Consider the following 132,085-nt stretch of genomic DNA (forward strand, 5'->3'; position numbering starts at 1 on the left):
GCCCTCCCCTGGGCAGCCCCACCCGCCCTGCCGCATCCCAGAACAGTCCACAAAGGCGACTCCAGCCCGTCGTAGCCACCCACGGGAAGCGCTCCATAGCAACCATCCCCCCCCCCTGCCCGTGCCGGAGCAGCCATCCCATAATACCCCGCCGGCTTTATTGGTTAGGGCTGCCGAGGAGCAGGGGAGGGGGAGCGAGGGGAGGGGGGGAGCGGCGGGAGGCTGGGAGCGGGTGGGGGGGTGGGAGATGCCGGCGGGCACCGGCAGCCAGCCTGGCAGGGGCTGCAGCCGTTCTCTGTCCCGCGGGCAGCACCGGCACCATCCCAACCATCACTCCTCCTCCTCCTCCTCCTCCTCCTGCCTCAAGCCCGCCGCATCCCATAATACTTCCCAGCCCGCCGCGAGGTACCAGCCGCCATCCCATAATAGTCGCTGGGGAAGGCTGCCATCCCATAATACTCCCCCCTCCGTCCGTCCCCCCCCCCCCCGCGGCGGCCTGCCATCCCATAATACTCCCTGCCCACCTACCTGCCCCCCCCCCCCCCCATCCCCTCCCTCCGGTGGCGGGAGGCCTCGCCATCCCATAATAGCCGCGGCTCTCCCTCCCCCGCCATCCCCGAGGAGCCGCCGCCGTGCCCTGCCCCCCCCCCGCGCCCCGCAGCCCCCCCGGGATGGAGCCCCCGCGGGGCCCGGGGCGCTGCTGGCACTGCCTGCGTGGCCGCCCAGCCCTGACCTAGTTCGGTGGGTGCCCTGCTGCCAACCAGGAGGCCGCCGGCGCCTCGCCCGGGCCCTCTTATCCCCTCGCGTCTGCCGAATCCAGCGCCTGCCGCGGGAGATAACCCCTCGTCTTCTCCTCTCCTCGAACGGGCACGTTTTACCCCTGGACGCGGGTTTTACTCGCGGCGGGTTTTGCTTTCAGCCCCACCGCCGCCTTTTTGCCCCTCTTGAGTGTAAACGCGTGAGCCCCCAGAGCTGAAGTAACACGGGGAGGTTTGCAAGCGGGAAAGAACCAAGGAACCTCGTAAATTCCACACCCTGGATGGAGCCTCCAAAAGGGGTAGACTTTGCGGGTGGAAAGTAGGGAGGCAGGCTGGGAAGCCGTGCCAAGCAGCGGCGAGGCAGCGAGACGTGCTTCCTTGGTGCTGAGCAGGGTGGGACGCAGCGAAGACACCCACCCCTGCAGGTCAGCTCCCTGCAGAGCGCACGTGGGTTTTAGAGCAGCGGCGAGTTCGGATGCTGCTGCTGCCAGGGAAGGGAAGCAGGAGGGGTTCTGCTTCCCCAGTGAGAAACTGGCCAGGCTCCCTGCCCGGCCTCATCCCAGGGAAACAGGAGCACACCTACGGCTGCACAGCCACCGGCAGCCCTGCTCACCCTCGCTGGCAGTGCCGGCGAGGTGTGGTCCCTTTGTCTGGTGGCTCTCCTGGCGGCGGAGGCAGGAGCCCCCTTGGCAAGCTCCCTCTTTCCCAGGGAGTCCCCCTGTGGCAGATCTGCTGGCAGGGAAAGCAGCTGCAGGGGAGCGCAAGGCAGCAGGGGATGCAGCAAGCCGAGTGCCGTGTGTTTTCTTCTGCCTGTCAGCGTTTCCTTCGGGATGATCTTCCGGCACCGGTTAGAAACGAGCGAGCAGGCGCACGCAGCACGCCAGGGTCGTGGAGAAGGTCCTCCGGACTTCGAGGTGGGCGGGAAGCAACGAGTCCTTTTGAGGATCCTTCCCGCTTGCTGTTTTTCATGTTTCCATGCCCTTGGGCATCCACTGGGTAGGGCTCAAATCTGGACCCCCAGGGAGATAGCTGTCTTCCACTTCTTTTACACAGAGAGTAGCTGAAGGACCAAGGGAGGTCGTGGTAGGTCCAGCAACACAGAGCTTCAGTTCGCGAAGTATGGTCTGAGGGGGAATGGATCAAAACTGGAAGAGGGGAGATTTAGGCTAGACATGAGGAAGAAATTCTTCAGTGTGAGGGTGGTGAGACACTGGAACAGGTTGCCCAGAGAAGCTGTGGCTGCCCCCTCCCTGGCAGTGTTCAAGGGCAGGTTGGATGGGGCTCTGAGCAACCTGGTCTGGTAGGAGGTGTCCCTGCCCATGCAGGGAGGTTGGATGTAGATGACCTTTAAGGTCCCTTCCAACCCAAACCATTCTGTGATTCTGTACCATCTGCAGGTGACGTGTTTAGATCAAGGTTCCATCTGTTTAGTAAAACACCAGGAATGCCTGATGCAGAGGAGGAACTGAAACTGCTCCAAGCCTGACTTTAATGGGATAGATCTGTGGTTTGGCCACACTCTCACCTCCTGGGAATTGTTGCAGTTGGGATGCTTCTGTCCCTTGGGTGTCCACCACTGACCTCCTGCAGTAGAAGCTGCTCCTGTCTCCGTTCTGGCGACAGAACAGAAGGTGTGTGCTCAGCGCCTGCCCAGGTGTCAAGTCCAGCACTCCACAACAGCTGCAAGAGCAGGTCTGAGCTAGGGAAGCTGGGCCAAGAGCCCATTCCTCCTCTCCCCTGTGTGCCCTCCCTCTCCTCCCGTCCTCCCCAGCCCCCACCACAGGTCCCGTGGCATGCAGCCTTCCCCCTCTCACACCTTTCATGGTGGAACAGGGCACCTGCTGCAGCGGGGCCACATTTTGGCAGGAGCCATGGCTGCTGCTCAGTGCCTGCCCACTGCCAGCGGGCACAGGAGGGGCATGAGTGTCCTGGGCAGCAAGCCACACCAGCCTGCAGGCTCTCTGATTGCACTGACTGAACAGGTGCCTCTTCCTTTACTCAGGAACTCCCCAAATGTAATTATACCACTTCAGAATGTTCCACCTTAAGTCAGGCTCTAACATGTCCACATTAGCTGTTTTTAGAAATGGATTGAGACTGTTTTTAAACTGACTGATTTGCACTGGTGACGTTCTGAACAGACGAACCAGATGATGAAAAACTTCAGGTTTCAGGTTTGCACTTCTCTCTTCCCAAAGCAATACTGCAGGCTTTGTGTGTAAAGTGGCTGTTTCCAGCCATCACGTCTCATTTCTCCATCTGCTTTGCAAACCTCACAAAGCTTCTGAGGAGACACAATCTATGGCAAAGCAAGTACATTAGTCCTGACTTATCCTGGAGCTGCTAGGAGCAGGGATGTGACTGATCCCAGAGTGGCAAGTTCAAACTGCTGATGAACCAAGGAGAAAGTTACCAGCAGACCTGGAATTAGACTGTCTGGGCATTCCCACTGTAAACTGCTCAGTTGCTTATAACTTTTATGATTGGAGCAGAAATTTTCCATCCTGGCTGTCCACCTACATCTGATTTTTTATTTATTATTTTTTTAGATTTTCTCTTTAAATGTGGCTTCAGCCTGAACATTTAATCTACTCAGGGGAAAAAATACCAAACAAACAAAACAGAGCAAACCATTTTGGTTTAGAGTGTTAATATGTATGTTAAAAAGAACAGTCCTTTACTACGAACAACTCCAACCCAGCTGCTTTGGAGGAGGAAGAGAAGCCTATGAAGGAAACATCAAAGCTGTCCTCCTCACTATCCCCTGAAAAATCCAGGCAAATTTTTTATTAATGATAAGCCTTTAAAAAAGTGCAAGGAGGACAGCAAGTCCCTTGGGGAAGTGAAGCATGGAGAACAGATGAGGGCAGGGAGCCTAAGGTACTGAAACTGGTGTGGGGATTAAGACAGAAGGAGTCATTAGAAAACAAAGGGGTGGAAAAGGGAGAAAAGAACCTAGACTGGCTGAATAATGTGACCAGACTGAAAATTGGAGCACATGGGGTTAAAGTCAAGACTGGCAGCTGTAGTGGAAGCAGGGCCTAGGAAGAGGAAAGACTAGGACAAGTTGAACAAGCAATCTAGTAGTGGGAGCTGTGGCAAAACCAGGAGTAAGGAGCCAGTGAAATGAGGAGAAAGGGGGAGTTAAAGGTGGTGGGAAGGGAGCAATGACACTGGACCTGGAGATAGGAAAGAACAAGCTGTGACAAGACTTCTTAGGGAGCCAGAGGGCAGGAGGAGCACTCAGGTAACAGGGCAAAGAGATTTGAGGTGGATGGGTGGGCAAGGAGCGGGCCAAGCAAGTACCAGGGTCTATCCTGTTCTAGCAGCATAAGCAAACTCTCAGGTTCCTGTATCTCATCATTCCTGAGTCATGATTCCAGAGTGCTGAGGCTGGCAGCACTGCTACCATGAAGCGCTAAAGGAGAGAAGGAAAAAAAATAGAAGGAATGAATTGGAGTGGATTCTACAACAGCTTCTGAGCTGCCATTCTCTACATATGAAAGAACACAAAGGAGTTACTCCAAAAAAAAAGGATCTGCATCCTTCACTAACTGATAAATGACATCCTGAGACCATCTATGGGCAAAAGATCATCCCTCCTGGTCCACACGTCCTCATCCACTCCCTTTCCATACTCGTTGGTAATGTCAGAGAGACCGAACCCGATTAATGAAGACTCATCTGGTTGACAAATCCTACACTTTCAGGAGGTGGTGTAGAGGTGGTGGAGTTAGCAGAGCAGAAGGAAAGCTCTTTGTGCAGAAAAGGGTGAGGTGCTTCCAAGGTCTGTGCTGCACCTCTGCTTAATTCCTCTCTACTCTGCCCACATCCCCTTACAATGACACCTGCCCTCCACAGTAGCTTGCTGCCCAGGCTGTAAAGAGTTTCACCACAATTGCTGATGGGGTCCACCCAAAATCTGTTGAAGGCTGTGATTCTTCTCCTTTACCCACCCTCTTCAAAAACTGTGATGACGTGGAGGATAGAGTGGGACAGGCTGAGAGGGACCAAGCCCTACAAGGTGTGCCATTCCCAGACATATTTCTGGTGTGTTTGCTGACAGATGTGGTCACCTAGACTTGAAGTAGAAGCAAAAACAGTATTAAGAAACCCACCAGAACTACACCTAGGAACAACATCAGATGTTGAAGTTGGCCTTCAAGTCTTTGTGGTATCATTTTATTGAACAGAATTATTTATCCAACAGCCAAATGAACTCCACCAGCCAGCCAAAACAAGGATGTTGTGCCTTACCAACTAAGTTTCCAGTCTACTCTGCAGGAGCTGCATGTATAGCCAAGTGGAATCTCTTTCTGCAATTTTCCTTCCTTCCTTCCTTCCTTCCTTCCTTCCTTCCTTCCTTCCTTCCTTCCTTCCTTCCTTCCTTCCTTCCTTCCTTCCTTCCTTCCTTCCTTCCTTCCTTCCTTCCTTCCTTCCTTCCTTCCTTCCTTCCTTCCTTCCTTCCTTCCTTCCTTCCTTCCTTCCTTCCTTCCTTCCTTCCTTCCTTCCTTCCTTCCTTCCTTCCTTCCTTCCTTCCTTCCTTCCTTCCTTCCTTCCTTCCTTCCTTCCTTCCTTCCTTCCTTCCCTTTCCTCCCCCTCCCCACAAGAAGCAGTGGGAACAAACAAAATTTGAGAAAGAGATGCTGACTTTCCTTGACCAGCTCTCTCTTCAAAATTATAGCCTGGAAATCAGTCCCTAAGCTATTTGGAGAAGGAACTTGAGACGGATTTGATGCTGGTTTTGTGCAGGACAAGGAGTAACAACTGGCACTCATGAACCACATGAGATCAGGAAGCTGTTAGCTCCAAGTGACTGCAGGTTTAGGCACAAGCAAAGCCCCACCTCCGATTCCAAAAGCCTCCCTCACCATGGCATGAGTCCAAAGTGCAGAGACAAAAGGCCATTTGGGACAATTCCCCCACGATCCAGACACAGGTACACAGTGCTATGAATATCCTGTGTTCTTGGTAGGGTCACTGTGCTGTCAGTGTATCAAAATGTTCCTCTGGTGAGGAGCACAAGCATCTTCTCCAGTAGGTCTTAGAGCTTTAGTTTGTTCCTTCAAGGCTTTGTTGCAGTGCAGTGTCTGATGTCTCACAGGCAACCCTGGCAATCTGAAACATAAAGCAGGACAACTATCCTCCACAGCACTCAGCTGCTAACAGAAACCCTGCATGGGAAAGGGCTGTCTGTCAGATTCTGAGCTTCCTACCCACCACCACCCTGCACAGCCCAGCAGGCAGGAAAAGCACTACAAAGCTCAGGCAGAACAAAAGATCAGCACTAACGAGGTTATTTCTCAGGACCACTAACACCATCTCCATGCTAAACCCAAGCCAGCAGTCAACACTTTTTTGCAAAAGCAGTTTGTAATTTTTTTTTTTTTTAAATTGGTGAAGGCTACCCCCTACAGAAGGCTGCAGAAATCAACTCAAGGACAGAAACAGAAGTGGTGGAAAAGGCAGGCACGGTCAGTTTAATCTCATGTTTTGGTTGCTTTCCCAGCTGATTTATGGTTTTGGTGCAAAATGCCTCTGGTTTTTGGAAGGGAATAGTTTTTCTTAGTACTTTTGGGCTGCATGTCTAGAAAATGAGGTGAGGAAGGACAGCATGGAGGGAACGGAGTCGTACAGGGTCAGGTTGGAAGAGAGCAAAATGGAGAATCGTGTGACAGGGCCATCCTGGGCTTCAAAAATAGCTCAAGTGATGAGCCTGGCCATTTCCCTCTGCAGCATCGATGTCACCCTGCCTGTGGCAATGATCTACTTATCAGATTGATGATGCATTGCTACTGGCAGTTACTCTGAAACAGCTAAAGTCAATAAATACCATTTCTAAATTAAGTAGTCAGAGAACTTTCCTATTGCTTCTCCCTTATTTAATTCTTCCTCGTCCGGTAAGTCATGGCTTTTCTTTCCCTCACCATTAGGAGGTACAAAGTGCAGAATGCCAGAATGACCCATGTCACCTTTGTCTCTGTCTTAACCTTTTACTTTCTAAATTTCTCATTCACATTACCTCTGAGCTAAGTTGGCATTTTCCTGTTGATGACAGCCATGAGCTCTTTGGCTAGGTACTAAACTGTATCAGATCTTACTGATATCTTTCTGCCACTGTTTCTTCATGACTAATTCTGCACATCACTTCCCTTCTCTAGACACAGGTCCTTTTGGAGCACCAAGCCTGTGTGGTGGTGGTCTCTCATAGCACCCAGACTCCTGAGTCCCTTCCCTTTCGCCTGGCCCCTCTGCTGCCCCCGCCCAGCTCCGCAGCCTGCAGGGCACACTCCAATGCTTTCAGCATTTGCAGAGCAGCGGCTGCTGTCCCCTCAGCCACCGCAGCATGTTTCCCCAACACTTCTTTTTTATTTATTTATTCCTTTTTTTTTTTTTTTTTTTTTTTTTTTTTTGGTTTAACCTCCCTGTCCTCTCTGAATAGGCCCTGACAGAGAACTCAAACACTGCAATCATGCAAATCGTCCCACCGGGGTTTTTGTAATGCTAATGATATCAAATGCATGCTCATCAATGAGAATGTTTAATTCCCCTTGCTCATTATCAGTTGCACACTGATAGAGAAGCATCTGGAAAATTAATCTCCTCACAAAAACGATGTTTGTGGACTCCTTGCCTACCACCTTAGCAGCCCCTGCCCCAGAGCCTCCCAGATGACACTGGGCACCAGCACCTGCACCCAAAAGCCACCAGTCCTTTGCTCCTTCTTGCAAAGCTTGAGACTTTGGTGTTTGATTTGCAGAATTACTCAGGTCTTGAATTTGTGACTGAAATCAGCAGGAGAGGCACAGAGAACATCTATGTGCTGTATAGCATTCCAAAAAGTGATACCCAAAGCGAACTCCAAATATATGTTTTATCTACTAGGTTTCCTGCCTATAAAATAGCAATAATCCCATATTGGCTTATGGGCCTCTGGTGAAATCAGTTAATTCAAACTGATGATGCTGCTGGACGTGGGGATGACAAAACACTAGAGGAAGGTAGAGCCCTGTTTGCAGAATGGAGTCTGGGTATGTGCAGGAGGTAGCTGATGGACTTGGACACTGCATGTGGAAGGAGGAAAAAAAAAAAAGCAAGTATCTTCTTCCCCCCCCCCTCTGTGAGCAGTGTTCTGCCTACGCGGGGAACAAAGAAGGGACTTTGTGGAGAAAACAATCTGTCATTGCGTAACCAAGGACAACCGTGACACCTATGCACGAGGAGCCCACTAGGAGAAAACTAAGTCTGGCGTTTCTGAAGCCAAAGTGCACATGTCCAGTCACGGCAGCACTCCCGAAATGTGCGGGTTCAGCACTACCCAGGCTCTGAGCAGGTAAAACCCTCCCAGGGGCCACCGGCCTGTGTGCCAGCCGGGATTGCCTTCAGGTGCTCTTATTGCTGTTGCTTCTCTGTTCTTCACTCAGCGGCTGGGGTGCTCCTCTCCTGACAACAAAATTAAACCCCCTTCTTCCCCCAGCTGCCAGGGAAAAACCTCTCACACCTTTACTTCCTTCTGTTTTACAGCTTCTTTCCTTGGTTACCACTTTTTTTTTTTTTGTTTGGTTTTTTTTTTTGTTTTGTTTTTTAATTGCTTTTCCCCACAGGCTGAGAGGAGGAGAGAAAAAGAAGCAGGCCCTTCCTTCCCCGCTGCACGGTCCCGCAGGGCAGCCCCGCGGCAGCCCGGGGATGGAGACCCTGGGTGGCACTGCGGACACGAGGGGGCCCAGGGGTGCCGGGTACCCGCTTCCCTACCCCCCCGAAAGCCACCTCCTGAGCCCTAAGGGTGCCCAGCCGCGGCGGGATCCCCGGGGATTAGCCAGCCGCGTCCCCTCGGGGACAGCCGGTGGGTGCCCTCGATCGGGCGCCGCTGCGCTGCCCCGCTGCGCTTCCCGGGCCAGCCCGGAGGGCTGTGATCAGCAGGCTCCCCCGCTCCCTCCCGGAGGCGCTGAGGACGGCGGCCCCCGCTGGGGCAGCCCCCGCTGGGGCCCCGGGAGCGCCGTTCCCGCCGCCGGGGGCCGCTGTTGGCCGCGGGGAGCGGGACGGGGCGGGCAGCGGGACGGGGCGGGCAGCGGGACGGGGCGGGGGCTCAGCCTGCCCCGCCCGCCGGGCCCCGGGGGCCGTTCCCTCCCGTTCCTTCCCGGGGATCCGCCACCGAACAGTGTCCCCCCACACACACCCCGTGCCGGCGTTCGGTCGCAGCGCGGCAGCCGTAGGTGTGCCGGTTGAAATTCGAAAGCCTTTGTTGTTCCGGAGGGAAAAACTCGACCCGGCCGACTCATGAAAGCAAAGCGTAATGTTGGTCAAAACGGAATTCGCCGCCTCCGAGGATCCATGCTGGTGAGAGCATCCCCCCGCCTCCCAGCCAGCCCTGGCAACGGCGGGTTCCGTGTGTTTTGCCGGCACAGGCTCCCCTGGGCTCCCAAGAGGGCAAAGAATAAGGGACTGAGAATCGGCAGGTATCCCTCTGAAGCTGGGACAGGCTGTTCCGGGCGTCACCCCGTGCCCGGGTTTCGGTCCTGTCACCTGAGGCCATTCCTGATGCAGTGCCAGCTTTCTGGCTCAGTGCTGCCCGTACTGCTTCTCTTTCTTTTCCCCCTTTCTTTTACTCTTCCCCCCACCCCCCCACTCCCCCGCGCCCCGAAGCCGGGAAAGGTGTCTTATCATCACTTTGCAGTGAAAAGTCTGATCCTTTCCCTCCACTCCTTGACCTCCCAGAGAAAAGTACTTTCTTGGTCCCCTGTATTTTCAGCGGTTTCCTGCGCCTCAGGGGATACTATTTGCAGGGCAGGGAAGTTCCACTAGCACGGAAGAACAGATCACCACTCCCCTGCCACTGTTACTACCTGAGTGAAGTAAGTTAAACCAGGGATAGCTGTGTCCAGGACATCCAGACTCTCAAATACCCTCAAACAAAACTGGCAGCACAGCAGGTTCTTCTTCTACAATATCACTGCGTTGTGCTGTTTCTTCTTGTGTTGTTTGGTAGCTCTTAGAGACCACTGTGGTGCTGTGCAAGCCAAACAACAACAACAACAAAATGATCCACGCCTGGAGATCTCCTGGAGTGCAAGAGCAGAGGCTGAGAGGGATAACATGGAAATGCGGGGAACTGGAAGGAAAGCCTGAGACAGATTTGGTCAGCAGGATGTTGGGAGGTACCAGAGCAGCAGCAGCGTGGCTGAGGTTCTGTTATCACTGCAGAATGCAAGGGTTTGGAAGAAAGGCTTCCAATGAAACTAATGAAATGTGAAGCTTAGACTGACCCCTCTCAGCCACAGGATCAAGGCTGAAAGGCAGGCGGGGTATGCAAAGTGTAACCCAAGCAAGAACAACTCTTAGAGGGAATGAGGATGAGGAAGCCAAAAAAAAAAAAAAAAAAAAAAAAGCCCAGGTCAGAGAACCACACAATTATTTAGGTTGGAAGGACCTCTGGAGGACAGCTGTTTCAACTCCCAGCGACTGCGGGGAATTGGAGCCTGGGTGGGGGGGATAACCTCCCAGGTTCAAAGCAGGCACAGCCTAAGTTGCTCAGGGCATTTGGAATTTAAACAAAATGCATCTTGCATGGGAGGGGTGATACAGCAAGTGCTGGGAGACATACAGCCAGGACCTGGTGGAAGGGACACAGGCAGTAACAAAACCATTTGAATATGATGTCTGACTTGTTCTGGGACTTCTGAAAGATCTTTTCAAGCTGACTTAAAGAATCCAGAGAGCCAGTAGATTTCTAGAAAATGTAAAATACACTTAAGAGCGTGATTCATAATCATAACAATATGTTTTAATATAGTCCAAATAAGGAACGGTTTCCAGAAGTAGACTAGTGTCTGTTCTGGAAATCAGAAGACTAGAAATCCTGATGTATTTATGCATTTTTTGCAGATACTCTGTCTGCTCCATCTACAGCAAGCATTCTGTGCTCCCTTGTCATCTCTCTGACCTTTCACTGGTTTGTTCTGACTCGATAAGAACACATTTACTTAATGTTCACATCTGCAAATGACATCAAGTGCAGGGAAGCAAGGAATGGCATCTTTTACCCCTGCCATAGTTAACAAGAATACTAATCAAGAATTGCTGCAGTAGGATGTTGAGAGTCAATTATACAGGCTGAAGAGGCTTTGCTGAGCTTATTATTCCCATTTAACTTTGCTTTCCTGAATACCATGGCTTCATGTCATTTGTTCCTGTTGTTTCAAACACATGCTTTAAAGAGGTTCATTTTGTAGCAGTTCCTATTGTTGGACACCATCACACCCCAGGACTTTCTGATTTGTTTGTTTGGCTTTTTTTTTTGTAGATACTCGTTAAACAGAAGCTATAAAGCAAGGTAGGGTGAGTGACTCATTTCACTGAGACAGTATATGCATGTTCTCCTCTTTATCACCGCATGGTGGAATAAAAAAATCAGTCTAACAAAGGCAAAAACGCAGAAGCAGAAGACCTAGCTAGCACTAATTCTCTCTGGCAGACATGAAAAATATCCAAAATCCCCTCCAGAATCCTAAGTGATTACATTTGACTAGAATTCCCCCCCAAAATGAAACAAAACCAATGCAAGCTGAAAAAGATAGAAAACTCAAAGCACAAAATGCACATTCCACACTGGGCAAACCATTGCCTATATATAAAGAATGAAGGAAAGCCTCCAGCAACTCCCAGTCAGGAACCTCTCTCCTGTGTGTAGCATGACCAGCAGCCCCCTTTATTGTTAAACTGGTTGATGAGCTTCATTAGGGGATCATCTTTTCAGTTATTTTTAATTTTGTCAAAATATTTGAGCTAAAATTTCCTCTGCTGGGGGTGGAATATTTATAAAATGTTCCAGGTAAAAATAGTTCCACTATTTTCAGGAGTGAAATGATAAGAAAATATTATGTTTTTCCAGGTTCTTTTTGAAGAGTTATGTGTTATGTTTTTTTTGGGGGGATACTGTAAGTTTGGCAGAGGTGCAGCCTCTTCCAAAGGAGTGGTGTCTGCCACCTGACATTTCATTCATACTTGGCAAGTTTGCCAAGAGAAGATGGAGCCAAACTCTGCTTGCAGTGGCCCTGAGAAAGCACAAGAGGCAACAACCACCGCTTGCAACAAGGGAGATGCCTGGTGAGTGTTAGGAAAAGCCTCTCCCGAGGGCATGTCTCAGCAGTGGTGTGGGTGCCCCGAGAGGCTGAGAAATCTCTGTCCTTGGAAGTACTCAGAATACACCTGGACAAGGCCTGGAGCAACATGAGCTAGCTAAGGGTCTCAAGTACATCCTCCTTGCTCCTTGGGCTTTGGCTGTGTGAGCCAGGTCAGAGAGAGTGCAGATGAGGACTGCCCCTTCCCTCTGGTGACTTCAGGGAAAGTTCCCAGAAAGCTCTGCTGGAGCCTCAGCCAGTGCTGACCCCTTGCCCCATGAGCTGCTTTTAAGGTGATGCTCTTGCCCTTGGCTCCTGCCTGAGCAGTCTTGCCCGTGCCTGACCATAGACTGTGCTTATTTAGACCCATGGATTGACTTCCTGGCTTGACCCAAGACCTACCTTGTCAGTCACTGGACCCTGGCTCACCCTGCTTACTGCCTCCAGACCTGATCCTCTTGCTGACTTGACTTCCTAGTTGGACTTTGGACCTGCCTCGTCACTGCAGACTTGTCTGACTATCTGGATTCTCAGTTGAACCCAGTTATCATCAACTTACCTGCCTTACTCACCTTGCCCAGGTCCCTCCCCTTGTTGGGAAAGCCCCTCCTTCTGCCTGCCTTGCTACCAGCCTGGCTCTCAGCTGCCCTTCCTTTGGCAGCAGCCAGCCCGCACTCTCCCCAGCAACCTGCTGTGAGCAGGAGTTTGGGTAGAGACTTCTAGAGGTCCCTTCCCACCCAAATCTCTCTGTGGATTTGTGACAGTGGTCTAGCCAAGTTAAAAGGACAAGAAAAATCAACTTTTCTGGGCAGGGAAGAAAATGCATCAGTGAGGAGTTGTGTTGATGCTTAGGTGCATGGTGTATTAGAGCTGGGGAGGGGAGAAAGGACCAGAGACACAGGCACGAGAGAAGAGGAAGGTGGAAGAAGATATGGAAGTGGACAGCAGTGCAGTTGCTGCAATATCACTCCACTACCTTGTAACTCTCAGAAGAAAAGGGTAATGTTAGGCCCTAGCAGAAGGTGTGCACACAACTCGGGATTCCTTTCCAGTTGCACCAGGTCACAAATGATTCACATTCACATGGCACTCCTGAATTTTCCAAACAGAAATACCTCCTGCCCTGCAAGCCCTCCTCCACCTCTCTCACTGCATCCCTCAGACACCATGAGATGTCAGCCATCTGCAGCCAGGTCTCAAGGCTGGTCTGCAGGTGATGCACGGGCTGAGAAAGGGGACAGAGCTGGCCTAGCCAGGGCATGTGTGTCCCAAGACAGTCTGTGACACAAGGGTCTCTCTGTGGAGAGCTTGGTATCTTCTGCATATCTTCTACAAGACCTGCTTCTACAGTCAACTGTAGTAAAAGAGAAGGTTGATGTGTTTCCTAAAATGTATTGTAACACAAAGACATGATGTCTTGCAGCATGTTTATTCCCAGGGCAGTCATGAGGTAGGGACTTGAAATAAGACTCATTACAAATTTAGAAGTCTAAGAACCAGTACTTTACTCTGGACAGCATTTTTTTTGTCATTTGCCCTTATAATTCCTTTAGCATTTTTTAAAAAAACATGTAAATATACTGTAATGGACCCACTCTGGGGTAGCCTGAGTCCTGCTGGAAGCCACAGAGGCTGTTTTGCAGTGCAAGAAGAAAGGCAGCCCTTGGTTACCAGCAGGAGTGAATAACAGGGGTTTCTGGCACTGCCTGCCTACTTCTGAGTCTCTCACTTCTGGGGAGATTTATAGGGCTTTTCAGTGCAGGCTGAAGCAGCAAGTACAAACAGTGCAAGCAAACACGTTTCACTGCAGCTTCGTTCTGTGACATCATTTCTTGTTAACAGTGAAAATAATTCAGACCTGAAATCAATCACCATAGGGCCGAGTGACAAGAAAGTGCAAAGCACCAACATTGATGTCAGCTTCAGAAACCACAACAAGATTGGTGTCCTCTTTTTTTTTTCCTGGGGCCATGAGGAATGCTGGGTGTATTTTAAAATATGCTGGTGTTTCCCAACCCATGCTGCTTTAGGTGAGTGTGTTGCCATTGTGCTGCATGTGTGTGAGTACAGCTGCACAGGCACATTTGACATCCCTCCTCAGGATTGTTTTGCTAAGCTCTGTAACTCACTGTACAATCAGGAACCTATTTTCTGCAAGAATGCTAAACACCCAGCTGTTCTCCTTGGTTCCAACAAGGGTAGCTAAATGTTTAAACTCTTTTGGAAAACTAAGACACTTCTTTAGGTGTCCCAAGCTGGACTGAAGTCTCAAATTGAAGCATCTAGTTAGAAAAAACAACCCAAATCCCTCAGTCCTTAACAGTAAATTCACTCTGTCAGCAGTGAGTACCACCTTTGTTCTCTGAGCAACCCCAGAACAGCTTCAAGTTATGGTGCAGCCCAGAGCTGCTCAGGCAGGATGGACTTGCTACAGGAATTTCTGCTGGCCAGACCTAGACACAGCAGGTTTGCTGCAAGTCCTTGTTCCCCACTATGTTTCCTGTACCAAAAGAGTCAGGTGGGACCATGTCACCAGGACATCTCTGTTTGTTCAAAACACCCTTTCATCCTTCAGCTTGGTATCATCACATTCACCCACACCCAGTCTGCCCTGTTCCCTCAAACAGTTTGCTAAGGTAGCCTGAGCTGTTTTCCCACAGTCTTCCTGTAATTCCTGACTGGGTGATGCTGCCGTGGTGTGACCTTTCTGTGGTTATATTTCTGAGTCCTCAATAGGGCCATTCAAAAATACTGCAGTAGGAAGTGATGGCAAAGATTCGTCGGGACGGATAAAGTTTTTGGCTGGGAACTGTTTTAGTTTTGAGACAGCATGGGCTTGGATTGACTTGTTCTCCACAACCTGATTCCTAAGGGTCCCTGTATCCGAGTCCCAGGCTTGTCCCCGCCGCAGTTTCTTGAAGGTGTTACGGAACCCCTCGGTACTGAAGTAGTAGATCAAAGGGTCCAGGGTGCAGTTCATGCTGGCCAACAGCATCGTCGTAATTAACACCTGGCGTACGGAGTTCTTTGTTTCCGGCTCAACCTTCAGCACCCGGGCCTTTATCATCCCATAAACTGCCAGGGTGGTGTTGTAGGGCACAAAGCAGATGATGAAGATGACCAGGTTGACCAAGAGGAGACGGACAGTCTTCTGCTGCCGCAGGGTCTTTGTCTGGCTGCCCTGGCAGAGCTCCTGAAAGATCCGGATCGAGCAGTATGTCACACAGCTGAGAGGCAGGAGAAAGCCCAAGATTTCAGCCAGGATAACTAGGGGGAAGAGGTTATTCTGCCATATGTTGTCACTAAAGCTTTCAAAGCAGAGAGAAATGGTCTGGTTCTGGACCTCACAGAGGTTTTGCTTGTGGACGATGGCTGTGGGGATGGAGCCCAGGAAGATCACCACCCAGACAATCAGGCAAAGGAGCTTGGCCACCTTGGGGCGCCGCAGATGCCGCCAGCGGAGCGGGTGGACGATGGCAACGTAGCGATCCAGGTTGATGCACAGGAGGAAGAGGCAGCTACCGTACATGTTGATCTGGAAGACAGAGCCGGAGACCTGGCACAGGGTATTACCAAAGGGCCAGTGGTGGTTGGAGTAGTAGTAGAGTCGCAGTGGCAGAGGGAGGGTGAAGGTGAGGTCGCTGACGGCCAGGTTGAACATGTAGATCATCACCACAGACTTCAGGCGCAGGTAGCGGATGAAGATCCACAGGGCCATCACGTTCAGCATCAGACCCGTAATGAATATCAGGATGTAGCCAGGCAGGAGGAGGTGGTGGTTGAAGCTGTAATCCTTGCATGTCTGAGACACATTGGAAGCTGACATGCCCAGTGGGGGTCAGGGGAGGGTCTCACTGAGATGGTCAAGCCTGCTGAGGGGCTGAGGCAGCACAAGGAAAAGCACTGAGACAAGTCATTCCCCTCTCAGAAGGCATGGGCAGGTCATTCCCCTCAGCTGCAGCTGGCAGGTAGACATCTCTCTCGCGACTGGTGCTGCTTGGATTGCTGTTCAGTGATCATCTGGCAGGGATGGTAACATAGCTTCTGCCTCTAGTTCAGCAGTTCTTTCCCATGATTATGAGGATGCTGATGTGATGGAAGGTCATTGCCAGTTGTTAAATGTCAGCACAATTCCTGGTTAGAGTGGAAGATCAAGACAGGAGACTTTAAGTTAGAGGAGGAATCTCTTGAAAGTTCAAAATCCCACCATGATGGGTTCTGCTGCAAGAACTTGCAAAAAACCCAGAAGGCTAAGAAAAATGGTCAGTAGAAAAGTGAGTAATTACATGGCATAAGAAGCCAGAACACAGAGAAGATAATTGTTGTATGGAATAATTTGTCACAGCCCCCAAAAATGCAGGTTGCTTTGGTCACTCCTGGCAGCACGTGCATACAAGAAAGGGACAGCACAAGCACACACACAGGGAAAGTAGTCAACGTGGCTTCAGGAAAAGAGAGAGTGAGAGACAGAAAAAGAGGAGAGCAAATATTTTGAGGGGAAAATGCTGACTGGCAGGAACTTAAAATAAAAACTGTGTAATATTGTTTTATGTAAGAGAAGCAGGACTTTGGACATCCCTTGCAGATAAAAAGAATTATACCACAGGTAGACTTGGCTCCACCCTGGGACACAAATCTGAGTGCCAGCCAGCTGGAGTTAGGTTGCGTACACTCATACAGGTCCCTTGGTGTTCCCTCTTGCATGGAACCAGTGGTGCCCATTTGGATTGCATGTCCTCAGATCATTTTCCTGCTGACACCACCACTACATGGAGCAGCCCTTGTCCCACAGACACAAAGCAGCACAGCCGGGTAAAGGGGGACACAGTAAAGAAGGAAGGACTGTGGGATTCATGTGGACAAACATACATGTGACTCCAAAGAGGTGTGAGGCTGGTAGCCCCTCTAGATACTAATGGTAGGACTGTCCCGCCAAGCATTGATCAACTGGAGTGAGTCCAGAGGAAGGCCACCAAAATGGTGTTGGCCCTGGAACACTTGCCCCCAGAGGAGATGCTGAGGAAACTGGTCTTGTTCAGATGGAGAAGAGAAGGCTCCAGGGGCTATAACAGCAGCCTCCCTGTATTTGGTTTACACGGCAACGTTTGGATAGCAGGGGTGGGTTCTGTGAGAAGATGCTAGAAGATTCCCCTGTGTCTGATAGAGCCAGTTCTGGCTGACTCCAAGATGGACCCACCACTGGCCAAGGCTGAGTCCGTCAGCAATCGTGGTAGTACCTCTGTGACAACATATTTAAGAAGAGGGGAAAATAACCTGCTGAGCAGCAGCTGGAAGAGAGGAGTGAGAATATGTGAGAGCAACAACCCTGCAGACACCAAAGTCAGTGAAGGAGGAGGGAGGAGGTGCTCCAGGTGCTGGAGCAGACATTCCCTTGCAGCCTGTGGTGAAGGCTGTGGTGTGACAGGCTGTCTCCCTGCAGCCTGTGGGGGTCCACAGTGGAGCAGATATCCACCTGCAGCCTGTGGAGTACCCCGAGCCAGAACAGGTGGATCCCCAAAGGAGGCTGTGTCCCTGTGGGAAGCCACACAGGCTCCTGACAGGACCTGTGGCTCTGTGGAAAAAGGAGTCCAGGATGGAGCAGGTTTGCTGGCAGGACTCGTGACCCCGTGTGGGGGATGCTGGAGCAGTCTGTTCCTGAGCCCTGTGGAAGAGACCTGCTCTCTTCATGAACACTGGGGCAGTTCTTGAAGAACTGCAGCCCATGGGAAGCACTCACATTGGAGAAGTTTGTGGAGGACTCTGTCCCATGCAGGGAATCCACGCCGGAGCAGGTGGAGAGTGTGAGGAGTCCTCCCCTTGAGGAGGAAGGGGCAGCAGAGATAACGTGTGATGAACTGACTGCAACCCCCATTCTCTGCCCCCCTGCACTGCTTGGGGGGTAGGAGGCAGAGAAGTGGGGAGTAAAGTTGAGTCCAGAAAGGAAGGAGAGAATATGGGAAGGTGTTTTAAGATTTGGTTTTATTTCTCCTTATCCTACCCTGATTTGATTGGTAATAAATTAAATTAACTTCCTCAAGTCAAGTCATTTTTTGCCTGTAATGGTAATCATGGAGTGATCTCCCTGTTTTTATCTCAACCCTTGAGCCTTTGATTGTATTTTCTCTTCACTGTCCAGCTGAGGAGGGGAATGATAGAGGGGCTTTGGTGGGCACCTGGCCTCCAGCCATGTCAGCCCCCCACACTCCCCGTACCTGCAAGGTGGCTACTGGAAGAAGACAGAGTTAACTGCTCACAGTGAGGCATGACAGGGGGACCAGAGGCCTTGGTCATGAATTGAAGTAATAGATATTCAGACTGGATAAAGGAAAGCATGTCTGCATTGTGAGGACAGTCAGGCATTGCAACAGGTTTCCTAGAGAGGCTGTGGAGTCTCCATTCTTGGAGTTTTCAAGACCAGACTCTGTGAAGTCCAGAGTAACCTCATCTGATCTGATAGCTGACACTCCTTTGAGTAGGAGGATGGGCTGGTTCCCCACAGCTAGACTGCATTAATTAGTCTATGATCTGATAACTCAACATAGAATCATGGTTTGGGTAGGAAGGGACCTTAAAGATCATCTAGTTCCATCCACCCTGCAAGGGCAGGGACACCTCCCACTAGACCAGGTTGCTCAGAGCCCCATCCAACCTGCCCTTGAATACTGCCAGGGAAGTCAGGGACTTCCAGAACTTCCCTAGACAACCTGTTCCAGTGTCTCACCACCCTCACACTAAGGAATTTCCTCCTAATGTCTAACCTAAATCTCCCCTCTTCCAGTTTTAATCCATTCCCCCTTATCCTCTCACTACAAGCCCTTGTGAAAAGCTCCTCCTAAGCTTTTCTGTAGCCCCTTCAGGTACTGGAAGGCTGCTGTGAGGTCTCCCCAGAGCCTTCTCCTCTCCAGGCTGGACAACTCTAACTTTCTCAGCCTGTCTTCATAAGAGAGGTGCTCCAGCCCTCTGATCATCTTCATGGCCCTCCTCTGGACTTGCTCCAGGAGCTCTGTGTCCTTCCTGTGTTCAGGACTCCAGAACTGGACTCAGTACTCCAGGTGGGGTCTCACAAGAATGGAGTAGGGGGGGAAGAATCACCTCCCTTGATCTCTTGGCCATTCTTCTTTTGATGCAGCCCAGGACATGTTTGGCTTTCTGGGCTGCAAGTGCGCATGGCTGGCTCATGTTGGGCTTCTCATCACCCAACATCCCCAAGTCCATCTCCTCAGGGCTGTTCCAAATCCACCCTCTGCCCAACCTGTGTTTGTGCTTGGGACTGACTCCAGTGCAGGATCTTCCTTACTGAACTTCACGAGGTTGGCGTGGGCCCCCCAACCTGCTCTCAATGCTGTCACAGCGGAGTAGGGGTTGGTAAGCACGACACGGTTCCCCACAGCTGTTTGCAGGGACCTGAGGGAGAACCCACAGAGTGTGATTTACCTCAAAAGTAAAGTAGGCTTTTCTGTCTAGAGCAAGGTTGGTAGGACTGTCAGAAGAAGCTACTTAGCAACTTGACAGGCATGCCAAGGATGTCAGACCTTCTGGATGGCATCGTGGCAGTGCGCAGGGGGGGAGCCATTTAGGAGAGAAAATGTGTGTGCTGACTTCATAGGTAGGAAAGGATTCATTCTGGCAACAATGAAAGTGGAAGCCTGATATGAGAGAGCAGACAGCTGTCAGTTTGCCCATCCTTTTGTGTTGTTCGGTGGATCCACCACCATGACAGGTTTCTTCTTCAGTGGTTTGTCAAGCTACATCTGAGTGGCTTTCACCCTTCTTTGATGGTTGAAAACTTCATGTGAAGACTTTTGTAAGTTTAAAGCATAAAACAATCCAGCAAGACAAGGCAAATGTGCAAGAATGTTGCTGTTTTCGAGTAACATAAGCAGATATTTCAAAATATCTCCAGGAGGTTGTGCCAGCTTTTAATAAAGGCAAAACCTTGCCATGACTGCTGACTGAACAGACTGGTGAGCCCTGTGCTGGGGAGCTCAGACCCACACAGACTGGTGATGATGTGGCTGCACTCAGCTGAGGAGGCATTTGCAAGAGGTCACGGTCAGTTCAGATGGGTTTCTCTCAGCACTATGCTAGGTGGGATTTCAGCTGTTATTTTAAGGCCAGTCACTCACTCTTAAATCTCTGCAGCTCTTCGCAGCCAGCTCTTGTATTTTCTAACTTGAATGATTTTATGTCTCCCACGGATTTGTTATTTTGTAATCCCTCATGCATAAATCAAACAGTCCAAGCCCCAGCATTGGTATCTTAAAACTCCATTGAGAAAACCAACCATCTGCCCTCATTCTCTGTCCTATCTTTTAGGCACTTTTTATCCAGGTAGGAACCTTTTCTCTGAATCTCTTTAAGCATGATTGGTGAGAGCCCTTTTTAAAGGCTTTTGGAAATCCGCACAGGTCACTGTTCATGTGTTTGTTGACTCCTCCAAAGGACTGTGAGACACATCATCCCTTTAAAAAAGCCAAGATGACTCTTCCCTGGTAATTAGATGTGACTGCATGCTAATTGATTATTTCCTTTATTATAGCTTCTACAAAATTGTTCAGCACAGGCACCGAGCCCTCTGCTCTGAAATTCCCCCCAAAAAACTTGCCTTAAATTGTGTCTGCTAATGAGCCTGGAAGAGCAAATGTTTTTACACCACAGTTAAGTCAACCACCTTGAGTTGTTTTCAGACCTCTGGGGTAAGAGCCACGTGATTTCAGGCACTGCTTAGCTCGTCTTGCTGCTCCATATCTGCTCCCAGCAGCATTTTGATCAGAGAAAGTCCTTTGAACCACTTCCCCATAAAGAGAGTTTCTGCTGGGGAAATCTCCCAGGCTTTCCTGCCATGGACACCAGTGCAAGAAATCTCTCTAGTTTTTTGCCCACCATCACCTTTTTTTTTTTTCTGACTGGTTTTCCCTCACCTACTAGCCCTTCAGCCCTCGAGACAGCAAGCAGCAGAGTTCTAAACTGGTAGCAAAGACCAGCTAAGCTGAAAGTCCCAGATTTGATGTAAGAGTGGGATGATCTCAGAGACCTGAAATGAGTAGGTGCATGGTCTTTGCAAAGATGTAGCTGTGGGAAAGGAGCATGTCTCTGCAGAGCTCTGGAGGTACTGTTTTGACTACCCTCACTGAAGAGGAAGCTACGGGTGAAGCAGGCTGGTAGCAGGGAGCTAGAAGAACTGAAAGTGATTGGATTATCCTTGTTGGCTAATGTCTAAGAGCCAAAGGCCATGTTGTTCGTGGCTGCCTCTAAAAGGCCCTCAAGGACTCACTGCTCTACACGAAAGTTGCAGAGTAGTCTCAAGTCATCAGCTGTGTAAGGAGTCTAGTACCACAACTGAATAACCCTCCTCCTCATGCTGAGATGCTGCCTTGAAATCCTACAGGAACTTTCTGTTTGGTGACAGACTTTCTGTGTCCTGGGAGGTGAGGGAAGCATCTTTTTACCTCTCAGTGAAAACCAAGGTGAGTGCCTGGAGGCTATCTGCCCACACCATGGGCAGCAGGGACAGCAAACAACAATTCAGACTACAGATGCTACCTAGGCAGAGACTTATTTGTTTTCAGGTGGAAAATGAAAAACGTGGATGCTTTTTACCTGCTGTAGGTGATCTTTAAGCCCCACTTTTCCCCTTTTTTATAATCTAGAAATTAGATTATTTTGATTAGGATAACAGTGAAGACTTTCAAGACTTATGATGGCTTGTTCTTAATATGACATGCCTGACATCAAACCTGAGACCTTCGCATTTACCTCACGAGTTCTGATCACATTACTCCTGCCTACTGTCAGCCTCCTTCATCTCCTGAGGGCCCCGTGGAAGAAGACTTCCACTGTGGGCACCTTGGCAAGTCAGCTCTGCAGGCTGCCTGCCCTGTGCTCAGGTCTGGCAGCATGAGTGGTGGCTCACAGGGACTGGTGCCTGGTGCACCCAGACCATCCAGCTCTTCAGATCTCACTTACCTCTCTGCTGATGAAGAGTTCAGGGTGCACACCCCCTTGCTGTGATGCTGCTGTCACTGCAGAGGTCTCAATCCAGGCACCAAAACTGCAAGCAGGCTGAATCAAAAATGAGGCAGGCTCTTGGACTCCTTTGTTCCTCCAAATCACAGCTGTCTGCTACAGTGCTGTGGCTGGGTCTCTGTCTGTCGCGCTGCAGCTCATCTTGTCTCTCTCACTTCCTGATGCACTCCTGGCTAGCCACAGAGCATGAACTTTGTTATCCAAAGCTGATAAGCTAAAACACATCACATGAAAGCAAACGTAATCTTGAAAGAAGAAACACCCAGGTGTTCTTGCCACTCAGGAGACCTGCCCTGGGTCATAGTGCCAAATACTTGCTCCTCTTTGCTCCCATACTCACTCAGCCACCCCCAGGATTGACAGGAAAATGAAAACATCCCTCTCCCCGAGATATTGCCAAACATGAAGTAGAAGTGAAACATGGGAAGTGAGAGCAAAGTGGATTTAATCACTAGCCAGCCCTAGGCTCAGAGTCCTGTCAGTCCCATGGGCTTGGTGGTCTGGGGCCAAGCCCCTGGCTGGAGGTGCAGCTGCACGCTGCTGGCACGTGGCTGGGACCCAAAAAGAACCAAGCGCTGAAGAAGTGGCAGTCAAAGACATGCTGGCCACATCCATCAGTCCCTGTCACTAAAGTCTGCAGGAGGCATGGCACTGAGCAAGTGCAAGGGCTGATTTTGCAGGACATCTGTGACCCAGAACTGCCAAGTGCAGCTGGGACAGGACCTGCCCTTCTGCAGAGCCCACGTGGCCCTCTGTTTCTCGAAGACCCATTTCTGCTTTGCCAGTCCCAGTACACCTGGAAGAAGACATGGGACACGGGGACAGTCCTAATCCTACTATTGTCCTTCCCCAGGAGCAGCTGCCCTGGGAAGAAAGTGTTATTTCTGTGGGCACCCTCTTTCTCTGCAACCCTTGTCTGGCTCCTCCGCCTGCTGGCTGTTGCTGCTGGTGTTTGACTTTCTCACTCCCTGACTCCCTTGTTCTGCCAGCACTGCCTCCTCATTCAGGCAGTGACACACTGAGGGATATATGCTGCTGGTGGTCATAAATCCTGGGAAGGTACAATAGCACCCCAACCACAGCTCTCCCCCTGCTCCTTTTTAGTGCCTCTCTCTTTTATCCAGACCCTCTTTCTCACTTCCCAGTTGCCGGGATCTTTGTTCTCAAAGCTTTTTGTGTCCCTTCAGTTCCCATCAAGGCTCTAGGACTGATAAAGGCATGTAGATACACCGAGGAGAGTGTTCTCCCTTTGCTAAAGGAGTCTCTGACACCCTCAGTGGGAACTTCCCCCTCTCCTGTGGCCCTTCCCACCCCCCCCAAAAAAAAATGTGGCTTCACCATGTGTGTCGGAAGAGGAGGACACAGTGGCACTCAGCCTAGCCCATGGACCCACCCTGCCCCACAGCATCCCTCTCCCAGCCAGGTTCACTCACCTCACTGGGTCTCAGAGCACCAGCCTGCAAACTCCAGCTCCCCCTGGCCTGGGTGGGCTCACACCTTTGCCCCTTGCCCTCTCTTGGAGGCTCAGCTCCTGGGGAAGAGCAGTGCAACCCCCAGCATTTCCTCACCGCCGTCTGAGTCGGCAGCAGGTAAGACCAGATTACTGGGGTGTGTGTGGGAGGCTACACCCTGATGCTGCAGATCCCAACATGCCTGCCGCCCTGGAGTGCTGGCTCCAGAAAGCAGGAGCAAGGACCCAACAGAATGAGGGTTGCAGGGAGCTGGGAAGGCAGCGGGAGAGCTGGAAAGCAAGCTACAGCTGAGGGGCTGCTCAGGTTTGAAAGGATGACTGAAAAAAACCTGTTTTCTCTTTGTACAGGAAAAAGTGGAAGAGTAGCAGCAAAGGGCTCAACTCACACGTGGGGCCACGGTGAAAGAATCATAGCAGGGCCAGAGAAGCCATGTTTCACTTTCTGAGTGACCCAGGCAGGAAAAGCAGAAACCTCCAGGATGCTGAAGTGTTCCAATTTCCAGGGCAGTGGGGACACTGGCATTTCCCAGGCCTGCTGGGGGAATTACAGGCTTTTCTCCCAGGAAGTTTCAGCTCCGTGATACAACTCACATTTTCCTGGACTCCTAGGAGCTCTTAGGAAAGGGCTACCCACTGAGAAATGGGGCAGTCACCTCATTATGCTGGCTTATGAGAAGGACAAGGACTGTGCCTCTTGCTGTGGGGAAGGAAATGAGGGGGGTGAATGGAGAAATGCCAGGGGAATAGTTAAGAGATCCAGGGAGCAGCCGGGCTGTGTCTGTTTGCTGTAGCTATGTGGGCTGCAGGGTAGAAATGAAGAATCTCCAGCCTGGAGGAGGCAGATGAGGGAGGGTCTTCAAGGCCAGTGGCTGGGGATGAGGGGGGCAGCAGGTCTTCCCTGCTCTGCTCCCATGAGCTGCCACTGCAAGGAACCTTTCCAGCTCCCCAGAGGGCTTCTTGGCAAAGCCATGACGAGCTGGTGGGTCTAGCGACTGCTGCTTGGTGCTGTCAGGATTTCCTTGCATGGGAGGGTCTGTCTGTTGCTGACCAGGTCTAGGGCTGCTTCCTGCTGAGGATGAGACTTGACTGCGGAGGAAGACAAGATCATCTGCTGACAGGACAACAGAGACTGGGGTTCCAGTCTGTCCCCAGGCATGTGAGCTCCCTCTGATGGATGCCCACCCCAGAAGCCGTAGTTCAGAGCTCTCCTGCGATACTGCCTGAGCTGGAAGTAGGGAGCAGCACCTGCGTGGACACCCCTCCAAGGCTTCTGCTGGCCACCAGGTCTCCAATGCTGACAGGCACACCAGGACAACTGCCCAGGGCAGGGGCTGGCTGTGCTTTGCAGTGCTGGGCTGGAGCTGCTATGAGAGTGACTGTCTAGCACAGGCAGTGGGAGGTCGCAGGAGGGGATTCAGGCGGCTGCTGCACAGTGGCTGAAGGTGGAGTTCTGCTGAGGACAGGATGGAGGTGCTGTGGCTGTACCTGGCACTGATCCCCATGCAGCACGTCCTTGCCGTGACCTGGCTGTGAGTATGCTTTGCCCTTGTACCACCTGGCTTGGGAAGTCACCTGGGGAGGTGCTGTCTCCCACGTAAACAGGCAGATCCGTGAGAAAAGCATGGAAGAAGGAACCTGGACCACCCAAAGGCAGCACAGTAGAAGAGGCAGCTCTGGGAGCATGGAGGGAGAGGGACAGTAAAGCTGCACAGACCAGGATGAGGAGCAGGAATGCCCCATGTGGCACAGACAAAAGGCAGCACAGCCCCTTCCCTGCCCCGTTTCTGCTCTAAAAGAAGGCTCCGAGGGCTAGTCCCCTGCAGACCCTGGCCCTCGCCTGCCTGCAACTAAATCTCCCTCCTGCCCAACAGGTTCCTGGCAAAGCAGCCTTCTCTCTGGGCAGTCCTCCGGGACCCCAGGGGCTGTGAGGGCCTGAGGGGGCTGGCAGAGGAGCAGGTCCGTGTCTGCCAGCGGCAGGTGGCAGCCATGGGCGCGGTGAAGCGCGGCGCGGAGCTCGCTGTCCAGGAGTGCCAGCACCAGTTCCTCTCTCGCCGCTGGAACTGCTCCCCGCTGCAGGGCCTGAGCAAGGTTGCCATCCAAGGTCAGTCAGGGGGGTGTGGAGCCAGCAGAGTTGGCGTGGGGCCCCTCCAGTGTGCCCCAGGGGTCCCCATGAAACATCAGCCTTTCCCGGGATAGTGTGCAAGTGTCACACTGGGACCAGTCCTGACCATCCTGACCGTTCTGGATCCAGCTCTGCAGACTGGTCCATCTTCTCCCCCAGCCTGCCACGAGCCCAGCCCTTTGGCATAGCAGTTCCAATGAAAGCTTTTACTCTGAGGCTGGATTCCCTTTTTGTTGCAGACCAAGGAAAACGATCTGTCTATGCACCCAAACCAGTACTGAACAGCTCTTTGCATGAGTATGGATGGGAGGAGCACTACAGGGAGTCATGAAAGCTGGGGAGGGGCTTTTCATCAGAGAAGATAGTGATAGGACAAAGGGTAATGGTTTTAAACTGAAGCAGGTTAGATATTAGGAAGAGATTCTTCACTATCAGGGTGGTGAGGAGCTGGAATAGGTTGTCCAGAGAGGTTGTTGATGCCCCATCCCCAGAGGTTTTTAAGGCCAGGTTGGATGAGGTTTTGTGCAGCCTGGTCTAGTGGTGAGTTCCCTGCTTATGGCAGGGGGCTTGGAGCTTGATGATCTTTAGGGTCCTTTCCAACCTTAACCGTTCTATGATTTCATGATTCTATGAACAGGATCTCTCTGGCTTTCAGAGGCAAGATGGCAGGGTCCTCTCTGGCAAACCCCTCTGTGTGGGAGGCTCAGTCTGTGGCTTCCCCACCACGGCTCCCCTTGCACTTCCCTTGGGGGCTGCCGACTCCTTTCCCACAGTGGGCCACCCAGCCCAGTAACTGGGGGTGCCAAAGGTGAGGGTGCTGAGCCGGGAGGACCCCGCAGAGCTACCTCCTTTGCCAGCTCCAGGCCTTGGGACTGCAGCACCGGGTGAACATCCCAACAGCCATTTCCCCAGAGAAATTCTCCCTCTGAGCGCTCCCCCCCCGCAGGCAGTCACGGCCCCCGTCCCCCACACCGCGTCCCACCGGTGCCTCCCTCCCGCTGCAGGCACGCAGGAGGCTGCTTTCATCCACGCCGTGGCTGCTGCTGGAGTGGCCTTTGCTGTCACCCATGCCTGCAGCCGCGGGGAGCTGGAGGAGTGTGGCTGCGACCGCAGGATCCGAGGAGCCAGCCCCGAAGGTGAAGCAGGACGCCACTGGCAGAGAAGATCCGTAGGGAGAGCCTCGCCAGGGGAAGAGACACCTCCCCTCTCCTCCCGTTGGGAGCTGGTCCCAGGGCTTCTCCTTCTTAATCTCAAGGCCTCCTTCCCTCTGCAGGTTTCCAGTGGTCGGGCTGCTCTGATAACCTGTCTCATGGGATCGCCTTCTCTCAAGCCTTCGTAGACAGCCCTGAGAGGAGCCGCGGCATCTTCTCCAGCCGAGTGCTGATGAACCTCCACAACAACGAGGCTGGGAGGAAGGTAAGGGCAGGAACCAGGGCTGGGAAGCAAGCCTGGCTTCTCCCTGGCTAGGCCCCCTTACCTTGAGGAGCAGTTGGGGGCAGCCATGGGTTCCCAGAGTGTGTCTGCGTCCTGCTGCCTGTCCTTAGCCCAGCTCTGTGCCCCTCACACTGAGCTGGCTCCCCGCCTGCACAGAGAGGGGTCCCAGCCTTCCCTGCCACCCCTGTGCAGAGCCTCCTTTTTTATCACAGACCCCCTGCTCTGATTGACCTTCCTTGGCCTTTTCTGCAAAGGAAATTAGTTTCTCCATTTTGCTCTGAAAGGCTTCCCTGCCCCTCCAGCCCCTCCTGAGCAGACACCAACTTCACAGGGGCTGCTACCAGATCCAGTCACTTTAACATCCTCTGGATCTGAGTGGATCTGTTCCCCTCCTCACAGCTCCACGGGTTAGAGCAGGTCCCTGTCTCTTCCCTGCCTTAGGGATTTCTCTTACAGACCCAAGTCAGCCTGTTTCCCACAGAGTGGATCCACCTCTGTTTCATATTGGCCTGCCTTAAAAAGACTTTTTCACTCCTCTCCCTTCCCCTCCCCTTCCCCTTCCTCTTTCCTTCTCCTTCCTCTTCCCCTTCCTTCCCCTTCTCCTTCCCCTTTCCTTCCCTTCCCCTTCCTTTCCCCTTCCTCTTCCTTCCCTTTCCCTTCCCCTTCCTCTTCCCCTATCTTCTCCTTCCTTTCCCTTCCCCTTCTTCTTCCCCTTCCTTTTCCCCTTCCCCTTCCTTTCCCCTTCCCCTTCCAGTTCCCCTTCTTTCCCCTTCCCCTTCCTCTTCCCCTTTCCCTTTGCCTTCCTCTTCCCTTTCCTTTCACCTTCCCCTTCCCCTTCCCCTTCCAGTTCCCCTTCTTTCCCCTTCCTCTTCCCCTTTCTCTTTGCCTTCCTCTTCCCTTTCCTTTCACCTTCCCCTTCCCCTTCCCCTTCCCCTTCCCCTTCCCTTTCCTCCTTCTAGTTCCCCGTCCTTCCCCTTCCCCTTTGCCTTCCCCTTCCCTTTCCTTTCGCCTTCCCCTTCCCCTTCCTTTCCCCTTCCCCTTCCCGTTTCCTTTCCCCTTCCCCCTTCCCCTTCCCCTGATCCTATCATCCAGTCCCGTGGGAGGTGTGTGTGGGAACAGGGGGTGCTGGGGTGCCCAGAGGCACAGGAGGTGCAGGGTCAGGAGTCCCAAGGTCTGGCTGGCAGCTGGCTCCTGCTCCCCAGGCTCTCCTGGCCCACATGAAGGTGGAGTGCAAGTGCCATGGCGTGTCGGGCTCCTGCGAGGTGCGCACGTGCTGGAAGGCCATGCCTCCTTTCCGCAAGGTGGGCAACGTCCTCAAGGAGAAGTTCAAGGGGGCAACGGAGGTTCAGTCCAAGCGGGTTGGCTCCCGCAAGCTCCTGGTGCCCAAGAGCTCTCACTTCAAGCCCTACACAGCTCACGACCTGGTTTACCTGCTGGCCAGCCCAGACTTCTGCCAGCGGGACCCCCGGCGAGGGGTGTTGGGCACCTCTGGGCGGCCGTGCAACTGGACATCCCCGGGCACGGGGGGCTGCGAGCTCCTCTGCTGTGGCCGGGGCTTCCGGACAGCCCAGGCAGAGGTGGTGGAGAGGTGCAGCTGCAAGTTCCGCTGGTGCTGCTCCGTCAAGTGCCAGCAGTGCCGGCACCTGGTGGAGGTGCACAGCTGCCTCTGAGGGGGAGCATGCCCAGGAGAGGACAGCCCAGGGAGAGGGGGCATGGGGAAGCAGGGAGGGGGACACACGGCCTGAGAGGGAGTGGAAGAGAGGTGGGGTATTGCTGCCCCTGGCTCCAGGGGTGCCATCCACAGAACGACAGCATTACCTTGGTTGGAAAAGACCTTCAAGACCCTCGAGTCCAACAGTTAACCTAAGAATGACAAGTCCAGAGGTGCTCCCCAGCCAGCAGCCTCTTGCCACACCCAAAGTGCTCTGAATTATTTTTCTGGATGGAGAGTCAGAGGACACAGGTCCCATAAACCCTTAAACTTTAGGAATAAACAGCTGCAATGGAAAGCAAAGTGCGTGCATCACCTTCCTCATAGGCTGCTTTTGGGTATGTGGCTCTGCCCCCTCCCATGTGCTGGGAGGGAACAAGGCCAGGCTGGAGTCCACATGCTCAGTGGCCACATGGGCTGCAGTGAACAAGAAACACCAGGGAATGGAGCAGGGGGAGCACGGACCCACCTCAGATGTGAGAGTGGTCACTGAGGGGTGTAATGGAGCAGTCACAACAGACAGAAAGGACAAAACTAGGTTTGTGCAACAAACGGGCTCTTTATAGATCAAAATTCATCCTTTGGGGAGCCACTAACTGGTACAGGGCTACAGAGGGAGGGCAACAACTGGTGGCTGGGGACTTCAACAACACTTGGGCCAGGGGCTCTAAATCCAGGTTCTCAGGGGTGATGCCTTCTCCGATGCTCAGCTGCTCCTTTGGCTGGAGAAAATGTTTTCAGGAGGAGTTCCAGCAGGTGTCACAGTAAGACCCTGTGGAGTGAGGCTCTGCCAACGGTGCAGAAAGGGTACTCAGAGGGGGAGATCTGGCCGTGATGAGCTGGCTGGCCTGTGAGGGGTCTGGGAAGAGCTGTCCAAGTCTGTTCAGGCTCTCTGCCTCACCACAGTTGCAGAGAGTTTGCTTTGGAGCCCTGCACTTCCCACCCAGCCCTGCCGTGCATCACCCATTGATGAGGCGGAGGAATCTCTTGTGCCACAGCCGCATCTCTTTCTCTCCCTCCTTCTCAGTCAGCACCTGGTGCACCTCGTTTCTGTTGCAGCTGTGGCGAGTCACCTGCAAGGACAGCCTGAGTTTATAGGACTGATACCACTGCCCATCCTTCCCTCAGGGAAAGAGGACCCCCGTGATGGATCCAGAGAGTGGGATGATGGGGGAACCAGAGCGAAGAGTGGAGAACCAGCTGGGAAGTGGGAGGGAGAGGATCGTAGATATGGGCTAGTCCTCTGTCCTGCTCTGGTGTTTCTGTTCTTTGTTATCACCCTGGAAGCACCCAGTACATAGTGGGAATCTTTCCCTGCAGGGAAATGCTGGGATACCCTGATGGGTGGGGGGCTCTCCACAGCTCCTCTGACTCAACATTAGTGGCTGTCTCTGTCGCCATCTCTTACAGTGTCTGTGCAAATCCCACTGCCTCAATTACATGCCAGCTGTGCTCCTGTCACTATTTGTCACACCTCCCCAACACACACAGTTCTGTCTTCCTGGAGGGACAAGCAGTGGGCCAGGGAGTCCTGCAGGGACTTGAGGCTGGCTGTGGAAGGACCAGCCATGGAGAAGGCTGTGTAAAGGGCAGCACAGGCTGCTTCTCACCTTCTGGTTGTGGAGGTTCTTCTGCAGACACTGGTGGCTCTTGAATGCGCAGTAGCTGGGGTGCTGAATTCCATCTGAGTCACAGACCTGGGAAGATGGGAATGAAGACCAGACAAAAAGGAGGAGAAGGAGGGGTGGGAGCACCCCCTGGGCACCCACCTGTTTTGGGTGATCTCCATCTTGGAAGTTGGCATCCTCTGCCTTCAGCCAGAGGGCCACAAGAGGGTCGTTACAGCCACGGGTGGCCATCCGGGCACACCAGTACTCCATCCTCAGCCCTCCAAAAAGCTCCATGCCCAAGTGCTCAGAAATCCCTGCGTAGCTGGTCTGTGGAGAGGTGGGAGAAAGAGAGCTGTGTTTCTGCCTCCCCTTCCCCACCACCACGCCCAGGCTCCTCCTCAGAGGCTGGCTGTGGGTGCAGACACACTCCCTACCTTGTTGCCTGCATGCTGGGCCAAGATCTGAGGGTTGATGTAGGTGATGAAGCTGCCCGCCTTGCAGCGATCGCGGTGCAGGCTCTGGGTGTTCTGGCACTGCTCCCTCTTCAGGGAGCAGAAAGCGCAGTTAGGGCACAGGTCCATGTGGCGCCGCCCTAAGTTGTCACACACCTGGGGTGGATGCAGTGGGGAGGTCAGGGAGGAAAAAGGAGGCCAAGGAGCTCCTCGCAGGAGGTGGCATCCGAACGGGCAGTGCCGACCCGCTCCGGCAGTCGGCGCGTTGTGGTCAGCCCTGCAGGGAGCCCTGCACGCCGTGGGGGCCAAAGGTGGACATCAGTATCTGTACCTCGTTTCCAAAGCCAAGGATTTTTGCTTCTATCTCCTTCCAGAGCTCAGTGGCCAACGATGAGAGGCAGTTTCCCTCCAACAGTTCATAGCACAGGATCATCACTGCCTCAGCATTCTTCAGGGCTAAAAGGCTGACAGAAGAAGGGATGGAGAAAGGCAAACCTCATATCTTGTTACAAGCTGAAGAGATAAACCTGTAGTTAAAAACTGAAAGGAGGGAAAACAAGCCCAAAGCGTTGTAAAAATCCTTACCCAGAGCAACCTTGGACTCTTGGCATGGTGGAACAGGGGTGTCTGCAGAGTCTGGACTTGCCTGTGTAACATAGAGGCTACAGGGTGGGGATGTGTGTGTGTCTTTGGGAGCACATGAAGGGGACTGGATGAGGAGCACAGCTTGAGGAACTTTCCTCAGGACCCTGCAGCAGCTGCTGCCTAGTTTTGTCCATCTGAGTGCACAGCAAGGAGGAATTTGTTAGAGGTCTGCTGAGTTATTCACCATGGGACAGCCCCATTTGGGCCTGAAGCACGTGGCTTATCAAGCCTCCCTCTTGCTTGAGCCAACATATTTGACAGAAAGAGGAAAAAATCTGTTACAGTGAATTAACAGTTCAACTAAATAAACATGGGAAGCTAAAGGTAGAAAATTTCAGGACAGCAGGATAAGGACTGTAAGAATATTTTGTGTCTCTTAGGAATGATAGAAGTTGTAGATATGGTACAGAAGTGTTACAGACAGGGTTGGTATCAACTATCAGTAATGATGCAGAAGAGGAAAAAATGCTCATTAAATATTTGTCTTCTGTGCCTGGAAACAAAACCACCAGTGATAAACGAACTAACTTTGATCTGGCAGGAAGTAAGAAGAGCAGCAATTGCTTATGTTAAAATGCTCTTAAAATACATGCATGGTTTAACCTATATGGCCAAGTTTTCCTAAGAGTAGCTGAAACTTCTTGGAGACCTTCAGATTAGCATTAAAAAATAAAAAAAGAGGTGGAGAACCTGGAGGAACGTCATGAAGATGAGATTTTCTAAGACCTGGGAAACTTGCACCTAGAGTGAGAAGCTAAAAAATCTTGACTTAGATGTGCAGAGGCACCAGAGGGTGCCCAGTCAGTCAGTCTGTCAGTAGATGGAAGAGTAATGACTTCTGGTGACTGGAATTTGGGGTGAGATCCATTCAAATTGGAAATGAGCTGCATGTTCCTGACACAAAGGGTATTTAACATGGGAGCAACTGACGGGGTTGTTCCTTCACAGCTTGGAGGCTTCAAAAAGATATCCCAAACTTCTTTCAGAAGAAGGGTCTCTAGCTCAGCCCCACGATACCATTTTTCCTTCAAGGCTCACTGGGCATGGTTAGTTTTGTGCCCCTCCTTAACAGATCCCCGGGCCCTGCCACACACCACAGATGAAGGAGCTCCCACCATGTGCTCCGTGCTTGCAGCAGGTCAGGAACAACTCATCCAGTACCCAAGCAGTTCACACTAACCAGCAGCAAATGAGCACGTCAGGATCTCTGAAGGCATCTCTCTGATTTTGATAGCTAAAAAAGAACCTGGAAAATCTTATCCACAGAAAAGATAATGAGTGCTAGATTCTTTTAAAAAGGATGCAAAAATGCAGACTGAGGACAGCGGTGACTGATACCAAGCAAAGATGGAAAAAGTTAAAATGTGCCAGTAAAAGAGAGAAACAAAGCCCACCTGCCCTGCAGGGAGCACTTCCAGAACCTGTAAGGTCCTTTATGTCCACTCCTCCATCCGATGACTCCACATGATCCAATTTCTTTTTGGTTTTTTTTTTGTTTCCTCTGTAAACATTCAGACCACTTAGGATACCAAGAAAAACAGGAAATTTTAAATTTAGAGCAAAAAGTCTGTGCTCATCCCACTTGAAAATCTTGTCTAAGGTTGTTCAATTCAACCCTCTCAGCATTTTTCTGTGCTGGGAGCTCAGAGAAGAAGGCACACCCAGCATTTCTCTTTCCTAAAGGATTGCTTTTTGTGTGGGGATTACCTAACACTGACAGTTTCTCTCTTAAGCAGCTGTAGCCCAGAAGGGCAAGTGTTTGGTCCACTTTGCTGATAGATCTGTGAGAGCTGAAGGGACTTTGCCACCTTGCCTGCTTACACACAGTTGGGTCTTCACAGTCAAGATTTGGCAAACTGGCTGGGTCATCTTGATGGCACTCACAACTTTCAGTCTCCTAACTTCTCTGAAATAATTTATCCACAAATATGTAATTATTGGCTATTGTTCCACTACTTCCTTTTTATTCCAGTGGAAGTTTTGATTTGATTGCTTCTTCATGGACACCAGGATGATCAAGCCAGTCAAGTGAGAGGCACATTAACAGTCCCTAAAAGTTATATTAATATCCCTCGTGTTTTCAACACTGAGGTAGAAAAAAATACGAAAACTGTCCAGCTTGCTGTACTTTTTTAAAAATAGCAAGTAAATAACAAGCTGAGACTCAGAAAGCAACTGCTAATTAATGGGTCTAACAGTATTTTCTTTCTCCAACACACATACTGGTCTAACAACTGCAGCCCGAATAAGATGCAAATGGAGAATGACAGGCAAAAGGAGCAGTAAAAAGGAACTCAGCTCCAGTCTTCTCTACAAAGATTGCTTCCATAAGTAGCTCATAAGTAGTGATAAAACATCTGCTGGGTGTTGATGACCTAGTTGTTCAGAACAGCCGCCAAGTCTGAGGTGAGCAGGTGCCTCTGCTGCACGGCAAACTTGGGATTTATAGCCTGAGTTTGACACCAGGGGCTCACGCAGATCAGGAAGCCTCACCTGCCTACACCCGCCCCTCCACTGGCACTTTGCTTTTGGCCATGTGCACAGATGCACGTAAACTGGTGTGCTGGTTTGGTGGGGTTTTGGTAGCGGGGGAAGGGCCCCAGGGGTGGCTCCGGGAAGAAGCTGAGAAGCTGCCCCTGCTCCAAACCAAGCCAAGGAGCTATTAGAGGGACAAGAGATGCACCTCTGAGATTAACATACGAAAGAGCTGAGGCAAGAGCTGAGCAGAGCGAGGAGTTAAGAAAGAAAGAGCTGAGCTGGAGGGGCAGAGCAGTGCTGGTGGTTGGTGAGGAAGAAGGGGCAGAAGGTGCCCAAGCAGAAGTTTCCCTGCAGCCCATGGCGAGATGGCAGCTGTCCCCCTGCACTCGTGGAGGAACGTGGTGGAACATTCCCTGAAGGTGCCAGGAGGGGGGAACTTGGCCACTGGGCTTGGATGTTGTGGCCAGAGGATTTGCTGCCAGAGGACTCTGATTGCCCAGCTGTGGAAGACCCCGGGGCCAGGGGAGGTGTCTGTTCCCGAAGCAGCCCCTGACTCTGTGGGAAGCCCAGGCTGGAGCAGCCCCGGACCTCGTGGGAAGGACTCATGAAGGAGAGGTTGGTGGAGGACTCTCTGCCATGGGAGGGACCCCGTGGGGAAGCAGGACAGGACTGTGAGGAACCCTTCTTCCTGAGGAGGAAGGAGCAGCAGGAACCACCAGCCTGTGAAGTGACTCTAAACCCCATCCCCTGTCCCCCTGTGCCGCTGGGGAGAAGGAGGGAGAGAAACCAGGAACAAAGGGATTTGGGCCCGGGCAGAAGGGAGGGGTGGGGTAACATATGCAAGCCCTGCTCTGCGTGTGTCTGTGTCCTGGGTGTGTGTGATTAGTGTGAGATTACATTGTTATTTTTCCCCATGTTGAGTCTGTTTTGCCCGGGACCTTAATTGGTGAAGAACCCTCCTTGTCCTTTGTCTCAACCCATGAGCTTCTAGTTGGGCTTTGTCCTCCCCATCTCAGAGTGTGTGTGAGGGGGGAGTTGAGTGAACGAAGCCATGGGGCTGGTTCTTTGTCATTGGGTTATGCCCAAACCACAACACACGTGCAGATTCACATGAACTGTGTCCGTAACTTCTGCTCACCCACCCAGGAAACTGAGATGTGACATCAGCCTGAGGTTACCAAGAAATTCTGTTGCTCTGTCACATCCATTTCCTCCCCTGTCTCGGTTCTCCACCTCTGCTGTGAGGCCTTCTGGCCTCGCGGTTGCGTGTTTATGACTGGGTTAGCCACCTCTGGGTGAGTGAGGTTAGAATCACAGAATGTGAGGGGTCGGGAGGGACATCTGCATAATTTCCGAGTGACAGCTAGATGCTGAAAGCAGCTGAGAAGTGTCAGGGGAACAGGTCTGACCCTGCATCAACAGACCCAGGGACAGGTCCTGGGCTCCTCACTCGCTGGTGAGCAGGAGTGAACCTGGGGACTGTCCCTGCTACCCCTCCCAGTGATTCCCAGTGCTCTGGCACTGCTCTCTGCAGCACTGGGAGGCAATGTCTCAAAGGGAATGTAAAATAATATAATGGGCCAAGAACAACAGTTTCTTGAAGGCAAAAAGAGAAAACTTCAGATAAAAGCCTGTCTTGCTTTAGCATCTCAAGACATGGAGCGATAGACGTGAGCCTACCTCAGTGTTACCTCTGATGAGTGTTGGTTTCCAACATCCACCTCTCCTTTGACCTAACGACAAGGATTTGGGCCATTATCCTACAGCTGCTGAACATCCTTGATGTTGGCTGGCTGTGTGAGGTGCAGTGAGAACCTGAGTCAAGCAGAAATGAAAGGAAGGGGCAAACAAGAGTTTTCCAGCACTTTGTAACTTCCAGTTTAGGAGACTTCCAGTTTAAGAGGGTATCTGTGGGAAAATAAAGCCACTAAGGAAGAAGCCATTCCTAACAGCTTGAGAAAGAAAAAGAGATCTTGGCCTGCATGCCAAGAAGGCAGGCAGGCTGTCTAGGTGCCTCACAGATCAAAGCCAGCAGGTAACCCAACCCAGGAGCCATTGGGAGTACAGGAACATAACACCTGTCCAAGGGTTGCAGGGCACAAGATGTGGGAACATTCGTATTTTGTGAATCTCTTATGCTGACCTGTATGATATTGCAGCCTTTTTTCCCTCTGCCCCTCTGGGACACTGACACCCCCCTGGCTCAGAGATTCCCAAACCCCTGGGAGCACCTGAACTGCTGGCCTGGTGGCAAGAAGACAAGCTCCCTTTCACAGCAGCAATATGGAGACACTAAATTGCTCCTTGGCCAAAAGACACCTCTACGTCATTCCCAAGTGACAGCTACTTCCTGAAAGCAGCTGAGAAGTGTCAGAGAAATGGGTCCCATCCTGTATATCCAGATCCATGGTAGAGAGAAAAAGTAATTGCTCATGGACGATGATGATTTGAAGAGAGTGTTTTTCTGGGGGGGTGGTATTTTAACAAAGGGTCTGGTCTTAAAGCCCCTGGGGATGAAGGATGTAAGGACAATAAGGGCTCTTTGGAGGGGTAAAGCAGGGGTAGGAGGGTGCAGCCACCAGGGAGGGCTCAACTCAGCCTTACTGGGGAAGCTGGCCTGATTCAACCCATGAACGTCCATGCACAGATACCGACAGGATGGTGCCTGCGTCCGGGACAGCTGTGAGGCTGGAAGGGATGCAAGGGTCAGAGCAGAGAAACAACTCAACAGTGGGAAACCCTGGGAAAAAGGGCAAAACGCAGTTCTTGTGTGCAAACAGAAGAGACCGGAAGGGAACAGAGGTTGGCCACCTTCTGCATACCCAGCTGCTAAAACCCATCGCTGGATGGTGCACACAGAGCTGGAGCGTGTGGCTCAAAAGGACACTGAAAATGGCTGCAGCAGATGAGTTGCTCAGGCTTCATAACATGAGAGCAATGGAGCTCTGCCCAGCCTACTGCAAGCCCCAACCCTGAGGAGAGGAAATACTGTGAAATAACTCTGGAATCAAGGGGGCAGCAAGCACAATAAAGACTAAAACCTGAAAACAAATTCAATAAGAGACACTTATTTCCCCCCTGTAATGACTGGCTGCTAGCAGAGAGACCACAAAAGTCTGCTGCCAGTTCTTCTTGTTATTTTGCTACCATTGCCATGTCTTTCTCTAAAGGTCACTCCATCAGGCACCATGAAAGCTGGTAGAGCTACCAGAGCAGCTGCCACAAGCAGGGGTGAGCGAGAAGGGATGGATGTCCTGCTGGACATGAGACCCTAGGGAAGACAGTCCACCCTGGGTTCAGTGGCTGTCACAGACCAGTCCCACCCAGCCCTGCTCCTCTTGCTCAAAGCATTTCCTCCCCTTTTTAGGTCATGCTTTGAAGCCTCGTTGAGAGGAGGTGGGCTGTGGGGAGCAGCAAAGCCGACAGGCACGGTCTGTATCACCTTTTTATCCTCGCCTGAGCTTAAGCTTTGTTTAGCATGATTGATGGGGCTTGGCTGCCAGGTTACAGACACAGCCAGCCTGAATATCTTGGAGAAACTCTGCAGCAGAATGGTGAGTGTCATCTGCAATCACAGCAGTCCCTCAGTAATCCCAATATACCTAAATCAGAGCAAGGTTTAATTTTCAGAGGCAGGGAAAACGAGCATCTCCTCAATGAAACGGAATTTTGCCTTAGAGTATAGAACACCAGGAAAAATTTGCCAGGCAGTAAAAGCTTCCTACGGTATCAGGAAGGAGGATGACATGAGTTACAGCCTTGCAAGAGAACAGTTACAGATTTGACAGCACGATGGAATTCATTTTTTACATGCAGAAGTGGGATCTCTGGCTCAGCTGTAGGAGCATGCAGTGTTTTCCACAGAAACCACAGGTGTGCAGTCATCCACAAAATCATAGAATCATAGAATCCTAGGGGTTGGAAGGGACCTCAAAAGATCACCTAGTCCAACCCCCCTGCCAGAGCAGGGTCATCTAGAGCACATCACACAGGAACACATCCAGGTGGGTTTTGAATATCTCCAGAGAAGGAGACTCCACAGCCTCTCTGGGCAGCCTGTTCCAGTGCTCTGTCACTCTCACAGTAAAAAAATTTTTTCGAATATTCACCTTGAACCTCCTATGCTCCAATTTCCACCCATTACCCCTTGTCCTATCACTGGTCAACACTGAGAAGAGCCTAACTCCATCTCCCTGACACTCACCTGTTACATATTTGTAAACATTGATGAGGTCACCCCTCAGTCTCCTCCAAGCTAAAGAGGCCCAGCTCCCTCAGCCTTTCCTCATCAGGGAGATGTTCCACTCCCTTCATCACCTTTGTGGCTCTGTGCTGGACTCTTTCCAGCAGTTCCCTGTCCTTCTGGAACTGAGGGGCCCAGAACTGGACACAATACACCAGATGCGGCCTCACCAATGCAGAACAGAGGGGGAGGAGAACCTCTCTTGACTGACTAACCACACCCTTTCTAATACACCCCAGGATGCCATTGGCCTTCTTAGCCACAAGGGCACATTGCTGGCTCATGGTCATCCTCCTGTCCACCAGGACCCCCAGGTCCCTTTCATCTACACTGCTCTCCAGCAGGTCAGCCCCCAACCTGTACTGGTACATGGGGTTTCTCTTCCCCAAATGCAAAACTCTACACTTGCCCTTGTTGAACTAAAAACCTATGCACTTACAGAGATGTCACTGGGCAGCAACACAGCAAAGCTAAATAACTTCTCTATGAGAACCACATCGAGACAGCATTTTTTTTTTATTATTTTTTTTTTTGCTCTTGGCAAGCAAAATCATCTCTGCAGCTCACTCAAAGCAAGTGGTCCTCAGCCACAAAGTGCTACAGGATCAAAGAGTAATTTTGTGTGAAAACGTAATTTTTTGGCAGGTCCAGTCTCACCAGCTCGAGCTGCCTGAGCTTGGAGGTGAATGGATCCTGGCAGACCAGCTGAGAAGTGCTCAGCAAGCTCCTAAAGCATCCCTAGGCTGGTGGAACTAAGAAGGGCATGTAAAAGGACTGCAGAAGCTGGACTGTTGCAGAGCCTGTGCTGAGCTGACATGTGTCTGCTTTCAAAGCCAGAACAGGGAGCCAGAACCCCCCCAGGAAGAGCAATGCATGGATGCAGAGCACAGAGAGGTGCACGTGCCCCTGGAGAAGCAGTGTGGTCCTGCACAGCCAGCAGCAAGGCTCTGTGCTCCCGGCTCTGTTTCCTAGCCCAGGGCCAGGAAACCCAGGGCTGCTTTGTTCTACCCGGGTGTGGGAAGGAGCAGTGCTCGGGTCGGACTGCTGAAAGAGACACGAGCCTCACATGGCAGGCAGAGAGGAGAGGGGTACGGGGAGACACGCCTTTACTGCAGCCTCCCAGGGATGCTCTTCCTGCAGGTCATCCAGGCTCCTGTGAGCTGTAAGCTGGGAGGAGGATGAGTGCAGAGGTGATTGCACGCTGCAGGCTGTCACAGGGTGGAGACACAGGTGCGTGGGATAGAGCCCTGCCTGCAGCTGGGGCCTGGCCTGACCGCACCGTGCTCAGGACGCAAGGACAGTGGCATTGCCAGGCACAGGCAGTGCTGTGTCACCCTCTCCCTGCTCAACTGTACCTGAGGGGCTCCCTGGGGACATTCCCACCCTGGATGGGACAGCTTGCCTGCCTGTGATCACCAGCTGCTCAGGGCAGGGGAGGAGTGCTGTGGGGCTACCAGTCAGTGCTTGTGAGGTCAGCCCTGCGTGGACACCATGTGTGGTGGCCCACTGGGAGGCAGATGGGCCTTCTTCTCACCTGCCATGGGGGACTGCTTCCTGCACCTCCTCCTTGGGGCTGACTGATGTGTTCTTTGCCTCTGCCTTGATATTGGAGTCCAGAGAAGAGAGCTCAGTGGCAGTGGATGCCTCCAAGGAGAAGGTCCAGTGGACCAGATGCCAGACACTGTTATGCAGGCGTTGTGCCCAGTCTTGCTTGGCCTGGGTAGGGGATGCCGGCTCAGGAGGCGAGGGGGTAGGGGTTTGTTGAAGCTCAGGCAGCTCTGGGGAGCTTGGTGCCTCTGGCATGGCTGGTGGAAGATGCATAAGAGTACTTCAGAGGAGTGTCCGTGTTGGCACTCAGCAGGGCATCAGGAGGCAAGAGAGAAGCCTGCCCCAGAGCTGGGGAGAGAGCAGGATGGGGGGACCGAGAGCACCTGTCTGAGGCCAGCCAGAAAGCTGCTGGTAGGGGGGAACTAGCTACAGGAGGTCAGCAGGTGAGCAGAGGCACCCAGAGCAGCTCAGTGCAGCCATACCTTCTTCTGCAGAGGAGCGTCTGTCCTTTGCCCAGCCCACAGGATGAGGAGACACACTTGAACATGGGATTCGCTGAGCGGAGGAGAGAGGGAAAAATGTGAGTCCTGCTGTGTCACCTGCCTTCCCTCCTCCCCACTTCCATCTCCCAAGAGATGCTCCCCATTGTCCCAAATCGGGCTCCCCACCTTGACATAGAACTGGCGTTTCAGGCAGCGGTACTGAGCAAAGAGGCAGAAGGACTGAAACCGTGGTGCCTCTGGGAAGGCAGAGCAGACTGGCCCTGGAGAGGGAGGAGAGAGAGATGCAGGCTGGGGGGAGGCCACAGGTTCAGGCATCTGCCCCCTTGGCCTGAGCACGACAAGAGATGAGGACCTCTCAGATGGGTGTTTTCAGAGAGGCTTGTGGTTGAAGAGCAACTCAAAGCTGTCTGTCCCCAGTTGGAGATCACAGCCTGGTGTTGTTATAGTTCCCAGTCCTAGGTGCCACACAGACTTTCTCTCCAAAGCAGCCAGGGTTTCAGTTCATCTTTCTGCCCTTTTTTGCATGGTTATCTTCGCTTCTACAGAGACACAAACCTCTTGTTCCCAGAGCCTGGGAAGGACTCCGTTATTAGTCTTTAAAGGGTTACAAAAAAAAAGAAAAAAAAGAGAGAAGTGGTGATGTGATGGGTTAAAAAGTTTACCAGACTGGGCCTGAGAAAGCAGAGGAGACAACCTCTTCAGTGCAAAATAGTTTGACAGTGAATCCAGCCATGCAGGGAATGAGGGAAGGTCCATAGGGCCAAGATGCTGCTGCCAAAGCCTGTGCCTGGACACGTGCACCACAGCCTTGAGTCAGCTCAACAAATCCTGCTATGACTGCAGGGTAGCCAAGGTCATGCATGGGAGCTGAAAACCCTGGGAGAGGGGCTGCTCCCTCTGCACTACAAGTTCACGGCCCTTTGCCCACACCAAATGGGTCAAGCCCTGGTTGAGGTGGAGGAGCTTAGCAGTGGAATTGCGCTGCTCTGCTTTTGGTTGCTTGTGCATCATCTCGTACATGTATACACTTCTTCTCTTGTGCTGAGCCTACAGAGTCACCAGCAAAAGTAGCACTTCAGGTATCCACTAGGGTCGTAGCCCAGAAGAATACCCATCTAGTAGGGAACAAGCCAGACTCCCCACCTTTTCCTTTGGTGATGCCTTATGAGATGCCTCCAGGATGTAGGGGACACCAACTGGGGCAGTGCCTGTGCATGTGGACTGGGAGCTGCAGAGTGACCCCCCATCACACAGCCACCAGCTGCCAAGGAGCATTGCTGCTGTGGGGCAGGGAAGGAAGCTCAGCCAGTTGTTAACCCCAGCATTAGTCTGGCTCTCCACAGCCAGGACTGCATTCCCTAGCAGCACGTCCCAGGGAAGGCTTGGAGTATGAGAGCTTGCTCTGTCCTGTCACAAACTGCTCCTCTCATGATACAGAGACTTTCCATTTTGGGGTGTGGGGAGAAAAAAAAGTACATTTTCATTTCAGCATTTGGGAGATGAAGGAATACTTGCCACAGATAAAGTTTCCCATGGCCTGTCTTTTTCTCTTGATTTCCACCATGGCTCAGCTCTCCCATAGCCTGTTGAACACTGATGGCATGACCTGATGAGCAGCTTGCCTCCTTCAGCACTGATCCCTGCCTCCTCTTTTCTCTCAGCTCATCTCATGTGTGGAAATACTTGTCTTTCTTCGAACCCTCTGGCCTTCCTGCCAAGTGGAGCCCTTCCCAGCACCAGCTGCTTAGTTTAATCGATATGACTTTTTGAATCTGTGCTCTGCCCTCCCTGCCCATGTGTTGGTTGCAAACAGCTACAGCTTCTGTGGAGTGCCAGGAAGCCACCCCCTTGGGCTTTGTGACCAACTCCACCCACAGGAGCTCCCAGCAGGGGGGTAGGTGGCAATTAATTAACAATTGCATCATCACTAAAAGATGAGCCAGCCAAGATATTTGCAGGAAACATCCTCCTGACTCTAATCTCCCACAACAAAGAGCGTTGAAAGGTTGTGTGTAGGCTTCTCTTGTTTAAACCACCACACCTGAAGAGGCATAGTTAATGCTCAGGAATATTTTCACCTAGACAGCACTGCCATTTATCTGTGGGGACAGCAGAGGCAAAACATGTGATGGCACATGCTGGGCCTCTCAACCTGGCAAGCAACATTTGCCAAAATAGTCCCAAAACTGGAAAGAAGGGAACACTAAAGAGAATACAGTCTGATGGATGAGTCTATTGGGCTGAGGGATGGAGGAAAAGGAGGAAAAAAGGGCATTCTGCAGAATTGTTCTGTCTCCTGGTGTTCCCGGGTGCACCTGCTCTTGGCACATAAGCCTTCGAAGGTAGCAGCAGTGGGAGTGTGGCTGGGTACACCAAAGAGCAGCGCCAAGATGCTGGGCATCAGAGGAGAGGAACCAGGGGCCCTCCCTGGGTGCACCTAGCACCAAAGTATCAGGGATTGCAGGTGCCCACAACTGAGTGAGGAGCCCAGGACCCATCCCAGGGTCTGGTGATGTCAGCTGGGACCAGTTCCCCTGACACAGCTGCAGAAACAAGCAAGAAATAGTTGCCCTCAAACTGCAGTCCAAATGAGCACAGTTGGCTGATCATTTAGTTCATTGACGTTCACAGCTAAATATAAAGACATATTTTTTTTATGAGAAAATTGTTCCTATTTTTTTTTCTCCCTCTGAAGAAAAATACAACAGAAGTAGTCCCAAGTTTTTCAGCTGCACAGATATAATTATGCCACTTAAATTCTCTGGTGCAGGGGTACAGGGAAAGGACGACTGCAGAGATTTAAAGGGTGATGTTGCCATGGTGCTTCCTGAATTAGGATGTTTCTTGGCTCCTGAAATGTTAAACACTTTTTAAAGCAGCTTATTAGCTCCAGCTTTCTTAAAGGCCCATGAGATTTCATGAGCAAAGCTTCTGTATTAAACCCCAGATCAAGTTGGAAGAAGCTGGTCAGCTTTTAAGATGAGTTGTTGACTTCCCAGCAACATGATGAACCTCAGCAAGCTTCAGAAAACTGTAGCCAGTTGTTTTTTTTTCCCCACTAATGGAGATGTGGAGAAACTGAGGAGCTCAGCAAAGGGCCACTAAAATGGCCATGGCTTTCAGCCTGTGACCCATGAAGGCAGACCTGGGCAGCTGCAGTTACTCAGCTGGGTGAAGAGGAGATGGAGAGCTAACAGCAGCCCACAGGGACCTGAAGGAAAGCTACAAGATGACAAAGTCAAACTCTTCTTGGTGGTGCCAGACAACACAAGAGGGCAAAAACCCACAAATTCCTGCTTGGGAGATTAGGAGTGGCCTTCAGGAAAGTGGTGCAGCACTGGAAAGGATGCCCAGAGAGGCCACAAAACCACAGTGCTCTAGCACTGGGAATGTCCCACTCAAAGCTGAACTTTGGGCTACAGACTCCAAAATAATGGAATCCTATCATAGAGTCACAGAATGGTTTGGGTTGGAAGAGACCTTAAAGATCACCTAGATCCAACCCTCCTGCAGGGACAGGGACACCTCTCACTAGACTAGGTTGCTCAGAGCCCCATCCAACCTGCCCTTGAACACTGCCAGGGATGGGGCACCCACAGCTTTCCTGGGCAGCCTGTGCCAGTGTCTCACCACCCTCACAGTGAACAATTTCTTCCTACAGTCTAACCTAAATCTCCCCTTTACGAAACTGACCAATCCCACTACCCCGTGGCATTTTGGGGCAGACAACCAGCCAGCAGCTCAGCTCCAGCTGGGATGATGCCTGCCCCTGTCCCTGGCTGTGGGGTGATGCCCCCTACCTTCTGGGATGCCTCCATGGTTCTCATCCTGGTCTAGCTGCATGATGGTGGGGTTGAGGCAGCCGTGTGCCTGGCGCAGCTGGCAGGTCATCTCCACCTTCCTTCCTCTCTTCAGGGCAGCAAAGAAGATCTTGTACTCGTAGTTTGTCAAAGGAGTGCCTGGAGCAGGCAACGACAGAGGTGCAGCAGCAGAGGACATCAGCAAGGTCAGCAGTCCTGTGGGAGAAGGCAAGCTGTGCTTAACCCTCCTGAACAGGGGCAAGAGGTGGGTGGGAATGAAAGCCCAGCTGGTGGGGTGACCTGCTCCCTTCTGCTGGTGCTGTGCCAGGTGCAAGAATGAGCTGGCCTGAGGTCTCCCTCCAGTACCCTTGCTTACCTGAGGGAACCAGGAGCCCTGGGTTGAAAGGCAGAGAGGGAAATAATGAGAAAGCAGGCAAAAAGAGGGAAAAAAAAAAGGAAAAGCAAAAAATAGAGAGAGAAAAAAACAGATGAGAAAACATTAAAAAACCAACTGAACAAAAGAAACGAGGAAAAAAATAAAGAAAAAGAGGAAAAAATGAGGGAAAAATTTAAAAAAAGAATAAAAGAAATTCAAAAGTTGGGTTGTTTTTTTTTTTTGAGTTGAGTAGCAGTTGTTTTTTACTGGTCTGGTTTGGGGGAGGGATTGTTTTTGTTGTAGGTTGTTTGGTTATTTTACTATTTTACTGGTAGCCCCACTGCCCAGCCCTGGCAGCCACCACAGTGGGACCCTGCCTCTCCACGGGGACACCCCTCCATCTCCTTCCTTCCCTCCTTGGCCTTCAGCCCAGCCCCTTCCTCTCCCACCTTCCCCGTGCTCAGCAACCCCCGGGGTGGCCCTGGGAGGGTGGGGAGAGGCTGGGGCAGGTGTCACTCACCCATGAGGCTGAGCAACCACCCCATGTCTGCCCTAGGCTCCAGCAGAGTGGTGGCCAAGGCAGCAGTGGAATGGGAAGGGGATGGCATCACAGTTGGGATGGAATACAGGAAGATGGAAGGTCTGCCCTGGGCTCCAGCAGAGCAGCCAAGGCAGCACTGGAATGGGAAGGGGATGGCATCATATTTGGGGTGGAACATGTGGACATGGAAGGGACCAGGCAATGGCTGCTGGGGGGGAGCCAGGGCATTGGGTGGTAGCTGGCAACAACCTGCAGCAGCATGTGAGGCCTAGCTAGGTTACAGAGTCACAGGATCACAGAATTACCTTAGTTGGAAAAGACCTTCAAGATCACGGAGTCCAACCATCAACCTAATACTGACTAGTCCTTAGCTAAACCATATCCCTAAGTAGCAGGTCTATATGACTCTTAAAAACCTCCAAGGATGGTGACTCTGTTACTGCCCTGGCCAGCCTGTCCCAATGCATGACAGCACTTTTGATGAATGAATTCTTCCTAATATCCAACCTAAGCCTTCCCTGGCGCGAACTGAGACCATTTTCTCTTGTTCTACTGCTTGTAACTTGGGAGAAGAAGCTGACTCAGGAAGAACTTCTTTCCTGTGAGAGTGCCAGAGCACTGGAACAGGCTGCTCAGAGAGGCTGTGGAGTCTCCTTCTCTGGAGACATTCAAAACCCACCTGGACACGTTCCTGTGTGATGTGCTCTGGGTGACCCTGCTCTGGCAGGGGGGTTGGACTGGAGTCCTCCACCAACCTCTCCTTCATGAGTCCTTCCCACGAGGTCCGGAGCTGCTCCAGCCTGGGCTTCCCACAGAGTCAGGGGCTGCTTCGGGAACAGCCACCTCCCCTGGCCCCGGGATCTTCCACAGCTGGGCAATCAGAGTCCTCTGGCAGCAAATCCTCTGGCCACAACATCCAAGTCCAGTGGCCAAGTTCCCCCCTCCTGGCGCCTTCAGGGAATGTTCCACCACGTTCCTCCATGAGTGCAGGGGGACAGCTGCCATCTCGCCATGGGCTGCAGGGAAACTTCTGCTTGGGCACCTTCTTCCCCTTCTTCCTCACCAACCACCAGCACTGCTCTGCCCCTCCAGCTCAGCTCTTCTCCCTTAAGTGCTTCTCTGCTCAGCTCTTATCTCTGTTGGCCGATTTTGGAGCAGGGGCAGCTTCTCAGCTTCTTCCCGGAGCCACTTCTGAGGCCCTTCCCCTGCTACCAGAAATCCCATCAAACCAAAGCAGCACACCTTGTTTGGATTCACTCCAGCACCTCAATATCCTTCTTGCAGTGAGGGGCCCAGAACTGCTCACAGTGCTTGAGGTGAGGCCTCACCAGTGCTGAGCACAGGGGAGAATCACATCCCTGCTCCTGCTGGCCACACCATTCCTGATACAAGCCAGGATGCCACTGGCTTTGGCAACCTGGGCACCCTGCTGGCTCATGTTCAGCCCTGTCAATCAACACACCCCTACTCCTTTTCCTCTGGGCAGCTCTCCAGCCATCCTTCCCCAAGCCTATAGTGCTGCCTAGGGATGTTGTGCCCCAGCCTTGTTGAACCTCATACAACTGGCCTCAGCCCACCAAAGCAGCCTGTGCTGGAGGCCACAGATAGAGGGGACAGCAGCATAGCCTGGTGCTGCTGAAGAAGTTGTTTCTGTCCTAAACAAATCCTGGGAGATTCCAGCAGCTCTGCTGTGTGCAACCACTGCAGAGGGAGCTGTGGCTGCAGTGACAAGGCTGGCACGTCCCTGCTGGCACCCTGAGAGGCCAGACAGGCTGCCAAGGGCAAACCTCAAGTTGCCACAGCTGTGCAGGCCATCAGAAAGGGGTCTGTCAACAGCATGCAGCTCTGTGGGTCCTTGCAGGAGACAAGGTGTAGCTTAAGATGTCTTGCTGGAAGATAATGTTTCTGAGACGACTGAAGCCTGTTTAACAACAGCATTGAATTTCAGGATGGTTTTGTAGCTTCTTAAGACAGTGAGCAGGAGACATTTTTCAGCCAGCTCTTGCCACTCACAATGAAACAGGCAACAGTCCTGGGGCTTGCGAATGTTGTTGCCAGTTCCTAGTCTTCCATTGCTCAGCTTGAGCTGGATTACTGATTAGTTGATTTTGGGCAGCTCCAGGGCCTTCAGCTTCCCAGCTCTGTTAACTTGCTGCTCTCCCACGACAACACAGCCAAGGCTTTCTGTTGTCCTGACTTGAGCAGTTTTCCAGAGGAGCTCAATTTTGATCTCAGTGGCTGCTGGCAGTGAGTGACCCAGGAAAGCACACTGTCCTGGCATGTCTCACAGTGTTATTAATGCCTGGCAGGTGCTGGCTACACAGCCTCCATCTGCATGTGCCAGCAAGAGACTGATGGTGTATGAAAACAGGAAACAAGACTGGATGAACCAGAGTCCCCAAACATGCACTGAACTCAAACACAAGGTGAACGATGAAGTACCTGTCAAAAATGTCACCCTTGGTTGAAGCTCTAGTAGCAAGGCCTGTGGAGAGCTCCTGTACATTTGGACAGAAGGTGGCCAGTGGTATGAGGATGGGTTGGCTACTTAGCACGCCTTATGCACTGTGACATACCCTGGGTTTGGTTCAGATGGCCAAATTCCTCCCGGGAACTCTTACAGTCCACAAGGCCACAGAGAAGCCAGCTAGTCTGTGGTGTGTGCACCCAACAGGGCTGGGAGACTGCAAGTGCAGAAGACACTGTTGTGCTCTTTGGCTTGGTTTGTGCCAGCTGGGCATGGGACACTTGTGTCGTAAGTTTCCACAAAAAAAAAAAGTCATCTTTGGGGGAGGGACGAGGACAGGAGGAGCAGTAGTTTGGACAGGAGGCATCAATGCAGCAAGCTGGGGGGCAGTCTATTCCCTGCTGCAGCATCAAGCAATTACAGTGGTCAGTACTGCACAGCACAGGGGGGATGAATGCCAATGGTCTCTGATTTCTGAGAGCTGACTTGGCACCACCCATGAGGCACAACAAGCTGCATAATTTGCAGTTGCAGATGTGCAGCTTTGTTTTGACAGCCACCACAAAATGGCCTTTCCTGTTCTAGCCTAAGCTTGGTGGGCTGACACCTGCAGCTGTAACCCCAGGCCTACAGCCATGACTCGCTTCAGCAGCAGGTATGTGCCACAGCAGGGTAACAGAAGCTGTATTTTCCACGTTGCTATCTGAGTGCCATGTCAATTCAGAGCTTTGGAAGAGCCTGTCTGGTTTGTGAGGGACCACCTTTCTGCAGACAAGCTCCTCTTCCCAGTTAGTCTTGTTGTTATCTCCAATACCTCAGTTACCAATCCAAGGGCAGGCTGGATGGGGCTCTGAGCAACCTGGCCCAGTGGGAGGTGTTCCTGCCCATGGAAGAGGGGTTGGAACTAAGTGATCTTTAGGATTCCTTCCAACCCAAACCATTCTATGATTCTATGGTTCTATTTCTCAATATTTTCACTCTGCACATTCCACCACATACACCAATGTCTGAAAACCTCTTGAAAACCCCAGGATCATGGCTCACAGACTTTTGCTTCTCTACTACCAGGGTTATATTGCCCTTTCGTCCTTCATCAGGCTGATATAAGACATCACAGGGTCAAGGCAAGGGCCCCACAATATCACCATCCTGGAGCGACAGGCTGATCCAATCCCCCAACCTTTTGCCTCCCCTCTACCTTGAGGAGATGCATGGTGCACGACCTCTCAGCCTGGGACATCTAAGGGCCATGACTAGTGATGGCAAACACAGCCAGAAGAGGCTGACCTCGCTGTAGCAGCTCTCTGCCAAGCCAGGCCTTGGCTCTAGCAAGTGAAGGACCAGCTGGGAAAGAGTGGCTGCAGGGCCAGGTCACAGAGGTGTGTAGCTTGGTTCCTCATTCGTCTGACTTGCCAAGACAAGAGCCCACTCCAGCACACAAAGGTCTTAACTGAAGAAGAAGGAATAATGGCTAATGTTTTTTAGACTGTGTCAGCTCTGGGAGTTAATTCTGGGAGGTGGGGGATGTATGATCAGCTCAAGAAACTCATGAAATGGAGGCTGCAGAGATCAGGTGTGAGTTCCATACTCAGTGCTCTGTCTAGCAGCATTCCTAGAAAGCATGTGTCTTCAATAATTTGAGATCACAGAATCACAGAACCACCTTGGTTGGAAAAGACCTTCAAGATCACTGAGTCCAACCATTAACCTGACACTGACAAGCCTTTAACCATATCCCTAAGTCCTACATCTACACTTCCAGGGATGGTGACTCCACCACTGCCCTGGGCAGCCTGTTCCAATGCCTGACGACCTTTTCACTGAAGAAATTCTTCCTAACATCCAACCTAAATGTCCCTTGGCACAACTTGAGGCCATTCTTGTCCTATCACTTGTGACTTCATAGAACAGACTGATCCCCATCTCTTTACAACCTCCTTTAAGGCAGTTGCAGAGAGTGATGAGGTCTCCCCTCAGCCTCCTTTTCTCTGGACTAGGCAACACCAGTTCCCTCAGTTTCTCCTCATTAGACACATGCTCCAAACCTTGCATCAGGTTCGTTGCCCTTCTTTGGACAGGCTATAGTAGCTCAGTGTCCTTCCTTTAGTGAGGAGCCCAGACCTGCACACAGTGCTCAAGGTGCAGCCTCACCAAGGCTGAGTGTAAGGGCAGGATCACCTCCCTGGTCCTGCTGGTCACACCATTCCTGATGCAGGCCAGGATGTTGTTGGCCTTCTTGGCCACCTGGGCACCCTGCTGGCTCATGTTCAGCTGGCTGTCAATCAGCACCCCCAGGTCTCTCTCTGCTGGGCAGCTCTCCAGCCACTCCTCCCCAAGCCTGTGGTGCTGCTGGGGTTGTTGTGGCCAAAGTGCAGGACCCAACACTTGGCCTTGTTGAAACTCATACCCATTGATCAGGCCTGTCCAGATCCCTCTGCAGAGCCTCCCTGTCCTCAAGCAGATTGGCAGTCTCACCCAACTTGGTGTCATCTGCCAACTTACTGAGGGTGCACTCTGCCCTCTCATCCAAATCATTAACAAAGATGTTAAACAGGAGCAGCCCCAGCACTGAGCCCTGGGGAACACCACTCCTGACCCACCACCAACTGGATTTAACTCCATTCAACACAACTCTTTGGACCCAGCATCCAACCAGTTTTTTATCCAGCAAAGCATGGGCACATCCAAGCCACGAGCAGCCAGCTCCTCTAGGAGAATGCTGTGGGAAACCCTGTCTAAGGCCTTGCTAAAGTCAAGGTAGACAACATCCACAGCCTTTCCTTTATCCAATAAGTTTGTGACCCTGTCATAAATGGAGATCAGGTTGGTCAAACAGGACCTGCCCTTCCTGAACCCATGCTGACTGGACCTGACCACCTGGTTATCCTGCACTTGGTGCAGAATGGCACTCAGGATGATCTGCTCCGTAACCTTCCCTGGCACTGAGGTCAGACTGACAGGCCTGTTGTCACCGTTTGACTCAGGTCCGACAACAATGCTCTCGATCCCCTCCCCCCCCCACCCAGTCAGGGAAGGAGAGAGAGAAAAGGAGAGAGACTTGGCTGGATTGAAAACTAAACTACACAGCTTTAATTAAAACACTAATGAATCACACAAGAAAATATATACAATTATATACAGATATATTCAGATATGGGCAAAAGCCTCTCGCCTCCCCCCACCCCCAGCAACTCCCACAGCACTCCCCTGAACTGGCAAGAGTCCCGAGAAATCCCGGAGCCGCTGCTGGAGAAAGCAGAGAGTTATGAGGGTCAGGAGAGCTCGAGCCTAAGGGTCGGCGGTGATGGATGAGCAGAGTCCTCCCCGGACGCCGGCCATGGACGGAAGAGAGCGGCGAGAAGAAGGAGGAAGCTGTCTTCTAAGATCTCTGTCCTTCCTCTGAGCTTACGTAGATATATGGAATGGAATATCTTTGGCCAATTTTGCTGTCTGTCTAACTCAGCCTCCCACGGGGGGGTCAGAGATCTCCCCATAGTGTCTGAGCCGGCGGAGTGAAGGTGTAACCTTGAAGCCTCAGTAGTTAGAAAAACATTCCACTGTCTTATCAGCCTAGCAGAACACACAGTTGCTAGTTACAAGAAAGCTTACTGAAGGAAAGAAAATCAGCGAAAAGAAAAATTGGCTCAGTCCTGGCTCAAACCAGGACATTCCACCCCTTATTCCATACCATATATTACATACAGGCTCTATACTTTACCAGCTGTCAAATTAAGGATTCTCTCCCAAAGTCAGATTACCTTGAGGTACATATTGTACTTCACCATCCTCCATCATCACACACCAGGTATGTCCAGGCCCCTGAGCAAAAGCAATACCCCTGACAGGTTTACCTTTGCCTGAAGCAGGATAGACCCAAACACTTTTACCCAGCAGGTTTCTTTCACATACCACAGGGACTTTATCCCCATCTATAGTATGCAAAAGGTCTGACTGGGCAGGACCAGCCCGATTGATGGATCCCCTGGTATTAACTAACCAGGTGGCCTTTGCCAAATTTTTATCCCAGTTTTTGAAAGTTCCACCACCCATTGCCTTTAGGGTAGCCTTCAACAGACCATTGTACCTTTCAACTTTCCCTGAGGCCTGTGCATAGTATGGGATATGGTAGATCCATTCAATACCATGCTCTTTAGCCCAATCAGTAACAAGACTGTTTTTGAAATGAGTCCCATTGTCTGACTCAATTCTCTCTGGAGTACCATGTCTCCACAAAATTTTCTTCTCAAGACCCAGAATAGTATTCCTGGCTGTGGCATGAGGCACAGGATATGTCTCCAACCATCCTGTACTTGTTTCCACCATTGTAAGCACATAGCGCTTACCCTGGCGGCTCTGAGGAAGTGTGATGTAGTCAATTTGCCAGGCCTCTCCAAATCTGTACTTTGACCACCTCCCCTCATACCACAAAGGTTTCAACCGTTTTGCCTGCTTAATTGCAGCACATGTCTCACAGTCATGGATCACCTGTGCAATAGTGTCCATGGTTAAGTCCACCCCTCGGTCACGAGCCCATTTGTATGTTGCATCTCTGCCCTGATGACCTGAAGCATCATGGGCCCACCGAGCCAGAAAAAGCTCACCCTTGTGTTCCCAGTCTAAGTCTACTTGGAACACTTGAGCAGCCTCATCTGCTCGTTGGTTGTGTCGATGTTCCTCAGTGGCTCGACTCAGAGGCACATGTGCATCCACATGACGCACTTTTACCTCCAGTTTTTCTATCCGAACTGCAATGTCTTTCCACAGGTCAGCAACCCAAATAGGTTTACCCTTTCGCTGCCAGTTATTCTGCTGCCACTGTTTTAGCCAACCCCACAAGGCATTTGCTGCCATCCACGAGTCAGTGTAGAGGTAGAGTCTTGGCCACCCCTCTCGCTCAGCAATGTCCAAAGCCAGCTGGATGGCTTTTACCTCTGCAAACTGACTTGATTCACCTTCTCCTTCAGCTGCTTGTGCAACCAGTCGTGTAGGACTCCACACGGCAGCTTTCCACTTCCGACGGTTCCCTACAAGACGACAGGAGCCATCGGTGAAAAGAGCAAATTGTTTCTCAGTCTCTGGTAGATGATCATATGGTGGAGCTTCTTGAGCTCGTCTCACCACTTCTTGTGGTGGCATTCCAAAGTGGGTGCCTTCTGGCCAGTTTGTAATTGCTTCCACAATACCTGGACGATTAGGTTTCCCTATTCGGGCTCTTTGGGTGATCAAAGCAGTCCATTTACTCCAAGTCACATCGGTGGCATGATGGACAGGAGAAAGGTTATTCTCGAACATGAATCTCAGCACCGGTAGCCTGGGTGCCAGAAAGAGCTGTGCTTCAGTGCCAATCACTTCTGAAGCGGCTCTAACTCCTTCATATGCTGCAAGTATCTCCTTCTCAGTTGTTGTGTAGTTGGCCTCGGAACCTCTGTAGCTCCGGCTCCAGAATCCCAGGGGTCGACCTCGAGTTTCCCCTGGTGCTTTCTGCCAGAGGCTCCAGTTGGGACCATTGTGTCCGGCTGCAGTGTAGAGCACGTTCTTGATGTCTGGCCCTGTTCGAACCGGTCCAAGGGCCATTGCCTGCGCAATCTCCTTCTTGATCTGCTCAAAAGCTTTCTGTTGGTCAGGACCCCATTTGAAATCATTCTTCTTTCTGGTCACCTCATAGAGAGGTTTCACAATTTCACTGTAACATGGAATATGCATTCTCCAGAAACCAACAGTCCCTAAAAAGGTTTGAGTGTCCTTTTTAGTTGATGGTGGGGCCATAGCTGTTACTTTGTTGATCACATCCATTGGGATCTGGCGACGACCATCTTCCCACTTGATTCCCAGGAACTGGATCTCTCGTGAAGGTCCCTTGACCTTGCTTCTTTTTACAGCAAAACCAGCATCCAGAAGAATTTGGATGATCTTTTTACCTTTCTCAAAAACTTCTTCTGATGTGTCACCCCACACAATGATGTCATCAATATACTGCAGGTGTTCTGGAGCTCCACCCTTCTCCAGTGTAGCATGGATCAGTCCATGGCAAATGGTTGAGCTGTGTTTCCACCCCTGGGGCAGTCGATTCCAGGTGTACTGGACTCCCCTCCAGGTGAAAGCAAACTGTGGCCTGCACTCTGGTGCTATGGGAATAGAGAAGAATGCATGAGCAATGTCAATAGTGGCATACCACCTAGCTGCTTTTGACTCCAGCTCATACTGAAGCTCTAGCATGTCCGGTACAGCAGCACTAAGTGGTGGTGTCACCTCATTCAGGCCACGATAGTCCACTGTCAGCCTCCACTCGCCATCAGGTTTTCGCACTGGCCAGATAGGACTGTTGAAGGGTGAATGAGTCCTGCTAATCACACCTTGGCTTTCCAGTTGCCGAATCAGCTTATGAATGGGGATCACAGAGTCTCTGTTGGTGCGATACTGTCGTCTATGCACTGTTGAAGTGGCAATTGGCACCTGTTGGTCTTCAACCTTCAGCAACCCTACTACAGAAGGGTCATCTGAAAGGCCAGACAAAGTACGCAGCTGTTCAGTGTCCTCAGTCTCTACAGCTGCTATACCAAAGACCCACCGGTACCCTTTCGGGTCACGGAAGTATCCTTTTCTAAGATAGTCTATGCCAAGGATGCACGGAGCACCTGGGCCAGTCACTATAGGGTGCGTTTGCCACTCCTTACCAGTGAGGCTCACACCAGCCTCCACAACAGTCAGTTGTTGAGAACCTCCTGTCACTCCAGAGATAGTGACAGGGTTTGTCCCTTTATGATTCGATGGCATTAGAGTGCACTGTGCACCAGTATCCACCAAAGCTTTATATCTTTGTGGTTCTGATGTGCCAGGCCACCGAATCCACACAGTCCAATAAACTCGGTTGTCCCTCTCCTCCTCCTGGCTGGAGGCAGGGCATCCCTAGGGTTGAGCACTAGAGCTCGATGAACCATCCTGGTTGTTGACTGGTGCAACCTTCTTCTTGGAAGAACCATCTCCTGGCTTTGTTCTGTTTAGAAGCTCTTGCACACGTAACTGGAGCATATCAGTGGGTTTCTTGTCCCAGACTCTCATGTCCTCTCTAAAATGATTTTTCAAGAGAGACCACAGGTGGCGTCGCAGTGAGTCCTGTCTTCCTTGCTGCTGTCTCGTAGCAGGACGTCTCTTCTTAATGGCTGCAACACGTGACCAGTTGTCTCTAGGAAGAGTCTGGAGTTTACTTCCATTTGGCATCTTATACTTCCTGTCAACCATTTTCTTAACGGCTGAGGTTTGGAAGTAAAGGGAATCAGAGAGGATGTCTCCATACTGTCGTGCTTTCACAGTTACTTCACGTACAGTTGGTCTTTCGTAACCTTCAAAACATCCCATGAAGGAGAATATATGGGCATGCGCTGCTGGTACAGCCTGAACAAACTTCCGGAACATTTGTGTGTCACACTCAACATCATCAGGATCTGTGATTCCATCGTTATTATAGATCACTTCTCGCACAGCAATCTCTCTCAAGTAGGTGATGGCTTTCTCGAGAGTGGGTGTTCTGCTTCGGCGCCATCCGATGTCACCCTTGTGGGGATATCTCTCTCTCACAGCTGAAAGAAGTCGGTCCCACAGGGTAGTAGTTCCTGTCTTACTACTAAGTGCTCTGTCAATACCAGCATCTCTGGCCAGGGATCCCAACTGCTTGGCTTCTCTCTCATCCACATTGTAGGTCTCAGCACCACTATCAAAGCATCGGAGCAGCCAAGGAAGGATTCCCTCACCATCAATGCGGGTGAAGTCCTTTCTCATGAGGCGCAGTTCTTTCATAGAGAAAGGCTGGGCGAGGTCATCGTCGTCATCTGATTGAGGAGGACCTGCTGTTCTTTTATTTGCTTGAGAGTGGCTTTGTTTTTTATCTGTCTGAGAGTGGCTTGGTTTTTTATCTGTCTGAGAGTGGTCTGGTTTTTTATCTGTCTGAGAGGTACCTGCTCCATCATCTGATTTAGAATCCTTCCCTTCCTCACCGTCAGCCTCTGTCTGAGAGGTACCTGCTCCATCAACTGTATTAGGATCCTCTTCTTCCTCACCCTCACTTTCTGCTGCTTTTGTCTTTGCCTTGCTCCTAGTCACAGGGTTAACTAGCTTGGTTCGCGATGGATCAGGCTTTTTCTTTGTAGAAGCAGTTGTTTTTGTAGCAGCAGGAGTGGTGGTATTGGCAGCAGTGGTGTTGGCAGCAGCAGTGGCAGCAACATTGCCTGTGGGGGAGTGGCAGTGAGCAGAACAGCATCTGACCCTACGCATCCACAATATATTATAAACATTCAGCAAAAACATCCCCACTGCAACCATGCTATTCACATCAAGAGCTGGGAGATTCAGCTTGAGAGAATATGGAGAGGTAAAATTGAACCAGCTATTGCTGTTACCAACATGGACCGTTCTATTCACTTTAGGAGTTGTACCAGTAGGACTAGCAGTGTAACCGTACACATACAGTGACCCCATAGAGAACAGTATCATCATCCCTAGGATCACTAGGCTGGTAATGATACGGTTGATTATGGCTACAGTTCTGTCAATAAACCACAAAAGAATCACAAGAGCAGCTACAAAGAGCAGAATGCCCTCAGCTACATACCACATGTACAATTGCAGGTTTGGAAAAAGATCCAATAGATTCATTGCAGCAAGTGTCTGTTCAGTTTTCAATCCGTCAGAACACTCAGCAGAATTATTGCTCATTGCTCTCTGAGGGATTCCTCCCTTCAGAGATGGAATTTTGGACACTCCCAATTGATGAAAATGTGTAATCTGGGCTTAAAATCAAGCCCCACGTTGGGCGCCAATTAAATTGTTGTCACCGTTTGACTCAGGTCCGACAACAATGCTCTCGATCCCCTCCCCCCCCCACCCAGTCAGGGAAGGAGAGAGAGAAAAGGAGAGAGACTTGGCTGGATTGAAAACTAAACTACACAGCTTTAATTAAAACACTAATGAATCACACAAGAAAATATATACAATTATATACAGATATATTCAGATATGGGCAAAAGCCTCTCGCCTCCCCCCACCCCCAGCAACTCCCACAGCACTCCCCTGAACTGGCAAGAGTCCCGAGAAATCCCGGAGCCGCTGCTGGAGAAAGCGGAGAGTTATGAGGGTCAGGAGAGCTCGAGCCTAAGGGTCGGCGGTGATGGATGAGCAGAGTCCTCCCCGGACGCCGGCCATGGACGGAAGAGAGCGGCGAGAAGAAGGAGGAAGCTGTCTTCTAAGATCTCTGTCCTTCCTCTGAGCTTACGTAGATATATGGAATGGAATATCTTTGGCCAATTTTGCTGTCTGTCTAACTCAGCCTCCCACGGGGGGGTCAGAGATCTCCCCATAGTGTCTGAGCCGGCGGAGTGAAGGTGTAACCTTGAAGCCTCAGTAGTTAGAAAAACATTCCACTGTCTTATCAGCCTAGCAGAACACACAGTTGCTAGTTACAAGAAAGCTTACTGAAGGAAAGAAAATCAGCGAAAAGAAAAATTGGCTCAGTCCTGGCTCAAACCAGGACACCTGTGGTTCCAGGGATCTTCCTTTCAGCCCTTCTTGTAGATGGATGTCACATTGGCCCATTTCCAATCAACCTCCCCAGTTACCCAGGACTGCTGGTAAATGATGGAAAGTGCCTTGATGAGCACTTTTGCCAGCTCCCTGAATACCCTTGGGTCTATGTCATCCAGCCCCAGAGACTTGTGTGTATCTGAGCGGTGCAGCAGGTCACTGACCACCTCCTCCTGCATTATGCAGGCTTCAAACTGCTCCCCATCTGTCTTCCAGCTCAGGGGGCTGGGTACCTGGTGAACAACTGGTCCTACTAATAAAGACTGAGGCAAAAAAGGCATTAAGTACCTCAGCCTTCTCCTTACCCCTGGTCACTGTGTTTCCCCCTGCTTCCAATAAGGGACAGAGGTTCTTATCAACCTGCCTTTTGTTGTTGATATATTTAGAGAAGCTTTTCTTGTCATCTTTGACGGCTGCAACCAGATTAATTTCAAGTTGGGGTTTGGCCCTCCTGATTTTCTCCCTGTGTAGCCTCACAACATCCTTACAGTCACCCTGAGTTGTCTGCCCCTTTTATCAAAGGCCACGTAGTCTCCTTTTTCCCCTGAGTACCAGCCAGATACTTTATTCAGCCAGGCCAGCCTTCCTCCTCTTCAGCTTGTCTTTCAGGGGATGGCCTGTTCCTGTGCCCTTAAGACTTCCTTCTTGAAGAATGTCCAGCCTTCCTGGACTCCTTTGCCTGTCAGGACTTCCTCCCATTGGATTCCAACAACCAGTCTCCAAAACAGGTCAAAGTTTGCCTGCCAGAATTCCAAGGTGACAGTTCTGCTGACCCTTCTTACTTCTCCAAGAATAGAGAACTTAATCACTTCATGGTCACTGTGCCCAAGGTGGCCTCCAACCATCACATCCTCCACAAGCCCATCTCTGTTGACCAACAGCAGGTCCAGCAGGACACCTTCCCTAGTAGGCTCCCTCACCATCTGGATCAAGAAGTTATCCTCTACACACTCTAGGAACCACCAGGACTATTTCCTCTCTGCTGTGTTATGTTTCCAGCTGACATCTGGGAAGTTGGAGTCCCCAGCAAGGACAAGGGCCAGTGACTGAGAGACTTCTCTCAGATGTCTATAGAATATGTTGCCTGTCTCTTCATCCTGGTTGGGTGGTCTATAGCAAACTCCCACCAAGCTGCTTGTTTCTTACCCATAAACATTCAATACTGTTATCACCGTCATTAACTTCAAGGAACTGGTAGCACTCCCTAACACACAGGACTGCTCCACCACCCTTCCCACCTTGCCTGTCCCTTCTGAGGAGCTTGTAGCCACTGACTGCAGGACCCCAGTCAGGTGACTTGTCCTGTCACATTTCTGTGATGGTGACAATCTCCTGGCTTTCCTGTTGCACAATGGCTTCCAGATCCTCGTTTGTTGCCCATGCCACGTGCTTTGGTGTAGATGCTCTTCAGCTGGGCTGATGGTCCCACCCTTTTTTTGTGAGGAGAAGTCCTAGTTCCTCGGTGGCTGCTCTCAGCCACTTCCCTGGTCACTAACTGACCAGTGACCCATGCATCTTTTTTACCACATGAATCTCCATCCCCTTCAATTGTGGTTCAAAGACTTCTCCTCAAGCCCTGCCAGCTCGTGCACCAGGATCCAGGGTGTAAGCAGAGACAATAGAGAAATGCTTCCAAAAACACCTGGGGAAAAAGAGGATTTCAGGAAGGACATCCTGCTAGAAAATACCTGAATCTCTTTTCTCACCTTAGCTGGAGTGAAACAACCAGAGTGCTGGTACAGGCATAAAGGTGCTGGGAAGTGCAGGATGTTTGTGTGTCAATATATTGCTAGAAAATGACCACTGGGACCTTTGCTGATGGAGGAAGCCATGAGCAATTCTGCCTGTGAAGCTGTTAGGATGGACCAAGGAGGGGGCCAACAGAGACCTTGAGACAGAGAAGGTTATTCATTCCTTACAGGGCATCAAAGGAAAAGGAAAACGGTGGTACCTTCATCTATTAAAACATACATCTAAAAGAATCTGAAGGAAAGGTGGAAGATGGGCATAGTGTTAGTCTGAGTTGGGGGACAATGAAGCCACTGGCTGAGACAGAAGTCCCTACCCCAGTGTCTAAAGGATTGAGTTGTCCTCCTGTCCTGCATCTGGAGGATGTGCAGCTGCATCTCAGGAGCGTGCCTGGGCTGCTGAGACCAGCTGCCATCTGGTGCTAACAGAAGAGTGGAGAGCCCAGCCGTGGAGCCACCAGAGTCATTGCACAGGAGCCAAGAGAGAGTCCTCCTCAAGTTCAGCTCTAGGTCTTCCACGAAGCAGAATCTACTCCAAGAGCCCACCCCAGCTGGACACCTTCATGCTGGTAGCTATTTCCCTGTGGGAAGGGATGTGGGTACCTGCCAACTCAGACCAAGGTCTCCATCTCCACAGACAAAAGCATTAGTCTGTGTGCTGTTTGAAACCAAAATGATATGAACTGCTGACTTTAATCACAGGTTAAATCATCTTTATTCAGCAGTTGGACTTTATTTTGGTAGGTTTGCTGTCAGTGGCTGAGAGTGATGCAGGTATGCTGATAAATATAGACTTTACATTAAAATTGGCACTCATTTGAACTCGGTGGATATGTTAATCTATTCACATTTATAAAAGCACTGCACAGTTATATCATGCATTAATTCAGATACTTAATTTACACTTTATTTTGTTAGGAAATAGTGAGCAAAGCATTTTTTATTTTATTTTATTTTTTTACTTGTCATTTAGAAAATGGAATATTGAATTGATTGTAAAAACAGCATTTTAAAATGGTTTCTTGAATTAATAATACAACCCAAAGCAGAGTGGACTCACAAAAGCATGCTTGGATGGGCTGCTCCAGTCTTTTTGGGCAGGTTTCTTTAGTGCAAGATCAACCTGATCTAACCACAAAGCTACTCCTAGTGCAAGGAGGGCCTTGGACCTCAGAGCTCCAGAGACAGCTGTTCCCACCTCACTCCTTGTGTGGTAACTAAATGGGTTCTTCCAATGGCTGGATCCTTCAGACTTCCAGAACAAGGAAATATCATGGTCTCACACTTTTTTTTTTTTTCTTCTTACTTGTTGCTTGTTGTCTTTGTGATCAAAAGAAAAGTAACCCCAGCCTTTTATCCTCACAGCCTGGTTTTAAGCTTTGAATGAGTTATTTCTTCAAGAGCAGAGGCTCAAATTGCTGAAATTAAATTGTATATCTGAAAAAACCAGATTGAACAGGCAGCTTGCTGGACATTGTTTTGCCTGCAGCCTTTAGGAGCCTAGTGTTTGTCACAGGTTTTCCTGTCCTTTAGACTTGGGCAAAAAGGCCTTTTAAAAAGTAAAACCTATATTGTTTTTATGTATTCGGAAGAACAAACATAAATTAGCATAAATTAATCAAGACATATGATGGTATTTAAAAACAAAATATATTTTATCTGATGGAAACAGTTATGTTTCTTCTGCTACTGTAAGTATTAGGCAACAGAGAAACTTCCTTCAGTTGTCTGTGGAAAGCAGTTCTGCTGTTATCTGTAACTACCACTACCCAACAATTGTATCCATAGAATCACAGAAGGGTTTGGGTTGGAAGGGACATTAAAGAACATCTGGATCCAACCCCCCTGCATGGGCAGGGACACCTCCCCCTAAACCAGGTTGCTCAGAGCCCCATCCAACCTGCCCTTGAACACTTCCAGGGATGGGGCTTCCACAGCTTCTCTGGGCAACCTGTGCCAGTGTCTCACCCCCCTCATAGGGTGAGGTTCTTTCCATAGGGTGAATTTCTTCCTAATGTCTAACCTAAATCTCTCCTCTTCCAGTTTAAATCCATTTCCCCTTGTCCTCTCACTACAAGCCCTTGTTAAAAGCCCCTCCCCAGGTTTTCTGTAGCCCCTTCAGCTGCCGGGAGGCTGCTATGAGGTCTCCCTGGAGCCTTCTCTTCTCCAGGCTGAACAGCCCCAAGTCTCTCAGCCTGTCTTCCTAGCAGAGCTGCTCCAGCCCTCTGGTCATCTTTGTGGCCCTCCTCTGGACCCTCTCCAACAGCTCCATGTCCCTTCTGTGTTGGGGGCACCAGAACTGTACACAGTACTCCAGGTGAGGTCTCACAAGAACAGAGCAGGGGTAGAATCACCTCCCTGCCCTGCTGGCCACACTGCTTTTGATGCAGCCCAGGACACAGTTGGCTCTGAGAAACATCCTGGAATGACCCAGTCTTATTTTCAGCCTGTATAAGCAAGTTACCTCTCAGGAACATTTTTCTTCTCTGCTGATTTTCTTCTCTGGGCTGATTTGGCCAGCATTTGAGTTGAGCCTTCAGATCTTCAGCAACACTGCCTTCCACCTGGAGTCCTGCAACTGCTCCTCTTTATCCTACCTTGCTCTGCTAGAGAGTGTCTTGCTACCCCACCTACATCTGACCTGATTTAGGACCAACAGCAGCCCTTCTTTGAAGGGCAACTGCGACCAGGTGACCTCCAGGGCTACCTTCCAATCAGTGTTTCAAACTCTAAGAATACATTTATGCAGTAGTTGTCTCATAAGAATTGATCCCTGATCCCCACCCCCATGCTCAGCACTGGTGAGGCCACACCTCCAATACTGTGCTCAGTTTTGGGGCCCTCACAACAAGAAGGATGTTGATGTGCTGGAGCGTGTCTAAAGAGGGGCAACTGAGCTGGTGAAGGGTCTGGGAACAGGTCTTATGAGGAGAGGCTGAGGGAGCTGGGGCTGTTTAGGCTGGAGAAGAGGAAGCTGAGGGGAGACCTAATTGCTCTCTACAACTACCTGAGAGGAAGTTGGAGTGAGGCAAGTGCCGGTCTCTCTTCTCAGGTAACAAGTGATAGGAGGAGAGGAAACAGCCTCAAGTTGTACCAGAGAAGGTTTAGGATGGATTTAGGAAAAATTTCTTCATGGTAAAGGTTGTCAAGCATGGGGACAGGCTGTCCAGGGAGGTGGTGGAGGCACTACCCCTGGAGAGGTGTTTAAAAGTCACATAGACGTGGTGCTTAGGGACATGGTTTAAGCATTGGCCTTGGTAGAGTTAGGTCAATGGTTGGACTTGATGATCTAAAAGGTCTTTTCTGACCTAAATGATTCTATGATTCTGTAATCTGAGTTTCACTGAGACACACTACAACTGAACCTCAACTGCTCTGCTTAAGCATCGAAGCCTTAAACCACCACAGCCAGCCAGAGCTGGTCCACCACACAGCTCTGAATGTACAGGTAATATCTTAAGAGCACTTAATGCAAGGGTGAATGTTGCTGAAACATGGGGCTAGTTTAATCACCTGTTGTGTTTGCACCAGATAAGGAGGAGGTCCTGGTGGCACAAGGCCATGGTCGTGACTGGGAAGGTTTCCCTGCACATCAGGCAGCTGACACAGCAGCAACAGAGCCTGGGGGCAGGAGAGCTTGCTGAGTCTGCCTGGGGGAAAGGGCAACCCTTTGCTGAGCTGCCTCAGCAACCACACTTGCCCAGCTCCCCAGGAATGGTGCCCACAGGTGAGGCAATCACAGCTGGACGAGATAAACCAGTCACTTGTGTGCACTACCAATTATTCTTAATAAAGGGGCTTAAAGGGGTGGACAAGTCTTCTCCCCTGTCATGCTGTATGGCTCCAGCTTCCTGAAAGTCAGACTTGACTTTACTCATCAACTAGGTTATTTCCAACCACTCTGGAAGGGCAGCTTCTCCAGCCTTATTTTAGAAAGTGTTTATGTTGCACTGACCGCTATTCCAGGAAATCTGCAAGCTAGCCAGTTCTTTAAAGATTTAACTTTCTTTAATGATTTAACTTAGTGTATCCCCTCCTAAAACACTTCAGTTCTAGAAGTAAACATGGCAGATCTTATTACCACCACAATGATACAGGTAACTATTAATAGTGATCATAAAAAAAAAACCAAGTAATTTTTGAGGGATCTTTTTTGCTATTTCCAGTCAAACTGATTTTATTTTGTTGACCCGGATTTCTTGCTTGTTCTAGAGAGAAGCAATTCTCTGCTGTTTCAGTATTTCACATCTGGACTGCTACAGCAGTCTTCTTGACATCACCAAGGACCAGCAGAGAGCTGGCTCTTTTCCAGCCTTGTCCAGAGCCTGACAGCCAGCAGCCCACAGATGCCTTCAGGTGGTTTTCATAGGACGACCAACACCACTGACTGAAGACTGCTGATCAAAAAAGCCTTTGTCCCAATATAAGCTAATTAAAATCCTCCTTACTACTCGTCTAGGAAGTACATCATCCCCATATGACACCAGTACCAACACAGAATCAATATTTACAGAACACTTCCCCCTTCTCTCATTACAGGCAATTCTGCTATCTGCTGCTGCTAATGGACACGTGCCACGTTCAATTCTACCAAAAACAAAAGGCATGCTAAAAAAAGCTGCTTATGTTTCTAGCCTTGTCACTTACAGGCTTTGCTCCCACTGGCTTAATTTTTGTACATCACCATTTCTAGCTTCCACTGATTCTTTTATTTTCTCCTTTGCTGATTAAATATTGCAGTTACTGCCCTTATTGCCCCTCTTCCAAGATTAGTTTTTAATGGCCTTTCATTTGCATCTATATTTATAAGCCATAAGCCAGCCTCAATTTTCATCCTTATTTTTGTCTAACTTGTCCTCTTCCTGTAAGACAGAGCACTCCCTCAGCTGCAGCCAGTGTCCCCTCATTGCTCCACGCTGCTGGCTGAATCACCCCTTTGTCGGGCAAAGCAGGATGCAATGGCAGAGCAGTGGGGAAACGGAGCTTCCCACCTAGCACTCCCACTGTTCTCTGGCACTGAAGCAGAACCCAGCCTAGGTGTTTCTCATGCCTCATGACAAGGTTGCAATTCTCAGTGTCCCAAGAAGCACAATGGGGACCCTGCGGCCAAGCCTGAGCCTGAGAACAGAGTATTCTGGTCTCACTCCCCCTGCCACTGTCCTGCATCGACTGCACGAGACCAGAGATTGCCGTTTCCCAAGCCAGAGCCACCCTGAGCAGAGCTCTCCTGTGCAGCGTGCAGCACCTGAACAGCAGGCTGCCTTGTTTCCTGGCTTGCCATGCAACACCCTCCTGCCCACTCACACCACTTTCACATGACACCATGTGCTTTTGTAAACTTACTTCATCAGCGGTGCCTTCGGTAGAGCTGCCACTTCAAACACTTCCCTGGCCCACAGCCCCTAACACATCTTGCAGGTAATGGTGCCCATTCCATTCCAGTGTCCTATCCCATCCAAACCAAACCACTTAGAGGAGTGCTTGCATTACTCTGCCACCCTTGCACCTCGCCCAAAGCCTGTTTTCAGGTTCAGACCACATCCTCCTTTTGTTCTGCCAGACACACGCCCGCTGGATAAGCCCCAGATGAAGACATTTGTTCTCCTGTCACAGCCTTCTCACCCACTGGATGATCCTACAGGAAAGCTGGGGAGGGACTTTTCACAAGGGCTTGTAGTGAGAGGACACGGGGGAATGGATTAAAACTGGAAGAGGGGAGATTTAGGTTTGACATTAGGAGGAAATTCTTTAGTGTGAGGGTGGTGAGACACTGGCACAGGTTGCCCAGGGAAGCTGTGGAAGCCCCATTCCTGGAAGTGTTCAAGGGCAGGTTGGATGGGGCTCTGAGCAGCCTGGTCTGGTGGGAGGTGTCCCTGCCCATGCAGGGGGGTTGGAACTAGATGATCTTTAAGGTCCCTTCCAACCCAAACCATTCCACAACTCTGTGATCTTAGTAACAACAGCTGGAGTTTCTGGCAACAAGGTGATACAAGGTGAAAGTTACCCACTGGGGAGCAAGTTATGAAGGTATCTGAAAAACCTCCCCATGTTCTGGAATGCACCTGGTTTGACCTGATGACTTACTTCCTCAGCTCTGCTTCCCAACAGTCACAGGGAGGGCTGGCCCTTCTGTAACCTCCACCTCTCCCCATCTGAGACAGGACAACCGATGAAGGAAACAATCCAACAAAGACATGAATAAATGTCCAGCCCCTTGTGAGGGCAGGACTGAAGGGGCAGGTATTTTTCACAGCCACTAGAAAGCTTAGCAGCCTTTTGCAAGAACATTAGGTCCATTTTCTAGCTGACTCAGGCAGTGTCACTTCTTAACACTGTTCAGGATTGTGACATGGACAAGCTGTATCACATTCATCGTTTAGAGTAAAATTCAAGCTGAGAGAGAAAGAGCAACTAAGGAGACCAATTGCCATGGTTCACTTTGGAGAGAACAGCAAGGCAAAACAGTATTTGTTTCAATGAACTTTATTTAATTCTGTATCATACAAGTGGGATCTGAATCCCCAAACTTCCCATCATCAACATAATGGAGAAGCATCACTGCACAAGAGGAAGGCAGAATTTTGGAGCTGGAAGACAGGCTAGAACACGCCAGTTCTCCCCACGTGGTCAGAAATTCTTCCTCCTTCGCACGAGGTGCTTCTCAGACCAGCAGCTTTACCCCAGGAATAAGAGAGACAAAACTAGCTCTAAACACTCCCTTCTCTTCTTCCCAACTAAAGAGGCTGCTCGATGCCAGTAGTGGAATGGTTAAAGATAGGGAGTACATTAGGTTTTCAGCCTCTCAACCAGCCCACGAGATCAAGAAGTGGCCTAGTTGCTCCCTCTTCAAAGACCTAGAATGCTGAAGACTTACCTCCTTTCCTTCCCCCATGCCATAGCCTTGTTCTTTAAGCAAAGAGTAGGCAATGAACTCTGAGGAGGCTGAAGGAAAGCCAAGGAAAATCAGGGGCTACCTGAATCCCTGGGAATCTGGTGGCTACCCTGGTGCCCTCATTCATTCCCTTTGAGGTTCAGAGACCTGTTTGGAATAGTACACCGAGAGGGCCTCCCTTAGGGATTCGGAAGCAACCAGGGATACAGAACACACAGGAACCACCGTGAGGGTACACACCATTCCAGGGATGGCCCAAACCACAAACAGGGCAAAGCTCCCCCCAGCCAAGGCCCCAGGGGCTGGGGGAGCTGGGACGAGGCCCTGGCAGGGGGAAGAGAGCTCCTGCAGCTGTACTGAGGGCTCATATGATTTTACTTCTTCTTCCTCTCCTGGGAACAGCGAGGGCAGAACCTGATAGAAAGGGAAGTAAAAAGCCAGCATTTAGGGCATGACATGAACCTCAAACATACAGGCCCAAAGGACCTTTTCCAAGGTCCCTGACAAAACCTTAATTCAAATTTTCCTTTTAAAAAGGTCTTCTACGTTTGTACATCCAGTACTCTCCCTTTTGCCACCCAGGACCTCCCCTTTCCAAAGACCAGTGGGCCCTCCAGGGTGCTTCTTCACTCACCACTTTCCTCTTGGCTTTGTTGTCAGACCCACACAGGCAAAATGAAACCATTCAATGGAACACTGTTGGGGTGGAGAGCAGGCAGTTACAGAGCAGTTTTCTTCTGAAATCCCTGCTTCTGGGCTATAGGTGTTTCCCAGCATTTGATCACAAACTCCTAAATGCCTAGCAGTGCTCAGGGAATGAAGACTCACACCCAATCTATTAATTGTTAGACAGGAGAACTCCTCTTCTCCCTTGCTAAGCGTGGGGGCAAAAAAACATCCTGTCATTTTAAGGAAAACCCTGAAGAAAGAAAGAGGCACTTAATGGGTCATGGCAAGGTACCCCTTTGCCCTTCCAACTACCTGAGATAAGCCCTCTTCTTGCCACTGCTTGCTGCATCAGACCCCACCCAAGCAGGACAAGACTTTCCAGGAGAATTCTCCCTCCCCCTCTCTCCCCCACTCGCATCAAGTGCAGGCTCTTACATCTGGATTGTCGCAGCCAATCATCTCCCCATAGGAGACTTGGTGGCAGAGGCAGTAGGTAGGCTCATTGGGGTCCACTGGCATATCCAACACATCTGAAGGGTGCACATTTCCAAAGGTGACTGAAGGCATCCCATACTCTGTGCTACTGCAGGACAGGAACAAAGCAGGTCAGCAAAATAACTGGATTTAGTCCCTTCATGACTCCCAAGACAGTGCCCTTGTTTGCTGGAGCTACTTCTCTTTTTTGAAGCACATACACCCAATCCCACTGCAGTGACCTGCTTTCCCCTTCATGCCACACTGCCCTGGAAGAATTCAAAGGTCTCCTGCCTCCTGCTTCCCAAGAAGCAACAGGGGACACACCAACTGGTCTGAGTGGGGATCAGATCCTTCACAGGGAAGTATGGCTGGGCCTTCCTTTGTCTGATTTGTAGTGTTGCACCTCACCCCCAAAATCATAGAATCATAGAATGGTCTGGGTTGGAAGGGACCTTAAAGATCATCTAGTCCCAACCCTCCTGCATGGGCAGGGACACCTCCCACTAGACCAGGTTGCTCAGAGCCCCATCCAACCTGGTCTTGAACACTTCCAGGGAGGGGTCTTCCTCAACTTCCCTGGGCAACCTGTGCCAGTGTCTCAAAATCTCTTAACTTACGTGCGGACAAGCTTCAGCTTCTTCTGGGCAGTTTTGGGTGCCTCCTCATCAGAGTTCTTCCCTTTAGAGCGAGCACGGGCAGCTTTCTTCTCTTTTTGGGCTCGGCCCTCTGGTAAAAAGAGAAAAAGGTGCTGATTTTGCTACCCCATTGAAACAGACACCTGAGAGTAACCACCTCTCCAGCACTAAAATACTTTGGAGTGTATATTGGCTTTGGGCCATGCACCCCATCTTAATTTTATCTAGCAGCCTTGACTATGCTCACACAAGAAGAGCCCAGGTCACCATCTTTTTACCTGTCCTTCAGATTCCAGCGTAAAAGTCTGTGATCTGTACCACTCCAGTGCCCGCCTTCATCCCCACCACTTCCACAGTCACTTGGCTGCCTGCTGTATCAATCTGCAGCCCAGTGGTGGTACTCACTCTTCTTGCCCTTGCTGGAAGAACTGTCATAGTCACTGGACTCTATCTGCTTCTCCTTCAGGTCTGCTTCAAAGCGAGCGAGGTCTGTGTCCAGCCGCCGGATGTGCTTATCAACCTGCAGAGATGACAGCCACCTGGAGTTACCACAGGACATGAGGACAAAGAGGAGAGGGCATGGGGCTTGCACTAAGAGCCGAGAAGCAAGAGGGAGTAGGGCCTAAGAAGAGGGATCAGGGCCTTCCAGAACTCAAGGCTTTAGTACAGTACGATAAGCACTAGACACCTCCCTTCGTACCATCTCGTAGGTCTGCATAGCCAGCTGAACCTTGTCATCCCCAAACTCCTTGCATTTCCCATAGGCCTCCTGGATTTGCTTGAGAAGTCCCAGTTTCTCCTCTGAAGACAAAGTCCGTGCATTGCTGATATACTCCGTGGCCAACTTATCTATCTCCGACTTGAGGTCTGAAACAAGTTTAGCCATTAAATACATAAATACAGACACACACCACAGTGCCTGCCATTAAGAGAGACAGAAGGATCAGAGCAGCTGCAGGCTTCCTCCCCTGCCCTGAGATTCCCACAGGAAAGGCAAAGGAAAGAACAGCCAGCCAAGCTGCATACTTCCTGTCCTGTCAACAAACCCAGCCCTAATCCTCACCTTCTGTCCTCTGATCCAGGTCTCGCATGAGCTGAAAGTTTCTCTGCAATTCAAATGGCAGGTTCTCAATACCTGCAGGGAAAGAAGGATACAGGGACAGGTCAGGTTCCTGTCCAGGATGCCACAGCAGCAACAAAGCTAAATAGTAACACCTACACCACTCCAGCAATTCCCAATGTCCCTTCCTGGTGCCACATTAGTCTGCTTCCATTTGTTGTCGACTCCAAAGGAGACAGACTATAAAAACATGATCTATTTAATCCAGGAGCATAGTTCTGTAACATATCCTAGTGAACAGAAAACTGCTGCCATGCAGAAAGGTCTACATGAAGAAAGCAGAAATCCAAAAGCCAGAATGCAATCAGTAATTAAGATACAATGTATCCACACAAGAACTCCATTCAGTGAGGAAAGAAACAGTACAACAGCTGGTAAATAACACCATTTAGTTATTTCTATGCAAGAATGTAACAATTAAAGTTGATCAAATGCAAATTCACTGAAAAGTGAGTCCATTTCAGTGAGTCCATTTTACATATAAGGGACAGACAACACTGTGAGGGCCAAAGCACAAGTCTGAGACAGGACATGGAGCAGTGAAGTGACACGTGTTCCTTGTTCTGCCTTTTGCACTGTCATCTCAGTGTGCTCTGCCCAACACCTGGAAGAACCACAGAATCATCATGGTTGAAAAAGACCTCCAAGATCACCAAGTGCTATATATTGTGAATAATAAACATTCACAGGGCTCTGAATGAGTTGATAGCAAACTAATTTTCAATGCACTATGCTACTCACACTCGAGGCATCACCATATGCTTAACTGACAGAGCTGATAAAAACTATTTTCATTTTTCCATGCCTCTCTAATCAAACTGAGATCTAGTGTCACTTCATTCATCTGAAGTCCAAGCTTGATCGCTCTGGTCACCTTCGTATCTAATAAAAAAAGTCCCTCTTGCAAATTTAAAAAAAAAACAAAACACAAAAGGTGGGAGGAAAAGTTATTCAAAAACACAACATAAGCATGTCTGCTTCCTGAACCCACTCTCAGACACACAGGAAGTGTAGATGAAGTTGTGTTTCCCCATCACCAAAACTGTTTCATACAGCAGTGTCTGTTTTCACTGCCACGTCTTGCTACACTAGAGACATTCCCTGAAAAGCAAGCAGCTGGCAGGGAAGGTCTGCATGCAGAAGGCAGTTTTTCACAAGTCCTACACACAGGCCATGAAATTAATTCCTGTAAGTGGTAAAAACAACTGAGGGCCTCAGTGTGCTGTTCCTTTAACTCATTTTTTCACAAACAGCATATATAGTAAGCTACACACAGCATCCTTACAAGTAAACAAGCTATTGCTTTAACAGATTGATGTTGCCATTTCTAATTAAATATCCCAGAAACGCTCAAACAGTAGGTGTCCTTAAGCACCCAGATACCTAATCACACAGCACACAGTCATCATCCCCCCGTATTCAAGGAGAGTTAACAGCACAAAATCTAATTCTCAAAAAATCAGTAAGCAGCAAAATTAAGGCTGTCTGCCCATTCCTAAATTTGATACTTCCATGTTTGTCTGTCATGAGAGACTTTACACGAGCAGCTGACTGCTACATCACATCCCTACAGCCCAAAAAAAAGCATCCCAGAGGACAATGGGGACACAATTGTGAAAAATATCATTGCTTACAAAGGGATCTTATGGCAGGCATGAAATCCAGCTTGGGAACATCAAGACCATGACTCTTCCCTTCCTACAATCCCTAACCTCGTCAACTCCCAACCTTTCGATCTGTAGAGCAGATGAAACACGAGGCACACTGTAGCAGGCTGCTTTTCATTCCTCTTCAAAGCTCCAGCTGCAGAAGACAAGTATCCTCTAGAGGAACACAGTATCTGTTCTCACGCTGTACCCAATATGTCAAATTTAAATTGAGTTTATTAATCCTGGAAGATCACAACTTCTAAAGTCTTGATTTTGTAATTTAAAAAAAAAAATAATAAAAAAATTAATGTAATTTCTTCTTCTCTTCTAAAAAGGAAAGTCAGTAAAAGCACAAATTCTATCAAGTACAGTCAGTTTTCTCTTAGCAGGGCTAGAAACCTTTTTGATAGAGCCAGCACAAAAACCAGCAGGATGCTGTTCTCCTGGCAGAACAACCCCACAGGTTATGGCCACGTTTCACAGGGATGTTCCTGCAGCAGAAGAAAGTCAGGCAGGAGTTTGCTTCTGCTGCAGAACGTGAATGGGACTTTGCTCTAGTTTTTCCAGCTGTTACTATAAAAACCTGCCACCACTACTAATGCCAGCACAAGATCTCATCTGGAAAGCCTCTGTCCTGGTCTCATTTTTCAGCCCAGGCCATCTGTCCTTCAGAGACCCTTCAGGACAGAGACTCCTCCCAAGGCTTCCTCCTACCCTCAGCCAGGCCAGGAGCTCCTGTGCCTTCTTACAGACACAATCGGCAGATCATTCACCAGTCAGGCAGGTAGGAACAATGATCTTCCAGAGGCCCATTAGCTGGGCAGGTTTCCACAGAGATCAAAGAGACAAACCTCTGTCATTTGAATTTGTTCTCTGTTAAAACTGGCAAAATAATTTCCTACAATCCTAGCAAAATCTTTCACTCTGCAAATGTATCATATTAGGCCAATGTTCTGTAATTGCTTTGTCAATACATTGGGAGAAAATGAAAGAATTGACAGTACAGTGACTTTATAATCAGAACTGTCATAAAGACACTTCATCTATTCAACTGGAAGTGGAGAGAAGCTGAGCACAGCACTACAAATTATCATTGAGACAGTTTGGCAAGAATAAAAAGCATAAGATAAGCAAGCTAAGCAAGTTTTAACTGAGCCACAAACTATCTGTATGGTATATAGTTTTATCTAACGATGGTAAAGTTTTCTGCTGTCTGCAGACTAACAAAAAGTTCTTGTGTACCCTTACAAAGAGAAAACAAACAACAAAAAGTGATACTCTTATTACAGACCACCACAGTGGTCAGAACACTCCCTGAATTGCCTGATCTGTGCTACCAGAGATCACCCTAACAGTTCCATAACAAAGAAAAAAGTCTTAAGTTTCCACTTCCTCAGTCCTACTAATGCAACCCACTTTCCCTTGGTCTTTCTAAAAACATTAATGTTATCTATGTAATTTTGTTTCCCCCCAAAATTCTCCCTTTTCCTTTACAGGTAATTTGCTCTTTCTTCTTACTTTAAGATGCACCTAAGCTTTTTGTGACTAAATACTACATATTGCAAAATACCCAAATAATTCTCAGGTTCCAAAATGCATCGCAGTAAAGAAAAAGCACCCCACAGATATCCTTGCTGGTTAAAGAAGGCAGCAGTGAAGAGTGGTCACCTCAGTCTTCTGCAGGAATCCATAGCCATGCTGTCTTGTCCCTTTAAGAACCGTGCACTCTCACTCTCCAAAAGTCATCACCACCCACCCTCCCTCCCCTCCAATTAAGATGATTTTATTTCTTTCTTTTTAGGAACAAGTGGAGTGTCCAGTGTAGGCAACTGGTACTGAAACTTCAGCTACTTAACCTTCACACACACACACACACAGAGCAAGCCTACAAAAGCTGGTCTCTCTCACTATGCTCCATTCCTCCACAGCACAAATTTTAACTGTGCCAAACAACGGGTTTGTACTGTAACAATGTCCAGTTTCCTAAAAAGAGACCCACTGCAGCCCCCACCTCTCAACTGTTCACCCAACACATTCAGATGCAGGTATAAAATTATTAAAAAATGGGAAAATACATTTAGAAATATAACCATGGTTGCTTTATTGAACAGTACAGATTTCAGCAAACACTTTAAACACCACATTGCCCAAGGTAATTAAAAATATCCTGCTTGTGTCAGGGACTGCCACAACGAGAGGGTAAGTTCTTTTCCCCCTGAGACAGGAAATGGGCTGGGATCTTGCAGAGGAAGCACATAGGACTTCTTGGTTCTCTGGGATCCTCCTAATTTTGTAGTGTTTGAGGTATACTGCTGGCTTACAGCAATCTTCAGGAGCTTCCTTGCTTCCTCACTGGGGGAAGGATGTCCTGTATATACCTCCATCCCTGCATTAAGAGGGAATAACCCCTTCAAACTGCTGCTTCTATTCTTTTCTGACCACCTTCTCGGGGAGGGAGGGCTCCTTCTGTTTGTGTTTTTTTTTCATATGACATTAGTTCAATGCTACACTATCCACAGCCAAGATAGTAGACAATGCTGTTAAGTCTCAGAAAAGGGATCTTTATCACTATGTTAAAGATCAACCTTGATTTTAGAAGCCTGGAGGACTTGGAAGACTGCCACGTCAAACAAGGCTTGCACCACTACCACTCCAGGCATTTCCAGCCCATCACAGATCTCCAAAGGCAGGGATCACCTCCAAAGGCAGGGATCACCTCCAAAGACATCACGGGGCTGTTTGCCAAAACAGTCACATCTGATTTGCTATTGAGTAAGTGAAGAAATGCAGAGAAAATGCAGTATGCTTTGTCTTGGAAAGCCATCTCTACCAGCTCTGGTAAAAATATCAGTCAACAACAAAATAAATTCTAAATAAACTGGTCATTAACAACAATAATAAAGGTATTAGCATAGTGTGGGCTGGTTGTGCCAGTAGCTTTCACACAGACAAAAAATTATGCCTATGAATCACCAAATTCTCTTCCCTGCATGGATCTTTTGTAATTTTCCACAGATCATGTGTACTGCATCGCAGATGCAATTAATCTCACATCTCAGTAAGGTGAAGGGCATCTTTCACTACACTAAAATGATGCTGAATATAGAAACAATTTATTAGGAGATTTGCATACCTCAAGTATGATGTGAGAAACTTTAGAGGTAAGAAGAGGAGGGTATGGCTACATGCTCTACTGGGGAGAGGATCAGAGTAATGATGATAGGTAAAGTGAGAGATAAAAGAATTGCTGGGGAAGCTGGAACACAGCCAGGACTGGGAAGGAATCGACAGCTAGCCTGAGCAAGCTCTGACATGACACCCGTGCTCTTCAAGAGTATTAAGATAACAATACTCATCATACCCTCATTTAATGAAGCTATACAGAGGAAATGCCTGACAGATGTAGCTATTCTGAATTAATAATCCCATTTGACTGGATTAGCTGTTATCAAGGAATGAAAAGGCATTCCCATGGCAGTTGGAGAAGGACAATGACTTTCAAAAGGGTCACCTTTTGAAAGGTATGCTGCTCCTGATGCTCTGTGCTTATGCTGGCCTAAGTTTTTCAGTACTGACAAGCACTGAACTGGTGCAATTCTATGTGCCTGTTGACATGCAAATAGAATGAGCAAAAGAAAGTTGATGCCTCTCTAATCAGTATGAAAGCAAAAGGGGAAAAACCCAAACCAAAATGACTATGCAGCACCATGTTAATGGCATTGGTGGACAAAGAGCAACCAACATCATCTACCTGGACCGGTGCAAAGCCTTCGACACTGTGCCTCACAGTATCCTGGTATCCAAACTGGAACAACACAGATTCGATGGATGGACCACTCGTTGGGTAAGGAACTGGCTGGATGGTCACACTCAAAAAGTGGTGATCAACAGCTTGATGTCAAATGGAGACCTGTGACAAGTGGTGTTCTCCAAGGGTTGGTACTCAGAGTGGTGCTGTTTAACACTTGTCGGTGACATGGACAGTGGCATCAAGTGTACCCTCAGCAGGTTTGCCAGTGACACCAAAGTGTGTGGTGAGGTCAATACACTGGAAGGGAAGGGATGCCATCCAGAGGGACCTTGACAGGCTTGAGAAGTGGCCTCTTGCAAACTGCAAGAAGTTCAACAAGGCCAAGGGCAAGGTCCTGCACCTGGGTCAGGGCAATCCCAAGCACAAATACTAGTTGAGTGGAGAATGGATCAAAAACAGTCTGGAGGAGAAGGACTTGGGGGTGGTAGTGGAAGAGAAGCCCAACATGAGCCAGCAATGCACACTGGCAGCCCAGAAAGCCAACTGTGTCCTGGACTGCATCAAAAGAAGAGTGGCCAGCAGGTCAAGGAAGGTGATTCTCCCCCTCTACTCTGCTCTTGTGAGACCCCACCTGGAGTACTGAGTCCAGTTCTGGAGTCCTCAACATACAAAGGACATGGAGCTCCTGGAGATAGTCCAGAGGAGGGCCATGAAATGATCAGAGGGCTGGAGCACCTCTCCTATGAAAACAGGCTGAGAGAGTTGGAGTTGTCCAGCCTGGAGAGGAGAAGGCTCTGGGGAGACCTCACAGCAGCCTTCCAGTACCTGAAGGGGCTACAGGAAAGTTGGGGAGGGGCTTTTTACAAGGGCTTGTAGTGAGAGGACAAGGGGGAATGGATTAAAACTGGAAGTGGGGAGATTTAGGTTAGACATTAGGAGGAAATTCTTTAGTGTGAGGGTGGTGAGACACTGGCACAGGTTGCCCAAGGAAGCTGTGGCTGCCCCCTCTCTGGCAGTGTTCAAGGGCAGGTTGGATGGGGCTCCGAGCAACCTGGTCTAGTGGGAGGTGTTCCTGCCCGTGCAGGGGGGTTGGATCTAGATGATCTTTATGGCCGCTTCCAACTCAAACTGTTCTATGATTCTATAGGGATGTTAACAGCTGAAGATTCCTCATCTAGGCCTCCTGTTTCCATCATACTCTTCACTGAGGCAGATATGTCCTGGTGGTCTGCTCCTGGCACAGGTCCTGAGTGGTCACCTCCAAAACAATGGAACGAATATGAAGCAACCATCTGAGCAGACAGGCCAGCAACATCCTTCTGCTTCACAAGCTCACCAAGGTTACTAGCCCTCTGCTGATGACTCTCCCAAGCACTTAGATCTAATTTAGACCAAATGTTGGCAGAATCTAGCTCCTCAGAAGTTTGGGGGGGGGAAGATGGAAGAACTTTTTACTGTTTTGTTATCATTCCTTACCAACATCTTATGCTGACATTTATTCAGCAACAGACCAGTAAATCATATGGAAATTCGAACTTCCTTCCGGTCTGGCACACACTTCCCAACTGGAACAATGGAAGGTGCTGCTTGATTGCTTCAAAAAGCACACTCACAGACATGACCCTTCCATTCACCTCAGCTATCTCAGCAATGGGGCAGACATGTCCTCAGCAGCAGAGCACAGGCAGGTGAGCAGAAAGGTCATTTCATAATAACTTCAGGCACCAGGCAGTTAAGGAGAGATACATGCCTTGGTTCTGTTGCCATAAAAGATAAACTTGTGTGTTGTCACTAAGTACACTGACTTTATTCTGATACCCACTAGGTGGGTAAATAGGAAAGCACTGATGGTAGAAAATACATGTGGCTGCACAGCAGTTCCCTCTACTACAAAGATAGTCCCTACAGTCCCAGCATTACATTTACACAGAGACTTGTAGAAAACGATTTGGGATGCTTTCTGAATATATCTGCCTCAATGATGCCTAGTGCAAAGCAGCTCTGGGATCCTCTTGCAAATTCCAAACATGAAGAAAACTCAGTGTTTGCATCTCATCTGCTGGAAAATCTGTATTAGTCACCCCTCATTTCTCCCCCTCAAAGCCAGTTCTAACCCAGCACGAGAACAAATACTGAGCCAAGCACAAATATGAGCAAGCACAAACGCTTCTAAGGAGGCTTCAATGCACATTCAATCTTCTCATCACCAAGCACTGTTTTCTTCTTTCTTATTCTTAATTCCTTTCTATATCTGGAACTCTTTGCACCCATCGTTTTTCCCCTTCTAAAGTTGCACTGCTTTCTTGTCATGAGGTGAAGCACTTTGGCACCTTGTTTTCTCCCCTCAAAAGCAGGCATAAAATGGTTCAGAGCCCAGAAAGAGGACCATATTTCAAGAAATGGAATTTTTTCATGCCTAACTTCAGCCACTGAAAAGAACCGGAACAAGAAACATTCCTCTTCTTCCCCTTCCCTGAATCCTTTAGCTCAGCATGGTCATTGAAGGGGTAGTTTTAGTAGCATGAAGGAAGGTGATCAGACAAGATAGGGAGCTCCTCTGTCTCCCTACGCAGCCCAGAAGGAACGTGCATATTTTTCTGCTGCAAAAACATCTGCTAGGAGCCTAACACGTTTCGGACAGATATGCTTTGCAATTAATAGCTTAGAGCAAAGGCAAGAGCATATCTAATCCTAGGTCTAAGCCCAGTTTCAAATTATGGCAAGGACTTGAAAGCTACTGAGATACCAATGCTAAAAAATTGCCAGGTATCTTTTACTAAGGGAACTGTTGTTAGCTTGGCTGTTCTACAAAAATCTCTTGGAAAAGAACTTCAGCTGTCCAAAGGAGAGGACTCAAAATTATGAATTGAAACAACTGAGGCTGTATGCACAGCTTTCTCAGACTGCTCATCCATTTTAACATTTAGTTTTTAACTACCTAACTGCACGAGATTTTTGTACAGGGCATTTCTCATTCTCAGGGACTGAGCAGTGATTCAGTTTTATTTTATTCTCTTTGCTCACTTCAGAGTAACACATACACGACCCAAAACCTCAACTGGAAAATCATTTTGGTAATCAGCTTTTCAAGGTGTTCATTACTGTGACATTTGAATGGTTTTTCACAATGCTGCTGTGGAGTAGCCTACTTCCCTTACCAATAAAATGAAAGTTAAGGGATTTACTGAGGCAAATAGCTGAAAGGCAAAGCCACCAGCTAATAACAAACACACATCTAAAAATGCTGCATACATTTTCAGAATAACCTGTTGGGAGCAGAGTTCAGCTGCATCTATGAGCATTCTGCACCAAATACTTGATGCATTATCAGAAATTAACTTGCATAACAAGCTAGAATATGCAAAAAACAAATGTAAGCCATATTAAAAATACTTTAAAAGGCTACATAAAACTTCATGATGCATTACAGACAACAATCAGCAGGGCTGCACCATTCATGCAAATGACCCAGGAAGCAGAAGAATAACCTGACCTCTTTAGTAAGTACCATGAAGAAGACTCGTTACTACAGGTCTGTGAGCATTTTCAGAGGGCAAGAAGTTCAAGTAGGATGTCAAAAGAGTAGAGCAGGCTTGGAGAAGGACAATATAGCTAATCAGAAAAGTGAAAAATTCATTACCTCAGGCATTTTTTTTTCTTTTTGCTAAGTTACCAGAGAGAAAGTTAAGATTTAATCAATTACAAACTGCACACGGAAGAAACTTTTAATAAGGGGACACTTCATCATAGCAGGTCAAAGGTGGTGGAGGTGCAATGACTATGAAAACTAACTGCACACCAATGTCACAAAATCATGACAGGAAAGCCTACCTTACTACCTTACTGAAGATAGCCAGCAAACTACCTTACTGAAGGCTGAGATGGATGCTCTTTGACTGAAAGTACTAAAATTAATCCAATGTGCTTTTCTGAAAGAAACTCAAAATTAACCACAGCAAGTGTCTTGAAATGAGCTAGCAAAGGGAATTAATTTTGCATATGCTATACAGGACACCAGACAAAACTGGAAAAGGACTTACGAGCTCTAGGAGTATGCAAAAAAGGTTAAATCACAGAATGGTTTGGGTTGGAAGGGACCTTGAAGGGGGGACTCGTTGCAACCCCCCTGCATTGGCAGGGACAACTCCCACTAGATCAGAGAATCAGAGAATCACCAAGGCTGGAAAAGATCTTTAAGATCATCAAGTCCAGCCTATGACCAACACAACCACATCAGCCAGACCATGGCACTAAGTGCCACATCCAGCCTGTCCCTGAACACCTCCAGGGTTGGTGCCTCCACCGCTGCCCTGGGCAGTCCATTCCAATGTCTGATCACCCTCTCCACGAGGAAGTGCTTCCTAATATCCAACCTAAACCTACCCTGGAGCAGCTTCAGGCTGTGCCCTCTTGTTTTGTCACTAGTTGCCTGGGAGAAGAGCCCAGCCCCCACCTGATTACAACCTCCTCTCACAGAATCACAGAATCTGAGGAGTTGGAAGGGACCTCAAAAGATCACCCAGTCTAACCCCCCTGCCAGAGCAGGGTCACCCAGAGCACATCACACAGGAACTTGTCCAGGTGGGTTTTGAATGTTTCCAGGGATGGAGACTCCACAACCTCTCTGGGCAGCCTGTTCCAGGGTTCTGTCACTCTCACAGGAAATAAGTTTTTCTGATGTTTACGTGGAACCTCCTATGCTCCAGTTTGTTGAAGAGAGTGATAAGGTCAAAGGTGACCAGGCTGTTCAGAGCCCCATCCAACCTGGCCTTGAACACTGCCAGGGATGGGGCTTCCACAACTTCCTTGGGCAACCTGTTCCAGTGTCTCACCACCCTCACACTAAAGAATGTCTTCCTAATGTCTAACCTAAATCTCTCCTCTTCCAGTTTTAAACCATTACTCCTTGTCTTCTCACTACAAGCTCTTGTAAAAAGCCCCTCCCCAACTTTCCTGTAGCCCCTTCAGGTACTGGAAGGCTGCTATGAGGTTTCCCTGGAACCTTCTCCTCTCCAGGCTGAACAGCCCCAACTCTCTCAGCCTGTCTTCATGGCAGAGGTGCTCCAGCCCTTGGATCATCTTTGTAGCCCTCCTCTGGACTCACTCCAACAGACCCATGACCTACTTGTGTTGGGGGCTCCAGAACTGGACACCATTGCAGTGAAGATTGATTTATTCTTCCAAACGTCTTTGTAGCCAGAATTTTTTAATGTACTTTTACATTGTACACATCACTGTTTTTTAAGCAAGACACCTTAAAAAGGACACTCTACACTATCATATTAATATTCACTTGCAACAAGATGAGAATCTCTAATTCAATTGCAGGACCATGCAGCTCAGCTGAGAGAGAAAGTAAGAGTTTGTTAACTGCTGCTTGCTGAGAAGGGCTTGTGGGAGATGTAAAGGTTGGAGGTCGTCTGGGGCAGAGTGATCCTGAAATGATAGTTCTCAATTCTTGGAGGGGCAAGGGGGGGAGCCAGAACTGCCACCTTCAACTTCCAAAGGGCAGACTTTGGCCTGTTTCAGAGCATGGTTGAGAGTGTCCCTTGGGAGACAGTCCTGAAGGGCAAAGGAGCCCAGGAAGGCTGCTCATACTTGGAGGAACTCTTAAAGGCACAGGAGTAGGCCACCCCTGGGGCCAAATAAACGAGCCAATGGGGAAGAAGACCAGCCTGGCTAAACAGAGAGTTTTGGCTGGAACTCAGGAACAAAAGGAAGGTTTACGGCCTTTGGAAAAAGGGGTTGGCAACCTATGAGGAACAGCAAGATGTAGTCAAGCTGTGCAGGGGGAAGACTGGAAGGGCCAAGGCTCAAGCAGAACTCAACTTGGCCATTGCAGTTAAAGACAACAAGAAGAGGTTTTTTCAGTGTATCAATAGAAAAAGGAAGACTAGGGAAAACGTAGGCCCACTGGTGAATGAGGTGGGTGCCCTAGTGCTGGAAGACACAGAGAAGGTGGAGTTACTGAATGCCTTCTTTCCTTCATTCTTCACTGGTAAAGCTGTCCCTCATGAATCCTAGACCCTAGAGGCAAGGGGAAAGGTCTGGAGAGAGGAAGACGTTCCCTCAGCAGAGGAGGACTGGGTTAGAGACCACTTGGCCAAGTTGGACATCCTTAAGTCCATGCACACTGATGGGATGCACTCGTGAGTGCTGAGAGAGCCGGCAGATGTTGTTGCTGGGCCACTCTCCATCATCTTTGAAAGGTCATGGAGAACAGGAGAGGTACCTGAGGACTGGAGGAGGGTCAATATCACTCCAGTCTTCAAAAAGGGCAAGAAGGAAGACCCAGGAACTACAGGCTGGTTAGTCTCACCTCTGTCCCTGGGAGGGCGATGGAATGACTCATTTGGATGTCATCTCTAAACACGCTGAAGAACAGGAAGTTATTGGGAGTGGTCAACATGGATTTACCCATGGTAAATCATGTTTAATCAATCTGCTAGCCTTCTACAATGATGTAACTGGTTGGCTGGATGAGGGGAGAGCAGCAGATGTCATCTACCTTGACTTCAGCAAGGCTTCTGACACAGCCTCCCATAACATCCTCATTAGGACACCAAGGGAGTGTGGGCTAGATGAGTGGACAGTGAGGTGGATCAAGCTGGGTGACAGAGCTGAGAGGGTGGTGATCAATGGAGCAGGGTCGAGTTGGAGGCCTGTAACCAGTGGTGTCCCCCAGGGGTCAATACTCGGTCCGGTCTTGTTCAACATACCCATCAATGACCTGGACGAGGGGACAGAGTGTATCCTCAGCAAGTTCTCTGATGATACCAAATTGGAAGGGGTGGCTGGCACTCCAGAGGGCTGTGCTGCAATCCAGTGTGACCTGGGCAGGATTGAGAGCTGGGCAGAGAGGAATCTCATGAGGTTCAACAAGGGCAAGTGTAGGGTCCTACACCTGGGGAGGAGCAACCCCATGTACCAGTATAGGTTGGGGGGGACCTGCTGGAAAGCAGTTCTGAGGAGAAGGATCTGGGAGTCCTGGTAGACAGTAAATTATCCATAAGCCAGCAACATGCCCTTGCTGCCAAGAAGGCAAATGGAGTCCTGGCGTGCATGAGGAAGTGTGGCCAGCAGGTAAAGAGAGGTCATTTCCCCCCTCTACTCTGCCCTGGTGAGGCCACCTCTGGAATACTGCATCCAGTTCTGGGCTCCCCAGTGCAAGAAAGGCAGGAAACTGCTAGAGAGAGTCCAGAGGAGGGTGGCAAAGATGACTGGGTGACTGGAGCATCTCCTGTATGAGGGAAGGCTGAGAGAGCTGGGACTCTTAGCCTGGGGAAGAGAAGGCTGAGGGGAGACCTTATCAATGCCTCTAAGTATCTAGAGAGTGTGTGCAAGGAGGATGGAGCCAGACTCTTTTCAGTAGTTCCCAGTGACAGGCCAAGGGGCAAAGGGCACAAGCTGGAACACAGGAAGTTCTATTTAAATATGAGAAAAACTTCTTTACAATGAGGATGACAAATCACTGGAACAGGCTGCCCAGGGGGTTGTGGAGTCCCCTTCTCTGGAGACATTCAAGACTCCCCTGGATGCAGTCCTGGGTAATGTGCTCTAGGGGATCCTGTTTTAGCAGGGGGGTTGGACTAAGAGGTCTTTAGAGGTCCCTCCCAACTCTGACAATTTCTCTGTGATTTTCCCTGCAAGCTTTTACTAGGGAGGAACAGAGGAATTTGCAAGGGGTTCATAGGTTAGGCCGACAAGTGCTGAGACTCAGGAGGGCTTGGTTTTGGTGGGAGCATTCTTAAGCCACCAAGCTTATCTATAGCTTCCTAGCTACCATATCTCTCCACACCCACTGTTGCATCTTTGTCATCCCTACCTACCATCTGCAAGTTCCAGCCTTTCACTCCCTTACCTGCACACTGCAGCTCTTACTTGAAGGGCACTTGTGCTCTCCCAGCAGGAAAACTTACATACTCCCCACCCACTTGTCCATCAGCTTATTTCCCCTCTTGCCTTAGCCCCTGTTCTCCCAACTCCCGATCATTTTTGCTGTGAAGCCTCAGTCAACTGCAATCTTCCACAACAGAAGAAGAGCAGAAAAACATACAATTTTGCCCAGCAATCCTTGCTCCTTGTCCAACTCTTCCTCCTTCCTTACAGCTCCTTGCCTGTCCACTTCCTGGTCCTTTTCACTTTCGCTGAAATTTATTATGGTTCTTGAACTTTGAAGTCACAAGAGGTCTCCTTTCCTAATGACAGAAGGGGCAGACACGACGAATGAGACCCTTCATCTCCATGTTGACACTGTATCAGCACTGTCCTGGAGGAAAACCGGTGTAGCAAACCTTCTGAAGAATCAAGCACACCCAAACAAGAGACTTAATTCAGCCAAGTATAGCAAAATAGAAGACAAACTGCCAGTATTACCATGCTTTAAACACACCACCCCATCACCATGTTCCCCCATTTCAAATGCTGACACCAGATCAGAAAGAAAAGAGAATTCATTAAAGAACAGGCTTCTAAATCTGCACTCATTAGTAAGTTTCTTCAAAAACAACTCCTGTGATTAGTCTACTATTTGAAGGACAAGACACACTGAAGGTCTTACTCTCACAGGACAGAGTTTGACCAAGCTATAAGCACCTTAAAGCAGGGTGGTATCACAGGAGGGCTCAGATATCGTTACCAGCTCTCTCGGTGTTAACGGAGCACTCTCGGACCAGCAGAGCAGGACTGCACCTTGACACCGACAGCGGAAGAAGCTATCGCAACGACACCCCTGCAGGCACAACCGCTGCCTTCGCCTCGACCTCACCGGCTCGGCAGCGGGCGCCGGGAAGGCCGCCGGCGGCCAAGCTTCTGCTCCCCAGAGGCGGCAGGCGCGGCACCGCCTCCCTTCCTCGGGGCCAAACCACGGGCCCGCCGCGGGGCCGGGCTCCCGCAGGAGCCCCAGCCGGACGCTGCCCCAGAAGCGGAGGGGCCGCCGAAGCGGGGCCGGGAGCAGGCCGGGCCGGGCCGGGAGCGGGCCGGGGCCCCCCCGCGCCGAGCCCGGCCCCCGCGGCGCCCCGCCCCGAGGCACGGCCCGCCGGCGCTCCCCGCAGGCTGCCCCCGCCGCGGCTCCCGGCCCCGCGCCGCCCGCCCTTACTGTCCAGGTAGTGCTCCAGGTACATCCCCGCCGCCATCTTGCGCCCCGCACCGCCGGGGCGCTTCCGGCCCCGCCCGGAAGCCGCGCGCCCCGGCCGCTTCCGCCGGGCCGGGCCGGGCCGTGCGGGGCTGCCCGCCGTGCTCCCGGGAGCGGGGCTGCCCTCGCCGCCGCCGCCTCGCTCCTGCGGGAGAGCCGGCCGCCGGGAGGTGCCCAGCGGGGGCTGCAGGCCGCCGGGAGGTGCCCAGCGGGGAGCGGGCCTGGGCGCAGCGGCCCGGCGGCTGCGGAGGGTCCGGCCCTGCTGTCGCCGTTTCCGCGCCACACAAGAGCCGGGACGCGGCCTGTGGAGGCTACGGGAAATTCCAGGTGGTTCCCCAGGAGCCTGGCTGGGCCCTCCCGCTGGATCGCCTGTCAGCTGGGGAGGGCATTGCCGCTTTCCCTTCCCGGTACAACTGGCCGGCGACGGGCACCGCACAGAGCGTCTGTGCCGTAGAATCACGCGTGGTGCACGCTTCACACAGCCAGCAAACCGAAACAGCGATTAACTGACGTGAAGTATGTGGTCACGCTTCCTTTTCTCCCCCTTGCCATACCCCTTTCCTGCCTCTACACCACAACTCACTTCTAGGTTAGAATCATACCACAGAATCCTATCACAGAAACACAGAGTGATCCACCCCCCCCTGCACGGGCAGGGACACCTCCCACTGGACCAGGTTGCTCAGAGCCCCATCCAGCCTGGCCTTGAACACTGCCAGAGCTCAGGAACCCTTCCTTCCCCAGCCTAACCTCTGCTAGCATTTGCACAAGATGGTATGGTGCTGTGCTAGCTCAAAAGGCTGAGGTCACACATGCAATTATAAAGGAACAGAGACAAAGAATCTACGACATCCCGGATTGTTGTTTCCAGAGGCCAGCATTAATTTAGCATCCTATACTGCCTGGGAGGCATTGATTTTATCTGGCAAATGCTGTATTGCATCTTCCTTTGTCCCTCCCACTTACCTACAGAATTGTTTTTTTTCCTCATAGAGTGGATAATGACAGGCATTGCTCAGGACTGCTTGCTGCTAGATTCTGGCCATGAGAAGTCATCAGACTTTTTCCTTCCCTTTCCTCCTCCAGATCTTCCAAGGCACTTTGCCTTTATTTATATGGATATACCAGGATTAAGTCTTCCAGCAGCCTGCAATGCAAGACTGAGAGGCTGTTACAAAATTAATTGCAGCAGTTTGAACTATCACCCATATTGCTGTTATACTAATTAGTTAATTCAGAGATCACTGTGTTCTGAAGATGCAGTGTTTTTGAGACCTATTCCTATAGTCATTTATTATATATTTTTAATTATTCAAAACACATTTAATATTCTTTTCAGTTCCTCTGTGAAGCAGCTGGCTTCAGTTAGCTGAACATTATTGTGAAGTCTCACTTGTTTCTGAAGTACTTCAACATTCTTCTAGAAATTGCCTTACACTCTTAATTAAGAAGAAGGATGTGGCTGTTACATTAAAAGAAAACAAAACCAAACAAGACAAAAAAACCCCTGCTCCCTATGCCCTGTCACAGCACTAAACCAGAATCTCCCAAATGCATCTTGCTTGGAGCTACCAGGCTGAAGGGAGCTGATGTTAAGGAGAAGACATCCTTAGACACTGCCAGTTTGTTTAAGAGACCACTTGGGAATCCCATCTTACCCTCCAAGATAAGGAAAAGAAGAGACATTTGCCTAAAATCTAAAATGGTAAATTTTAGTAAAGTCTACAAATGGATATTTAAATTCATCAACTGCCACTGTGAAGTGGGAAAGCAAAGGGGAGAGGCAGTTTTATGTACCTCTAGTCTCATAGCAGCAGGAACTCTTCTGATCCAGCAAAAAGAGGTTCCTGAGCTCTGAACACAGAAGGGTTCCCTGTCTGGCTCTTTTTGCACTCTTTAGAAAGCCAAGGCCCTGAGGTCACTGAGGTTCCTGGAGGAGTGAATCACTTCGGGTTCCAGAAGCCTCCTCACCCACAGATGGAGCGTTACCATGGTAGTTATTTGTTGAGAGGTGGGACGTGTTCTTAGAGTAAACACTTCTGCAAGTTCAAGTCCTAGCACGGGCACAGGTGATTTCCCAGGAAGATGCTTCCCCAAATGGAATATGCTGTAGAGGAACGTGTCTATTTACAACTGCTCCCCACCCAGTCTCAAAACATTGATACACAGGTAACTAGTGTAGGAGCAGAGGCAGCCAGTGACCCCCATGGCTACCACACCCCACCCTCCCCATCCTGGAGTTTGCTACTTCCGTTTCATCCTGCTGTGAAACTGGTCAATTCCTCCTCTTCAGGTGAGGGACCTGCCTGATGAGTGGGTGTACTGCCCAGAAGGCCTAGCCATCTCAAAGGGAAACTAAGTGGCCTACTGAAGTAGTCTGGAGCAATGGTTTTCAGCCTTTATTGATCTACAGATGCCTGTGTATCTTCCCTTGGAAATGTAAACAACTGTATACCAAATGTAAGCCTCCAGCTTCTAAGCTTTCTTACAGACCTCTTTAAGTGTTGTCCAAGGACCACAAGGTGAAGGTGAAGTCTTGAGAGGGAGCCTTCTGTGTGCCCCAGCAGGAGGCCTACAACTTCTGCATCTTGTTTGCTTCCCTTTTTGCTGTAGAGGGGCACATTCAGCTCTTCTCACCCTTTCCCCTTCTCAGTTCAGAGGTCCCTGCTCTGCATTTCCTTCTCCTCAGGAAAGACTAGATATCCCCACACTTCATTCTCACAAGCATCAAACGATCTGCAGCACTTGCCCCCAAGGTGGTTGATGTTTTACAAAGGAAAGAGGATGCCAAAGGCCCCAGATCGTAGCTGTGTTGGCATTCCAAAAACATATCCTAAATCCAGCAGCAAAACTAGGCATACACTCTAGTTCTTTGGTGTCATGATTTCTTTTCTTGAATTTTTTTTTCCATTCATTACATAGACACTACATGAAATCGAAATGTTTGTTGGACCAAGTTACTACATCTCTCTAGTACTTTGGTGTTCTACTATACAGAAACAAGAAACCATGCACACAAATTTAATCTGTTGTACCTGAAAATGACGACTGAACAGGTACCTATCTTGTAGTTAAGGAAATGTACAGAGCAATTTCATTCTATGTTCTGAAACTGCACTAGTAAACCTGGGCAGCTTTCGGGTACGTTACCTGCAAAATATTAGAAAAAAAAAATTCTAAACATGATATATATATATCCTTTAGTTGATATAAAGATGATAAAATAATCAATAAAAATATAGAAGACAGGCAGAATCTCATAATTATATTCTATATTAGGAAGAAAGTTGGATGATGTAGACAAACGAAACATTACCTATTGCCAGTGAGATTTAGGAAGATACTTAGTTCTACCCATTAAATAAAACACCCTAAAAGTTGCATAGCTAGAAACTTGCAATCATAATTTTAAAAGAATTATCTGGCAAGCAGATGGAAACAATGGGCTTTCTTTTCCACACAATTTTGGAGCTCTGAATGTGTTCCAGAAGACCAGCAAACACTTTTTCCTTAAAAAGTGTTTGAGAATTAAATGGGATCATCCAGGCTGCTGTCGGCCAGTTAACCTAACACTAATTTGGCAGAATGACAGTGTAATTGATACGGGATGCACTCAGGTAAGAAAAGAAACGTAATTCTGTTTGTTTTGATGTAAAGATCTCATGAGAAGAGCTACATTATTCTTGGATGGCAATGTAAGTTTGGTAGCTCAAGATAACCATCTAGGCCTAACACAGCAAGACTTGTAACTGCACACGACACAGCCAGGTCATTCTGAAAGGAAAAAAAGAGAAGCAACAGAGAGGTGGAGCCACAAAGTCAAGACTGTGTGTGGGACACCTAGAACAGCTCCATTGAATTTAGCTGTTTGCAAAGGTGAATGCAGTGACTTGATCACAGTCTGTAATTTCTTACAAAAGAAAGAAAGACTTCGTATAGCAGAAGACTGTAATGTACTGAACAAAGGGGTAACAAGACCCTTTGAATTAAACAAAAAGGTAGTAAAATAGAATGGCAGTTTGAATGGCAGTGATAACCAACAAAAAAACTCTAATAAGTGACATTGGTGGATTAACCATGAGGCTTTAAATTATGAAAGTCTTACATCTTTCTTGAAGATTTAACTGAATTATAGACCAGCAGCACTATCATTAGTCACAGCTGAGATTCAGTTACTGTTTGTGGGTGACTATTCTAAATCACTTCCAGCCTACATGATGTTCCCTTTTAAAGCAAAAATAATTTGTAAAATCCAGCTAAAACCAGACAACCCATTCAGTAAAGGACAAGAAGAAAAAATGCTACCACCTTCCAGCAAAGAAACAAGATGCAACCTAGTACAAAACTTCAAAGTCATTGTCAAGTCTTCCTGGGTACAGACACAGAAACAAATGGATCTGCATCACAAAGAAAATGCAGCGTCAAAGAATGCAGGGAGCTGAACAGTAACGACCATGGGATCTTGTTAGAGAATCTTCTGCTGTGTAAGTGGGAGTTAAGTAATTGAACCGTTGTTGTTGGCTTGAGCGCACAGAGCTGAAAAGCTGCAGACTGTGGAACCTGAGGTTTCATCTCAACAGGGAAGAATTTTGTACATATGCTACATTCTGCATCCCACAGGTAGCAACTCTACTTCTTAAACCATCTGAATATGTTAAGGAGCCTCAGGAATCCAAAAAGGAAGACCTGAAACAAACTCAAGCAAGTGACAGCGAAAACGAGTGTAAGGTATCTTCAATTATTTCTACACCAGCAAAAGGACTCTGGGTAAAGAGATAAGAAATTCTCACTGATGAGGGGAATAAAGATACCTGGAATACAGTGACATTTCTGAAGCCTGATGGGCAAGTCCCTTAGTAGAAGAAGCATTAGTTTCCCCCCGGGCAACAGTAAGAGCTATAGGAGCAGGAGCAAACTGCACAAACACAAGATATAGCATCTTCGAAGTAACTGAGAGCACAGAAATTGAACAGCCTTAAGCACAGATGGAACCCCATGTAACAGATTCCAGGATAGCAGAGAAAACAACATGAGAAAACAACACAACAAACCAGGGATGAGGAGAGGTGATTTCAAGCACCCTGAACATATAAAATGAAAAACCACTGCCATGAATTTTAACTCATGAGACATTCCCCAGGGAATTCTTAGTCAGGAAACCATCTTTCCAACTTTTAAAACTGCAGTTTTCTCAATACAAGACACTGCATACTGAACAATTCCGTTTTTCAGACTTCAAGGTGATGCATACAAGACAGTAACTTGAGTGAAACTGGAAATTCCATCCTGTTCATATGGAATATGGACATGCAGAGGAGGGCCACAAGCAGTAATACACCTGTGCTGAATCAGAACTGATTTCCAAGGTGAGCAAAACTATAAACTGAGTCATCCAAGAGAAGAAAGAAATAAGGCAGAAAATGTGAATGAAACTCTGCTGTAAGAAAAAAATTACTGTGGCCAAAAAAACCCCCTAATTCCACAATCAAGAAAGAGGAAAACTTTTGGTAAAAGCTCATCCTGGGTTCAGTGACAAAGTCTGTGTGCAAGGAGAAACAATTTAAAAAAGAAAAAAGCAAGAGAAAAAGGGAAGGCCAGACTGCAACTGACACAAGTTAGACATTATAAAGTAGAGGAAACTGGTAAGGAAAGCTTTGTGGTTAGCAAAACTACTGGTAACAGGAAGGGATTTGGGATGTTTTATTCCTTTCTTTAAATAAAAAATAAAGAAATCTTACTAATAGTACTGATGCTGATAAAAATGGCAAAAATGCTAGTGATACAGAATAGGGGAAATCAGTCAACAAACAATTCCATATTCAGAAAGAAACAGGATGTGGCATTTATATGAAATTAGCAGCTTCTATCCAGTACCTTAATATCAAAGTAGATGAGATGTCTAGTGGGGTTGTAATTTTTAAGGCAGTAAAGAAACAGGAGTCCTAAAAGAATTGACTAACAAGCTCTCTAGCCCATTGATGCAGATTTTAATTAAACTTGGGATATGAGAGAAATACCTTCAGACATTCATGACAGTATTTCCAAAAGGCAAATGAAATGACTCCATGTCAAAACTCTGGAAAAGCTGTTGAGATGAAGAATTAATGAATGAAAACGAAAACCTATAATCCAAAGGTTTTATGAAATATAGATTTGGTAAGAAAAAAAATATGAAAAAACACCTTCATTTCATTCTTAGATGACATCATTACACATTTGGTTTAACAAAGGGGACTGCATAGGTGCAACATACTTAATTTTCTGTAAGGCATTGACCTAGCACCATAAGTCAAAAAGATTTACTGTACATAATCACACACTAAGTGGATTAAGAAATGCCTAGCTTGCAAGTTTCAAAAAAGGAGCTCACAAAAAGTTGCACTGAATGACGCTCTTCAAGTTAGTGTAGGTCAGATGCAAGAGAGCATTTTCAACCTGGCTTTGAAAGTAAAAAAACCCAACACAACAAAAACAAAACTGATAAAGTTTGCAGGTGACAAAACTGGGAAAGCAGCGAGGAACCTGGACCATCATAACCCAGGTCCACCCACACCAACTGGACTTTGATACAGCCTCATGTCAAGTATCTAGAAAATAAGAACGCAAACAATACCTGTAAAAATGGGGAAACACTCATCATGGAGAGCTTTCAGGTGATCTCGGGGTCACACCAGAGAAGCAGCTCACGTGAGCTGCTACGTGCTGCGAGAAGAGGGCAAACACAATCCTCTGCAGACTTAAGGCAAAGAGCAGGGGGACCTTGTCTGTGGGCACCGGGGCTTGAACACTCCATTTTTTTGTAAGATGCTGAAAAATTTTACAAGATGTAGAAAGAAAGGACAAGAGTAGTTCATGGGCTGGAGGAAATCCTTTACAGTGGAAGATTTCAGGAGTTCCATCTATTTAGCTTGTCAGAAAAGTGGATTTAGAAGTGCTATTGCAGTGTTTAAATACCAGTTCAGGGAAAAAAGCCCCACTGTGCTCAAAGGTCCTCTGAATCAGTGGGATAGATGTATATAAAACTAGCACCTGGAAGCCAAGGCCAAACAGATCTAAAGGAAAAACTGGGCTTAAATATTTAAATAGTGAGAACATGAAGTCCTTGCAGCAGGCTACCAATGGAAGGGATTCTCTCTGTCCCAGTGCCTCAAAATCAAGCCAATGCATTCTGTCAACACATACTTCAAGTACACATTCATTCTTGGGGCTCAATACAGGATAAACGGGTTGAAATGTCACCTGTGAAATGCAAGAAGCAGATCAGACAGCTTCTTCCAGCCTAGCCTACAGAGCTAGAAAACACTCCACTGGTTGCAGCCAATCCTGGTGACTAAATGCAGAGAAAAAGGTTTCTGCCACAGGCACCTCAGGAGCAGAGCTTTCCTTTTGTCAACTGCAAGGCTGCCCAAAGGCACAGATGCTGCTGTCCTTGTGTCCACCTGTATGGCCACCCGGGACACACAGCAGCAAGATGCTTGTGCTCTGGTGCAGGGGGAAGGAACACACGTCACAGGGGCAGGCTGCTCACAGCAGCACCTTCAAGGAGCCTTTTACACCAATTTATTTCTATACAAGGTGTTTGTTTGTTTGTTTTAAAAAAAGCCCCTATTGGTTGTTCATACAGAAGTCTGGGATTCTATAGGCTTTGGGTGGGTGATTGATTTTAAATCCCAACAATACATGCTTTTTCCCTTGCCTTCTCATTCTCTTCTGAGTCAGCCTCCATGATCCAAAGAAACTAACAAGTGACACACAAGACTAGTAGTCATGTGGACCAATAAAAAAACAAAACAAAACAGGGGGAAGGAGAATTGAAGACGAAGAGAAAGGGAAAAAACAAACGAAGATTGAAAATAAAAATTCGCCAGGATAATGCGTTTTATAAACACAGAGATAGAAACAGTTACAGCAAGGACAGAGCGGGCCGGGGGTGGGGAATAGATATTTATATATATATATATATATAAATTCAAGGGGCCTTCAGTTTATCCTTGTTGGCTCCCCCTTCTCATTAGATTGGTCTCTCTGTGGGGAACTTCATCCCCTTCTCTCCACTGTCCACCTTTTGGGGATTCTCTCCCATGACCAGGGTCCAGAAGAGGCCACCACTGCCATGTGAGTCCAGCCCGTCTTGGCAAGAGGGAGCCCAGGAGAGCACTCTGACAGGAGGCAAGCAGGAGAAGCTAGCCTTTCCCTGCCTCCTGCCAGCTCCTTGGTAAGACTGGTCTATTCCTCCTCCTCCTCCTTCCCTTTGGGAAACTGGGGGCAGGACAGGTGTGCGAGAGTCAGAACTGCTGTTGTTCCGCCTTTCAGGAAAGGGAGTAGAGAGAAGGGTGATGATTATTTTGGCAGTCTCTTACCCTCCCTCCAGTTGCTTTTTGGTTTGTTGTTTGTTGATGCCTGCAGGCTTTTCTGAGGAGGTGAGGGGAAGCAGTAGGGAGAGGAGGAGTACAAGCTGCTAGGGCATCATCCACAACAGGCAGGAAGGGCATTGAGCAGGAACCCACACTCCTACAGGGCCTTGGCCATCATGCTGCTCAGACAGCTGGGAGAGAGGCAGCAGCCAGCTCAAACAGACTCCTCTCTATTGCTCTCCACCAGGGGAGGAGAAAGAGTGCGATACTCCACAGCCCTGAGGCAGTGTAGGCACCTGCCCTGCCCAGAGAACATGCCTCACCTCTCCCTCCCCGGCACTGGTCTCACCTTCCACTGGGGAGAAGGAGGTTTCTCCCATCCAGTCCTTGGAGCAGGACGAGTGACCCTTCCTCCCTTTCACAAGTGGGAGGGACAGGAATGGATATTTCTCCCTTAGACACTCAAGGAAATCCTCAAATAACACCATCCAGCTGTGAACCCTGCCACATTCTTCTGTAGTCTGCTGAAAACATGTGTCCGAGCCCCTGTACAGACAAGGACCATTTCTCCATCCCACCCACCATGCATGTCTCAACACGCACCCCCCCCTTCAGACACATCCCACAGGGAGAGAGAAGGCAAAAGGGGGCCTTTCTTTGGGTTTGAAAGGAGGGGCTCTTGCATGAGGAAGTGATCCCAGCACAGGAAAGAGGCTCTTGCACGAGGAAGCATCCTCCTACCAGGCAGGCTGTTGCACAGAAGGAGCACCCCCTTGAGCCAGGCTGTTGTTCAAGGGGCTGCCATGAACAGGGTTACACGGCCAGAAGAGGCTGTTGCAGGAGGAGAGGCCGGAGACTGTTGCACGAGGAGGGCCGCTGCACAAGCGGTGCCCCTGGGCGCAGGCTATGCACAAGAGGCTTTCTGCTCCCTGGGTTGAGGTCTCTCTAGGAGCTGGAAAGGTGCTCCACTTGGATGGCGCTGGTGCTGACAGTGAGGCAGATGTCCTTGTGATGCTCTGAAGTCTTGTAAGGGGTCAGGTCAAAGGAGCACTGGGGGGGAGGGTTGGGTTGGTTAGTGTCTCCAGAAGGGCCCCCTGCTGCCCCTCCACCCTGTGGCTGGAAGTGCTGCTGCTGCTGAGAGGCCTGGGCTTGCGCCTGAACCACCTGCTGCTGTGGGTCAGGGATGTTGTGTTTCCGCATGTGCTTCATCAGGTATGTCTCCTGCAACAGGAAGAGCGGTGTGAGAGAAGGGGACGGCGGTGGCAAAAGCCACAGCCCATGGGGAGGGACATGGCAGCTCCGGGGACTACTTCTGTTGGACCTAAAGGAGCTACTCCCTGGGAAGTGTGTCCACTTCCGTACCTCCCAGGGCAGCACATACTCACAGAGGTGTAGGCCCGGCTGCAGATGGAGCAGGTGTAGACCTTGGCGTGTTTCACTGTGTGGGTCGCCAGGTGTACCTCCAGGGAGGCAGCATCTGTGTATGCACGGTGGCAGTTGTGGCACTTGAAAGGTTTGTCTTTGTTGTGCTGCCGTCTGTGGGACTGAGGGACAGCAGCGGCGTGGAGGAAGGAGAAAGCAAGCACAGGGAAGGAAGTGAGTATTAGTACTGGAGATGGTTTTCCCTCTGACACCCCTTCCAGCCAGGCCCCAAGCTCCCTAGGCCCCTGTCTGCTGAGGGAAGGATGCCTGGCTCCTACCACAGGGGACAGAGCTTCTCCCTCCAGCCCACTGCATCTTCCCCACAGATGCCAATCTTTCTCAGGCATACTAGGCATCTGAGGAGCAGAGACTGCTAACTCTTCACAACCCCCATATCTTCTCAGTCTCCACCCAAGTCCTTCTCAGTCTTTTGGTTTTACTTTTCTCTCCTCTTCTGCCTCACTACACAGTTGCTCCCTGCATCTGTCACTGCCCTTCAGGGCAGGATCTGTTTTAACTGCTCCAAGGTATTTACAGCTCTCTGCCATTTGGCATGCCCTACAGTTCGCTTCCTCTAGGGTACTGCCACAGGACACACCACCTCTGCTTTGCTCAATCCCTACTCTTTATGTCCTCCATTTCACTGTAAAACAAAAAAGCCCCCATCAGATGCCCAGGTTTTATTCCGCGTGACATTTAGCAAAAGTCTTGCCCCAGCTAAGTTAGAAAACTCTGCAGAACAGATGGGAGGAACTTACCAAGGTCTCACCGCTTTCAAGTTTACAACTTGATAGGATACAACTGTTTACTGGACTTCTTTGGGTCACCAGTTCCACAAAAGCCAGGGATCTCTCTCCCACCCAGCGCTTCCACAACTTTTTCTATTCTTTTACTGTCCTCCCAGCTGTCCCAATTTCTCCTCCTCCTCCACCACAGGAAAGTAGCCTCTAAGACCATTTGAGAGCTGCCCATGCCACCTCCACTGGAGAGTACGACAAGCCCAAGGCCCTTACCTGCAGGTTGGAAAGCTGGGTGAAAGCCTTTTCACACCCAGGGTGAGCACATTTGTAGGGTCGGTCCCCAGTATGGATACTGTTGAGGAGGAAGAGCACAAATGGGAGGCAGTGAGCAGGCAGGCAGGGCAGACTGCCAGGGCCCGATGCCGTGATCAAATCTCACAGCCACTAAGGAGAGCAAGGAAGGGGATGATGTTGCCTCCAGATGCTGTTCTATCTGGACAAAGGGAGCTCCGCCCAGCTCCTGTGTCCAGCTAGAAGTTAGAGAAGACAGGCAGTCAAGCAGATTTCATAGGGTGACTAGGACTGAGGAGCAAGAGCTTACGAATGCCTGGCAGCTGGGCATGTGGGCCACCTGAAAATGGGTTGGGAAGGGGTCTGGAAGTCCAGGCTCCCTGCTCCAAGCTCAGGAGTCCCACACGACCAAGAGGAATCTGTTCTCCTCCTCCTGTGGCACCAAGAAAACAGCTCTGTTCCTCCTCAGGATAGACACTCTAGCACTTTTCCCTTTACATGGTCAAGCTGAGATCACCTACAGCACCCATCTGCCCATGCCCCCCTGCAATGCCAGAAGAAGCTTCCACACACTCAGTCCAACCCCCGTGGTGCCAGGCTGGGATCCCCTACAGCCAATGCCTCTCTCTCTATCGCTCTCTCTCTCTGTGCCCCCCACGGTGCCAGACCAAGGATCCCCAGGGACAGCACGTGCCCACCTCAGCCCTGCCGTGGTCAGTGTCTCCTGCGCAGCCTCCACTCCGTCCACTCTGGGGGGGGGGGGTCACCTCCTTCTGTGGGCGCAGCCGGCCGCGCTCCCCGCCCGCCCCCCGCATGCTTGGCGCGCGTGCTCCACAGGTGCATGCCGGCAGCGCGGGGGGGCCAGGGCCGGGCCCCCAGCCTCCTCTGGCCCTTACCGTGTGTGCTGCTGCAGGTGGGAGAGCTGGCGGAAGGCCTTCTGGCAGTAACGGCAGGTGTAGGGCTTGGCCCCCGAGTGGATGCGGAGGTGCTGGGCCAGGTAGGATGTGTTGGCGAAGCTCTTGGAGCAGTGAGGACACTTGTGTGGCTTGACAATCGCCGTGTGGAGCTTGGAGTGGATCCTGCCGAAGAGGAGGAGGAGCAGCAGCAGTTGGACACGACCGCCATCTGGCTAGTGCTGATGGAATGAGGGCACAAAGGGGGTGGGACAGCACCGGGCTATCTGCTAGGTGGAGGAACTCCAAACACGGCCTGAGCTCGCTCGGTCTCAAACCGGGCTCCCCTTGGATTCAAGAGACCGTGGTCTGTCCGCACCGGGGGAGGATCCAGAGAGAGGAACTATAGAGCTTGGACTGAGGGGCATTGGCAGAGCTGTGTGTGGGAAGCCTACGGCTGAAATAGCAGGGGGGCTGCAAGCCTGGACTGAGATGTTCGGCAGAACTACGCTGGGGTAACAGGGAACAGTCCTCCTACGCCCACTCTGCTCTCGCTCTGACACAACCAGTCCTACCTTCTGTCAGAAAGCATGGCTTTGCTGCAGGTGCCCTTCTGGGTGAGCAGCCCTAGCCTCTGTGCACACCCAGCCCCTCACAGCCAGTGACAACTCTCTCACGTGTCGGATACCACTACTGCCAGTTTGTCACCTCTGAGGCCTGACCAGCCTGCAGAAAACAGCAAGGCCTCCCCAGGCAGTGACCCGCCGAGGGTGCTCACAGCATGCTGGGATGATGGCAACATGCAGTGTGGAGGGCCCCCAGCCTCCTCTGGCCCTTACCGTGTGTGCTGCTGCAGGTGGGAGAGCTGGCGGAAGGCCTTCTGGCAGTAGCTGCACGTGTAGGGCTTGGCCCCCGAGTGGATGCGAATGTGCTGGGCCAGGTAGGAGCTGTTGGCGAAGCTCTTGGAGCAGTGAGGACACTTGTGTGGCTTTGTCTCCGTGTGGGACTTGGAGTGGATCTGCATCTCCGACTTGGAGTAGAAGGTCAGCGAACACATCCGGCACCTGGGACCGGGGCGAGGGGAAGAGACAGTGTCACACAGGGGCAAGCCCAAACAGCTATCAACTCTTAACTGGACAGGGTCTGCCACACTGAGTAAAGAAGGGATGTTTCCTCACTACGTGGTTCTGGGGAGGCTTCACCTGGGACATGGTGCTCGGTTGCGAGTACTCCAGTCCCAGAGGGACAAACTTAAGGTAGAAGAGACCAATCAAGACCTTGCAGCCAGACAAGTAAAGGTCTTGAAAGAATCAAAAGAGGTTAATTTATTAGGCTTAAAAGGGAGACAGGGCAACACTTTGGAAACTTTCCAACAACAAACTGAAGGGGACAGGAATAACAATTCCCAGACAAAAAAACCACTTTGTTCAGCTGTGATTTATTTCAGTCCAAACCAGGTTGAAAATCCTGGAAATCCCAGGTTAAGGCTCATCTTCATAATGAAAGTTAATTCTATGTCTGCAAAGCCTGCAAAAGCAGTTATGATCAAACTCACTTAAGTCTGGTCCCATTTTTTGGGAAGACACTGGATTATTTAGAACACAAAATGCTGAAAATAACAGCAGTGCTGCTTTCCTAATGAGTGTCTCAAAGATAATCCGGATATCAAACGTGGCATTTCACTGGTCTAATGGGCTTTCATAATTTCTGCCTTACTGATGTGATGGAAAATGTTTTGTCTAAAAGTTGGGACCCATCTGTTCCCTTAATGATCAGAAATATATTTGGTAACACACACACTTTGAACAGAAAGAAGCAGTTGGCATTTATCTGCTATGGATGCTGCTGTTGAAGACTGTTCCTCCATCATCACACCAGGCTGTTAAGAGAAGCTTGCACTGTTACACAATTCAAGATGGTTACTGGATTTCTTTTATTTTTTTTTTAAATAAAATGTGTGCCAACCAAGGGCCAGAGTTATAGTCTCTCTGAACTTAAGTTTTTCAATTTGCAGACTTTTCAATTAAACAAGAGAAAAATCAACCTGCGTTTGGAACTTGCAGGGTCACATCTGATAGAAAAAATGCCATCCAGAAGTCTGGTTAACATGATTTCAACCTTTACAGCAGGTTGACCTATGTTTTTGTCTGGGAATTTCCTCAAGTTTTACAAGTATTTACAAAACTGCTCAGTAACAAAAGTCTCTGTAGGTATTACAAGCAACATTGAGTTGCTCCTGGTCTTCCCCCTATCCATCTCCTCCCAGGAGGATACTTCATTACACCTACTATTGTGACTGTTGAGGTTGGAGCCAGAAGCTTTATGAGGTGTGCAGTCTGATCTGCATGTGTAACACAGGCAATATTTATCCAGCACCTACCTTAACTTCCACAGGCCCTTCCAAGCCACAGCTTGATTTAAGCCATTTAACTGGAAGCAATGCATCCCTAGCAAGCACTCTACCACACACCTGCCATAACATTCTTCCTCTCCATCATTGTTCTTTCACATTTACTATCATCTCTAACAGCTGTCCCTATGCTTCCTACCTTCAGCTTTCTCTTAATCCACTTTAATTGCAAACCCTAAAAGAACACACAAGCTAAACAAACACATTCTTAGATAATATCTCCCTCACACACACAACAATCCCTTCTGGAACCAACAAACAAAAGGTATTTGGCTGCTTACCCCTAGGTCTTTTAGAGGTACAAGAAAAAAAGAGGAACATTCAGAACAATCTTTTTAAAGAAATAGCTCTTGGTTTATAAGCCAAACTATCTCCAAACACTGGTGCAGTTTGTTTAGACTTCTGAAATGTTTAAAGCCACACCTAAATAAAGTACATGCATTTTGCAGTTATCAAGTCATAGTTACAAGATAAGGATTGTCTCCTTGAAAGAAGCAATGCTAGAAAGAACTTTGAGGTGGATACTGAACTGAAAAATACCTCTGAGTTGCCAAGTCTAGTTCCCTGTTAATGCAAGCAATTATGCCATAATCCCATTACTTTTATCAAGCTCCTTTCTCAGCAGATGCTTACTTCCAATACTCTCAGTTTCATTCTGTTCCACAATATCAGATGAGGAGCCACTCCACTGAGAACAAGCTCCCAGTGCAATGCTGTGCTAATATGGCTAACCAAAACAAAGGAGAATAGTAGGTACCATCTTTGTAAACTGGAACAGTGCAACTATTCTTACAACAGCATGTCTCATCCTGAAGTCCACGTAGTCAACAATTATTGAAAAACTCATCCAAGTTCAGCAAACTTCAAGAACAATGGCAGGTGGAAAACCAGCTTTGCAGTAAATATTCAATAAGCCCAGTCTGTCCAGGTTTGGAGAAAAGCTTAAAAGATAGCTTGGTCAATACCCACATCAATCTATGTGGGGAGAAAAAAATATCAATTACTAGGGACTTGGTTTATGAGCCAAGAGAGGTGTAATGAGAAACAATAACTGACAGTAAAGTGAAAAAATCCAAGAGGAAATAGGATCTTTCCAGCCATGAGAATAATGCATCTTTGGAACACTCAGGGGCTATAGTATGGTCTCAATTACTTGGCCCCTAGAATCAATATTTTGAGAATCCAGCTACATTTCTGAGAGTAATATCTTTCTAAAAGTTTTGCTATAGCTTAAATGCAATGCTGGGCAGTAATCTCTCCTGTGCTGTGCACATGACTACATTGTAAGCAGTCTATTCTGTTCTGAAAATTTCATGAACTTTACTATGTCATCAAGCCTAAGTAATCCCACGCATTACATCTGTAGTGCCATAAAGCCATCTACTTTATTTTCCACAACTTCTGTGCATCCTTTCCTTTCCTTATTTGCTTTGTCAGGTATCTGCCTTCAGGTCAGAAATTCCCTAGAACAAACTTTAATGAAGAGAATCAAGAGTGAATTTCCTTTTCCATTTTCAAAATAAAATGATAAAGAAGGTATTTCAAAACCTCCCTGGCACTTGAATAAAAAAGGAAGATAAATCTGACTGTTAGCAAAAACCACCTTCCCCCCCCACCAACCCAAACCCCTCATCTGAATTTAGCAGCTATGGACATTCCAATAATGTTTTTCAAACAACATTTAAAAGAAGGTCTTGCAAGGACTCATTTTCCAATCATGTCATTAGCATCAGCCCTGAGAGGGCAAGAATGTTACATAGCATTAACAAACTGATGAGCCTTCTGAGTTTAAAAAAGCCCTGGAACATAGCAGAAAGATGCATTTCAGAGAGTTTTTTATTGTGTGGTCTATCAGGCATTTTCAAGGGAACAAACGGTCCATTTAATTAAGGGCTTTGCATTCTGCCTCAGAAAACATCAAATAATAAAAGGGAAGATGCAATCAGCCCTCTAGTGGGCAAATATGGATTAAAAAAAAAGTGAAAACTATGGATAATGAGAACATTGTATCTGACACTAGCAGCGTTTCAGTATTCCCGAGTTAAATTCTCCTGGCTGGGGAGAGGTAAAGATGGGAGTGCTCCTTGCGAAGCATGAACAAAATGCTATATGAAATAATTGATTTTTTTTCCCCTCTGTTTAATCTTTTCTCCCCACTGTGCTTCTAAACTATCATTCCTTTCACTGTATCCTTTCTGAAAGCAAGTAACAGAAATGACTGCAGCATTCCAATTGACAGTGTGACATATCCCTACAGCTGCTTGCTACAGCTCTGCAAATTCAGACTGCCTGGGAGAACATATTCTTAGTAACAGAGGTGTATGTCTCCATATAAAGAGTTAATTTAGTACCTAGCCATATGCCAGAGATCAAAAGTAACCCTTTTCAATGTTTGTAATACTTTATTTTTATAGGGCATCTGTAGGGAAATAGTGAGACATTCGGAGAATATTTGTGTTAGACAAACACCCTCGAAAATCATGAAATGCCAGTAAAAGGTGGATGTACAATTCTAATTCTGCTCCCATATGAAAGTCATCATGGTGAGTCATAAACAGAATTATGCTTTTATCAACCAGACTACAACTCTGTGGCACAGAGTACTCTATTTTTTTCCACTTTTCATGGAATGTTCTGCCTCATTCATCAGATGCTGTTGTGAGATACAATACCATCTGAACTACCAGTTCATAGTAAAATTTGCGTAATGTGGATTAACAGCATTTTTCAATCAAGTGCTTAATTAGTCAGTATCACAGTAGGGAAAAATATGTAAACTTTTACATGGCTTTGAGAATTCAAATTTCTAGTATCTACTGTGATTAGTCTTAGAAATTAATTGCGCCCTTGCTCCTTCTCTGTTAGGCTATAAGTACAAGTGAGGCCATAAGTTTAAAAAAAAAAAAAAATCAAATCAGGAATGTCTGAAGTTAAGCTAGATTGTAAAAGTTTAGGCTGTCTGAGTCAGCAGGTCATTTAGTAAGGAAAGAAATGTACTGCCTTTGCAATGCAAAGTTAATGAAGTAACTAATGCAAGCATAGCATAATAACGGATGCACAGTTCATTATAAATGCTAATTGAGCCTGTGCATTTCCCTATTTTTTTTTTTTAAAGCTGAAGTTAATATTTTAAAAGGGACAAGGGAAAGGAAACTAACAGCCAAGACACACAGCCAGAAAACTTGAACAAGTCCTAAATAAAGCCAGCGAGTACGAAGATGGCAAATGAAAGCAGATTAATTGAACCACTTGTATACCCAGCATCAACTCCTATTCAAAAATTAACATTATACTTCAACTTACCAAGTCACACTACTGCCATGTACACTATCCTATCTGCTGCTCTCAGATACCTCAGTCAACTTATTTCCGTAGTCCTCCAGACACTCAGTGGCTTGAGAAGGCTACAGAAAATCAGACTCTCCTGGCAAGGCAGCAAGTGTTTTTAAATGCTCTCACCCACCATATAACACTTTTACAGGTCTCATATTTGAGAGCATTCCTGTGTTTTGCCCATTTTTCCAAATCATCTTTTGAAAACACCAGACCCAGAATTTTATGATATTTCAGCATGCTTCCCAAGTTGCCTGTCTTCTTTTAATGCTTCCTATGTTTGTGCTTTCAACAACTGCATTCACCCTCTTCTGTCACAACCTCGCACTGGGAGCTCACACTTAATTCCTAGAGGTCTTTTTCACATTCATTGCTTCCCAGGATACTGTTTCCCCACATACCATATCTTTAGATCAAAGACATTAAATAGTATCCAACAGGACACTTCACTGTTTTCTACTGTGTCCATATACCTAAACCCTCAAACCCTGACTGCTGGAGAAGTCACACAGCACTACCCAAAAGGCTGTCTTCCATTGGACCATATTAAAATACAGTTTTCTTTAATTGTTTAGCAACCACATAAGGCTTCCATACATTTCTTTTTTAGCTATCCACCAGCATTGCTTCTATCTAGAAATTATCAGCCATGACTTTCTGCTGACCTCCAAATCACTGAACATCTGGCCTAAGACCTTTACCACTGATTTTTGACTCACCATGACCAAAAAGACGAGTAAAACAATAAAACATAATGAGGGGTTTCCTAATATGGTGATAACATGCAAAAGTTGAAATGAAAAGAACACAAGAGGCACAAGAGAAAGCCCTAGCAAACCTGCAAACGCCAGAATTAAGGTCATCTATGTCACCGTAATTGGGCTCCGCAATGCAGGTGCGTTGAGACAGAGCCTTATTGACTGTTTCCACACAACTGCAATCCTTATTATGTTGCACAGACAGATACTTCACTGGCAAGTGCTCAGTTTTTTACATCACCACTCTCTGTGGAACCTCAAAACCTTGCTGGCCACATGCAATTCCAACCTCATGAAGCAGAATCACTCATCTCCTGTACCCACCACAGAAATACCTATGCCCACAATGTCCCCGTTTTATTTTTCTAAGGTAAAGGTGTGAAACACAGCAAGACAGACATACCCACTAATTCCAAGAGGCCAAACTGATAGTTCTGAGCATTTTTTTTCCTTTAAAGGAAAATTCAGATTATATACATTCAAACCACAGCTCCTACAGATTTTTATGCTACACTTACAAGATGTAATGCTTCCATAAAGCAAAACAAGGTCTGACATGTAACAGAAATTATACTTGAGATTATGGTTTTGGGAACACCAAAAAAGTTAATTATTTCAGGTTAACTGGCTGTGGTCATTTTTACCCTATGGCAAATGCAAATCCACTGAATACTAGACCTAACTTGTACTTGCACAGGTTTCAAGGCAAGATTTTCTGCAGGCCAGAACCACATGGACGTAGGACACCACAGCAGATCTGTGAAACAGACAAGCATAACCTACAGTTCTTCAGACTAGCAATCAAATGCCTTCCTGAACTCCTCCTCCTCAACATTGCAACCCCATGTCAACATTTTTTTTTTTAATTTTACTTAAACAGTCAGGTTGTCTAAGTAAACATGCAAGACTCTGTCAGGCCATCATGTACACAACAAGTGCAGTAATACAATCACAGATGGAATCAAAGTGTATTGACTCAATAGGGCTAAATTAAGGTGTGATCAGATAGCATGACAGAATAGATTAGAAGTTCTCTCCCCCCCCCGTTGAAACTGTAACTGCCCCCCTCATTCCCCTGCACACATTCATTCCATTGACATAGTAACATGTGCTAAACTTCAAGTTGTGACAGAAGAACCTTTCCTGTTAATTCTTTCTGCTTGGCACTGTGATGAACTGATAAGTGTTCATGCATTCACACACACACATACACACACACACAGAGTCACAACATCTCAGCAGAAGGGACAGAACTTATAACTCAAAGTTTTTACCTTATTATATCCTAGGGCATGTGGTCAGTCTTAATTCAGACATTTTCTAACCTCCAGGCAGAGCATTCATATACAAAGCAAAGCTTTTGTGTACAAACTGAGCATATATACATATGGATGTGCTTGTGCACCTGTCCTCCTTAGAGATTTGAGATCATAAGCCAAGTTCAACAAAATCTGGAAAAGGGGTAAGGATCTTAAAGTCATCACAAGTCTTATAAAAATATGCAGCTGGGGAAAGAAGAGAGACCCTCTTGGGTCCCTGCTGAGGGAAAGGCTAATAAGCTCACCCTTGATTAGACATCAGAGAATCCACACAGGAGAGAGCCGCTGGAAACCAGGCTTCATTAGTTCCGCTGCTCACGGAACTACTTGTTAAAAAAAGCAAACAGAAATTCCAACATGTGGCATCATCCTGACACCCACGTTGGTCATCAGCAATCTTAAGATTCACTGCACAGACCCCTGCCACTACAGCTAGGACGATACATGACAAGGGTGGTTTGTCACCTTTTCCTAGCCTTAAGAGGGGGGATGAGGTTCTTTGCCAGAGGAGGTCACATTCATCTGCTGACACGAGAGACATGGCAAAATTTAGGAATATCAGGTTGAAGGTTTCTAGGCTATGGAGGGAATGTGGTCAAACTTCCTGTCTGACACTTTTGAGTTTAACTCCCCCTTTGCCTTATAGCCTGTTGCAATCCCCTCTCTCTTGCACCAAGACCCAGGCCCAACCTCTTTACCCACATTCCCCAGCCTCCTTACCCTCTCCTGCAGCCCATTCTCCCAGTCACCTGACATCTGTCCCCTCTCCTCCATGCTTCCATTTGTCTATCAACATCCCATGCTCGTGTCCCCATCTGTTCTGCTAATTCCAGGTATCTCCTCATTTTCCAACCCCTAGGAAATCTGCCTCTTTTTTCCTCCCCTCGCTCCTGGTCCTTCATAAATTACCTCTGTGCCACCTCTCCTTTGCAAACAGACTGTCCTGCTATATTCTCCAGTTTGTAGGCTTTAGTCTTCTCTCTCTTCCTTTTCAGTTCCCATCTTCGCTCTACCAAGTTTCCAAACTTCCTGGACAAACTCAGCTTCGGGCCCTGCCCATAACTCACTCTTATCCCTACTACATTTGAACCAAGCCGTATCTTCTTGCACCTTGCCTTTGTGTCCATCAGAGAGGGGAGGTTACTGCCAACACTAGGCACGTAAGACTCCTTTCTGAAGCTGAAGGAGCAGCTGTGACTGAAGGAAAAGCATGCTCGGCCCTTCAGTGCTAGTCTAGAAGATGCATAGAGAATACACACGTAGCCCAGCCTCATACAGAAAGAGAGGTTAAGAGTGTATTTATCTGTTCTGTGGAGATAGGCAGTCTGGTTGTGCCTGGAGTCATGCAAGCCTCAAGAAATGTAAAAGAGGATATAATCTTTGCATATTTCAGCTGCCAAACTACAACAGCATTTCACAGCATGCTTGACAGATTTTTTCCAAGCTTACAACTTGGCCAAATTTGACCATATTTTCACAGATACATGTGAAGCCATAGCCACCAGATTTCAAATCTATTAAAAAATAATCACATTTCAAATCTATTAAAAAACCATGAGAAGTTTCACCAAACAGCTACGCTAATTCCAGTATGGGGCAGAAAAAAAGGCTTCCAATGAGACATGTCTGAGAACATACCCACCCAGTAGTATTCAAACCACTGGCTCCCCTTGTGTCGCTTATTTCCTCACTAATGGGCGCCTTCATCCAGCTCCTTCACTCTTCAAGTTCACAACTTTTTCATTGGCTTCAAAGCACAAATTGTAAAACCATTCCAGACTATCAACTGGTATTTGTCCTTGCCTTTACAAACTGTATACTGGAACCAAGCAATGCCTCGAAAGAGCTCTCTTCCTCTTGCAAAGAAGAAACTATTTAGAGAATTGTTAATCAGAGAAAGAGAGAACTGATGACTCGGCCCAGATAGGCTGAAGCACTTCATCAGTCTTGTCCACTGATCACATCACACCACTAACTTCTACAAGCACACAGGTACAGGCACCAAAACAGCACTAAGAAACAATACTGCTGACTCCAGAACCTATGCCCATTCTCTTTTCCTCAGCACCTTTTAAAGTACAAAGAAGCAGCCACATGCTTCACACTGCCAGCATCTTACTAGAAAGGCTCTTGATGCCAATTCCATTTTCCACAGAAAAATGTGTATTCTACAAAGGTGTCGGGGAAGAACAACAAAGTCCTGAGAATGCATCCAGACAAGACTGAAGTGACATTACTCATGAAGGAAAATGCTTCACAGGACTGGGTTAGATGCTGTCCCCTGCAGGTGCAACCATCCTTCTAATAGCACAAAGCAAAGCACCAAGGACTCTGCCAGACTCGCCCTAAAGGGAGATGTCCAAGATCTGCAAGGAACACCAGCATTAGCAAAAGACTCACACCTCTTCTTACAAAGAAAAACCTAGTCACAAGGCTTCCTGCACCACTTTCACAGCAGACTACCAATTCTTTTCTAGAGATGATACAGCAGCAAAACAGCTGCCACTTGCTGGAGCAGGAATCTCTACATTCAGAAGAGAACAGGATGAGCTGCAGTACAAGTCTCACCTATGAGCTCCAATTCCTTCCAAGTCTGCCTTCCTGTGCTGCCCATTCAAGGCTAATTTACTCTGTCTATACCAATACACAAGGAGTCACAAATTAGGGAAACCAGCCACCTGCCCAGGCACTCAAGACAAGACAGCTCACAGAGCTCAAAAAGAAACTTAAAACAAACAATTCACTCTAACAAAATAATCCCAGGCTTTACGAATCAGGTGTTAAAGAAAAAAGGCATACTGGTCAATAGAATACAAATCCTTTCAGACATCTGACTAGACTGTCCTCAGTGGATCATCATAAGCATCAGTGAAATCACAGAACCGTAGACATGGGAATACCGCAAGTAGCTCCTCCTCCAACCTCGTAAGGGAGCAAGCATAGATGAATCTCTGACAGTCTTAATTTAGCTAGGATTTGTCTGCTAACTGTAGTAATGGGAACCACCCAAATCATCCTTTAGAATGCAGAAGAAACCCAGGAGTCCTCAAAGTTTTAACTTGCACATCTATTCATATGTATATTATGAGAAACAATTTCACAGTATTTAATAAAGGTTTTATCTCCCACAGCTCCAAGAGAAGACAGCATTTTCCTTCATTTTTTCAACAATTATTTTTAGCTCCAAATTTGCACATGGAAAGCATCAACCAAAGAGAAGATTCCAAGGAAGCAGAAATACTCCTTGGTGATCTTCAATAAACCTCCATTTAGCTATCTTGCATCTTAGCTCTGACTCAGAGGAAGGCCTGGCTTGGGATGGAGCATGGAGGAAGTACCAGAGATGTCAAGCTCAGATTAAACAGAAAGCCAGGAAATCTTCCTGTTTACATGTTCCTGCATCTAAATTCATTTGTGTCTCTCCTGCAAAGTCTTTTTCACAAGCTGCTACACAGACTATGCGTGTTCATAAAGTTTCTGCTGAGTCACTCCACCTGGTCTTGGGCATTTTTTTTCCAAACTTCCAAGTAAACAAGAAGCTATAATTAAAGCCTTGGTTCAGCTTTAATTCTAGTGCTCACTGCCAATTGTGTCCCCTGTAAATACATATTTAACAACCTAATTAGCAACCCAGACTGTAAGCAGCTTGAGTAGCATGGAGTTGTGGCTAAGGCCCAAAATAAATGGTGGTATTACAAATAGCAAGCTACCTAACACTCCCACCCCTCTTCACCATACGCTGATTATATTTTAAAAGTGGAAGAACTGGGACATGGAGTAAGATAACAAAAAGGCTGATGCAAGCTCTGGTTTTCTACCCATTTAACTATATTGATTTAAAAACGTAAACTTGTTTTACATGCTATCATTAAAAATGAAACAGGGCCCGGGGAGATGCACTGACTCTGCATAGATGCCTTCATATTGTTATGCCTTAATTACAGAAACATAACTAAATCTGTAAAAAACAACAAAAAAAAGGGTCTAGGGTGATTCAAGGAAAACTGAGACAGGATCACAGGCACACAGTGGGAAGTGACAGGAGCTAGCGACCATTTCCTATTTCTGTTTCCATCTGGGTACTACTTTGCCTCTTATTGATCTTAATCATCCCTCAGAAACACCTATCATTATGTCACCCATAGGCCCTCCTGCTTCCCAACTAAGACAGACCATCACGTTTCCTCCCAAGCACTTGCCTGCTCTGTCCAGTTCCCACCTTTTCTAAAACACCCACCTCCTTATCCTCTGTTAGTTCTTAAGTCCCAGTTAATATCTCCCTTTCCCACCACTCACTTGTAAACAAACTCAAGCCACATCCCTCCAAGCTCAGAAACTCAGCCTCAGGGCTCAGAACTCTCCCACCTCTTATCTGATACCCTTAGGGCTCAGAAACACCCTTATACCTAATCCAGAAATCCCTCTTTTTTTTATTTTATTCCTGTTTTGTTGGGAATGCTGAAATGGGAGGAGATCACATGGGGCAATCCATACAGGAGCAGACACTATCACCACAGATCACTTCCTGCTCCATGTGCCTCCAGTTTGTACTCTTTAACACTGGACAGACCGGAGTCCTGCTGGGGGGCTCCCAGGTACGCTAGGGCTCTCGACTACACCAGAAGTGCTCCAGTTGCACCAGACAGGACTGCATTCTGCAGTACACCTGCCACACCACTTGGCTGTGCCATCAAGGATATGGTTCAGGCTCTATAACATCCTGGTTATTAGCTAACCTGGCAACAATAACATCTGTTATCAAGGTAGCCCACTAAGAAGGAGATCCTCAGTTTTGGGTAGACCCACCAGCTTGCAAACATTCCTGATTCTAGAGAAAACTCAGCTCTTTCTGCAGCTGAAAGGTTGTCTACTCAGGGCCTCTACAGGGAAAAGGCAGAGATCTCTTCCTCCCCATGTAACCCTCTGAAGGTTTAAACATGCCCCCATCCTTTTGCAACGTTACAGCCAAGGTTTAACCCCACGGCCCACCTGTATGTCTTGCCATCCTTGTGCTGGTCCTCATCATCCTCATTTGACAGCACAAAGGGATCGCTCATCTCTGGCAGCCCCGACTCCTGCAATCGCTTCTTCTTCCGGCCCCGGGGTGGTTTGGGGGCAACTCCCCCACCCCCGCCACCCCCACCACCTTCGGAGAGGGTGGTTGTCCCTTTCTTGGACAGGTCAGGAACCACCTGGAGGGCTGCCTGGGAGCCGGGGGGTAACGCAGAGACAATCATGGGAGCTGAGATGGGAAAGGTTTGGGCAGAAGAGGCTGTGGTCACCAAGGAACCTGATGGGGAAGTTATCACCAGACCGGGACCTGCAAAGAGAGAAGAGAGACAGATGAATGCAGTTATTGCATCTCTAAGTACATCCAACCTCCTTATTCCACAGAATATACACCTACTTTTAACCACAACCCAAACAGAAGAGTAGCCTACACATTCCCAGTCTCCACAGCTGAAGTCAAACTTCCATACAGAGAGCAGATGCATGGAGTACCCAGAGATTCACAGTGAAGCCATGCAAAGGCAGTCCACACCATCATTTACAGCTCTAAATGGATTCTCCAGGACCGCCCCTCCCCCCCCCATTCTCCCAGCCTGGAATCTCCTTCCTATGTTGCCAAAGTCTTTGGAGTCCCCCTACCTGCTGTCATGAGTCCAGCAGACTGCACTGGTACCACGGTGATGTTCTGAGTCACGGGGGCTTGGCTGTGTGGTGTCAGCTGCTCTGGCTTGGTGTCCGAGTCCATGGAAATACCAGTGGGGAGGGCCACAGAGGTGGGGACTGTCAGCAAGGCAGGGTAGTGGGGGGGAGCCAGGCTGCAGCCCTTCTCTGTGGGCAATAGCTGCTCCTTCATCTTGTTAATAAACATGGTGTTCTCAATCTAAATAGGTGGGAAAAACAGCTTTTACAATACTCTGGCACAGCTTCTCCCAGCAGCTGGCTGAGCAACAAATGCAACAGGAACATTTATGCATCAGTTTCTAAAAGGAAGCAAGTCCAGCATAATAGGTGAGAAGACAAAGATCTTACCTGTCCCGAGACGGTGGGCACGGCTGGCCAGAAGTACGGGGAGGAGTTGAAATGAGATTCTTCCATCCTAGCTGGGCACAGGGGGAAAGAGGAAAAGGGAAGGGGAGAGAAAGAGAGGAGAAGGAGGACAGATAGACAGACAGACACACACACAAAAAGAACATTAAACCCAAAGGGACTCCAACATGGAACTGTCTCAGTCTGATGCTATGACAGTTCCTTAATCTTCCCTGTCTTACTTGAGCAACTTCTCCCCAGTTTTGAGCTACCTGCCCAAATCAAAAAGTTATTTTCAGGGGAAAAAGGTGCCTGGTGTTCCCACAGGCTTGTGTTCATCTCAAATGCCTCTTGCCCAGTAGTCCTCCATGCAAAAAAAGGACTGACTACAAACCCAGAACACCTCCAAAATTCCCCAATTATCATCCACCCATATACATGGCATAAAGGATGAAGTCTGTGCATGTGCAACCAAGCAAATACAGCTGAAAACCATTTCTTGCTGTCGCAGACAGGCTGACCCCATAAGCAGGGAAAATTTCAGACTTGACCTGTCCCTCCACCCCAGCTCCACACTAAGGACCCAGATGCAGCAAGGGGACATTAGCATTATGTTACACAGGAAGAAAGACAGGCAGAGAGAAGGAAACAGGCTTGCCCAAGGTAACAGCCAGCCACAGCAGACCAAAAAGTCCAACTCAGGGCTCCTAACTTCCTGCTGCCCCCTGCTCTGACATCCCAGTCCTGGTCTCAAAAGAAACCCAGAAATATCACCCCATATTGCTGACAGAGAAGATCCTCCACCCTCATCCAAGGAGACCAGGCAGGGGGAAAATAATCTGAGTACCCCGCTCCTGAGATACCCTATTTCCAAATGAGATGATGGTATGGCTCTCTCTTGCCCATTTCATTCCCATCTGTGGGACAAGATTCTGTGGGACTCTGTCTTCAGCCAAGTGCCCAGTGCTCCAACTCAAAGTTCCATGCAGTCAGAGGATCAGACACCACAGGACAGCCCTCTGCAGACTGAGGTATCATCCCTTCAGGAAATCCTGGCTGTCAAAGCCCTTTCCTCTAATGCTTACATTCCTCTGCGTGATAGCATTGGTGGACAAAGTTTGTTCCAGTTATTAAAACAATATTCAAAAATTAAAGAAATTGACAAAAAGGGTATTTCCTGAAGCAGAAGATGCACCTATTCCTGAAAAAATATGGTAGAGCTAGGAGGTAAAGTATACATGATAAAATCCATGCTCAGAGAACAACTAGCAGAGCAAGCTGCTTGGAGAAAGCAGTAGGTTTCTCATGCAGCAACCTGCAAATTGTCCCACTCCTAATTCTGTTATGATGTGGCAGTAGCCTAATTAACAAGTAAATATTGCTTCTGAAGGGCCTATCTCAATCATCAGATAAGCTGAGGAGTATGCCCCAAGTAGTATGAAACACTTACTTCCCAGACACATATTAAGGCAGAATAAATACATGTGGAATTGCTGTGTGTGAGCCAAAACGCAAAGATAATTTCCCTCTATGTAGAGAAGCAGTATTCAAATGAACCAAATTACCTGATAATTTTGTTTTTATGACTTGCTCATGCAACAGCAAAGGCAAGTATTCCTGCCTCACTCACTCCCTGCAAATCAACCAATAAACACACTTAAGGATGAATTATTTACCTCGCCTCAGTGGCATGTAGTCAGACTGCTAGCTGCCTGACTGAATTACTCTGGATTTACACTGCTGTGATTCAATCAGAATCTGATGGGGCAAGACTCTTACCTTCTTCCTCTGCTTTCTTTTCCTGAGCCAAATTAATTATTAAGTACACTGCCCACAGCTAGGCCCTGTGTATGTGACACTTTAATTACATTACTTCTTTCTTCCACAGGATGGGCACACGTGAAGAGATAACACATTCTTGGCAGTTGAGCACCACCTGAATCTAGAGGGGTGTTTGGACTGGAATGTAAAGTTTGGGTTTGGGATTGTTTATGTCTTTAGAATAGGCAAGCCTTTATTTGCCCAGCTTCCCCATCAAAAACACCAAAGTAAACCTGATTTTGTAAAAACTTAGAAGTCTCCTATAATAATCAGATGTGTTTTCCAAATAAGTTTGTCATTGCCCAAGACTCCCCTGGATTCAACTGCAAAACTTCAGGAGTTAAAAGATGCCAATTGAAAGAGAAATCTCACAACAGATTTCTTATTTAAAGAGTACAAGTTATGAAAAGGCAACTCCCAATTCCAGATCCTACAATCCAAATCAGTGTAGGTGAGGGCACTCAGTGGCTGCCTGCCTGCATCCAGCCCCCTACCAGAACTTCAGAGAGCAGCCAACTTTTGTCTGCTTACTATTCAAGACAAAATAAAGCTCTCACTGATTCTTAAAAGATGACTACACTGGTTTTGTTAAACTCTCTTAAAATCCACCTCCCCAACCAAAAAAAGAGCTTCATGCTTGTGTGGAGATCAGGCCTCAAAAACTTTTGGCTTGAAAGGCTGAAGTGTGCTGAAGATATAAGAATGTGGAGAAGGAGAAATGGTGTAAGAGTTGAAGCTTTCATGCAATATGACTAGCAAGCCAATCTTCCAAAGGGAGAAAACAAAGATAAGGCGCCTCCACCAACCTACTGCCCTGAGAACCCCAGCTGTCCCTCCCCTACCCCGCTTTTAGGCTGAAGGGCATTTTGAAAACATGCACCCCCGTTTGCAGCCCCCACTTGAATGCTGCTCACACTTACTTTACCAGAACTCTGCACGTAACCCTTCCAATTGCTCTATAACTACCAGACATGGGCTGGAGCTTCAACCCTGTACGACCGCACGGTCCCACTGCAGTGCCTTCATCATCCCAGCTTCCACAAACAGGCCAGAGATGGGACCTTCTTCCTATCCACCAGTCTAGTACCAGACAGATGTCAACGTACCCTCCTGATATAAACCAAAAACACCTTCTATGTACAGACCACAAATGTACAGACACCAAATAAACAACCAAGCGAACCAGAGAACTCGCAAGGGACAAGGAATCTGGAGGATATACCTCAGAGCAACTTCACAGAATCACATACTTAATTGTGCTGGGCTTATACTTCTTTGTAGATCATCTCTTTAATCATAAACAGAGATAAAAGCACGTGCAAGTACACGGTGAGGTAGAGGCTGTGTTTCTGGAAGGCACAATCGAGGTTGGACACGTAGGTATTTAGAGGTTGACTTTTCATAGGGTTTTCTTTACTCTTCAGACACCTAGCTTTTATTGTCTGTTTGTTGTAGGGTTTTCAGCTGATGTAAATCCCTCAATACCAGACTTGGGAATGCTGGTTTACGTCTTCCCAAGATCTTTGCTCAATAAGAAGAAGCTTTTAGGCTCAATTGCTGCAGAACACTAAGGATGCCGAAGGCCACGCCGGCTGTGAGGTGAAATGCCAAAATGCCTCCGCAAAGCTCAGAAGCACCAAAAACCTCCAGTGCCACCACATCTTTAGGACAAGCACGTCTGGCTTCGCAGCACAAACACTCCCAAGATGCTGGGCAAAGTCCCCAAATCCCGAACTCGGGGAAACTCTGGTGCCGTTCCCTGCCCCGGGAGCAGCCAGCCGACTGAGGGAGCAGCAGGTGCCTGGCAGCGGGCATCCCCTGCCCCCCCCTGCTCCTTCCAGCCAGTCCACCCCCTCCTCCCGCCCCCCGGAGCGCTTCAAGCCGCCGGCCGCGGCTCGTCCCGCCCCATCCCCCCGCCCCGTCCCGCAGCGTGGCCGGAGGAGCCCCCGGGGCAGGGAGGCCTGGCGCGGCTGCGGGAACTCCTTACCCCTCTCACTCTCCCTCCTCTTGCATCTCTCCTCCTTCCAGGGCCGGCTCTGCAAACAAACCGCCAGCGTTACCGGGACGCCCGGGGCCCCGCATGACAGCCGGCGGCGCCAGGCGCGGGCCCCGCCGCTGCCGGCCCCCTCCAGCCCCCGGGGCGGCGGCCGCGGCGCGGGGAGGGCGCGGGGGCCGGCGGGGCAGGACGCGGGACGGGAGGGGGAGGGGGGGGGGCCCGCACCCACCTCCCCCCGCGGGGCCCCGCGCGCACGGCGGCGGACGGGGACGGGGCCCCCGGGCGCGCTCCGAGCCCGGCACCGGGGCGGGCGGGCGGGCAGACAGACAGACAGACAGACAGCTCTCCGCCGTTTCCGCTTCCGGATCGCTTCGGGCCCGGAAGCCCCGCGGCTCCCCCGCCCCCGCTCCCCCCCCCTCCCCCCCCCCCCCCCCCCGGCAGATTACCGGGCACCACCCCCCAGCGGCGACCCCGACCCCGGCGGCGGCGGCGGCGGCCTCCTCACCGGAAAGAAGAGCGGCGAGTCGCTTCCGGAGCAGGGGGCGGAGCGCGCCTCAGCCGTTCCGGGGCGCCGAGACCAGCGGAACGGCGTCACCGGCAGCTCGGCGGGAGGGGCGGGCCGGGGCGGGGCCGGGCCGGGCCGGGCGGGCCTCCCCCCAGCCGGGAGCGGGAGGAGCGGCGTGGCGGGCCCGGGCGGTGGGCAGGCCGGAAGTGGCGGTGCCGCCCGGCCGCTTCCGGCACGGGGGCCTCCCCGCCCTCATCAATATGCACCCGCCTCATCAATATTCACCCGCCCTCCTCATCAATATGCACCGCATCATCAATATTCACCCGCCCTCCTCATCAATATGCACAGCCTCATCAATATGCACCCGCCCTCCTCATCAATATGCACCCGCCTCATCAATATTCACCCGCCCTCCTCATCAATATGCACCCGCTCTCATCAATATGCACCCGCTCTCATCAATATGCGCCCGCCCTCATCAATATCCACCCGCCCTCCCCTCAGGGCCCCGCCGCCCTCAGCGGCATTTTTATTATTACAGCATAAATTAAAGCCTATTAAAGCATACTTCATTATTATTTTATTATTATTGTTGTTGTTGCACGAGTTTTCCGCCAGCCTGACTCGCTGGCGAAGGCAATTGTGGATCTATTTAAATAAAAGGGGGTTGGCAGCCTCGTCGGTTTGGAAATTAATTTCCTCGTTCATTTGGGGGGGGGGGGGGGTGTTTTTGACTTGCTCATGAACATTCACCCATACCCGTCCTGCATGGGATGTGCTTGTGCGATTGCCAGGTCACCTCTGAAGGTGACATTCCCTCTCCTGGGTCTGCAACGTGGCAAACGCGTTCAAACTTCTGCCTTGAAAGAGAAGCTCTGGCCTGGCGCTGCTGCTGCTTCTGCCTCCTCTTCGCCCTGGCGTCCCCTGCAGCCTGTTGGCTCCCCTCCTTCACACCTGCATGCTGCCCAGAAAGAAGCGGGGCTGAGAGTCTCCTCCAAAATGAGGGGTTGGTGCCTAGAAGAGCTTGTCAAAATGCCCTGTCCTGGAAGAGGAGAAGTTGGAATGGCCAGCTGAGGAGTGGGACAAAGTGGTGTTAATTTTCTTCTTACCTTGCCTGGAGTTTTCTGCTCCCCCTCCCACCCCGAGCTGCTGAGCACCCTTCAGCAGCACGTGAGGCAGCGTGACTAACATCTGTCACAGACACTTGATTTCTCTTATCTCCTTCCCTTAGGAGGAGCAGGCAAAGCCAGAGAAATGCGGGTGTGCATCGCTGGAGTGTACAGTGTACAGCTGATCTCCCAACTCTCAGTTGCCCCCCGCCCCGTTTACACATCCTGCCTGCCCTTGCTCCTTCTCTGCACCGAGGAGGAGTGTCCTGGCTGCCACCACAGGTTTCTCCCTGCTGAGGTGTGCCCATATCCCACAGGAATGTGCTTAGGGCTTCTGGCATTTCCTAACAGCTACCAGCTGAGATCCTCAGGCCCAGTGGCTGCCTCCAGCCCAGCTCGTTTCTTTAGACAATTCAGCTCTGGTGCAGTCTCCACCTGGACAAGTTCCTGTGGTTCAGAGCGCTGCCATCTCAGGGCCCGAGTGCTGCCAGGAGGGGCAGCCACCCTGCACCAGCCCTGGGACCCACCCCGTGGCACTGCCAGCCCGGGCTGGTAGCTGGGAGGGGGGTGACTGAGAGAGGGTTGTGACTGGGCAGCAAGGAAACAAGCCGGCAGCCATGGAAAAGCAGCTGCAGGCGGTAACAGAGCCCCGGTGGGGGCGGTAGGTGGAGGTTAGTGGGGCCTCCCTCCTGGGAGCAGGAGCATGCAAGTAGCACAGCTGGGTGCTCGCCTCCTGCTGAGGTCACCAACTCCTGACAAGCTCAGAAAACAAAATGTGTGGAGAAAGCCAGCTGAGCCCAAAGCTGCTACAGCAGTTTTTCTCTCACAACCTCTTTAACAAGCTCTTCTGCACAGCTTTGACCCAGGAGGGTGGCAAGCACACATCTCCATGCTGGCTGCCTGCTCCATCCTCCATCCTTGTTCCCTCCTCCACAATCACATCTGACTGTTCCAACCCAGCTCTTCCCTGCTTTCTCAGCTTGCCTTATTTCTTTCTCTCCCCTTCCTCAGCACCCTAACACAAGGCACCCACCCTAGACCTTCAATAATGACTACAGACCGTCTGCTCATGCTGCCATCGTGCTTGAACACCTTCTGTCTGCTGCATCTGTGTAAACTGCTGTGCTGTTCACAGTGGCTGGCCCATGAATCTAGGTGGGACTTTGTGTCATGGGATCCTGCTTAGCTGGCTTCTAGGGCTGGGAGAACTGGCCTTCAGAAAGTTGTCTGCAGTGGTACCTGAATTATGGGGTGGTACCTGAGCAGTGGGCAGAGATGGACAGACAGGCTTGGAAGGTGTGCTGATGTAGGATGTCAGGATGGTGGCTGTTCATTCTTGCCCACATTTTCATCTACCTGTGGGACAACACTAAGTTTATCTTGAAGCTGGTATTGTATCTCATGAGCACATTTCTCAGCAAGGCATGTTGTCCTCACTCTTTCAGGGAACTGGTATCTCTTTGGCAATCAGCTGATCACATTCCCTGGCAGCACACAGCAGAGAGCATTTCAGCACGTCATTCCTGGTTGTTGGGGTTTTTTTTTCCCACTGCATAGAAATAAATTGCATCTTTCCCTGTTTGGTAGCTTCTCTGGTTAGAGAGTTATAGAGTGTGTTATCCTGCCTGTAGTTGGTTGCCTGAATCGTTGTGTTTTGTGGCATCTGGTATCTATGGGAAAGGAGCAGAAACCACACACCTGGGATATGCTTTGGAATTACAAGCACATGCAACAATGATCCACTGTTTTTCCTCTGAAAGAAGCAAGTTGCTCTGGAACTGGGGAGTGTGGAGGTCCCTGTTGGGAAGGAATAGGGTGATCTGGGACTGATCAACCTTAGCTGCAGACCAAGTTCATTTGGCCAGTGTAGTAAGGTCAGTTAGTTACTGAACCTCATGGGCAATGTGCCATGAATACAAATCCCATCATTTGGAAGGAGGAAGAGGTTTCACTGCATGTGTCCACAGCCAGAAGGGCTGTGCCTGAAGACCTTCAGCATGGGGAAAAAAACCACAGTGACTTCACCAAGTGCCTGAGAGGGATCTCTCTTGTGTGATGACAGCCAAAGCACACCATGCTTGTACAGGCAAAACCTGTTCCAGTGAGGTTATCACCACAGAGAAGGTGGTGATACAGGCTTAAGCAAAAATGGATTTTATTAGATCACCACAAAAAATATCAAGAGGCATTTTGAACATGATCCAGCAGTGAGCCCTTCAAGCAATGAAGGATCCGGGCAGCTTGGGCTGCATTAGCAAACTCTAACGAGCAGATTGAGGGAAAATATTGTTCCCATCCATTCTTCACCTGGAAGATGATGCCCAAGGCAGATGTTGACAAAGTGCAGCATGGCCAAGCAAAAGAACCCTGCAATGGAGAGCTGGAGCAACACAACATGTGAGGAGAAGGCTGGAGGAGCTGGGTTTGTTCCAGACAGAATGCCAAGGGGGCATCTAATCACTGCCTGCTCCTAGCCAAAGGCAAGTTGTAGAGAAGATGGAGCTGCTCCTACCTAAACTAAACTTACAGAGAATATGGATCCAGGCTCTGAGAAGGGGCCACAGTGAAAGGACAAGAAACAATGGACAGAAGTTGCAACAAGGGATATTCTGAGCATGTATAGGTTGTTTTTTTTTCCTCTTAAGAGCAGTTCAGCAGTGGAACAGGAGCCTAGAAAGAATGAAGAATCACCACCCTTGGAGATATTCAGAAATTGTGTGAACAACACCCTGACCAACCTTGTCTAGCTTTGGAGTTACCCTGCTGCGAGCACAGGATTGGACTAGAGACTTCTGCAGGTCTCTTCCCTCCTGATTTTTATGGTGGATCAGTGATTTTGTGCTGCTGATATTGCATGAGCTAATGCTCAGTGTCTTGATCCTACTGGAAGCCAGAAGGGTAGTATGCCTGCCTGGCCCTGTGGAAATGCATCTATGTTGACAGCAGTGCTGGCATCTGCAAAGCCCTTCCACATGGACATCTCTTCTCCAGCTGGCTTGCCACCATCTGTAGCCCTACCTGCTGGGGCTGAGCTGGATTCACACGACGAGTACAGGTGAATCTCTTTAACAGCAGGACCGGTTTGGTTTGGGGGTGACCCCCTAAGCTGTGACATCCATGTTCTTTTGAACAGCAGCAGTCACGAAAATGTCATTGAAAACTAGACTGCAGGATCTAGGAGGTTTTTTTCCCCCACCTCTACCTTCAGCTCTTCAGAAGCAGAGAACTTTAACAACTCCTTTACATTCTTGGCTTAGGTGTCGGCCTGTTTCTGTACAGAGAATGAGTTCCAGGGGACCTCTGTTCCCATGCAGCAGTCACTTCACAAGTTCCTCCTTTCTGAGAAACGCACCTGTCCAGTAGCCTGTAAAAAATGCTAAAAGCTGTAAAAACCCATAACATTGAATCCCCCAGGAAAGCCTAGTGGTGGGTGCTGGGCTGATGTGCTGCTCCTCACGCCACCATCAGCGCTCACCGCAGTGCTGCTAAAACACCTCAGGGTCTTTCCAGCTGCCTCGTATCATTTCTCAGTAAGAAGGATGATGCTGAAAAAGGTTGGAAAAGAGGGTAGAAGAAAGGGTGAAGAACAGTTCATTACTGTGTTGAGGCAAGAAGCAGAACTCGAGAGGCTCTGTTGTGGCCAGACTAGAGCTCACCAGCTCACCTCCGTGTTGGTGGGGTTTTTTTTTCAAAACTGGCTGAAGAAACTGCAGGTTTGGGAGCAAAGATTTGAAGCATATCCATCAAATTCAGGATAAGCATGCCAGGGCTGGAAGAAGGGAGCTATATTTCAGGAAGAGAGAAAACAAAGTACTCTGGGCAGCTGCAAACCCATTAGTCTACTCTCAACAGAGCGTAAGGTTAAGAACAAATTACAGAAGGAAAACAAAATTAAAGCTACAGCAGTAAGTGGTAAAATGGAATCAAATACAGAATGGGTTTAACAACAAAAGGACTGAGTGCCCTTAACTTCAGCCTTTTCTTTACCTCCTTTCCCTCACCTGGATGAAAAAAAAATAATAGATCAGTGAGTCTAATCTAGCTGGATTTCAGTAGGGCATTGGATATGGTAAAAGCTGGAAGGCAGCTAGAGAAGCTGAAGTGAAAGGAATTAGTAGGAGAATTTTGGGTGGGGAAAATGGTGGGGAGAGGCAGATGGTGTGTGGAGTCAAAAGGGAACTGCCACCATGGAGGAATGTTACTGGCCTTGGGAGTAATTCTGCTTGTAGGATTGGCTTTTGCTCAGCAAAAAAATCAGCATGAAAGGGAAGTTTGCTGATTAAATGCATTTAGAAGAATTACTCACAGTCTGGAGCAGAGAAGTGTGAAGTCCAGTTCTTCACTCCTCCTAACAGGAATGTCTTTTACACACAGAGAGTCCTGGTTGGAAATGACAGAAGAAAAGACAGATCTGGGTGCATTCCTCATTCACAAGATGATTATGAAGCTGCAATGTGACATGATCACAGAAACAACAGCCTTAAAGAGATCGTTACGTTAATCTTCTTTAGGATGCTCTATACAATTTGTCACCCCTGTTCGGAAGTGGGCTCATGGCTGGCAGCAGTGTGGGCAGCCAGAAGAACAGAGTCTGTCTCTGTGTGAGTGGTCGTGGAAAGAGTTTGGCTTCTTCAGCTTAGCAAAAGGCTGAGATCACAGAATCACAGACTCACAGAATCACAGAATGTTGGGGATTGGGAGGGACCTCTGAAGATCATCAAGTGCAACCCCCCTTGCCAGAGCAGGACCAAAAACTAGGGCTTTCACTCAGAAAGGCATCCAGGCAGGTCTTGAAAGTCTCCAGAGAAGGAGGCTCCACAACCTCTCTGGGCAGCCTGTTCCAGTGCTCTGTAACCCTCACAATAAAGAAGTTCTTCCTCATGTTGAGGTGGAACTTCCTGTGCTTGACTTTGAATCTCATCCTATCAGAGGGCACAAGTGGAAAGAGCTTGTCCCTGCCTTCTTGACACCCAGCCCTCATGTATTTATAGACATTAATTAGATCCCCCTCAGTCTTCTCCTCTCCAGACTGAAAAGCCCCAGGTCTCCCAGCCTTTCCTCATAAGGCAGGTGTTCCAGTCCCTTAATCATCCTTGCAGCCCTCCGTTGGACTCTCTCAAGTAAATCCCTGTCCCTCTTGAACTGGGGAGCCCAGAACTGGACACAATACTCCAAGTGAGGTCTCACCAGGGCTGAGTAGAGGGTGAGGATGACCTCTGTCGACCAGCTGGACACACTCCTCCTCATGCACCCCAGGATACCAGTGGCCTTCTTGGCCACAAGGGCACATTGTTGTCCCATGGATAACTTGTTGTCCACCAGGACTCCAAGGTTCTTCTCCATGGGTGAATTTCTCTCTAGAAATCCATTATATACACAGGCATGTGAGCTAAATGAGCCATTATAGACGGGAAGGAGTTTGGTCATGCAGTCCTTTCCTCTTCAGAGTCTGTCTCTTTTTAAGGCTGCACAGATTTACCTCCCTGCAATGTGCTGTGCTTCCTTGGCAGGCAGAGCAGGTTAGCACAACAAATGCAGCATGAGAAGAAAAGAGGTGCTGGACATAGACCTGCAATCCCATATTTTCCTGCTCCACCCCCCCAGGAGTTTTTCCTTAAGGGGTAAGAGACCCAAAGCCTTGTGTTCAGGTGACTGCTTGGTGTTTCTTCTGCAGAACGCCCACCCCCACACGCCCTCTGAGGAAGGAGATTTAAAACCTAGCATCCCAGAAAAGGCTGAGTTCTTCAGAGAAATGCACAAACCTCCATCTGAACAAAAAGCACCACACAAGCCTGTGCAGACAGCAGAGCCAAAAGGGTCTTGTGGTGCTGGTTTTCAGCATCAGAGGGATGAGTGATAGGTCCCCAAGCTGGTTTACACCTGGATGGGGCCAGTGCTGGTCTAATAGCCGACTCAGAGGGGATGCAGTCAGCACAGCTTGCTGTGCCTTGCTTCTACCAGGGATTTCTGAGATGTATTTAATTTAATTGGGAGAAATGAAATTGGGACAAGACCTCACGCAATCATCTAATTCATCCTCCTGACCCAGCAACAAGATTAAGTAAGCACAACTCTTCCCTGACAGATATTTGTTGAACAGATATTTGTTCTCAACAGCCTCTAGTGACAGAGCTACCTCAGCCAATCTAGTCCTGCATTTTATCGCTCTGTACTTAAAAAGCTTTTCCTACCCCCCAGCTTAAGCTGTTACTGATGGAAACAAATCTGCTGATTTCCACAGCCCCGTTGGAAAGTGCCTTTCCACTGTTACAGAGCGATCTCCCCAAACCAGCTGCCTGTGTTTTTGGCAATTGTGGGTACTTTTTGGCAATTCTGACTGTAGGGTTTTTTCCCCCATAGTTTTTGGTTTTTTTTTTTTTATGAGAGCTTCATGTCTTTCACTGTACCAAGAGCCTTGAAGTCAAGACACATCAGATCTACTACATCCCCTCCAGTCCACTAGGCTAGTTACCCTGTCAGATGGTTAGATGGGTTTGATGTGATCTTCTTGATGAACTGACATTGGAGGGGTTTTTTTTCAGGTTTGAAACACACATTGGAAGTGAAGCTAGTTCATATGTGCAGCTGCTGCCTGGCAAGAAGGAGAGGAGGGCTGGGGGAGAGGGGCGTGGGGCTGCAGCAAGCTGGAGGGGCAAAACCAGCCAGGATAAAATACAGTGTCAGACAAGTTATCTGCTGGTTGGGTTCTGGGGTAACAGGGTTTGCCAGGAGCCCCCTGGGGAAGCACCAAAAGCCTGGAAAGTATGGTTTGCCACAAGTGTTTTAACCATCTCTAACGTCAGGGATTGTTATGATTTAAGTGACCCTGGGACAGTGCTGGGCACCTATAAGAGGAACTAGAGCCCTAGGGCCCTGTAAGACCCAGGAGTTTGAAACAGGGAGGGGTCGGTATTCCTGTTTCAATTTCCAACCCCCAAGTTTCTCTTCCTTGTTCCCTTCTATCTCCTCCTGGGCTGGTGGAGGGCAGGTAATAGGGAGCGGTTCTGCCCTCTGGTTTATGGTTTGCCCTGACCACTTTACCAGGAGGGGAATGCATCAAGTCTGTGAGCCCCTCTGGAATTCACCGTGGCCTCAGACACACCGAGGTCTTTTCCGACTGACAAGGCTCGGGCTGCATCACTCTGGGCAGCTTTTCAGGCTTCAGCAGCTCTTTTGCCTTTAAGGTATCCCAGAGCTTTCCCAGTGTCTGCAGTACATCCCTTTGGGCAGGGCTCCCGTATTTCAGGTAAACATAACTGGCAGGGAAGTAATTTTTCAGCCGTGTTTACACAATCATCAGGGGAAACTCAGCAGCTGCCTTGCTGCCTCTCAGTGCACCACGGACAGCCTGTCTTCCAGGGTTACTTCTTCCTCCTCCTCGGGCTGTAGTTCTCGAAGAGCTAAGCTCAGCAGCCATAGTGTTCCCTAGTCACAGCTCATCTTGCAAGCTTTCTACTGTTTCTCAATCTGTATCACGTCCCTGGGTGCTTCCTTTTCCCCAGCAGGCAAGGTGTGTACCCGTGGGGCGGGAGGGGGCAGCTGCTGATGAGAATCAGAGCAAATTACAGACGGCTTCCCTTGTCATCTTGTCCTGCTTCCTCATTCCACCGCCATCTGGGACAGGGAAGTCACCCTGCCCTTGTGGCAAGAAGGCACAACTGTGGACAGCCCCAGCCTGCCATCTCCTGAGGTGGTCTCCCAGAAGTCGTGACCGTATTTTTTGCTGCAGATTACACAGCCCCAGGACACAGGGGACCTGCAACCACACGTTTGGTTGCACTGCTGCTGCAGTTTTGGCTCAATTCAGCTACTCCTGCTACTGCCTGACAAAGCCCAAGCATGGCTGGAGGGCTGCACTCTTCAGGGACCATTGCCAGCATGTAGTTTCACAGGATCACAGAGTGGTTGAGGTTAGAAAGAACCTCTGATGATCATCTGGTCCAGCCTTCCCCTGCTCAAGCAGGGCCATCTAGAGCCAGTTGCCCTGTACCATGTCCAGATGGATTTTCAATATCTCCAAAGAGAGAGACTGCACAACCTCTCTGGGCAACTTGTGCCACTGCTTGGTCATAATCTCAGTAAAAAAACGGTTTTCTGGTCTTCAGAGGGAACCCCCTGTGCTCCAGTTAGTGCCCATTGTCTTTAGACCTGTCACTGGGCACCACTGACATGAGCCTGGCTCTGTACTCTTTGTACCCTGCCTTCAGGTGTTTATACACATTGATAAGATCCCCCTGAGCCCTCTTGGCTTCAGGCTGAACAGTCCCAGCTCTCTCAGCCTTTCCTCATAGGAGAGACGCTTCAGTACCTTAATTATCTTAGCAGCTCTTCGTTGGATTCTCTCCAGTATGTCCATGCTTCTCTGGTACTAGGGAGCCCAGAACTGGACACGACTCCAGATGTGGCCTTACCAGAGCTGAGTAGGGTGGAAGCATCACCTCCTTTTGACTTGCTGGCAATACTTTGTCTAATTCATTCCCGGACACCATTTGCCTTGTGGCAAGGGCATGTTGCTGGTTCCCGTTCAACTTGGTGTCCACCAAGACCTCTACATCCTTTTCTTCCACGCTGCTTCTCAGCTGGGTGCCCCCCAGCATATATTGATGCATGGGATTGTTCCTTTCCAGGTGCAGGATTTGGCATTTCCTGTTGTTGAACTTTAGGGGGTTCCTGCCAGCCCATTTCTCCAGCTTGTTGAGGTCTCCCTGGATGGCAGCACAACCTTCTGGCGTGTCTTCCACTCCTCCTAGCCTGGTGTCATCAGCAAACTTGCTGAGGGTACATTCTGCCCCATCATCCACATCATTCATTAAGATACTGAACAGGAATAGGTACTGGCCTCCAACTAGACTTTGCACCCCTGGTCACCACCCTCTGGGTCCGGCCATTCAGCCGGCTTTGAACCCACCTCACAATCTGCTTATCCAGCCCACGTATCAACAGCTTGTCTGCAAGTATCTTATGGGAGACAGTGCCAAAGGTCCTACTGAAGCTGAGGTATGCAATGGCCACAGCTCTCTCCTTGTCCACTGGGCCACTCATTTCACTGTAGAGGGTTATCCAGTTGGTCAAGCATGACTTCCCCTTGGTGAATTCACGCTGAATATTCCTGATGATTTTCTTGTTGTTCATGTGCCTGCAAATGGTTTCCAGGACTAGCTGCTCCATCACATTCCCAGGGATCAAGGTGGGACTGACTGGCCTGTAGTTCCCTGGGTCCTTCTTCTTGCCCTTCTTGAAGATAGGGGTGATATTTGCTTACCTCCAATCTTTGGGTACTTCTACCAGTCACTATGATCAACCAAAGATTAGAAAGAGAGATCTCACAATGACATCTGCCAGCTCTTTCAGCACTTGTGGGTGCATCCCATCAGGGTTTGATGCAGTTCTTCAGTTTTGGAGGCAAGCATGTCCAGCTTGTTCTGTCTTTTTGACAGAGACCATCCTTTTCTCATTTTGCACATTCCATCTTTGTGTTCCTCACACTCCACAGTACAAGTCTGGTTTCTGGGTAGTTTACCACTATTCAAGATATTCCTGAGACCTCTTGATAGAACCAAAATTTGAGCTACTGGATTATTTACTGTTTCTCCAGGTGGAAGAACCTCTCACTTTAAATATGGCTTTAGGAAATCCAGAAGTTACTAGGCTTCCTGCCTGGAGAGATTGCCCCCTGGAGCACAGGTTTCTTGCCCAACCCCTCATTGGAAGCAGGGAGTTCATGGGTCAGGGCAGGGTGAGGCCAGAGCTGCAGCAAGTAGCACTCTGTAGGTTCCAGTGCTTTCTTCCCACTTGGCTGGCAGAGCCCCTCCTCCCAGGCGGGCTGGCATGATGATCTCCACATCCTCAGGGCAGTTCTCATTCATACCTAGATGCTCAAGACTTTCCTAGAAAATCTTTTGTGACATTTTAGCAAGGATGCTTGTGTTTCCCAGGGACTCCCTCAGCACCGTGCTCACCTGGGGCTCTTGCAGCCTCACAGGCAGGTGAGCATCTGTCACAGAAGCCTTTGGCTCTGTCTGGGGAGCATCTGTCACCTCTCTGCTCATTCTCTCTCTCCTTTTTCTGTAAGTGGAGCCCTTCAGGTCTGCTAGGTGACAGCCCCAGCTTCTCCCCCAGCAGCTCCCATCACCTGCATGTGGCAAGCATGGCCAACTGCCCTTCCAGGTCAGCAAGGGGTCCATTCTAGGCAGAGGGAAGGTCCTGCACACGATCCACATGTAAAAACTATGGGAAGTAGGTGATAAATTCAAGAAATGCTGCTTGACACCTCAAAACTGCTGGAGATCAGGAGCCCAGCACAAAGGCTGTCTGAGCAGGACGCTGATCAGCCTGTCTAGGGCAGGACCTGATTTGTGGCTGCACTTCACACTTAACCTCCTGTAAAGCACTTTTTAGGAAATGCCTGCCCAGTAGCTAAGACTGTAAAACCTTTTTTTTAGACATTAGGAGCTTCTAAAGCACTACTAGTTTAATGTAGTGAGGAAGGGGAACTGGAAATGGCAGCAGCATGGATAGTCGAGGAGGGGTGTAGAGAGGGAGTCCTTCTGGCCATTCTTTCCTTCTGTGCTTGAAGCGTCTGCATCACAGAATGCAACACAACCACCATGTGTTAAAACTCCCAAAATGCTTGTCCCTGGCCCCTTTTTCCACCGTGCATCTCCGTGGAACTGCTGGCAATCCTAGCCTGACTTCTCTGCTCTTACTATGGAGAGCCCAGGATGGGGCTGAAGCTCATGACAACCTCCTGGCATCCTTCACCTGAGGGACAGCAGCCTGGGTGGCAAAGCAGCATGACTGCAAGCACCTGAAAGGGCAAACAGCTTTGCTGCTGCCAGGAATTGTGTGAGTTCTCTCCAGCTGTGGTAGAGCTGAACCTGCTGGGGTAGCTAAGCTGGCTGCTGGAGATGGCTTCTCCCTCACCCCGGTGACTTTGCAGCGCAGCGGGTTGGGCTGTGCTCTCAGGGAGCGCTGGTGTTGGATCTTCTCAGAGGACTGATGCCACAGGGCTGTGTTTGGACGAGCTCACCCCTGCCAGGAGGTTTTTCCTTTATGTGTTGTTTCAAAGTGGATGGAGCCTGGTGAAATCTTTACCCCAGGACGTTCTCATCACCTATCCTCTCCTTCTGTCCTTGAAAGTGCTGCACTGGAAGGGCCTGTGTCTCCCATGGGCAGAAACACTTTGCCTTTGCCCACAGAGATGGCGCTCGGGGATGTTCCCTGCCTGCCCACAAAGGGCTGGCTCTCCCCTCCTTGATCACCCCCTCCGAAGCTCACAGTCCTGCCGCATGTCCCAGGCAATGCTCCTTCTGGCCACCTCAGAACGCCTTAGCCTCAACAGACAGAGGGCTGGCAGTCCCTCTGGCAGCTGCCAGCTCAGAAGGAGCTGAAGTAAGGTTGTCTGGGCATGTACTTTAACTCTAAATGTCCTGTTTTTCCACAAGTTTGCGTTTTGATGAACATAATGTTCCGGGAAGGAACAAGCTATCACCAAGCAACATTAACTCTGTGTTAACACAGGGTTTTGACATTGAATACAAGCCTGAGGACAGTGCTGGCACAGGAATGAGTTATCACAGGCTGGGCTGTGGGTACACTGAGGTTGAAAATTAGAAGGATCTTCCTACCTGCCAGTGCAAGGACTTGGAACAGCCTTTCTACAGCAGCAGTGAGGCCAGAGTCTGAACTTGTTTTAGGACTGGAAGTCTCTGAGCAAGAGTATGCCCTGGGGTTGCCTGCCACAGGCCAGGAGCTCTCTGCCAGTCCCCTCTTCTCATCCAACTGCAGGGCTTTTTCATAACAACTTTGCTCCTAATACAGCACAAGCCGAGCTAGGTGCCTGAGGCTCACCTGGAAACAGTGCTGGCTATGTGGGGCTGTGGGGATGGACAGTGTTCTGGGGAGACTGCCGACAGTGCTGTAGGGTTCTAATTACCCAGGGAGCTCTGGATAGGCATCCCAGATGCCTCCAGCCCTAGCACGGAAATTGGAGGGGACAGCACGTGACAGGCAGGCCCAGGACTGCTTGCCTCAGGTGATGGCTGGGTGTCTTGAAGACCTGAGGGGGTTTCTGAGGAGCAAGAGGGGGCTTCCCCACACCGCAGCCCAGGGGGAGTGCGTGCTTGTGAGCTGGGCAGTAAGGGGCTTTGAGGCCAGCTTCACCACTGTCTTCACTCATCTCAGCCTGGGCCGGGTCCCATCGTTCACTCCTTCCCCAGAGGGGGCAGGCAGTGGGATGAGACCAGCTTGGCACAGGATGGCAACAGGGGATGAGAGAAGGGGATGCCCCAGGAGCAGCTGGGGGATGGTGAGGGGATGATGAGATGATGAGGGGAAAGATGACAGCAGCTCTCCCAGGGCAGCCACAGGCTGGGTGCTACAGTGAACCAGTGGCTTCTGCCTTGGAGCACCTCCTGCCTTGCTCCCTCCAGCTGCCAGCCCTGGACACCAGCAGCCCTGGGACACAGCACTGCTTCCAGCCACCCCTGCCTGTAGGCACCCAGCTGCCCAGAGCAGTAATCCTTGCATGAAATACTTCACTGCCAGGTCAGAGTGGATTACAAGAGCTGGGGATGAAACGAGAGTCACAGCAAACTCAGTGGTTGACAGTTCCTTTTCTGTTTTGTAATAGAAGATGAAGGCATTGCTGGAGTGACATCTGTGTCTTCCTCAGGGATGAAGGTTAGGGGTTTCAAGCCTAGCTGCTGACTCATAGGCAGAAGAGAAAAGGGAAAATTAGCATGAAGAATGTTGCTGAAATGGCTTGTTTGTGTTCAGAGATCAGTGCAGATATTGTGTTGCTGCCTAGGCTATGGCTGGTGTGGTTAGTAGATGTTTTTAATGGAATCAGATCGTTTGAAGAACATGGGGCACATACATGTAAAGCCTGTAGCTACAGATCCACTGCCATAAAGACCAGATCTTTCAGAAACAAGCTTCTCCAGAAAGCAACTTCAACTCCAGACATTGTAACACCAGTGCTTTTTTCTGAGCCTAGATGCCTTTGGACATTCAGTGAGCTATTGAGCGGCTGGGTGACATGTCACTGTCCAGAGCCTAGCAGGGATTAAAAATCCCTCCCTGTGAGTCCATGTCCCTTCCCAGCCAGGAGTTTGGTGTTGCGGCTTCCCTGTTAAATACTCACTCTCTGAGTGTGCTGACTGGAAAACTCAGCAGAGGCCTGGAACACGACCTTCATCTCAGCATTCCCACCTGCGGCACAGGTTGCCTCTGGATCGAGGCTGCGGCGAGTGGGGGAGGCTCAGGCTGCTGCTCCTGAGATAACTGGAAAGATCAGGGGAGCTGGGTGAGTGTTCCATCTAAACAATGGCTTCAGAGTCAGAGTTGTGATCGTGCTCAAATTAATTTCAAATATGCACAGTAACACAAGGAGCTATTTGCATAAGACGTCACATGGAGCCGCATACGATTCCGCATATTTAAACAAAACACAATAAAGCACAGCCCGGGTGGGTACACAGCATCATTTGTGCAGTGAGCCGTGCAGAGAAATCACTTCAGTTATCACAGGAGAAGAAAATAAATGGCGGCAACCACCCAGGGTGCAGAGTCAGCTCCGCAGTTGTGGAAGTCCAAGTCTCTTCCTTCATCCGCCATCCTGAGAGCTGCTTGGATACACTCTGTGATTGCATGGGCATGCACTGCTTTTCCACCAGGCCCTTCTGGTGCAGAGGATGGGGCCTGCTGCATCATGCTGCTCCTCACTCCTTCATGTTTTCATCCTTGGCTTCATCTTTAAAAAATACTTTCTTCCTGTGTCATTCTTTCGGGGCTTTCTAGTATCATAGAATCACAGAAAGGTTTGAGTTGGAAGGGACCTTAAAGATCATCTAGATCCAACCCCCCTGCATGGGCAGGGACACCTCCCACTAGACCAGGCTGCTCAGAGCCCCATCCAACCCGGCCTTGAACACTTCCAGGGATGGGACATCCACAGCTTCCCTGGGCAACTTGTGCCAGTGTCTCATCACCCCCATAGTGAAGAATTTCTTCCTAATGTCTAACCTAAATCTCCCCTCTTCCAGTTTTAATCCATTCCCCCTTGTCCTTTCACAGCCCTTGTAAAAAGCCCCTCCCCAGCTTTCTTCTATCCCCTTCAGGCACTGGGAGGCTGCTATGAGGTCCCTCCAGAGCCTTCTCTTCTCCAGGCTGAACAGCCTCAACTCTCTCAGCCTGTCTTCACAGCAGAGGTGCTCCAGCCCTCTGGTCATCTTTGTTGCCCTTCTCTGGATTCTCTGGACTCGCTCCAGGAGCTCCATGTCATTCTTGTGTTGGGGACTCCAGAACTGGACTCAGTACTCCAGGTGAGGTCACAGGAGAGCCAAGTAAAGGGGTAGAACCACCTCCCTGGCCCTGCTGGCCACTCTTCTTTTGATGCAGCCCAGGACACATTTGGCTTTCTGGGCTGCGAGCACACATTGCTGGCTCATATTGGGCTTCTCATCACCCAACACCCACAAGTCCTTCTCCTGTTTTTTCACTGTTTTCAATCCATTCTCCACCCAACCTGTATTTGTGCTTGGGGTTGCCCTGACCTGGGTACAGAACCTTGTACTTGGCCTTGTCGAGCTTCATGCAGCTTGCGTGAGCCCACCCCTCAAGCCCTCTGGATGATATCCCTCCCCTCCAGCATGGTGACGTTTGTCTCAGAGTCTGAGGGACTCCTCTGTGACCATGCACCACTCCAGGTGGTACCATTCTTGTCCTTTAGGGGTAAAGGCCAGAGACCAGAATACTGGCTCTGGGAGCCCAAGGGCAGACACCAGCAGCCCCATTTTTAGTGGTCTTAGTGCTGTGCACGTTCAGGCAGCTGCCCTTATGACTTATTTCTCAGTGTCCCTGTGGATCAGACAATGTGGCCTCCACCTCAGCTCCTGGAAAATGATGACCAAAAATTTGCATTAGAAAAGGAAGCTGGCGAGTAGAAATGCATAATCCTTTGGAGGGAATGTCAGGAGGGCTGAGCCCTTTAAATCTGCAAAAGGGACTTTCACCCCCTGACCTACATTTTATGACAATCTTGCATCTCTGACACTCCCTGGGCCGGGTCTGAGCTGCAGCAGTGAGGCTGAGCTCTGCGGGCTGAGCCATGAGTGTGTGCAACCATGCCTGCTTTCCCTTCTCCAGAAGGCAGGTGGGGGGGGATCCAGTTGCTGCTCCTGGGTGATCAGGGGAGTCTGGGACACAGGGATCAGGCTGAACAAAGGCTTCGGCATCAGCAGCACCCCATGAGCTTCCAGACTCCTGCTTCTCCCGTCTTGCCTTAATTTATCCAGCTCTTTTAAAGCCCTCTAGCTCTAGATTTCCATCCTGATCCCTTCCTCAGAACCCTATTTCCCCTTCCTGCCCCATCTTTTAATCCTAGCCACGATTTCTGATTCTGCCTGCTCCCTCCTCACCCTGCCTTTTCCTGTCCTCCCTCGTGTTCCTGTTCCCTCATAACTCTCTCCTTTAAGGCCTGCACTTGACAGCTTCAGCTTCGTGTATTTTAGTTAGGCAATTTGTTTCTTTCCACAGGACTGCCTGAGCATCAGCAAAGAACTGTCACCAAAACCCTGGAAGAGACATTGTTATGCATAGTCACCATTTCATCCAAGCCCTCCTCTAACTTGCAGGTACCAGGGGAAAACCTGCCTCTTTCTCGTTTGCTGCACTTGGAATTACTGCGCCGTGTCGCCAGCTACAAGTCAGCTGGCCAACGTGAGCAGCTACAAGAAAGCCCCACTGATCCAGGACTTTCTTGGTCTTCAGTTTTGCCCTGGAGGCCCTAATGTTTGGAATAAGGAAAATCTGTGCCACCTCTTCCAGCTCCTGCTGTGTATCCAGCCGAGGCAGGGTAGTGCTGAGCAGAGCCTTGGACCTCGTGTGCGTGACACTCACTCAGATGCACTGTGTCACCCAGGAGAGGAGTTGGCAAAGCAGAAAAAGGCATCAGAGAGAAACCATTTCTGGCATAAATAGCTCATTGTGGTGTCAACAAATGGGTCTGTATCAATGTGATGAGACAAGCACAAACCTCCACTGCAGGTGTGAAAAAACCATTATGTTTCGGTTGCTGAACAAATTCAACCAAAGCTGTGTGCATTGACAGTGCACTAGCCTGGCTAGATTGAGTCCCCTGACACTAGCAGAGGACACCCACCACTAACTGTCCCTTGGTTTACAAAGGGTTCAAAAAGCTGCTACTTTTTGGGCCACTTACCAAGGCTTGTGATAGGACCTGAGGGAATCACATTGCCTGTCCAAGCATCATCCTTCCTTAGGCAAACTAACTGAGAAGCCAACCATCTCTTCAGACAGGCCAGGCTGTAATGCAGATTTGACCAGTGCCCACTATGGACATCACACCATGTTCCTCTGGCACTCAGAAAATGAGTCCCTCCCGGCTTGTTTGCTTGCTTGTTTGTTGAACCCTCATGGTATATCCAGCTGTTGATGAAGTCTGGGCTCCAAACTAGGCTGGCTGCCCTGGAGCATCTGCTCCCCTGCCACTGGAGCTCTGAGCAGAAGCCACAGAGATGTGGGACAGGTCCTCCGAGAAGAGACTGGCATTTGTTTCCCTGCCAGATCCCTTGTGGGGATTGATCTGAAGTTGTAGATGGTTTTGCTTGTATTCTGGTCACTCCCAGAGAGAGCTGGGCTTTGGATCAATGTGGAATGCGTCACTGAATGGTCTATTCACCGAGAGCAATGTGCACTCAGCCACACAGCAGCCCTCGGGAAAGATTCAATCCTGCCTCTGAGGATCAAAGCAGGAAGGAGCCCAGGGAACTGCTCAGCCCCTTGCAGTCGCTTCTTGCAGGGCGATTCCTCACGGGCAGATTGAAGTTGTGCTTTGCTCCTGAGGAAACGGCTGCCTGCCCAGCCACGTCCCTTCAGCAGGGAGCAGAGACACACCTGACTTAAGCTGTCAGTCCCTTGTGCACCAAGGCTTGCAGCTGAGCACAGCTGCTGGGCCTGGTCCAGACCACAGCCCCAAGGAGCAGGGTGATGCCCACAACTCCACAGGTGCTTTCCCACCACTGGTGCTCACAGCCTTGGGCTGGCTTTCTTGCAGGGAGCACTGCAAAGGCATGCAGAGTGCTGGGAACCAACAGGACAGGCCCAGGGAGAAGGGCAGAACTGGAGCGTGTGGAGTCTCAACTTCCAGCCCCAACTCTGGAGAAGCTCCTTGAGCAGGGAAGGCAAGCAAGCACCCCAGCTTCCTGCCAAATCCCTGCCTTGGCAGGCACTCCCACCAGAATTTATTTATTTTTTTCACAATGGGATAATTTATTGCAGGTTATAGAAGACACTCAGCTGGAGGGAATCCCAGCTTTGGGAGATGTTTTCATAATGTTTTTCTTGAGCTGCTTTCTTTCCCAGGAAATCACAGTGGTCAGCATTACCTCATGCTTGGTTTTGACCACTTGTTGGGGTGATTTTTCTCTTGATGTGGGCTTACAATTTTTAGGTGTTCTTCTTTGCTTTAAACGATTGCATCCGTTCCTTCCATCTCTGCTGTCCTTGTTCAGCCTGCAGCTCCCCAGTCTATCCCCCTGTCAGAGAAGAGGGTTCTGGGAAGATGCTGGGAAAGGAGGCAAGGCGGAAGACTGGGAAGGAAGGGAGATGCTGGGGAAGGAGGCAGGGAGAGGCCTAGCCTGGAAGCATAGGAAGTCAACATGGGCAGGTGGGCAAGAGTGATATCATGGGGAACGGTGGTAGGAAAGGACTAGACCAGGGAGTCAGTGTTTCAGGAAGCTGGAAGAAAAACGGGCAGCTCATGGAGCTTCTGTGAGGCAGAGAGTGAGTCCTGGTGAGAGAAAGGGACCCTTTGACTGAGCCCCTGCAGCCTCAGCCCATGCTGAGAGGGCAGTGGGGGAAGAGCATCTGATGACAGAGAAGTCTACAGGATGGGCTGAAGATCGGGCTGGAAGCAGATGAGGTTTGTGCAAGGCATTTCACTGTACCAATGAGGAGGTGAGTCCGTAATTTCAGCAGAGTGAAAACCTATCACCTCCTCAGACTTCCAGCCTGCCCAGCCCCTGAGGTGCTGTATGCATGTGGCTGGAGAGGACCATCTGGGCAGGGGCAGGTGACTGGCCACCTCAAGGAGCAGGGGTGAGGGGCTCCCTCCTCCCACTCTG

At 49.3% G+C, this 132,085-nt stretch overlaps 5 protein-coding genes across 20 annotated transcripts; 1 reads left to right on the plus strand and 4 right to left on the minus strand.

Moving 5' to 3' along the window:
* Positions 1 to 14,551: 14,551 nt before the first annotated feature.
* LPAR5 (lysophosphatidic acid receptor 5) lies at positions 14,552 to 15,701 on the minus strand. Its single transcript, XM_051633175.1, has one exon. It carries the CDS (start codon positions 15,699 to 15,701, stop codon positions 14,589 to 14,591), a length of 1,113 nt encoding a protein of 370 aa, XP_051489135.1. The 3' UTR covers positions 14,552 to 14,588.
* A 205-nt stretch (positions 15,702 to 15,906) lies between these two features.
* LOC127383194 (protein Wnt-4a-like) lies at positions 15,907 to 28,598 on the plus strand. The gene is made up of 8 exons (XM_051615769.1): positions 15,907 to 16,018; positions 19,994 to 20,036; positions 20,192 to 20,206; positions 20,318 to 20,321; positions 25,244 to 25,473; positions 26,499 to 26,630; positions 26,768 to 26,910; positions 28,131 to 28,598. The coding sequence occupies exons 1-8, from the start codon at positions 15,995 to 15,997 to the stop codon at positions 28,596 to 28,598; spliced, it is 1,059 nt and encodes a 352-aa protein (XP_051471729.1). The 5' UTR covers positions 15,907 to 15,994.
* A 1,000-nt stretch (positions 28,599 to 29,598) lies between these two features.
* Positions 29,599 to 44,839, minus strand: ACRBP (acrosin binding protein). Its single transcript, XM_051615892.1, has 10 exons — positions 44,815 to 44,839; positions 44,285 to 44,294; positions 43,919 to 44,166; positions 40,284 to 40,378; positions 39,602 to 39,783; positions 31,033 to 31,165; positions 30,684 to 30,857; positions 30,409 to 30,576; positions 30,250 to 30,336; positions 29,599 to 29,712 (listed from the first exon to the last, which is right to left on the minus strand). Exons 1-10 carry the CDS (start codon positions 44,837 to 44,839, stop codon positions 29,599 to 29,601), a joined length of 1,236 nt encoding a protein of 411 aa, XP_051471852.1.
* Positions 44,840 to 65,090: 20,251 nt separating this feature from the next.
* On the minus strand, positions 65,091 to 82,977 carry ING4 (inhibitor of growth family member 4). 4 transcript variants are annotated; one of them, XR_007890823.1, is made up of 9 exons: positions 82,914 to 82,977; positions 68,360 to 68,431; positions 67,997 to 68,163; positions 67,702 to 67,816; positions 67,279 to 67,387; positions 66,620 to 66,767; positions 66,150 to 66,211; positions 65,756 to 65,929; positions 65,091 to 65,662 (listed from the first exon to the last, which is right to left on the minus strand). XR_007890823.1 is itself a non-coding variant. In XM_051631564.1 (8 exons), exons 1-8 carry the CDS (start codon positions 82,948 to 82,950, stop codon positions 65,890 to 65,892), a joined length of 750 nt encoding a protein of 249 aa, XP_051487524.1. In that variant the 5' UTR covers positions 82,951 to 82,977; the 3' UTR covers positions 65,091 to 65,889. The 4 variants fall into 4 exon arrangements, 3 of the variants coding, with proteins under 3 accessions (XP_051487524.1, XP_051487542.1, XP_051487535.1); XM_051631564.1 differs by having other exon boundaries at positions 65,091 to 65,929; XM_051631582.1 differs by lacking the exon at positions 82,914 to 82,977 and adding an exon at positions 82,455 to 82,660 and having other exon boundaries at positions 65,091 to 65,929.
* A 5,940-nt stretch (positions 82,978 to 88,917) lies between these two features.
* On the minus strand, positions 88,918 to 112,929 carry ZNF384 (zinc finger protein 384). Of its 13 annotated transcripts, none has more exons than XM_051631461.1 (12): positions 112,828 to 112,929; positions 112,314 to 112,362; positions 111,247 to 111,436; positions 108,509 to 108,575; positions 108,119 to 108,359; positions 107,459 to 107,789; positions 102,715 to 102,792; positions 95,489 to 95,713; positions 94,653 to 94,835; positions 93,739 to 93,817; positions 92,689 to 92,847; positions 88,918 to 92,524 (listed from the first exon to the last, which is right to left on the minus strand). In XM_051631461.1, exons 3-12 carry the CDS (start codon positions 111,297 to 111,299, stop codon positions 92,249 to 92,251), a joined length of 1,692 nt encoding a protein of 563 aa, XP_051487421.1. In that variant the 5' UTR covers positions 111,300 to 111,436; positions 112,314 to 112,362; positions 112,828 to 112,929; the 3' UTR covers positions 88,918 to 92,248. The 13 variants fall into 13 exon arrangements, with proteins under 13 accessions (XP_051487421.1, XP_051487377.1, XP_051487430.1 ...); XM_051631417.1 differs by having other exon boundaries at positions 102,715 to 102,795; XM_051631470.1 differs by having other exon boundaries at positions 102,715 to 102,795; positions 108,509 to 108,579.
* Positions 112,930 to 132,085: the final 19,156 nt, after the last annotated feature.

The sequence above is a fragment of the Apus apus genome, chromosome 1 (assembly GCF_020740795.1).
Source record: "Apus apus isolate bApuApu2 chromosome 1, bApuApu2.pri.cur, whole genome shotgun sequence".
Classification (NCBI taxonomy): domain Eukaryota; kingdom Metazoa; phylum Chordata; class Aves; order Apodiformes; family Apodidae; genus Apus; species Apus apus.

Bases quoted from the DNA above. Each gene is read 5' to 3' on its own strand.
- LOC127383194 (XM_051615769.1), top strand. From the start codon at position 15,995: ATGTCAGCACAATTCCTGGTTAGA. The intron at 25,474-26,498 runs GTCAGTCAGGGG...CTCCCGCTGCAG, and splicing joins GAGCAAGGTTGCCATCCAAG to GCACGCAGGAGGCTGCTTTC. The intron at 26,911-28,130 runs GTAAGGGCAGGA...CCTGCTCCCCAG, and splicing joins ACAACGAGGCTGGGAGGAAG to GCTCTCCTGGCCCACATGAA.
- ACRBP (XM_051615892.1), bottom strand. From the start codon at position 44,839: ATGGGGTGGTTGCTCAGCCTCATGG. The intron at 40,379-43,918 runs GTAGGGGGCATC...CTCCCTCTCCAG, and splicing joins CCATGGAGGCATCCCAGAAG to GGCCAGTCTGCTCTGCCTTC. The intron at 30,577-30,683 runs GTAGGGAGTGTG...ACCTCTCCACAG, and splicing joins CCCAGCATGCAGGCAACAAG to ACCAGCTACGCAGGGATTTC.
- LPAR5 (XM_051633175.1), bottom strand. From the start codon at position 15,701: ATGTCAGCTTCCAATGTGTCTCAGACATGCAAGGATTACAGCTTCAAC.
- ZNF384 (XM_051631417.1), bottom strand. From the start codon at position 111,299: ATGTCTGGTAGTTATAGAGCAATTGGAAGGGTTACGTGCAGAGTTCTG. The intron at 108,360-108,508 runs GTAAGATCTTTG...CCACCTATTTAG, and splicing joins TGCCCACCGTCTCGGGACAG to ATTGAGAACACCATGTTTAT. The intron at 95,714-102,714 runs GTGAGCTTATTA...CCCCGGTCCCAG, and splicing joins TCTCTGATGTCTAATCAAGG to GTGCCGGATGTGTTCGCTGA.
- ING4 (XM_051631564.1), bottom strand. From the start codon at position 82,950: ATGGCGGCGGGGATGTACCTGGAGCACTACCTGGACA. The intron at 68,432-82,913 runs GTAAGGGCGGGC...CTTTCCCTGCAG, and splicing joins CCTGGAGCACTACCTGGACA to GTATTGAGAACCTGCCATTT. The intron at 66,768-67,278 runs GTAAGTTAAGAG...CCTGTCCTGCAG, and splicing joins AAGCTGAAGCTTGTCCGCAC to TAGCACAGAGTATGGGATGC.